Below are 144179 nucleotides of genomic sequence, written 5' to 3' on the forward strand. Positions count from 1 at the left end.
TAGTCTCATGCAGGGGAAGGCAGTGCTTAGCCTTATGTAATTGAAGAGGCATGGCTTAACCTCATGCAAGGTGGAGACAATGCTTAGTCTCATGCAGGAGAAGGTAGTGCTTAGCCTTATGCAATTGAGGAGGCATGGCTTAGCCTCATGCAAAATAGAGACAATGCTTAGTCTCTTGCAGAGGAAGGCAATGCTTAACCTTATACAATTGAGGAGGCAGGGCTTAACCTCATGCAAGGTGGAGACAATGCTTAGTCTCACGTAGGGGAAGGCAGTGGTTAGCCTTATGTAATTAAGGAGGCAGTGCTTAGCCTCATGCAAAATAGAGACAATGCGTAGTCTCCTGCAGGGGAAGGCAGTGCTTAGCCTTATGTAATTAAGGAGGCGGAGCTTAGCCTCATGCAAGATGGAGACAATGCTTAGTCTCATGTAATGAACAGATAATAAGTAGTAGCAGAATATTTCTTAGCTGGAAATGTGTTTGCGCTTGGCAGCTTTGTCGTTATGAAGACAGTGATTCTGAGATATTCCCGAATTTGAGAATATTTGTTGTTCCTGCATCCAAAGGACAATCGTGAGTTTTACGGGGTAAGGTTGGTTCGTGCCTCCACCTGCCTGCTTTGATTTTCTCTATATCAAAGTCCTGCTTGAGTTACCACGGGTAGCATCTGGCTGTTTCATAAAAAAAAAAGGTTTTCGAAAATGTGCTTGCATATGATGAATGCAGTTATTTAAAATACATTAGTATGCAATATTGGATAAATTATATGAACCAATGACTGTGACATTTTAGAGACATTGCGACTTCTTTAGAATTTTGAGGGTCCTCCTCAAAATTCTGCCCCAGTTTACTTAGGCGATTCTCTGACTGTTCTGCATATGATGACGTTGGCTAGACTTGCTCCGGAATTTTGAGGGTCCTTCTCAAAATTCTGCCCCAGTTTCTGGTTGTGGGGAAAATGAAAATTTTATTCAATTGTGACCGAACCCTCAGGGCTGCCTACGTATCCCCTCTTAAACGGGAATTAGGTCGAGCGTAGTTCAATTACATCAGATGAAGAAATACGAACATGCTAAACATAATAACTTTTGACTGCGTCTGAATTGATAGGCTTTGGCCAAACCTCTCCGTCTATTTCTGCAAGTATGAGTGCTCCTCCTGTTAGTACTCTGTGAACCATGTAAGGCCCTTGCCAATTGGACAAAAATTTCCCTTTGGCTTCATCTTGATGTGGGAAGATCCGCTTTAGTACTAGCTGCCCCGGTGCGAACTGTCTAGGTTTGACCCTTTTGTTGAAAGCTCTGGACATCCTATTCTGATAGAGTTGACCATGACACACTGCATTCATTCTTTTTCCGTCAATGATAGCTAATTGTTCATAGCGGCTTCTTATCCATTCTGCATCACTGAGTTCATCTTCTTGTATAATTCTAAAAGAAGGAATTTCAACCTCGATAGGAATGACAATGTCACACCCCGAACCTGGGAGAGAGACTGGCACTCGGTGCCTCATCTATCCTCGTGTACCAACTTGCGACTAAGGGACTCTGAACATATGATGTCATACTTTGGCCATGGGCCACATTGCAAGACAACTGCGAATGCTGAATAAATATCAATATATTAAAACTGGGCCGACAAGGTCGTCATAATTACTACAGCTGACAAACCAACCAAATATACATACAAGGCCTACAAGCCCAACATGCTGCACTAACTGATAGGATATGTCTACAAGCCTCTACTGATGGATATACTGTGATCAGAACAGCTTCCCGACCTACTCATAACATATATACATTTATACACAATATGTACATAAAGCTCTAGACCCGTCAACTCCGAAAGGCATGGAGCTTACCGATCAAGCTGAACTCGGACAACACGCAACAGAGGTATACCCGTCTGTCTGTCTGAACCTGCACGCATGAAATACAGTGCCCCCAGAAAAGGGACGTCAGTACGAAATAATGTACCGAGTATGTAAGGCACTATACTGAAAGCTGAAACTGAACTGATAATATAATAACTGAAAGCAACTGGAAGTCAATGATAATCTGAAGATATGCTTACCTGCTGATACTGACTCAACTCTCTCAATATAGTAAGTAAAATAGTTGTCCGGCCTTATAAGACTCGGTATATATATAACTACTCTGCCGTAGTAGGCTCGCTCATAGACGCTCGGCCATACTAGGCTCTATATCTCGACTAACTGGGCTCGCTCATAGGCGCTCGACCATAGTAGGCTCGGTATTTAACTTACCATCTGATTAGAGGTTGCCCAATAGGGGCCTGCCCATCGATTATAGCTCGATGGTAATGCAAATACTGTAATACTGTATATATAGACTTTCTGCTCTCTTGACTGGAAAAAAAAAATACTCAATTGAATATGAAGTCCCGATAAAGAGAATATTGTAACTTACGAGACTATGAAAATATATATAAATTCCGGAATATGAATTTCTCTTTATGTCTCGTTATCAAACTCATGTGGTAGATCATGCCAAAGTGAAGAAAGGGCTTAGGCTTAACATACCTGAGTCGATTCTCTTGACAATCCCTTTAATACACGTCAATTGCGACAAAGCATGTGACGGCAAGTTTGGAGTAGGAAAAAATCCATATGATATTCTTGAAAAAGATTACACCGTACTTCCTTAAAATCGCAAAATCTCACGTTACAGCTCCGACCATTGTAAATCACGTATACAATCTCTCTGAAACGTGATGTTATATCTTCACAACATTATTTGTGTAAATCACGTTGAAGAAGGCTTAAAGAATGCCAAAGTGCCTATATTTGTATGATTCACGTTCAAAAGGCTTAAGCTAAGTGAATCTTGTTAAATGTTCTAATAAGGTGACACCTTGCCATGTGTTTTATGAGTCACATAGTGGCTTTTATTGCCAAATTTAAGGGCTGCCACGTTTTTGATTTAATTCTTATCCAAAGACTTTAGTCTTTATCCAAAGATAACCACTAATTATTAATTAACTAGGTAATGTCCCATTACCTAATAATTAACCAATTATCCACATAATTAAGAATTATCTCCACTTACTTAGAATACTACTCACTTTTAACATACCTTATATAACTTACTATCACGGTCATGTAGTACCTTGTATGGCACTAGTCCATAAATACTGGGTATTATAGTTCGGACCGTATTTTATTCTAAAATGTCAAACTTCAACGAAATTTATTTCCTTTGATTTGCTTACCCTTTATCCTTCACGAACTTACTCATCATGTGTTTAAAATAGCATAATGCTTATAATCTCAAAATAATCCCATTCCCGAACTTATGTTGATTAACTTACGACAAAACTTTAACGTATGAAAATGCGGGATGTAATATCTCATTCCCGGTCTTTCATCAATTCACTTATGGCGTATTTTTACGTATGAAAACATGGGGTATAACAGACAACTTCGATACCGTAGACCAACAAATAGGGAGTTGCCCTGGTTGATGTGCGAACTGTGGTACGGTACCCCAATAAGGAAAATGGTAACTTCTCATGCCATTGCTTGTGGTTGTCTACCATCTTCCTCAGTATTTTCTTGATATTCTTGTTTGCGGTCTCCACGGCTCCATTCATTTGAGGCCTGTATGCTGTGGAATTCTTGTGCTTGATTTTGAAGGTTTCGCACATAGCTTTCATTAGGTCACTGTTGAGATTGGCGGCATTGTCGGTGATGATGGACTCTGGAACCCCGAATCGGCAAACAATACGATCTCTGACAAAATCTGCGACAACTTTCTTGGTTACAACTTTGTAGGATACAGCTTTGACCCATTTTGTGAAGTAGTCTATGGACACTAAAATGAACCTGTGCCCGTTTGAAGCGGCGGGCTCGATAGGTCCAATGATGTACATTCCCCAAGCGGCAAAAGGCCAAGGTGCACTCGTTGTATTGAGTTCATTTGGCGGCACCCGTATCATATCTGTGTGTATTTGGCACTGATGATATTTCTGGACATACCTGATACTGTCTGTTTCTATAGTCATCCAAAAATAACCTGCCCTCAGTATCTTCTTGGCTAAAACGAAACCATTCATGTATGGTCCACAAGTTCCAGAGTATATCTCTTCGAGCAGTTTGGAATCTTCTTTGGCGTCAACACACCGTAATAAACCTAGGTATGGAGTCCTTCTGTACAGAATTCCTCCACTTTGGAAGAAATGGTTGGACAATCTTCAGAGCGTGCGTTTTTGAGTATGATTTGCATACTCCGGGTACTCTCCTTTTGCCAAATACTCCTTGATATCATGGAATCATGGATTCCCGTCTGCTTCTTCTTCAATATGAGCTTAATAAGCTGGCTGATTATGAATCCTTACCGGAATGGGGTCGATGAGATTCTTGTCCGGATGTTGCATCATGGAGGACACAGTGGCCAATGCGTCTACAAACTCATTCTGGATTCTCGAGACATGTCTAAACTCTATCTTCATGAACCTCTTCATCATCTCTTGCACGTGATATAGATATGGTAATATCTTGGTATTCTTTGTAGCCCATTCTCCCTGCACCTGATGTACTAAAAGATCTGAATCACCAATTACCAGTAATTCGTAGATATTCATGTCAACGGCCAAATTGAGCCCCAATATGCAAGCCTCATATTCTGCCATATTATTGGTGCACGAAAATTTGAGTTTCGCGAATACCGGATAATGTTGACCTGTTTCTGACACCAAAACGGCTCCAATACCCACTCATTTGAAGTTTGCGGCTCCATCAAAAAACATTCTCCATCCGTCGTAGGGTTCAGCGATATCTTCTCCAACGAATGATACTTCTTCATCAAGAAAATACCTTTTTAGTGGTTCGTATTCTCCTCCCACAGAATTTTCCGCAAGATGATCCGTTAATGCTTGTCCCTTAACTGCCTTCTGACTCACATAGACGGTGTCGAATTCACTCAATAATATCTGCCATTTTGCCAGCTTCCCTGCATGCATGGGTTTCTGGAAGATGCACTTCAGAGGATCCATCCTTGATATGAGATATGTGGTATAGGCATAGAAGTAGTGCCTCAGTTTCTGGGCTATCCAGGTCAAAGCACAGCAGGTGCGTTCCAGCAAAAAGATTACCGTGCTTTGTAGGATGTGAACTTCTTACTCAGATAGTATATGGCCTGTTCTTTCCTTCCCGTCTCGTCATTTTGTCCCAAGACACAATCGAAAGCCCCATCTAATACGGAGAGATAGAGTAGAAGTGGTCTACCAGGTTCTGGCAGGACCAGGACTGGCAGTGTGGACAAATATTCTTTGACTCTGTCAAAAGCATTCTGGCAGTCTTCAGTCCAACTGGTTGCGGCATCCTTCTTTAACATTTTGAAGATCGGCTCACAGATCATAGTTGATTATGCTATGAAGCGATTGATGTAATTAAGACGTCCCAAGAAGCTCATCACGTCTTTCTTGTTCTTTGGAGGTGGTAAATCCTGGATATCCTTGACCTTTGATGGGTCTAGCTCAATTCCTTGGAGGCTGACAATGAATCCTAACAACTTTCCTGCGGGGACCCCGAAGGCACATTTTGCGGCATTCAATTTCAAATTGTACCTCCGAAGCCGATCAAAGAATTTCCTCAAGTCTTCTATGTGATCTGTACTCTTCTTGGATTTGATGATGACATCATCCACATATACCTCTATCTCCTTGTGTATCATGTCGTGGAAAATAGTTGTCATGGCCCTCATATAAGTGGCCCCAACATTCTTCAGACCAAATGACATCATTTTATAGCAGTACACCCCCCACGGTGTAATAAAAGCTATTTTTTTTGGCATCCTCTTCATCCATCCAGATCTGATGATATCCCGCGAAGCAATCCACAAAGGATTGGAGTTCATGCTTGGCGCAATTGTCGATCAGTATATGTATGTTGGGTAACGGGAAATCATCTTTGGGACTTGCTCTGTTTAGGTCCCGATAATTGACGTATACTCTGACTTTCCCATCCTTCTTCGGAACTGGCACGATGTTAGCCAACCAAGTTGGATTCAACCACTCTGAGAACCTTAGCTTTGATTTGCTTGGTGACTTCTTCTTTGATTTTTAGACTCATATCTGGCTTGAACTTTCTGAGCTTCTGCTTTACTGGCGGACACATTGGGTTGGTGGGTAGTTTATGAGCCACTATGGACGTGCTCAAACCAGTCATATCATCATAAGACCATGCGAAAATGTCTTCATATTATTTCAGGAAATGAGTGTATTCTTCTTTCTCTGATGGTGACAGGTGAATGCTTATGCGAGTTTCTTTGACTGTTACGGAATCTTCCAAGTTGACTATCCCAGTTTCGTCCAGGTTGGACTTAGTCTTGTTCTCAAAATCTTCAACTTCTCTTACAATTTCCTCAGGTATTATATCCTCTTCTTCTATTTCTTTCGAGTCGCTATCCTTATGTTGCATTGTCTCATTACATGTCAAAGTCGTAAGTTCATCGGGATAGGTAATAATAATGCTGTAGAGAAAAAAAACATAAAGAATAATAATAAATACTAAAATAACAATGCATTAGATAAATCTTGAAAACGTCAAACAGGTACGGCTCGACGACCCGAGAAATTATTTCAAAACAAAACATGCTTAAAACAAAATACTGAAAATGTTTTAAATGCTCATAAAAATTACTTTTAAAATAAATGATGCTAATTTCCAGCCTACCCAGGAACTCGATGGGCTCTTGATGGTGTGGCAGTCCAGTTCCTAAGAACAACTCCCTTTTCTACTGTCTGGATGACGAGGCCTTCCTCCTCCTCCTCCTCCTCCTCAACTATTACACTGCAGTCCATGTCTTCATCTTCTAAGAATAGATTCCTAAAACCAGCTAGCACTTCATCTTCTTCAGATCCCCATATCATATCCTCCTGATGGAAGGACTAGCTCAAATGTGGTATCGGTCGCTCGAGAGGGTGATAGGGACCACTCCATGGTGGCGATCAATTTTGATACTCATGCCAAGTGTATTGATATCTTAGTCCAAAGGTCATACCGTGACGTTTTAACTGTATTAATTTGGTGATCCCTTGGAGATTCTTGCCAAGACCCTTGCCTGGTTCATACCCTGTCCATGCCAATATGCTTTCTATTTTGCTACTCCACCATTTGTCTTTCTCGATCGTGTTAACACGCTCAATGCGATGATAAGTCTCTCCCCCTAACTTCCTCCTATTCTCCACAACCGGGACAGTCTGGTTGGTGTAAATAGGGTTATTTCCATCTCCATGAATGATCACCTCCTGATGATTCCATTCAAACTTCACAGCTTGATGCAGAGTAGACGCTACAGCCCCAGCGGCGTGTATCCAAGGTCGTCCCAATAGTAGATTGTATGAGGCGGATATGTCGAGCACTTGAAATTCAACATCAAACTAAGTTGGACCCATTTGTAAGCAGAGGTTGGTTTCTCCGATTGTGGCCCTTTGAGACCCATCGAACGCTTTTACGTTCATAGTTCCTGCTCGTATCTCATGCAAAACTTTAGCTAACCTCTTCAAAGTAGTCAGCGGGCAGATGTTGAGACTTGAACCCCCATCTATCAAGACCCTAGCAATGAATCTGTCTTCGCACTGTACTGTGATATGCAACGCCCTGTTATGGATCAACCCTTCTGGTGGCAATTCATCTTCGTGGAAAGTGATCTTATGGATTTCCAATACTTGTCCTACCATGTTGGCCATCTCTCCACCGGTAATATTGTTGGGTACATAAGCCTCATTCAACACTTTCATCAACGTGTTCCTACGTGCCTCAGAATTCTGCAGTAGTGATAGAATGGATAACTGAGCAAGGGTTTTGTTCAAGTGATCAACCACAGAATACTCCCTTGCTTGCACCTTTCTCCAAAGATCATCCCAGCCAGTTTTAATGATAGGCTGCCTGGAAGCGTCTTCTTTACTTGTTCCCCCCAAATGCTCGGGCGTGTAAACCCTACCAGTTCTAGTCATACCTTGTGCTGCACCGGCTTCTTCTATTTTCCCCTTTCCTTTCCTTCTCGCTTCTGCAGTATAGTCCCAGGGCATAACGTTGGAATTAAAGGATGGTGTGCGTGCTACCGTTAAGGTGAACGGTGTGGTCACTTCTACTTCGAACGGAGTTGGCGTGGCTGAGGGCGTTGTTACCTCGAATGGGGTTGGTGCGGCTACCTCAACTTCAATTGGTGACTGTATCTATACCACAATAGGTGTGAGAGTGACTGGAGGCCTTTTGGTATCATCCCCTTCTCGAATGAGCCCAATTGACCCTTTTGATCGCATTCTTCATCAGTTTCTATCACATTTACCCCCCGGCTCCTGTGATCTAGAAGGGGATTGTTGCGGACATTAGGTGCAGTATCCTTTGCCTATATAACTTTGGTATCAATCAGCGTCTGGATCTTATCCTTTAAAGTGCGACATTCATCAATAGTGTGACCTTTCATGCCCGAATGGTAGGCACATGTCTTATTCTGATTGACCCATTGAGAGGAATTTTCCATGGCGACAGCGGAAATGGGAGTGACATAACCGGTAACTTTCAATCTCACATACAACTGGTCAATAGGTTCGGCAATAGGAGTGTATTATCTGGGCGGCCTACGGTCGAAATTTGGCCTGGGTTTTTGGTAGTTTTGGCGGGCTGGTGGTGAGTGGTAATATGCTGGCTGAGTGTTGTAAGTGTGGTAGGCGGTAGCGAGTTGTTGATATCTAGGAGGTGAAGGCTGATATGTGGGTGGAGGTGTTTGGTATTGGTGGGGGATTAGGATTTTGGGGAGGTGTGGCGTATTGATGAGGCACGGGAGGATTTTGTGGGTGCTGGTTTTATGTGTTTTGAGAAGGTGTTGGATTTTTGGGTATTTTGTTGGTTGATATCGAGAACATTCAGGGTAAGGGAAAGGTTGTCCAAGTTACGGACCTGCTCAAGTTCCCCTTGTAACTCCAATATCTTCTGTTCTAACCGTAAAACCAAGTCATTCTGCGCCGGAGTACTCTGACCATCCGAAGTTTTGACATTCTCGGTGTGCGTAGCGTTGTCTTTCCTGATACCACTCATATCATCCATCTTACTTTTACTTTGTTCTTAGGATCACTTGAAGGAGGAGGAGGCGGAGGACCTCTAGATCTGGCATGATATGCTGATGATGCCAGTATGCACGAACCAACCTTAGGGGATGGGAATAAACAAAGAAAAGAAGAAAAACAAAAAGGTAAATAAGTCAGTAAGGAGTATTAAAAGGATATTTATGATATTTAAACACGTATTGTGGAATTATAAATTCGCATCCTAATTTGGGGACCTCATCGTGCCCGAGGTAGGCCTAGCGACATATAGCTTTGGAGAAAACTCAATGCCGGTAACTGCGTCATTTCATTGATATGATAAATAGACCAAATCTCTACTAAAGCGACAATAATTATAAAGAGTCACTAGTGGCATTTTTCTTATTACAATCAAATTCTAAAATGAATCTAGAAAACATCATTCCTAATCTACTCGGTCCCAGAGGGACCTTCTCCAAGCTTGGCCTTCTTAGCCCCATCAATCAGATTCCCTAGGTCGCGCATGTCCAACAACAGATACACCCTTGCTAGATGTCCTCCTTGATTGCCCTCTGCGTTCTGACAATCCGAGACCCTTTTCCTCATCTTTCCCTCAAGTTCTATCAAACCCTACTCCAAATACTCCAACATTTTTGTTGATTTAGTAGCGATTCCCCTCCATTCATTGATTACTTCCATGTCCACTTTATGTTATTCCAAATGCCTGGCCTCAGATTCAAAGACCCTTTTGCGTAACCTCCTGTATTTGACTTGTGCTTCAGCAGCGTCGTCTATGACCCTATTTCTCAAATCAACCCCTGGCTTGACCTCTCCTACTATCTCATCAACCAACCATGATGGGTAGAAGTACATATGGCCAGCATGATACCTGTCTGGCTTTTTTCTCCATAATAATCTTTTGATGCCACATGTGTTGTGCCTCGAACTTGAATGGAATGACATTCCCTTGGAAGTCTGCTTTGTAATGAACCATTTTGGAAACTCGTGGTATAACCTGTTTTCTCCCAGCTTGCCTCATGACTCTGATAGAAGCATAAGGATAGATTTCCCTTAATCCGATTATCACTAGATGAGGAACATCTCTCGACCTGATGATGAATTCACTGCTTGGGAACCAGTCGAACATCCAATGTACCTTGTCATCAGTCAAATTGCTAAAGAAATGTACCCAGCTCACAACATTTCCCGGTTGTGCAAACCTGTTTGGGATAAAAGTCATTCTCTTTGGATGGTGATAAGCTATGTGGTCATTCCATGGTCGTCGCGGAATTCTTGATGGTATTGTCCTCTCTGAAAGTGTTCCAACAACCATATTTATAGCAACATATTGCAACCTTCGAAATGCCTATATCTCTTTTTGCAACGGTCTAAGGCTCGGTACATCTCAACCACGATCATTGGGACAATAGTGTAAGTTTACCCCTCAATTCCTTCTATTAGGGTCTTAATGATCATAGTTAGGCGATTGTGAATCCTTTCTCGTATCGGGAATATCAGTATCCCCAGAAAACTGACAATGAATAGAAAAACCTGGCGGTGAGTCCAACCCAAAGAAGTGATGGCAAATTCATCATGTTAAAAGCGATATGACTTGCTGTGACCATAACACTCGTAAAAGAAATTGAATGGTATGTAAGATTTCTTCAGACATACTAACTCATCATTTTTCCTGAAACCCATCATTTTTAGGAAACCTTGAGAAATACGGTTTTCCTGTACCAACAAGCCAGGGCTATCCCATGGGAGCCTAGCGAAGCCTCCTATTTCCTCTAGAAGGGGAGTCATTTCTATATCACCAAAACGGAAGACGTCCCTCTTCTCATTCCAGAACATGGTGGCAACCTCAATTAACACATTGTTCAGCTGAATATCTAACAAAGAAGGTAAATTCCCGAGAACTCTTTTCATATGGTTTTTGTCACTTGGAGAGAGACTTTCCCACCAATCTAGCAACAAAGGTAGGATACTTCGAAACATGCCGAACCTGGGGACTTTGTGCCTCATTTCTGCAAAACAAATAAAGTTAACCCTTTCCCCCTCCGGATTCGACTATTTACATATTAATGATTAGCATATCGGCACGTTTTCTCCAAATAATGCACATATCATGATTGTAGCCATTGGGATTTAAGGAAATTTCGGCGGTCTTTGGACAAGGCTTGCCTTAGAGAGTTATTATGCGGACAACGTTCTAAGCCATACTAGGTTTAGACATGATGCATACACAGTTAATATTAGAGTGGGGGTTTCTAGAAGAGTCTAGACCGGTACCCTCAAGTGGACAACTTGACAGGGGAAGGCACGAAACTGTCGATTGCACCACTGATCGACTAGTTTTACCGCAAATAAGCCTTTCCAAATTTAAAAGTGTGATTTACGAAGAGCGCGGACACTCATCAAGTGCCGCTATGGTATTAATTACGCACAAGTGGAATATGATGTAAAACATGCTTTATGTAAAGATAAAACAACACGTTGTCAAGTATTTTGCATGATGAAGATGGTAAATGCAGTATTAAATGAAATGTAAAGACATAAAAAGAAAGAAAAATAAGGAAGAAGTTAGTTCGCGCAATATGAAAGAACTGTAATAAAGCAAGCAAGGGGGTAGGGGTAGGGAGAGACATGATGTAGCAAAATTTAAAAATAAAATGATTTGGAGCAAGTGAACATGACTAGAAAATAAAGGAAAACGTACATTGTAACCAAATTAAGCAAAGATTTGCATATTAAAATAGAGGAAAATAGGGGAAATGGTGTGCATGTAGCCATAAAAAGGGAAAATGGAAGCAGGATGTTCATGTAATGAACATATTCATCAAAGAAGACTAATTCATATAGACCAAGTTCGCTATGGTAAGAGCCTAAAAATTTTCCCAGCAGAGTCGCCATGCTGTCGCGCCCCTCTTTTCTCGCGAAATTGGGTTTCGACACGTGACAACTCTTTTAAAGGAAGGGTGTTAAAAGAGAGAGTCTCCACCTAACGGGTTTGAGGTGCGTTAGGGCACCTATTTGCAAATAACTCTGGTTTAACCAGTTTGAGTCACCAAAGATCGGGTGAAGGCTCAAATTACCTCGAAGAGAAGGTGTTAAGCACTTCGAGGTCCAAAACTGTGGGTCCCGGCCGAACTTGAATTATATGAATTATTCAAATAGTCATAGAGGAAAACAAGAAGTTTTTTTAAAAAATCATTATCAGAAAGTCCTTGCGTAAACACAGATAATTGGTTTAAAGATAAGATGGGGGGTCCTAAGTTTTTTAGCCTAAAGGATCACCCTGTACAACATAAATAATACTTTGTAACTCCCTCGAGGTGGGGTGTTACTCGTATTATTCAGCGGGCATAGACTATCATCTCCTGCTACCCGATTACTATCTTTAAATTTTTACCTAAAATGCACTAGTTGATTCTAACCGTGCCTTATGCGTGTACTACTCGTCCCATGCCTATGGTCCAGAGGGTGTTTGGACCTCTATTTTGGGTGGTTCTAGACTTAACTTAGGTTGCTCAAAATGATAAAACTAGGCGACATACAAAACAAGGTGGACTTTATGTGAAGGCAATTAAGGGCTCAAGTTAGCCTCTACACTTAGACAACAAATGCACGCAAACAAATTAGGCGTTTGACAGTTTCAGAATTGAGACAAGTTAAAGCCATTAAGCCCTATAGACATAGTTTCTATGTGACCTTGGGATTCAAACATGCAGGTAGTTTCAGAGCAAGATGCCATTTTAGATACAATTTCTAAGCGACTATACAGTCGACCTGCTGATTACAGATTATAAGCAATTAAATCTATAGACATGATATCTAGGTGATTTATGCAATAGTTGGCAGTGATAACTATTGAAGATACTCAGAATTACTCAGTTTGATCCTATAGGCATGATTTCTAATAGTGGCAACGAAACAGTGTTGAAAGTTCAATATTAACACTTAAAAGCGAGTGATATTACCCTATAGGCAGGATTTCTAATGATTAACGATTAAAATTGATTTTTTTTATACCTAGCTCCTATAGACATGTCTCCTAGGTGGGTAGTATAACAGCGAATTAACCAAGTAAAACCCTATAGGCATAATTTCTAAATGCAGATTTTGTAGAACATAAGCTAACATAGCCCTATAGTCATAGTATCTAATGAATATGCTGCAGTTATGTAAATTGAAAGATTGGTCATTGACACTTTATTTCTTATAGGCATGGTATCTAATAAAACACAAAGGAGCAGAATATGTTAAACAAATTAAACACTCAGGTCCTATGGACTGGTTATCTAACAACACATAGGAGCAGAACATGTTGAGTAAATTAAACACCTATAGGCAAGATTTCTACTCGTTCATGCAAATATTAGAATAAACCCATTTTTCTAATTTTACTAATACCTCAATTATTATTACATCATTATTACAGGCCCAATGAATGAATCAAATTACAAAGTTACAAAATCACTATAGTGGGCCTAAGACATGCCCAAAGTATACCCAGCCTGGCCAGGCCTTCAAATTTCGTATCCATACAGGTTTCACCACAGCCCAAAAGTCATAGCTAATCAAACCCAGAAAACAATCTTCATTTACACAAAATAGCCAAAACCCAGTAACCACAGCTGATTAACAACCATTTACACAAACCAATTGGTTCATTCAGTAGGTGAAAAGGGAGGCAAAATTGAGCAATTGGGACAAAGTGGCCGCAAAACCTTAGTCCCTAGTGTGTCAGAGTTCCCAAGGGTTTCAAGAACCCAGGGCAGTGCTCACACTAGGGAGGTTAATAGAGAAGATTTAGGGGGCCTTGGCTTCCAGCCGACCTAGAATTAGACTCATTACAAGAAATAATCAAAGCAATAGTAATAAATTAATAGGTTTGGAAAAGCATTTGGAGACACTTTAAGATAATCACATAATGAACATGAACTCGAGAAACAAACTAATACATTGGGACATAGTTACATATGACAAGAAACACGGAGCCTGGGATTGCAAAGTTAGCAGGCAAGGGCATTAGACTAGTAAAACCAATTAATACAATTAGTTTAGAACTTAAAGGATCAGATTATACCAAACTCAGGATTAAACAGTATAACACAAACATGATCAGGTACCATAGAGGGAATCAGTCAAGGAAGAAAGGATAACAGGTTATTAGAGATACAGAATTGGATATGGAAAGAACACATATAGTGACAATCATATACGTAGGGGCACACTATACATTTAGAATGAAGGTCTTAAACAAACTAAGGTATATTAATGATAAAAACTAATCACTAGAGATTCAGAATTAGGCAGAAAACATGGATTAAGCCATATAATCAAGGCAGAACATTTAGATTATCAGCAATCACCAAGCTAAACATGCTTCAATCTGTCCAAATTGACTAAGCTAGGTTCAAAGACATTATTAGGCTAGTAATTATAGGCAGAATTAGATAGAAAAGAGTCAAGGGAATACGTGAAGTCATGCAGTTTCAGAAAACATGCTAACATAATGGAATAAACATTGCGAAGGTTTAGAAACTAACCTGTGATTATTCAATAAACAAGAAAGAACAGCAAATAGGACCAGAGTCTCAAATGTGTCAAGTTCCCAAGGGTTTCAAGAACCCAGGTAGTGCTCACACCCAAGAGAGGTCGAAAAAATAGAAATTCGGTGGCCTTGGCTTTTAGCCGGCTAAGAGCCCAAAACATAACAAGATACTCAACGAGCAGAGAGTAAAGCTTCAATTTTAGTAGAAAAATAGTGATTTAAGTTCTGTCCAAAAAAGGGAAGGGGAATGGGTTTTTATAGTAGTAGGAATCGAAAAAACAAACAAGGAAATATAATCAATCAGATATAAAAATAAGGAAAGAAGAGCATGGAGAATCAATTAGAACCAATTTAGGAGAAAAATCAGGCCAAACCCTAGTTTTTAGGGAAAACAAATATCAACGAAATATACACAAAAACAATAACATAGGATGAATATAGACACAAATAACACTAAAAATTAGAGAATCGAACCAATTTTGGTCCGATTTAAGGAAATCCGAAAACCCTAGTTTTAGGGTAAGTAAGAATCAACAGAATATAAATGAATATTTGGACTCGCAGTAGCATAGAACGAATATAGACAACATAATACTCAAAATCAGGGGTTTGAACCAATTTTGGTTCGATTTTGAAGAAAATCTGTAAACCCTAGTTTTAGGGTAAGTAAGAATCAACAAAAGATAAACAAAATCGGACTCACACGGTGTAGAATAAACGTGTGTAGATGGAATATTGTCCAGATTCAAGAAATGGGAGTCAATCGACAGAATCAGAGTGGTAATACTTGCCATGTTTAGGCAAGTATTAGGTAATACCATGGAGAATCAACCAATAGCGGAAACATACTAATATGGTAAGGAGATGAGAGGAAAATCCCATTAGAAGAGGGATTAGGGGAGGGTTTTGAGAGGCGGCGGATAGGGTTTCTTAGAGAAGAAGAGAGAGTAGAGAGGATTTAGGGGTGGCCGGTGGTGAGAATGGTTAGGGTTTGGGCGGGTTTGGATAGTTAAAGAGGGGGGTGAACGAGGGCCGCTCATCTTGAGAGATCAACGGCTGGGATTAAAGAGAAATGCGGTGGTCATATAAAATGGGTACCGACCGGGTTTTGTAAAGGGGAGTTTGGTTTGGGCTTGAGATATTATTGGGCTGGGACTGGGTAGTCTAGGTCCGAAAATAGGTAAGGTTTGGGCCAGATTTTAAATACCCAATGTTTAATAAATAAATAATTTAGAAAAATAATTAATAAATATCAAACAATATCATTTATGCACTAAAGTGATTAAAAATAACTACTTAACATTATAAAAATTAAAAAAGTCATTTTTTGCATAAATAATATAATTATATATGCATGTGGGCTATTATTACAAAATGTGCAATTTAGCCTTAAAAATGTAAATGTAGTTATAAGAAATGCACTGAAAAATATTTTAAATCTCATGCTGGTATAAATGATAAGTTTAGATGATTAAATCATCATAAAATAATTTGGAGGATAATTATTGGATATTTATACAATAAAATACAGAAATAAATTGGTTTAAAATCTTTAAAAATTATGAAAAATGCTTGTATAGGTTTATAAGCTAAATGATGATGCAAATATACTACTTTAAAAGTGTGTATATATATATATATATATATATATATATATATATATATATATATATATATATATATATATATATATATGTTTTAAAAATACGAGGAAAAAATTGGGTATCAACACCTTATGTATCAAGGTTGCCAGATTTAACTTGGTCGAAGGGACATTATTCAGGAGAACGTTCGACGGCTCGTTAGCCAGATGCTTGGGGCCGGGAGATACCGAGTATGCCTTGAGAGAAGTTCACGAAGGAACTTGCGGAAACCATTCGGGGGCAGAATATTTGGTTCGGAAATTAATCAGGGACGACTATTATTGGACCGAAATGGAGAAGGATGCGAAGGACTTCATACGAAAATACGACGACTGCCTGAGACACACACCAATGATCCATCAACTGGGAGAGCTACTCCACTCGATCTTGTCCCCGTGGACGTTTATGAAATAGGGAATGGACATCGTCGGTCCCCTACCATGGGCACCCAGTAAAGTTCAATTCATACTATTCATGACTGATGTTTTTTTCCAAATAGGTCGAGGCTCAAGCATTCGAAAAGGTTCGGGAGAAAGAAGTCATTGACTTCATTTGGGACCACATAGCATGTCGATTTGGGATACCGGCCGAAGTCGTGTACGATAATGGAAGCAATTCATTGGTAGCAAGGTAAACGAATTTTTTGAAGATCACAAGATTAAAAAGATACTATCAACACCTTACCACCCTAGTGGGAACGGACATGCAGAGTCAACAAACAAGATCATACTTCAAAACCTAAAATAGAGGTTGACCGATGCCAAAGGGAAATGGAAAGAAATCTTACCCGAAGTCCTATGGGAATATCGTACAACCTTAAAGTCTAGTACCGGGGCCACTCCGTTTTTGTTTGTCTACGAGGCCGAAGCCTTGATACCGGTCGAGTTGGGAGAGCCGAGCCTCAGATTCCAATATACGATCAAAGAGTCAAATGGCATAGCCATGGTCACGAGCCTAGAATAATTGGATGAAAGGCGTGAGACAGTTTTAGTCCGATTGGCCGCCGAGAAACAACGGATGGAAAGATACTACAACCGAAGAGCCAACCTCCGACATTTCAAGATCGGCGACTTGGTGTTGAGAAAAGTAACACTTCACACCCGGAATTCGAATAAAGGAATATTGGGACCGAATTGGGAAGGACCGTATCGAGTCATCGGAATTACCAGCAAAGGCTCATACAAACTCGAAGCGAGAAACGGTGTACAACTACTGAATAATTGGAATGTGACACACTTAAAGCGATACTACTACTAAGGTACGATCTCAACTACTATTTAATCATGTTATGAGTCGGACTAACACTTGCAGGCAACAGTCAAGGATAGATGTGTCTATTAGGCCTGAAAGCACGCGTTGCACTCTTTTTCCCTTAAACCGGTTTTGTCCCAAAATGCATTTTTTGGCAAGGTTTTTAACGAGGCAACATTAAAATGTGCTAACTTAGATTGGAAGGCCGGTCTCAACCCGGAGTCAATGATCGTTCACTTCATGTCAACAGTATCTGAGCCCTCTCAAGCTCGACCTCGAATGATGGGAGCCATTACCCTCGTACTAAGGATCAAGGTTCTTTAGCAAGGAAAGATGAAAAACTTTGTATAGTAGAAGCTAAGGCTCGGTGGTTAAGATTCACTATAAGGACCAAACGATCGTATGAACCGTGCTCACATAGTCCGCTCAAGCCATGATACAAGTTTTTTATGCGCTTTCGATCATGTACTTTACACACTGAGAAATGAAAGAAAGTTTCGCCTTGCTATTTATGCATTTTCTTGCCTCTTAAGTTCAGGATCCTAAGAGCCCACGGTCTACCCCTACTCGGGGACTATCAAGCCCAATTGCTACCCCTATTCGGTGACTGTCATTCGAAGAAAGTTCGGACAACCCGGAGGCACCAAACCTATGAGACGATTCCCAAATATGAAAGGCTACAGCCACCCTAAAAATGACTCGGAGATGTCCGGAGCTCGTAATCAGAAAGTAAGGCCTTTATAAGAACTCAAAACCTACTAAAAGTTTAACCTCGGCAAAAACATCGTCTAAAAATCGCTTAAGCATCTTAAAAAAAATCTCCGGTTACAACGAGTTTTCAAAGCCTCGAGCAAACAAAATTCTATCGAGGTCAGGCCCTGATCGGACCTCTGAAAAATTGAACGCTCTATAAATACATTTGATTCTATGCTAAGGCATTAGAAATATTATATGAATAAAAATTATGAAAAGATGCTGGAAAATTAAAGGTACGATATTGCCAAAAAGGGAAAATTTCATATATAAATTCTAGAGTATATTTACAAAGGCCTAATAAAAATGGCCTCAAAATAAACAAATATATATATATATATATATATATATATATATATATATATATATATACATGAGACAAAAATTTAAAAAGTACTAAGGCATCTACGCCTAGTCTTCACCAGGGCCCAACTCGTCGCCATAACCGTCGGAGCCTTCAGATCCCTCCGAGCCCTAGGAACCCTCAGAGCCTTCGGCACCTTCAGGCTCGTAAAGCTTCTCCGCCATGGCCTCAGACTTTTTGGCCTCCTTGATCTCAGCCTATAGGTCAAAACCTCAGGCGTGGATCTCTTCGAGGGTCTCTCTTCGGGATAGCCACTTCGTATATTCGGCCTTTGCCTATAGGAGGACCTCGGCTGCCTCTACATCGCCTCGTATTCTCTTCCAAGGGCGTCCCGCTCCATGACAACCGAGCTCAGTTGTGCTTGGAGATTGTCATCCAGCTGAGACCACTTGTTAGCTTTGTCTTTCGCCACCTAGAGTTGGTTCTCAACTGATGCCAGCTCCGCCTTAGCGGTTTTCTTCTCTGACGCCAGTAGGTCATGGCTTGGACCTCGTTCATTTCGACTCGAAGTAGGTCGATCAAGTCGATCTTCTGTTGGACCTGCGAGGTTATGTTGTTAGCCACCGTGACTAGCTCCTCGTTTTTAACTTCAAAGACATTTACCTTTTCGACCAGGTTGGCATATTCCCGCTTCAGGGTCAAAGCTTCCTTCCGGGGCATGTCCAACTTGGCGTGAAGATCCTTGACGGCCCCGTCCTGTTGCTCACTTAGAAGCCTGTACATGTCCTTCTTCCGAACCTGCTCCTTGAGCTCGAACTCGAGCTGGTTGATTTTGAAGTGGTACCGGAGGAAGCTCTCACTGTGAAACACCAAGGCCTGCAAAGCAAAACAAATAGTAAGGGATATTGAAACCTAAGTGGAATTCACGAGGGAGTGTTGATGCCATACCCGGTTCAGAGCCTGCTGCGCCTCGTTGAAGAGACTTGACACGCCCACCTCGTTCATCTTCGCCTGGTCCTCCTCGGTCACCAGGCATTGGAGGTAGCTGGCTATGCCCACTGGAGCAGATAGAACTCGAGCATCTTTTGGGACCGTAAGAATGACTGTCCTCTTGTGGCCGGGGTCCACACTCATAGCAGGAAACTGCTTCACCAATTTGGGCTCGAACTCGACCCGCCAGCCTCTAAAGGCGCGTCCTTTTTCAAGATCTCCAGGTCGTCCAACCCGAAAAAATCTTCCAAAGTGGACGTGTCCACGCTATGAAAGAAGGACTGGAGAGGATCGTCTGCGCCGTGAACTCCTTCACTTGACTTTTCCTTTTCTGCTTGGGCCTCTTCAAGCATGGACTCGGTATAGGAGGGCATCTCGATGATGTCTATCACACCGGTCGCCTCCTTCGGAACATAAGCAGCTTCTCGGGAGGTCTCATCCCCCGTCTCTATCTCAACCTCTCGAGTCGGAAGAAAATCGTCCCCATGGCTCTTTTCCTCGGTTGTCGCCTGCTCCCCGATATGGGTCGATCCGTGAATGACAAAGATGTCATCTTCTTTGGACTAATCCCTGAGTTGGCGAAGCGAGTCAAAATCCGGCACCCGGGAGTTGGTGTTCTTCTTGGGATTACAAGCCTGGGAAGCTGTCATCTTTTCCTCTTCTTCTTCTCCCCCTCGGCAGCCTAGGGCTGCCCCGTAACAGAGGGATCAATGGGTAAGGGATCACCCTCATCCCCTTCTAGCGGCCTAAGTTCGGTGGTCTTAGGCAAACTTGCAAAAAACAAAAAGGTCAGCGTTAAATAAGTTTGGGGCGTAATAGTAACTATTCTGAGAAGAGCCTTACCGTGAGAACGGGCCTCCCATCGGCCCTTCGAAATCTTGTATCACGAGCGCTTGAAGTATGGCATCTGCTTGCAGATGCCTTCGATCTACTCCTTGAGCCGGGGGACCGTATTGGGAACCCGAGCAACAGTTGCACGACCACAAATACTGATGGTGAGAAAGGAAATAAAGGGGACTTAACTTAAGGAAAGGCTCCACTTACGAGATGCGTTCCACTTCGCGGGAAATGGTAGGAACTCGGGGGGAATCAAATCTTCAGTCTTCACCCGAATAAAGCACCTCTGTCAGCTTCGGTCTCGATCCTCGTCGATGCTCGAAAAGGGAGCCTTGCTGGCTCGGCGAGTGAGCTTGATTAGTCCCCCTCGAAAAATTCAAAGACTGTATAGACGGAGTAGGTGATCGAGGTGAACCGAGGAGACTCGGTGTTGTTCACAAAATAACATAGTAGGATCACGATCCTCCAAAGAGACACGTGGATTTGCCCAAGGCATACCTCGTATCTCTTACAAAAGGCCAAAACTACTGGTCTACCAGGCCCAGCGTGAAGGGGTAAGTGTAAATACTTAAATACCCCTCCACATGAGTAGTAATATCGTCCTCAGGCCTGGGGACTACCACGTCTTTACCTCCACATTTACAGTCCTCTCAGACTATGGGAAGGCTATCTTCGGTAATTGAGCATATATATCTCGATGCCCCTTTACCCCGGTCTTGTTTGGATGAGGCCTTCTCACTTTGAAATCGTCTCCGATTGAACAGCCCCCGGGAATAAAGCTTTCCATGGGGGGCTCTGGGGCCGCTTCGGCAGCAGCCACTTCGGGAACAACCACCTCGGGAGCATCCGTCTCGAGAGCAACCACCTCAGGAACGGTCCCCTCGGTACCTGTGGCCTGGTGGGAAGATGAAGAGGCAGTTTGCTGAGGAACTGATTTGAAAATCTTGGCCATCGTGATCTGGGGAATAAGAAGATTTGAAGGGAGGATATGAAGGTTTGAAGGAAAGATATGAAGGTTTGAAGGAAAGAGTATGAAGGTTTAAAGATAGGATGAAGATCTAGATAGAAACCTAAGAACAGTTATGAAGATTTAAAGATCAAAGGTAAAGAGATGAAGATTTGAAAGAGTTGATAGCCGCTAGAGAATTCGAAGATAAAAGCTAGGATTAGAAAGTGGAAGAAGTACAACAGATCGAAGCTTTTATAGGAGAAAATGTAATCAATACGTGACGTTTCACATTCGGAGGCGACCAGCTGATGGTTGACATGTGTCCGAAGTCAGAACGACGCGACTGATGGGACGTTTCGGCTTATTCGTCATCTCGGTTTTAATGTACGAAGGAAGGAACCGAGGTTCATCTATCGTTTTCCATCGTTTCGGCGAACCTACTCTCTCAGAAATGAGAGGACTATCTGTATACGGGTGAACTAGGTCAGCACACATCCCGAGTTCTCGTTGAGACAAATGAAGTAAGAAGTAAGAATGTACGAGATAGAGACCGAATCTGAGAACTCTTTAAATCGAGGCTGGAACGGGGTGCCCGCCACCGGGCCTAACAAGACAATACCCCCGAACCCGGAACGAGCTCCAAGACCTCGGGAAGCACTACAAATGGTTGCACACGACTAACGGAGGGCCATGATATCCGCACTCAACCGGATATCACGACGCAGATCTCGCCCGATGCCGATAACGTATCGGTGATTGATGTACAAGGAGGATTTTTACCTTTCTTAGAATTGTACTAGGGGTAAAACTCCCCTACTATATAAATGGGAAGTTTCTTATTCAATAAATATATTGTAACACGTATATCAAGGCAATACAATTTATTTCTCTACTTTCTAGCTATTGAAAGGTTCTCATTTTAATTATAGTTCTTCATATACATTTGGCTTCGAATCGAGGGTCCGGTCGAGGGCAAAACTACTGTTAAGCTTAAATTCGAGCCCGGACTCAACGTCACAACTGGTTTGGTTATTTATTTTATCTTTAATTCGTTTAACTAACATTGTTGATTACTTGTATTGAATCAATCCATATATCCTTAAACCGCATACAAATTTAATTGTTATCCGTTTTAAGGGTAAATAGAGTCCACCATAACCAGGGGCATATCCAATGAACATGCTATGAGTTTATCCGAACCCATAACTTTCAGTTTAGACCATATATATGTATTAAAAAGTTCACTAAATATATCCTAGTAATAGATATTGAACTCAGCAAATTAGATAATTATGGTAGAATTGCGAATTTGAACCCATAAGTTCAAACCATGGATCCGTGTTTTGCCACAACTCATAACTTCGGAAGCGCCCATAAAATATAATCATGCAGGTGTAACAGTGTAAGTGTGCTTGTTATTTCCCCCTCGGTTTTACTTAAATCTCACCACTTTTATGAAAGAAAGCGTTATCTCTGCATTGATCCCTCCAAAAGTGATATACATATAGTACTAAAATTCAAGTTGAAGCCTCAAACGTATAGAATGGTAGAAGGGTATGGCGTCTGATATGGGCGGCGATTCGCGCAGTTCTGGCAGATGTATGACCACTGTATATCCACAGCAGCATTCTTTCTTTTTCACTTGGATTTGGTATTCAACTCTCACATGCTAATACGCCATATCACAACCTATTTTTCAGCCTTTTGTCTTGGAATTCTTCTACTATTCCAGAATCCTGACAGAAAAGGGAAATTATCTAGAGAAATCAAAAAATGGTATTCAACGAACATACAATAAATGAGATGAGAGCTAAGTCTATGTTGATTGATAATTTCAAGGTAGTAGCAACTAGCAAACTAACCTAGCCAAGTTGCACTCGTTTTGATATTCACTCCAATAAATCTAAAAATTAGTCAAGATTTGGAACTACTAATTTCGTGCAGGCGCTCCATATATAGTCCATTTTATCAATGATTTTGTCAATTCTAGTACTCATAATAATCGCTTAATCAGTATATTTTAGAGAATAAACTTCAATTTCAGTTCGTTCCACAATATCTTCATTTGAATATCAAGTTTCAATTGATATTTCAAGTTCTTAAGGCGCGCAAAATGTCCAAATTGAATATCAAGTTTCATATAATTAAAAAGTCACTACAGAAATAAGATTATTAAATAGCCGTCCTGTAAAGCCAATCATGTCAAGATTGGATGAACATCATAACAGGTGGGAGGTAGCCATTTGGTCGGTTACTTTATTTTTGGAATCGAATACCAGGACGGAAAGGAGCTTAAGGACGTAGACTCTGACCATGAACTTTAAGATTATGTTAATTTTTTTTAACCTAGTGTAACATTAGTTTAAATCTAGTTCAATTAATTATTTCTGTCAAATATTTGTTTAGAAACAAACAGTCAGTACTAATTCTCAGTTACCATTTCAATCAATCTTTATTTGGTAAATCCATTGATCCGTATAAGTTTTCCAAAATCGATTGTCAGTTATTAATTCAATGGATTGATCCATATTATTAATCAATTTTCTTAATTGTACCACTTTAAAATTTTCTTAACTACAAAACGGTATAGGTTAACACCTCTTACAAGTTGCGTTCCCTAAAGCGGCTAGACACCGCCGACGGAACAAATGTTTGGTCCCCTCTCAACTTGCTTCGTCTTTATAATCAATTTATAGAACAGTAAACTAGAGAGTATTTTTTTTTTTTTGCCGCTAGCGGTCTAGACACAGAAAAAGACTGGTTTTAATAAAGCACCCAAAACCAAAAAAAAAAAAAAAGATTCTCTTGAAAAAAAAGGGCTTGCTGTGTTCATTGGTTTCGCCTAACATCTATTTATTCCCACCTCAATCCTTCCTTTTCTCATTGCAAAGTAAACTCACTCCTCACTCCTAGTGAAACAACTAAAGAAAATCATCTATTTTTCCCGTCAAAGAACACACATTAAGGTCAGTGCTCATAAAGTATTGTTAGTTCCAAAAGGGTAACACCTCTCAGTTTACTTGAATTTACAGAAAAAATGCCAATACTGTGGTTCTCCATCGTTGGTCTCTTTTGTATATTTAATTGCGTCCACGGCATTGACGAAGGATGGATTGAAGCTCATGCCACTTTCTATGGAGGTGGTGATGCTTCCGGAACCATGGGTATATATGTTACTCTCTTCAAATGCTTTTGCTTTTCCCATTTTCTATTAAACAATTTTTATTTTGGCATTAACAAAATTCATATTTCTATAATCCAGGTGGGGCATGTGGTTATGGGAATTTGTACAGCCAAGGATATGGTACAAATACAGCAGCATTGAGCACAGCAATGTTCAATAATGGGCTGAGCTGCGGGGCTTGCTTTGAAATCAAGTGCGTTGGTGATTCCGAGTGGTGTATTCCAGGGTCTATAGTGGTCACTGCTACTAATTTCTGCCCACCAAATTACGCCCTACCAAACAATGCAGGAGGGTGGTGCAACCCTCCCCTGCACCACTTTGACCTCTCTCAGCCTATCTTCCAACAAATTGCTCACTACAGAGCTGGGATTGTCCCTGTTTCTTACCGAAGGTAAGACCCTAACTTGAATCTATATACTACCTCCTTTGCTTTCTTGTTTTTCAATTTTATTCTCGTATTTGTTGAAAAATCTCAACTTGTCATGTCTTTGACTTGGTAGGCTTTTGGACATAAAAATTGTAATTTTTGAAAAAAAATGACTAGTATTTGAAGTTAAGTTGAAAACTGGTATTTGAAATTTAAAATTATATTTGGACATGCATTTCACTTGAAAAATATTGCAGTATTTTTTAAAATTTTTCAAAAACTTACAAAATTTCATAGACAAACACATTTTTTACAATTTTTTATGGACAAACGGGGCCTTAGTATTTCGGTTAAGTGTCAGAGTCCGGAAAAATTAAAAGGAAAAAAAAAAAACGTTGAGTGATTTTTGAATAGCTCTAGTTATGTAGATAGAGTCCAATATGTTTTAATATACTCATTCCATTCAGTTTTACTTGTCCACTATATTAAAAATATAATTTTTATTTTTACTTGTCCATTTTAACAAATTAAAAATAAAAGATAATTTTTCTTCTTCATATTTTACCCGTATCATTAACTACTAAATTTTCAAATTATCTCCCAAGATTTTTTGAAATGCTATTACTATTATGGGTAAAATTGTAAAATATGTACGTCATTTATTTTTCTTAAATGGAGTGCAAAGTTAAAAGTGGACGACTAAAAATGAATGGAGGGAGTATATACAAAACAATCTTTAAGGCAAAAACGAGAGAACCCATATCGTGCAAGTATATATTTGATTGTTAAACTCTTTTCTGTTATACCCGGGGTCAATTTCCAAATTTCAAGGATAAAGATACAGATGAAAGCTAGCTTGGACGTACTCCTTAATATTAAGTTCTCACGTCTTGTGAATTTAATGTCTCTGACATGAATTACTACAAGTTGGTTTAAGTTTAACACGAGCATTCTGTTGGTTACATCTCGTGACATAGATTGCCCCCTACTAGTAATATTTATATCGGTGGTTGGTTCATTAGCTTTAATCCCCCCAAAAAAACAAAAGAGCAAATTTTCTTATTAACACAATGCTAACTCACGAGTTTCAAATGTGGAGGTTGGTTTTAAAATTGTACCATTAATGCAGGGTAGGCTGCCAGAAAAAGGGAGGCATCAGATTTACAATGAACGGTCACTCATACTTCAACTTGGTGCTCGTGACCAATGTCGGAGGTTCTGGTGATGTTAATGCAGTTTCAGTTAAAGGTTCTAGAACCGACTGGATACCTATGTCTCGCAACTGGGGTCAAAATTGGCAGAGCAACTCCAATCTTGATGTTCAAAGCCTTTCTTTTAAGGTTACCACTGGTGATGGCCGCACTCTAATCTCCAATGACGCTATCCCTGCCGGTTGGTCCTTTGGCCAAACCTTTACAGGCGCCCAGTTCACTTAATTAATCAATTTAGCTATAAAACAATAAATAAATCTTATTGCAGTGGTGACAAATTAGGACTATACTACTAATGTGTTGATGGGAAGGGCTTATTTTAAAGTGGCTCTACACCATTTTTTCTTCTTTATTTTGGGTGTAATGCTAGTAATTTATGAAGTCGCAAGTTTCTGTTTGTTGTTATTTTAGGAGGACAGAAATTGAGGACCGAGGTGGTGGATTTTAATGTCACCACCCGCCACAGTACTTCATTCTAGGGGAATACTAGTTTAGTGGTAAAACCTTTTTTTATTAATAGTAATTCTTCATTTTGGTTTGCATGAATATTGAAACAGTATATTGTGGTCGTTTAAGTATGTTGTTTTCTTTTCTTGATTTGCGTGTGATTGTAAAACGGTTGGTGTTGTATGTTTTTGTCTCTATAGAAGAAGTAAATAAAAGTCAGTATTATTAATCTTTGCAATTGTGAATTGTCATTTTGTTTTTATTTGTATAGCGCAACAGGAAATTAGGAGACAAAAAAGAAGCAAAATAATGTTCTTGGCCCTCTCGAATTTAACCAAGAAAGAACCACTTCTAGTGTATTCTTAACATCTTAGTTCCTTTTATATCAATTTCCTTCACATGCCCTTCCTTGACTAAACAAAGCTTTACATGTTAACTTCAAAATATGGGTGTCAAGGGGCCGGGCCGGGCCGGGCTAGAGGAAAAGGAAACCCGCCGGTCTCGGTACCAGTTTCAAAATACCGGTCTTATCGGGTCCGAGCCTTGCCGGTAAAAATTTGAATCGGAACGGTTCTAGGCCTAATGGGCCGGGCCAGGCTAGAGAAAAACGAGACCGGTCGGTCTCGGTACCGGTTTCAAAATAGCGGTCTTACCGGGTCCGGGCCTCGCCAGTGAAAATTTGAACCGGAACGGTTCTGGTCCGGGCTGGTTTTATTTAAATTTTTGTGTGTGCGTATTTTGTATAACTATCGTGATTTATATTAAGATAAAGTAAAAATGTAAAACATAAAAACAATCTTATAAAAAGAGTGTTTGAATAAATTTCAAATGCTTTAAAAGTCTTATATTTGGAATTTTAATTAAAAACTTCAAAGGCTTTAAGCCTTATATTTGAATATTTCATTAAGAATTTAAGATAATACAATGAAGAAGAAAAGAAATTTAACTTATAATTTGCAAGTTATTTTTTAATTCAAACTTGCAAATTAAAGTTTACATTTTACAACAACTATATTAAAGAAAAAAGTAAATTCAAATTTGAATTATTAAATATAATCTTCAAACTTCAAAGAGTTTGCATTGCCTTCGTAAGTTCTTCATAATCAATACAAACTTCTTGGCCATCTTCTGGAGTGTTAAATTCAGATGGGTTATCATGTGTTAATATATCTCCAAGTTCCTCGTCTTCTGGTTTATCAACATCTTCACGTCCTTGATTTCTTCGTTCCCATCTAATCCAATCTCTGAAACATACTAAAATTTCCAAAGCATTGCTTCCCAATGAGTGGCGGGTGTCTCCTAGTTGTTGTTTTGCTTGACTAAATGCACTCTCTAATTCAATAGTTGAAATTGGCACATTTAGCACGTCCCGAGCCATTGCGGAAAGAATAGGAATTGCTTTTCATTTTCATGCCACCATGCCAACGGTGAAAATTCCTTTGTACGAGGCTCTGTTTGCTTTTACAAGTAGAATTAAAGTTCACCAATGTTCCTGCTACTGGTTTGAGTGGAAGGAAATGTAGACCAAATATTAAAACCATCAAGGCCTACATCTTCATCCATAGTAGCAGATGTAGTAGTAGTAGTACAATGAAAAGTGGGATTAATATTGCCTACATTATTAGCATCATCATCAATTATATTTGCATAATAATTATATAATTATTGTAAATAATCATTTAGCTTGTTCATACAACAATATATATATCTAGGGTTTCAGTTGGTCCAATCTCCATATAAGTATATAAAGCATTGATTAATTGGTGACAATTAGACATCTTAATAGAACGATTTAAAACAGCACCAATTAAGTAAATATGAGAAATTGAAAAGAAATATTTTTTGAATTTTGCTTGCATTTTTTCAACAGCATCCTTATATTTTTCTTTCTTTTTAAAATCAGAGAGTAGAAAAGAAATTTCAGCTATATGTACTAAAGCCATAGTAACAGTATGGTAATATGCTCCAGAAAACTCAACAATAGCTGTATAAAATTTGTGTAAAAATTTAACAACATCACTAATGACCTCCTATGTATTAGTTGTTAACATACGGGTTTGGATCAGTACAATGTGCATTAGCAACTTCAGTTATAGCAATCTATATTTGTAGCAACATCTTAAAAATATGTATGTATAATTCTATCTAGTAACAATTTCATCTGGCATAAATCTAGGGTTAAGGTTATGTTCGGTACACTTAGTCTAAAATTATTTAATTCTAGATTGTCTATTATTTCCTTGAATAACACCAACTGCTCTTCTAACATGAGTAATTTCAGTCAAAAATAAATCAAGGCCACTTTTAACAATTAAATTATAAACATAACATACACACCTAACATAAAAATTTTCGTCAAGTGGTGGTTACAATTGAAATAGCGGCATTATTGTTAGAAGCATTATCAAAAGACATACATAATACCTTTTTATTAAGATTGTAAAATGCGACAACTTCGCAAATAGTAGTACTTATAAAATAGCAGCATGACTCTGATTTTCATCATATTTAAAAGCGATAATATGTTTTTGCATACAATAATTATCATCTATCAAATAATCATTTCCATTAAGAGCATGGCTAATACCAGAAGTTAGAGAAACTCTACAAGGAAGGTGGTCAAACAAATAATGTATGTATATCTGATATTGTCCATAAAGTCTAAAGATATCAGGTCTACAAGTACTTCTAGGGATACTTTTAAATAAAGGATTATAAATTCTTTGAATATACATAATAAGATATGATGAATAAGCAAAAGAAAAAGGTAGACAACCCAAAGCAATCATTTTTGCTAACTCCTCACGATCCTCAATTCTATCATATTTCATAGGTCCTCCAGTACTAGGATTTAGAGTTCCTTGATTTTCATCTAAATCAGAGTCTCATTCTATAGGATGAGTAATTCTCATTTGTCTACTAAGTGTCCCAGTCCCGCCAAAATTTCCTCCAGGCTTATATTTAAAATCATCTTTACAAATTTTGCATCTAACTCTATCTGTATTCTCTATTTCCTCCAGTCGGGGCCACATGCGGTCTACTACTAGTGCCACAACCACCACCCCTGCTACCAACTTCAACATTACTAGGTGTAGGTGGTGTCTCATCTTCGATTTCTAATTCATTATCTTCTATATCATAATCTTCCTGTAATTATTCATAATCTATATTATTATCATGTGATGTTTCAGAAATATGTATAAAGTTATTTATATTACTACTAAAAGTGCTTTTTCTATTTCCCCGAGTACCCCAATTAATAACCTTATTACAAACTCTTTTTGCAGCATTAAATATATAGTGAAAAGTTAACTACTAATAAAAATTAAATATGAAAATAAAATACTAAATAAGAGAAAGAGTTAGAACGAGTACACCGAATTCTGCAATAAATTGAACACTTGATAATATTTTGAAGTTTTGGAATTGAATTTCGCAACTCTATGTTATCACGAAGAAACTTCAATTGTTCAAAGTTCAAACTTCAAATAATACCATAAATATAATTCCAAAAATAATGAGAACTAATTAGTTGGTTGCAATTTAGGTGAAGAATGAGAGAATGACAATTGAGAATTTGGGTTTGAGAATTAAGAGATGAGTGAAGAAATGAAGAAGAGGAGGGGTTGAGAGATGAGTGAAGAAATAATGAAGAGCGGAGGGTCTATTTATAGTTTTTCAAAGAGTTAAATTAGTAAATAATAAAAGTGTTATTTTTAAAAATAATGCCCAAAAAATAGCTATTCTTGCAAATTAGCCGTTGGGCAACGGTCAAAATGGCAGCTGATCGTTGCCAACAGTCAAGATTATTAAAAAAGAAATTGAACTAGCCGTTGAATCGGTCTGGACCGGTTCGGTTAACCGGTTTACGAGTGGCAAGATCTTATAGGGTTGTACCGATCTGGTTAGCCAGTGTTCAAATTTCTCCCGGAACAGGACGGTTTCCGTCCCGACCCAGCCCTGCCCGCCCCCCTTACCACCAGGCCGGTCCGAAACCGAGCCAGCCCAGTCCGTTTGACACCCATTCAAAACATGATATAAAAGACAGAACGTACTTATTTAATGGGCTATCAAAAGTTTCCTTTAACAATCATAATGTTGCAACTTGCAAGATCTATCACGAAGTAGATCAAGTTTTCTGCTTAGCCATTCCCGGATAATTGACAAATGACAAACGTATAATTGGACTTGGACCGAACTGCATTGGTCCAATTATTGGGGTCAAGTCCAAAGAGAGACCAAATGTACTTGGGTAAATTTATGGTTTACACTGCTAACAATATTTGAATATTGTTTTTATTTTGCCGTTAAAGACAAAAATCACCAAAAAACTTTTTTTTCTAAATTTAATGTGAGAAAGAGAAAAAAATTATTTTAGGGTATCAACAAAAAATTACTAGCTAGTGCAAACTTCTAATTTAGTAGTTCATGGGTGATTTAGGATTATCCCTTTGTATAAACACAATGCTACCTATGTTTTTGGAGGAATAACATGATGTTTAGACCCCATATGTCGATGATTGATAATGAGAAAAATGACAGAATGCAATATAAAATTGTGTACGGGTGCGGCTGAGTTCAGCTGTGCCCAGAGTTCATCAATTAGCCGAGACCACTTGTCGGCCTTGTCCTTTGCCTTGACCGATGCCAACTCTTCTTTTGCAGCCTCTTTTTTCCGAAGCCAACAGGTCCATCCTGCCCTTCCATGCCTCAGTCGTGGCCTTGATCTCATCCATCTCAACCCGAAGCTGGTCGATCATGTCTATTTTCTCTTAGACCTGCGAAGTTGCGTTATTAGTCACCACGAGTAGCTTCTCATTTTTAGCCTCAAAGATCCTTACCTTCTCGACCAGGTCTGCGTTCTCCTGCTTTACGGACGAGGCCTCCTTCTAAGCCTTTTCCAGCTCGGCTCGGAGAATTGGGAGGTCCTTGAGGGCCTCATCTTGTTGCTCAATGAGAGCCCTGTACATGTCCTTCTTCCGAACTTGCTCTTTGAGCTCGAACTCGAACCAGATGATTTCCAAGCAGGACCGAAGGAAGCTTTCATGATGAAGCACTGAAGGCTGAAAAACAACGAAGTCATTAGAACATGTCTAAAACTAAGCAAAATTCGCAATGGGTATGAAGAGTAGACGTTTTACCCGGTTCAGTGCCTGTTGCGCTTTGTTGAAGAGGCTCGATGTACATACTTTATTCATCTTTGCCTGGTCCTCCTCGTTCACCAGGTAACGGGGATAGCTGGCCACACCCAACGAAGTCGACAGTGCCCGAGCGTCTACTGGTATAGTAAGAACGACCATTCTCCTACTGTCAGGATCCACGCTTGGGGCAAGGAATTTCCTCACTAGCTTCGAGCTCGAGCTCGGCTCACCTGCTCCCGATGGCACGTCCTTTTTTGGGACCTCTAGGTGACCAAGTCCGGAGTAGTCCTCCAACGCGCCCATGTCCATGCCGTCAAAGAACATGTTGAGGGCATCGTCTTTGCCCGGTGCAGTCTCGTTTAATTTCTCTCTTTCAGCTCGAGCCTCTTCGAATGTGGACTCTGTGTGGGACGGTGTCCCCGTGATGTCAATGGCACCAGCTCCCTCCTTTAGGATGGGAGCGACTTCTTGGGGAGCCGTGGCCTCCGACTCTCTTTCTGGCTCCCGAGCTAGGGGAGGATCAACCTCTTGGCCACCTTTTCCGGTTGCCACCTACTCCCCCTCGTTGAGGGTCGACTCGTGAGCAATGCACTCAAGGTCATCATCCTTAGGGTAATACCTGAGCTGGTAGAGGGAATTAGAGTCCGACACCCTAGACTTGGTGCTCTTTTTGTTGCTTCTCCATACCCGGACGACCACGTTCTTCTTCTTCTTCTTCACCTCGGCATCCAGGGAGCCCTAGGAATTCCTTTTCTTCTTCTTTTTCTCCTCCTTTGCGGCAGCCCGGACTGTCTAGAAGCAGAGGGTTTGGCAAGCAAGGACAGATTCTCGTCCTCATCCAACGGCCAGAGCTCGGTGGTCTTGGGCAAACCTCTGAGAAGGGAGAAGGCTCAGTGAAATACAAGTCAAATATGTGAGTAATCATTCGAGAGAGGACCTCACCATGGACCCGGGCCTCCCACTTTCCCTTCGAGAGCTTGCGCCATGCGCCCTTGGAGTAAGATATCTGTTTGCAGATCCCCTCGATCCACTTCTTGAAGTGGGGTACTGCATTAGGAACCCAGGCAAGCACTGCACAACGATAAATACATGTAATTAGGAAAAGAATAAAAAGGAATGCCAAATACTCGAGAAGGAAAAGACTTATGAGATACGTTCCACTTTTCGGGGAATGGTAGAAATTTGGAGGGAATGAGATCTTTGGTTTTTACCCAAACGAACCACCCCTGCCAAACGAACCTCCATGCACCCTCGCCTCGAACTTTCATGCCCCCTCACCTCAATCCTGCTGACTTGAGGCCTTTTCAATGTTGAATTCATTCTTAATAGAGCAGCCCCGGGGACGAAACACTTCAAAGGAGGCTCCTGGGCCACCTCGGCATCTGTGGCCGAGTTGGAAGATGAAGGGGCAGTTTGCTGAGGAACAGATTTGGAAGTATTTACCATCAGATTCTGAAAAGTATGAAGATTTGAGGAAAATATATGAAGATTTGAAGATGGGATGAAGATATGAAGGTCTGGGTTGAAGATTTAAAGAGAAAGTATGAAGATTTGAGGATGAAGATATGAATATCTAAGGAGCAATGTATGAAGATTTGAAGAAGTTAATGTGGAGAATTCGAGGGTAAGTCAAAGATTTCTGGAATCGAAAAATGGAGAAGTGAAAAAGGGGTCGGAGTTTTTATAGAGGAAGAATAATCAATGCGCGACGTTACACATTCGAGGATAGTCAACCGGCTATTGACACGTGTCCAAAGCCAGAATGACGTGACTGATGGGACGTTTTGTTGACCTGTCAACTCGGTCATAGCATACGAAGGAAGAAACCGGGGTTCACTTTTCGCTTCCCGTCGCTTCGATAAATCTACCCTCCAAAAAATGAGGGTTCTATCTGTGTAGGACTATAATCAGGGGCAATGTCTGCCCTGATTCTCCGGTGAGAGAACGAAGGGAAAGCATGGATCCGTGAGGTTATAATCAAGGCCAGAAACCGGTCATGGTAAAGTAGTGGATGATATATCTTCCATCGGGCATGGTTAAGCAACGCACCCCGGACCGAGTATAACTTCTGGACTTTGAGAGACGTGATGGACGGTTATGCATGACGGATAGGGGGCCGTAATACTCGCCCTCAATAAGATATTAGGCGCGAATCTCATGCAGTATCACTTATGGATCAACAATTACCGAGAAAAGAAGATTTTACCTTTTTAGACTTATACTAGGACTGGAATTTTCCTACTATATAAAGGGAAAGTCTTTCTTTAGTCTGATACATTGTAACACGCAATTCATAGCAATCAAGTTTTATTTTGTCTTCTAGGTACTGTTAAAGGCATTACTCACTTGTTCTTTTCTCCATTCGTGATCGGGCTTGATCCGAGGGTCCAATCTAGGGCGAATCCCACAGTTCAATCCATGACCAGACTTGTCATCGTATTGCAATTGGTTTGATCATTTATTTTTTCTTTAATCCATCAATATGTTATTCTTAATTATTTATGTTGTGTTAAACCACGTATCCTTTAAATCGTGTACAAATTTAATTGTTACTCATTTTTGGGGTAAATAAATTGGCGCCCACCATGGTGATAAGGATAATAGTGGTGGCTTGATACGAATCTCCATAACACACCCTATTTTATGCTTGTTCTTTGAATTCTTAATTTCAGGTCAGCCTAAAAATGTCAAACTCTCAGTTTTCTCACTTGAACATTGACGCTGAGTCAGGCCATCACGGCAAAAATAATAATGTGGTGCCCAGTAATGATGTCCTTCCTGCCGATCCCAATGATGCCCAACCTCTGATCCGGTTGATGCTAACTCGCAGGTGGCCATCAACATCAACGTGCCAACTGATCCCGAAAATAGTGTTTGTGGGGGACCCCGGCCTACAGCTCGAGAAGCGCCTGAAGGTGAAGGTGATGGGATGAGCCTAGTGTTGATTTTCGAAATGTTGTAGGCTCAACAAGCGGCAATAGCATAGCTACAGAATCAAAGCCATGCCCGCAACAGGGTCGAGACTGAATAATCAGGGGAAAGCATTCGAAGAGACGAACAAATTACCGAAAGATTGGGTGGATCCAATTAGCCCGGGGTAACTTCAGAGGTAATGAAGATGCTCGAAGCGTTGAAAAAATGGGTGGAGTCGGGCGAGAAAAATATTGAGGCCAACGACAAGAAGGTGGAAACATACAACTCCAGGGTCGATCACATTCCGGGAGCACCCCTGATACTGAAGGGACCGAACTCCAACAAATTTATTCAGAAGCCCTTTACTCCTAGTGAGCACTGAAGCCTATACCAAAGAGGTTCCATATGCCCGACATTCCCAAATATAATGGGACCACGGATCGAAACAAGCATGTGACCTCCTATACGTGCGCGATTAAAGGAAATAATTTGAAAGATGATGAGATCGAGTCGGTGTTGCTGAAAAGGTTTGGAGAAACTTTGTCCAATGGAGTAATGATATAGTATTACAACTTGCCTCCCAATTTCATTGACTCGCTTGTTGTGCTTGCAGATGCTTTCGTAAAGACCCATGCCGGGGCCATCAAGGTCGAGACCAGAAAGTCAGATCTTTTCAAGGTCAAACAATGGGATAACGAGATGCTCAAGGAGTTCGTTTCAAGATTCCAGATGGAGCGGATGGACCTACCACTAGTTGTAGATGATTGGTCCATCCAGGCATTCACTCAGGGGCTTAACCCCTAAAGTTTCATGGCCTCTCAAAATCTAAAATAAAATTTGGTAGAGTACCCGGCGATAACCTGGGCAGACGTCCACAATAGGTACAAGTCGAAGATTAAGGTCGAGGGTGACCAACTCGAGGCCCCTTCTGGGTTTGCTTACCCCATCAGGACCAATGATAGATCTAAAAGAGCCATTGATCAAGAGCCAAGACCGGGCCGATATTGATATCAACCATACAATGCGGATCAAACAGGAAATAGATCCGGGCATCACCCTGCAAAGAACGAGAAGAGAATTGATCGAGGGCCTAGTGACCGGGGATTGATGAGAAAGAGTAGGTTCGACAAGTCGCTCGGGAGTAGGGAAGCACCGAGATTATCGGAGTACAACTTCAACGTGGACGTTATCGGCCATAGGGTGCATCAAAGAGACTAAGTGGCCCCGACCATTGCAGTACGACCATACCCAAAGATATCCTAATTTGATGTGTAAGTATCACGACACTCACCATCACAGGACCGAAGATTGCCAACAGTTAAGAGAAGAAGTTGCTCGGTTATTCAACAATGGGCACCTCCGAGAATTCCTAAGTGAGCGAGCCAAAAACCACTTCAGGAAAAGGGATGGTAACAAATAGGTCAGTTAAAAGGAGCCTCAACACGTGATCAACATGATCATCTGAGGAGTCGATGTCCCCCAAGGACCAATGATAAAACACACTAAAGTGTCAATCACAAGGGAAAAACGCACCCGGGATTACGTTCCAGAGGGAACTATCTCGTTCAGTGATGTAGAGGCCGAGGGCATCGTACAACCTCACAACAATGCACTGGTAATATCTATATTTATCAATAAATCTCGGGTTAAACGTGTGCTGATTAATCTAGGTAGCTCAGCCAATATCATCAGATCAAGGGTCGTAGTACAATTGGGGTTGCATGATCAAATCGTACTGGCAATCCGGGTATTAAATGTATTCAACATGGCATGTGAGAATATGAAAGGAGAGATAACATTGTCGGTAAACACTGCTAGGACAATCCTAGAAATGAGTTCTACGTGATTGAAGGGGATATGAGGTACAACGCTTTATTCAGAAGGCCATAGGTCCATAACATGAGGGCGGTGCCTTCGACCTTGTACCAGGTACTGAAGTTTCCCTCATCGGGGGGAGTCAAAATGGTCTACGAAGAACAACCGGCCGCAAAGGAAATATTTGTTGTCGACGAAGTGATACAGGTTCCCGCAAACTCAACATCGAGGAGCGCGAAACCAACTAAAAAAGAAGAGATTAAATAGCAATCACTAATACCGGCCTCAGCCGAACAGGAGAAACATAAAGAACGAGGGGCAGACAATGAGGACGATTACAGCGTCCCAAGATCATTCATAGATCCCAATGACACTGACACCACCAAATCAATGATTGAAGAGTTGGAGCAAGTTATATTAATCAAACATCTACCGGATCGAAATGTATACCTGGGCACGGGGTTAACCCTCGAGCTCAGGAAAAAACTTATTGATTTTCTTAAAGCTAACGCCGATTGTTTCGCTTGGTTGCATCTTGACATGACAGGGATCCCACTGGATGTAATCACTCACAAGCTGAGTATGGACCAGAAGTTCCATCCAGTTAAGCAGAAGAGAAGGCCACAATCCGATATCAAACATGCGTTCGTCAAGAATGAGGTATCCAAACCTCATTCTAAAAAGAGATCTATCCGGGAAGTTAAATACCCGGGTTGGTTAGCTAATGTAGTGGTCGTACCTAAAAAAGGAAATAAACTAAGGATGTGTATGGATTATAAAGATATAAACAAAGCATGCCCGGAGGATTCTTTCCCTTTGCCTAACATCGATCGAATGATCGACGCGACGGCCGGGCACGAGATACTCAATTTTCTCAATGCCTACTCCGGGTACAACCAAATTCGGATGGACCCGGACGATCAAGAAAATAATTCTTTCATAACAAAATTTGGCACCTACTGCTATAACATAATGCTTGTGCCACCTATCAATGCCTAGTAAACCGGATGTTCAAAGAACAAATAGGGAAATCAATGGAAGTTTATATTGACGATATGTTGGTCAAGTCCCTATGAGCAGAGGACCATTTGAAACATTTGCAGTAAACCTTCGACATACTAAGGAAATACTACATGAAGCTAAACCCGGAGAAGAGCGCATTTGGGGTCAGTTTGGGCGTCGTGGTATCTAAACGGGGGATAGAGATCAACATCGACAAAATAAAGGCCATAGAGACATCACCGTAGTGGACAACGTCAAGGCGGTTCATCTCGAGGTCATCGGACAAGAGCCATCGATTCTTCTCACTATTGAAAAAGAAGAATAATTTTTCCTGGACTCCGGAATGCCAGCAAGCTTTGGAGGAACTCAAACGACACTTGTGGAGCCCCCCTTTGGCGCACACACCAAAGGCAGACGAACAACTGTACCTCTACTTGGTGGTTTTCGAGGTGGCGGTAAGTGGTGTCTTAGTCCGGGAGGAAGAAGGTACACAATTTCCTATTTACTATGTCAATAGAACTCTAGGCGATGCCGAAATATGGTACCCTCACCTAGAAAAGTTAGCGCTCTCCTTGCTAAGGAATATCATACATAAGCCCGAGCTCTCAGGACGGCTGGTCAAATGGGCCGTGGAGATTAGCAGGTATGACATCGAGTACTGACCCCGAACTGTCATAAAATCTCATATTTTGGCAGACTTCGTGGCCGACTTTACGTCGGCCTTAATATCCGAGGTCGAAAAGGAATTACTGCTAGCCTCGGGGGCTAATTCGGGAATCTGGACCCTATTCACAGACGGTGCTTCCAACGCGAAGGGGTCCGGGCTCGGTATCGTGTTAAAACTACCTGTTGGAAGCATACTTAGACAGTCTATTAGAACTGTAAAATTGACTAACAATGAAGCCGAATATGAAGCCATGATTGCAGGTCTAGAACTGGCTAAGAGCCTCGAGGCCGAAGTGATCGAAGCCAAATGCGACTCCCTCATCGTTGTAAACCAAGTCAACTGAATGTTCGAAGTAAAAGAGGAAAGGATGTGGAGGTACTTGGACAAATTGCAGGTGACCCTGCACCAATTCAAGGAATGGACTATACAACATGTACTCCGAGATCAAAATAGTGAGGCCGATGCACTGGCCAACTTAGGGTCGTCTGTCGACTCTGATGAATTTAGCTCGGGGGCAGTGGTACAACTGATGAACTCGATGGTGGAAGAATGTGATAACTAGGGGTTTTAGCCTATTATTTGCTCTCTTTTGCTTAGGTTTTGGGTAAAAAATGCGTAAAGGTATTCCCAAAAACTAATTTAATATGCTTGCTTGTAGGGTTTGGTCAAAATGAGGCAAAGAAGCCATAATCAACTCATGAAGGAGTCAAACCTGCACGAATCCAAGGCTGAGACTGGAGCGCTGAGAGCGGCAGAAAAGCGCGGCCGCGCAAGGACCACCAGTGAGGCGGCCACTATTATGCGGTCCGCGAAAGTAGATTCAGAGAAGTTGCTTTGAGTACTAAAATCACCGCTGACCGCATTGGAAAGGCGCGACCACAATCTTTGGCGCGGCCACGAAGGAAATTCCGCTGAGAGCGCATCTTGACGTTCAGAGACCCTGAAAGTCGGGCTTAACTGAAGAACGCGGTCCACGTCCAAATTATGCCGCCGTGATGGAAACACACGCGGGCGCGATTGAAATTATGCGGTCCGTGAAACTAAGACTAATACAAGCCCAGTATTGAAGAAACGCGGACCGCGCTCATTATTACGCGGCCGCAAAAGCTCAAACGCAGACGCGGTCAGAATTACGCGTCCGCGAATTCTCCGCAGGGGCATTTTTGTCCGAAAATTTTAGCCTAGTATAAATAGATCCTTTTATCAATTTTAGGTTAAGTTTTGTTTAGCAGAGCACGTGAACGGCTGGTTTTTCCCTTTTTGGGCAATTTTAGAGTAGATTTACCTTCAAACTTTAGATTTTCATCTTGTACTTTAATATTATGGCTTATATATCATCTTTATCTTTGATTTCTACTGTTATTATGAGTAGCTAGACCCCCATAGCTAGGGTTGTGACCCAACCCTAGTGTGGGTATTTAATGGATCTTGAATTTTAGGGCTTAATTGTTTATGGGTTAGTGATATTTAGCCTAATTCATGCTAAAATTGTAGAATTAGTGGTTGCAAACACTGATTCATGCCTTTATGACTTAGGCTCTTCTTGAGAAAGAGGGACTAAGCCTAGAAAAATTAGGCTAACAAGGAATTAGGGTGAACTTAAGAGATTGATAGCCCCAATTAAATGGTTAAATCTAGAGATAGTAATACCCTACTTGAGCCAATTTCACTTGTATGGTATGAACACCCATTTGGGCTTGAGAAAGCCAAATCGGGGCAAAGTCACTCAAACTACCGAGAGGTATAGAGTGAGCGCTTATGTGTGATGGTTATATCACGACCCCAATCATAATAAGCTTGTCCTAGATTCTTGGTACCCATTAGATACTCATCTAGGCGGAAGTCACTTCCCTAGTGCCTTTTAACACTTGAAAACTTTCACCAACAATATTGTACTTAGCTTACACTCAACATACAATAGTATAAAATTATAATAAAATCAATCACAACAATGTTTGGAAGTGCAATTAGGAACAACACGCACATCTAGATTAGTTAGACACCCAACTCCAAACAAATTAACTCCCTGTGGAAATCGATCCCGGCCTCGTTGGGTAAATCTGCATCGACCATCCTCGCTACTCTATAGGGGTGTAGGTTTGGCCTCGATCATGTTTTGGCACCATTGTCGGGGAGTTAGTCGGCATTGTCTATCTATCTAACTATTTGTTTGTCTTGTTTTTCTTTCCTTCTATTTTTTCTAACTTTTGTGTATCAATCACTTTAGGTACCAAATGGCTCATAATGATGCTCTCGGACATGCTCTTCTGGGGGAGGAGGTAGATGACAATGGTGAGGATGAGGTTAATCTGGAACCTCAAGTCCAAAGAAGAGGCCGCCAGGCTAATGACAACATTCCAACCCCCCAACCTCCTCCACGGGCAGCATATCGGGTGCTACCCAATGAAGGTTACGCAAGTGCAATTGTCCCGCCCCGGATTCGGGCGGGCAATTTTCAAATTACAAATGTCATGCTGACCTTATTGGAGCAAAGGGGAGTTTTCTCTGGATCTCCTCATCAGAACACATACAAGCATCTAAAGGGTTTTGTAGACACATGCTGGGGGAGAAAGCAGACGAACGTGTCGGAGGACGCTCTGAGATTGAGACTTTTCCCATTTTCACTTAGAGGGAAAGCTTTGGACTGGCTCGAGAGGCTACCCAACCACTCCATACACATGTGGGATGAGTTGGAAGAAAATTTTATAGCCAAGTTTTTCTCACCGGGTCATATGGCAGCATTGGGGGATGAGATCTTAGCCTTTAAACAAGAATCTAATGAACCCCTACATGAAATCTGGGAGCGATACTAGACAATGGTCAAGGAATGCCCAAACAATAATATGACTGAAGCAATGATTCAGCAGACATTCTATAGGGGCATCAACACGACCAACCAGTGTGTGGTGAATCAGCTAGCTGGGGAAAATTTTATGAAAATGCCTTATGCCGATGCTTGTGACATACTTGATGAGATGGCTGACACATCCTCAGCTTGGCAGAGTCGGGCAAATGTTCCTCAGGGTGACCCTAATGTCATCCATCTTCACGAGGAACTTCATGATCACGGACAAGCCATAGCTGAGTTGACAGCTACTATGAATTAGTTATCAAAGGCCCAGCTTCAGCAAGTTCAAGGGACAAAGCAAGTAAATGCCATGGAAGGGGTAAATGTCATGGTCAACAAGAGGAAACAGCGTGGCCAACAAGTGCAGAATAATCAAGATCAATATGAGCAAAGTGGTAGTGGTTACAATCAAGACGATTCTTATGATGATCAAAGTGAGGAAGTGTTATATGCCAATAACTACCAAGGTCAACGGAGCAATGCTCCAAATCAACAATGGAGATCGTATGGGAACAATCAAAATTGGGGCAACCAAGGCCAAGGGAATTGGAACAATGGCAACAACAACAACTCGAACAATTGGGGGAACAACAATCAGAATTAAGGAACAACAATAACAATTAGGGCGGCAATGGAAACCAATGGGGTTGGAATAATAACAATCAAGGCAACCGGGGGTCGGGCTTTCAAAGGCCCCCGATGTATCAACAACCCAACAATCCGCCTCCATATTCGTCTCAAGGGCAAAGTTCCTCAAACAATGAGATGGGGCGGATAGAGAATATGTTCAAACAAATGATGGAAAGGAATGCTGACTCTGATGCCCATATAGCCTCCCATACTACCTCTATTCGCAACTTGGAAGTACAAATGGGTCAAATTTCTCAAGCATTGAATACTCGCCCTAAGGGAGCACTACCAAGTAATACGGTAGTAAACCCGAAGGGTGGGAATAATACAGGTCATGCTATGGCGGTGACCACAAGAAGCAGTAAAGGTAGAGATGCAAGTACCTCTAATCCAAAGAAGATTATGAGTGATGATGTTGTGTTGCAAGAAAATGATGATATTCAAGCCAATGATGAGCATGTGAATAATGAAGTGAGGATCGATATTGATGATAACATGGAGGAGACTCAAAATGATGTGAACCCGCCTAGGAAACACGTGATAGACATACCGAAAATGGTAGTGCCTAAAGCCAAGACCCCTTTGCCAAGGCCTCCTCCACCGTATCCTCAAAGTCTTGCAAAGCAAAATAATAAAAACCAATTTAATAAGTTTATTGAGATGATGAAAAGTTTGTCAATCAATGTGCCCTTGGTGGAAGCTCTCGAACAAATGCCGGGATATGCCAAGTTCATGAAGGACTTGGTAACTAAGAATAGATCTATGAATTGTGAGACCATCAAAATGACTCATCAAGTGAGTGTCATTGTGCACTCGATGGCTCCAAAGCTTGAAGATCCCAGTGGCTTTAAAATTCCATGCACCATTGGTAGCGCCGATTTTGCAAAAGCCTTGTGTAATTTGGGAGCAAGTATTAATTTGATGCCATATTCCGTGTTCAAGACACTAGGTATTGGGCAACCAAGAGCTACTTCCATGAGATTACAAATAGCGGATCGGACAATGAAAAGGCCACTTGGTATTATTGATGATGTTCTAGTCTGGGTCGACAAGTTTATTTTGCCTGTTGATTTTGTGATTCTCGACTGCGAAGTCGACTATGAGGTGCCTATAATGTTGGGGAGACCTTTCCTAGCACCAGGGAAGGAATTGGTTGATGTGGAAGCAGGGGAGCGCACCTTCCGAGTGGGCAATGAAAAAGTTGTATTCCACGTGTGTAAATCAATGAGGAAACCAAATAGCAATGAAGTTTTCTCTTTTGTGGATCTTGTGACGGAGGTGATAGTTGATGACACGAGTGCCATGATCAATGTGGAAGACCCTTTGGAAGTTGTGTTGTTAAACCATGAGGATAATGAAAAGGAAGGCTTGATTGAATGTGCAAATACGTTACAAGGAATAGGATCCTACTCATATGGGCCCCGTAAACTTTCCTTGGACTTGGAAAACCGAAAGACTCCACCAACAAAGCCCTCAATCGAGGAGCCACCAACATTGGAGTTGAAGCCTTTGCCTTCACACCTCAGGTATGAATTCTTCGGCCCTTCTTCCATATTACCTATTATTCTTTCTGCTTGCCTAACTAACGTACAGGTAGACTCCACCCTTGCAGTGCTTCAAAGAAGGAAAAGGGCAATTGGATGGACTTTGGCTGACATTCGTGGTATAAGCCCCGCCTTTTGCATGCACAAAATTATTCTAGAGGATGATGCCAAACCCTCCGTGGAACATCAAAGAAGGTTGAATGAGGCTATGCAAAAGGTCGTCAAGAAGGAAATTATCAAGTAGCTTGATGCAGGGGTTATGTACCCTATTTCGGATAGTTCATGGACTTCACCGGTACAATGTGTGCCGAAGAAGGGGGTATGACTGTGGTCACAAATGAGAAAAATGAGTTGATCCCCACTCGTACTGTCACCGGATGGAGGGTATGTATGGACTACAGAAGCTGAACAAAGTGACCTATAAAGACCACTTTCCATTGCCCTTTCTTGATCAAATGTTAGACAGACTTGCCGGGCGTGCCTACTATTGCTTTTTGGATGGGTACTCAAGGTACAACCAGATTCTCATTGCATCGGAGGACCAAGAGAAAACCACCTTCACATGTCCGTATGGCACATTTGCATTCTCACGGATGTCGTTTGGTTTGTGTAATGCACCGGCTATCTTTCAGCGGTGTATGATAGCAATATTTACGGATATGGTGGAGGACTTCCTCGAAGTGTTCATGGATAATTTTAGTGTTGTGGGGATTCATTTGAAGAATGCTTGGATAATCTTGACAAAGTGTTGGCCCGATGTAAAGAAACCAACCTAGTGCTTAATTCGAAAAAATGCCACCTTATGGTCGAGGAGGGCATTATCCTCGGCCATAAGATCTCAAAGAACGGTATTGAAGTGGACAAAGCGAATATTGAAGTTATTTCAAAACTCCCTCCTCCTACTTTCGTCAAGGGAGTTAGGAGCTTTCTTGGGCACGCGGGGTTATACCGAAGGTTCATCAAGGATTTCTCAAAAGTGGTGAACCCCTTGTGCAAGCTACTAGAAAAGGATGCAAAGTTTGTGTTCAATGAAGATTGCATGAAAGCTTTTGAGCTTCTCAAGTATAAATTGACAACCACTCCCATCATTACCGCACCCAATTGGAGCTTACCATTTGAGCTCATGTGCGATGCTAGTGACATTGCGGTAGGAGCGGTTTTGGGGCAAAGGGTCAACAAGATATTTTATCTGGTCTATTATGCAAACAAAATGATGAATGATGCCCAAGTCAATTATATAGTGAACGAGAAAGCGTTATTAGCCATTGTCTTCACCATAAATAAGTTCAGGCCATATCTCATGGGTGCCAAAGTGATTGTGCACACCGATCACGCGGCACTCCGTTACTTGATGACCAAAAAGGACTCGAAGGCTAGGTTGATGAGATGAGTTCTTCTGCTTCAAGAGTTTGGCCTTGAAATAATTGATAGAAAAGGAAGTTATAATCAAGTGGCGGACCACTTGTCCCACTTAGAAGAGGAGGGGAGGTCCCACGACGGCCTCGAAATTAATGATCCGTTCCCGGATGAACAACTCCTCTCCGAGTCTTTGAATGGTATCCCTTGGTTTGCCGATGTGGCTAACTCTCTTGTGACTGACATTGTCCCGAGTGAGCTCTCTTCTAGCCAAAGGAAGAAACTCAAACGGGACAGCTTGGATTGTTATTGGGACGAGCCCTATCTCTTCAAGATTTGCAATGATGGTGTGATCCGGAGATGTGTCCCAGAAGAGGAGCAAATGAATATTCTTGATGCTTGCCATTCCTCGCCCTACGGTGGTCATCATGGTGGGGCGAGAACTACTTCAGAGGTTCTTAGCTGTGGATTTTATTGGCCTACCCTGTATAAAGATGCAAGTGAGCTTGTTAAGCGTTGTGATGAATGCCAAAGAGCTGGTAGAATTTCCAAGAAGGATGAAATGCCTCTTACCACTATTCTTGAGATCGATATTTTTGACATGTAGGGCATAGACTTCATGGGGCCTTTTGTGAGTTAGTGTGGTAACACTTACATTCTGGTTGCTGTTGATTATGTTTCCAAGTGGGTTGAAGCTGTAGCTCTGCCCAACAATGAGGCACGGAGTGTGGTGGCATTCTTAAAGAAAAATATCTTCACAAGGTTTGGCACTCCTAGGGCGATCATCAGTGATGTGGGTTCTCATTTCTGCAACAAGGCCTTCGACACTTTACTTTTCATGTATGGTGTCAATCATAAGGTGTCAACCCCTTATCATCCCTAGGCTAGTAGACAAGTTGAGGTCTCCAACGGGGAGATAAAGAGCATATTATCAAAAACTGTCAATGCAAACTGGACGGATTGGTCAAGGAAACTTGACGATGCTTTGTGGGCTTATAGAACTGCGTACAAGACTCCAATTGGTATGTCTCCGTACCGTATGGTATTTGGGAAAGCATGGCATCTTCCGGTTGAGTTAGAGCACAAGGCCACGTGGGCGCTCAAGAAGTTAAACCTTGAATGGGATGTAGCAGCCAATCTCCGGGTAGAGCAACTCAATGAACTTGATGAATTCCGGTTTCATGCCTATTCCAGCTCGTCCTTGTATAAGGACAAGATGAAGTACTTACATGACAAATATGCCCGGAACAAAGAATTCAAGGAGGGTGACTTGGTTCTTCTATTCAACTCTCGGTTACGACTGTTTTCGGGAAATCTCAAGTCAAAATGGAGTAGCTCTTTTGAGGTGGTGCACGTGACTCCGTTTGGTGCTCTTGACTTGAAAAACAAAAATGGTGAAATCATCAAAGTTAATGGGAACCGAGTGAAGCATTACCTCGGCAAGTTTGATTAATTTCCAATGATGTTGGTAATATGCGTCGTGCCGCGATGTTAAATCAGGCGCTTCTTGGGAGGCAACCCATATTTTTTTTCTTTCTTTTTTGATTTTCTTCTTAGATCAGGCTTTATTTTGAACTAATTGGTTGTGAGCTTTGTGTAGGAATTGTTTGTGCAGTACAAGACTGTTGCTGGAAAAATTTGCCTAAGTGTGGGGAATTACGCGGACCGCGCTCAAAATTTCACGGTAAGCGAGAGCTTTTCGCGGGGGCGCAAATTGTCAGCGGACGCGGACTTGAAAAGTCCAGAATATCAACTCTCTGAAATTGTATTCGCATCCGCATTCGTAATTTTGCGGTCCGCGTTGATCTTACGCGGCCGCGCCCGTTAATCCGCTCTCAAAATTACGCGTCCGCGAATCCTCCGCAAGGGCATTTTTGTCCGAAAATTTTAGCCTAGTATAAATAGATCATGTTATCAATTTTAGGTTAAGTTTTGTTTAGCAGAGCACATGAACGGCTGGTTTTTCCCTTTTTGGGCAATTTTAGAGTTGATTTACCTTCAAACTTTAGATTTTCATCTTGTACTTTAATTTTATGGCTTATATTTCATCTTTATCTTTGATTTCTGTTGTTATTATGAGTAGCTAGACCCCCATAGCTAGGGTTGTGACCCAACCTTAGTGTGGGTATTTAATGGGTCATGAATTTTAGGGCTTAATTGTTTATAGGTTAGTGATATTTAGCCTAATTCATGCTAAAATTATAGAATTAGTGGTTGCAAACACTGATTCATGCCTTTATGAATTAGGCTCTTCTTGAGAAAGAGGGACTAAGCCTAGGAAAATTAGGCTAACAAGGAATTGTGGTGAACTCAAGAGATTGATAGCCCCAATTAAAGGGTTAAATCTATGGATAGTAATACCCGACTTGAGCCAATTTCACTTGTATTGTATGAACACCCATTTGGGCTTGAGAAAGCCAAATCGGGAAAAGCCACTCAAACTACCGAGAGGTATAGAGTGAGCGCTTATGTGTGATGGTTATATCACGACCCCAATCATAACAATCTTGTCCTAGATTCTTGGTACCCATTAGATACTCACCTAGGCGGAAGTCACTTCCCTAGTGCCTTTTAACACTTGAAAACTTTCACCAAAAATATTGTACTTAGCTTACACTCAGCATACAATAGTATAAAATTAGAATATAATCAATCGCAACAATGTTTGGAAGTGCAATTAGGAACAACACGCACATCTAGATTAGTTAGACACCCAACTCCAAACCAAATTAACTCCCTGTGGAAATTGATCCAGTCGTTGGGTAAAACTGCATCGACTATCCTCGCTACTCTATAGTGGTGTAGGTTTGGCCTCGATCAGAAGGTCACGCCGACGTAAACTCGACAAGTTTGACTTGAGATTGGAGAAAAAAATATATAGACTACCTGAAGATAGGAAAATTACCCTCGGATCCCAAGGAATCGAGAGCCCTGCGCACCAAAGCTGCCAGATTTAGCTTAGTCGAAGGGGCATTGTTCAGGAGATCCTTCTTTATCCCATTGGCCAGATGCTTAGGACCGGGAGAGACCGAATACGCCATGAGAGAAGTCTACGAGGGCACTTGCGTGAACCATTCAGGGGCAGAATCTTTAGTTCGAAAGCTAATAAGAGCTGGATACTACTGGAATGAAATGGAGAAGGATGCGAAAGCCTTTGTGCGAAAATGCGACGAGTGCCAAAGACATGCCTCGATGATTCATCAATCGAGAGAGATACGCCACCCGGTACTGTCACCGTCGCCATTTATGAAATGGGTAATGGATATCGTCGGCCCCCGCCATGAGCACCCGATAAAGTCCAATACATATTATTCACGATCGATTATTTTTCCAAATAGGTCGAGGCTCGGGAGTTCCAGAATGTCCAGGAAAAAGAATTCATCGACTTCATCTGAGATCACATAATCTGTCGATTTGGGATACCGGTCGAGATCGTTTGCGATAATGGAAACCAATTCATCGGCAGCAAGGTAAGATCATTTTTCGGAGAAGATATTATCAACACCTTACCACCCTAGTGTGAACGGGCAAGCGAAATCGATGAACAAAACCATACTCTAAACCCTGAAAAGAGGCTGACCGGTTCAAAAGGAAAGTGGAAGGTTATATTGCCCGAAGTCCTGTGGGCATACCGTAGGACTTCGAAGTCGAGCACCGGAGCAACCCCGTTCTCTCTGGTCTACGGAGCGGAAGCCTTAATACCAGTCGAGGTAGGGGAACCAAGCCTCAGGTTCCAGTATGGTACCGAAGAGTCAAACGGCGAGACCATGGCCACGAGCCTAGAATTAATGGACGAAAAGTGGGAAGCCGCCCTGGTCCAGTTGGCTGCACAAAAGCAACGAGTAGGGAGGAACTACAACCGAAGAGCTAACCTCCGACATTTTGAAATTTCAAGTTAGGGACTTGGTATTGAGAAAGGTAACACTACACACCAGGAACTCAAACAATGGGAAACTGGGCCCGAATTGGTAAGGACCGTATCGAGTCGTTGGCATAACCGGCAGAGGCTCGTATAAACTCAAATCGGGAAACGGTGTACAACAACCGAACAATTGAAACGTGGCACACTTAAAGCGGTACTACTGCTAAGGTACAAACTTAATTTATTTTTTATTTTAGCTATATTACGGACTAACATATGCAAGTACTCATCCATGGGAGAATGTGGCTATTAGGTCTGAAAGCACGTATTGCATTCTTTTTCCCTTGAACCGATTTTGTCCCAAAATGGGTTTTTCGACAAGGTTTTTGATAGAATCCTAGGAAGCTCAACTATATTCAAGGACAAGAATGAAGCTTTGGAATCTCAAAGAGGGCCTTTAATAAGATGTCAAGCTAAAGAGTTGCAAAACAAGGTCATTATACTTCAAGTACAAATTAGGAAGTTATTAATTAGGAGGAAGAGCTAAAGGATAAAGGATGTGAATTGGCTAGGTGTTACAATTGTTTTATGGCCCAAATTTATGTCCAAGAAGAGGAGTATTGGATCGCAAGAGATATCCCTTGAAGAAGGTCCTAATCAATCCACTTTTGGACCATTTTGGCACCTAAAATGTGTCCAAACTTGCAGCCTAATAAGTCCTACATGAATTTACGTTTTTATAACATAAAAGAGCTTACTTGATGTCAACGAAGGGTACAATAGTCGTGCTAGAAGTTGAGTGCAAGTTGGTACCAAGTTGCTTGCAAATGTCTTTCAAGATTTTCAAGATTTCTAAGGTTCTATCCAAGATTGGTTTTGGACCTTCAAGATCCAATCCTAAGGTAGATTGGCTTTTTGTCCAAAGTATTTAGGACTTTATTTCTTTTCCAAGATTTCAAAGATTTTCAAGATTGTTTTTGGACTTTCAAAATTCTATCCTAAGGTAGTTGAACTTTTTGTCCAAAGTAGTTACCACTTTCTTTCTTTGTTTTTTTGGTAGAATTTCGTGGATCCCTCTCTATATAAAGTGTGTTTTCTTTTATTTTTAGGGGAGATTATTATAAATAAAATCAACAAAAATTGTGAGATTTTTCTTGCAGTCTTGTGTGTGGCTACTCTTGGATTTATTCTTCAACCTTCAAAAATCAACTTAAGGTGGTAAGATAAAATCCTTTCCGAAATCTTAGATCACTTCTAGCTATTCAAGAAAGGTAATAAGTTTAGGCTTATTGTTGTTCTTGTTATTCTAAAGGGTTGGGTTTCACAATCTATCTCTTATTTTTAATTCTCTACCAAAGGCAATTAGTTCTTCGTTAGCTAATTGTTGTTACTAGGATTCAACTTCAAGAATAGACTTCTTGAATTGAAGAAACTATTTCTTGAATTCATTCTATCTTTAATTTCTGTCTTTTTCGTTTTCCTATTTTCTTTTAGCTTCCGTATGTTTCTTGATTTTCTTAATTTTTCTTTAGTAATTCTTGAATCCTCTATTGTGTTGTTATCAAGTGGTATCAGAGCATAGGCTAATCAAGATTTAATTTTGATAATCTTGGGTGGTTCTTGAGCAAAAAAAAAAAAAAATAAAAAAAAAAAAACAAAACAAAAAAAACGAAATTCAGCCCAAAAAGTGCTATTGCTCATTATTATTTTCAGATTCAAGTATAATTTGGTTTCCAAGTCAAGAAACAAACAAGAAGAGGGGATCCTAGTTCTTGAAGATTAAGGTAACTTCTTTCCTTATTCTTGTGGGTTTTAGGTTTCTTAAATTCTTTTTTTTCCTTAATAACCAATTCCTATTCTTCCTAGGTTTGGTCCTTCACTTTCTTTTTCCTTTTATCTAACTCCACATTCTTATCACTAAGATTGTGACTAGTAAGATTTATTGGTAAATCTAAAGATTAACGATCAAGAGTTGCTTTGAGTGAAAAAGGAAAGAGAGGTGAGAGTATTAATGTCGCCCAAACTCACACCACTAATTTAGGTTGCGAGGTGGTCGATGCAATAATAAATACCCAATGCGAGTCGGGGTCGATTCCACAGGGAGCTTGATGTGGGATTAGGTATATACTTAATGTGAATGTATGACGTGCCTAAGATTACACTACCATATTTTCAATTGTTGTTTCGACTTCTACTTTTACGCTAATACTTGTAATTGTAAAGCTAAGAGACAATGTTTTTCGTTTTGGTTGTTTTTCAAGTTATAAAAGATCTAGGGTTGCGAATTCCGCCTAGTCAGTTACCTAACAGATTTATAGCTTTAGGGCATGCTTGGTTGATCGGGATAAATATAGCAATCACACGTAATTACTCACTCTATACCTCTCGGTAGTTTGAGTGATTTTGCCCAATTCGGCTTTCTCAAGTCCAAATGGGTATCTCACGAAACAAGTGATAAATACTCAAGTCGGGTCTTACTATCTCTAGATTCGACCCTTTAATCGGGGCTATCAATTTCTTGAGTTCACCCCAATTTCTTGTTAGCCAAGTTTTTCTAGACTTAGTCTCACTTTCTCAAGTATAGACTAAGTCAATTAGGCATGAATCAATGTTTGCAACCATCAATTCTCAAATTCAAGCAAGAACTAGGCTAAAATTCATATACCCAATCATAAATAAGCCCTAAATGAATAACCCATTGAGTACCCATACTAGGGTTGGTTCACAACCCTAGCTAAGGGTTTAGTTACTCATGGAAAATGCAGAAATTAAAGAAGAAACTAAGATAAAATGCATAATAATTGATTAAGGAAAGAAAATCTAATGTATAAATGCTAAACTAGTATAAAGTTCCCCAATACAGTAAATAAAAATGACTCTAAATGTTCAGGTGCACAAAACTTAACCTAAAAATGACGAAAAGATCTATTTATACCCAGCTAAAAATATCTAACAAAATTGCCCCTGCGAAGGTTGTGCGGCCGCACAATTCTGTGTGCGGTCCGCACTTTGAGACTGACTGGTGGGTATGGCTTTCTGCGGTCGCACAAAAGTGAGATGTGGCCGCACTTCCTCTAATTGTGCGGACTGCCCAATTCTGAGTGTGGCTGCATCCTTGCGCTTGGACTGGATCAGGGCTTCACTTTGCGGACCGCACAATTGTGAGTGCGGCCGTATTTTGGCATCCTGCGGCCGCACAATAATGATGCGGTCCGCACATCTTCAAGATCCCAAAACTAAAGGTCTCTGAATCTAGTCTTCTGCGGCCGCACAATAATTGTGCGGTCCGCACTTTGTGAAGAGATTCTATCAGTGCCTCTCCAGAGTTTGCGGTCGCACACAGTATTATGCGGTCCGCACTATAGCCCTTTTTGCCTTGTTTTGGTTCTTGTCCAATTTTACTCCTTTTTGAGTTGATTTTCACTTCTTTGGCTCGTTTCCCAATATTCCTGCAAGAAAGCACATTTCATTTGTTCTCGGGAATACCTTTAAGAATTTTTGAGCTAAAACCTAAGTAAAAGAGAGCAAATAAGCGGTCAAATATCCCTACTTAACAACTCCCCCAAACTTAAACTTTTGCTTGTCCTCAAGCAATTAAGGCAATTTCCCACCTCCATTAGAAAAGGGCTATTTCAGCTGGCCTAAGTTGAGCCAAACACAAATCAATTGGGACCAACAATTACCCACACACTCATGAATCATTAACAAGCCTATGAATTGAATGTTAAAGCACAAATGGCTCTAATGTGACTCTTGAGCATCAAGTGTTGACTTTGTTCATCAAGGAAGCTTGCACTTTCATGCAGGTCACTGTGAATCCCAAACTCCTCCTCCTATACTCTTCGGAAGCTCATCTCACTCACGAATGAATAATTCAATTCAATGATTCGAGAAAGATTCGCTCATCACTCTCAAAAGAATGTCACAAGGCCGGCTCTAAGTACCATATGCTTGCCCCTCATGTAGATCACCACTAATGAAAGCTCGCTCGCCTTGAAATCACGTAGGGCTTTTTCGGCATGTAATGAAGGCTTTTGGACTAAGGAGGGAAATATCGGAATGGAATTGGTTCATCTTCCCTTTAGTACTTCATATTCTCTTTTTGGCTCTTACTTTTTCGACTCTTTGAGTCATTTTATTTTCCCTTAGGGGGATTAGAGGGACTTGACATCACTCTTTCTTTGCTATGCGATTCATACTTTCCTTCTTTGTTATCCATGCTTTAAACTTTTGCTTTATTTTGCATCTTTTCAACCCTTTCACATTATTCACTTTCTTTTTGTGTTTTTCTTTAGTTCTTCCTTTCTTTTTCTTTGCCTTTCCTCTTCTGCATTTCTTTTCTCTTTTCTTTTTTGTGCCTTGAGACCATCTTTAAACTCCTCGTCTCTCCCCCAAACTTATGTTTTTGCCATTTGAATCAAGTGCTTAAGAAAGTTCGGGTGCCAAGAGAGAGTCACTATAAAATGGGTAAAGGCTTGTAGTGTGGTTATCGAATAAAAAAGCTTTAGGCTCAAAAGGGTTTACTAAGGATGATATCATTGGTGGGACATGGAAGGTTTGAAACGGGTCAAGGAAAGCCTACAATCACGTCTCAAGCCAGGCTAACTTAGAATTTCGCCTAGAAACACATTCGGGGAAAGTTCTAGACCACCCGCACGGGTACTTGGACTTGTAACAAAATACCTCACCTCTCACACAACCGGATTGTCAAAGAGAATAGAGTCAAGGGCCCACAACAACTGCATTCAAGATTGAAAATCGCTAATGGTTCAACTAAACCACCCGATGATTGCCTAAGTCAACACAAGAATCACAAGGTAACTAACTAGGGCTATTTCTTTACAAAAACTTATTTTTAACCATAAGTGCGTAGTTAAGTGTGTTGGTACCAAGTGAAGCATGCTTGACCCATATTTATTCATTAATACTACTTGTTTCTACCTAATCATCAAAAACTGACTCGATCCCTTAAGAAGATTTTCATGCCATCCATCGTTGGGAAGAGTTACCCGGTTCACACAAGACCCATCTTTGAAAAGAACCATAGTATTAAGAAAACCAAAGGCTTATTGTTCACTAAAACATAAAAAGAAGCTAACAAATCAAAAAGAAGCTAATAAAGTAACTAAGAAGCTATACTATTAAGAAAACAAAATGAAGAAGCTATGAAATAAAATACTGAAAGTAAGGCAAGTGAATATACAAACCAAGAGGAATAGAATATATACAAGCGGGATGAATATATACATAATGAGGAATAAAATAAAAATAAAGATAAAATAAAGAGAGTATTAAAGTTATTACAGGCCCAAATGTAATAAAATGCGTCATCCAAAATGAACCAAAATAGACCACCCGAATAAGCATTGTCCTTAATGCTTAGCAACATCAAAACAAAAGAGGATAGAGAGTAAAGAAAACTCCCTATATGGTCTCAGGGTAACTGGCAGCATCACTAACCTCAGTCTCCTCCAACTGTATCTCATCATCACCGGGCTGAGGGACAACAGGGTTGGTGAGCATCTGAAGCATCTCCTCAGTAGTGGGGGCAGTGAGATCTGGCTCCTCAGACTGGCCAGCTGGTGCCTCTGCTGATGGTGCTGCTGGGTCAGCTGGTACTGATGGATATGTCTCCATTAGTAGGTCAAAGGGCAAATCACCTGTTGCTGCTATCTTCTTCACCTCCCTGCTCAAACTCTCCACTGCTTTCCTTGAAGCCTGGGATTTCCTCATCTACTTCACCTACTTGGTCAACTCCTCAATAGCACCCCCGTGAGCCACCAGAGTATCCATAATAGTCTTCTGGTTGTCTAGAATCTTCTTCAATGTTTCCTCCACTGATGGAGGGACCTGTGGTGCTGCTGGGGTAAAAGACTATGATGCAACAATACTGGATATGTCAGACAACTTAGAAGTGGCTGTCTGCATCTAGTTGTTAAGGCTCGCCAAAGTCTGGGAGACTCGCAGCGTAGTGAGAGGATACATGGATGAGGCTGGCACTGGTACTGCAGCTGATGGCCTAGAAGATTAAGATGGTGGAATGGCGGCTGTCCCGGTGGAAGGTCCGGCTACTGTGGAAGGCATGAGAGCTGTAGATGGCTCAGCAGCAGCCTCAGAACCCACAACCGATGGCTCGTCAGACTGATCAATGGTGGTAGTGATCTTACCCTTGAACTTTGGGGTGTCAGCACCCTGTAGGTGGTACCATGAGAAAGGCTTCTTGGCCTTTACTTTTGTGTCATATTGCCTCGGCTCCACCTTGGCATCATTGAAATACTCTGTGAGGGTGTTTGGATAAGGGTGGGACTTTTCACTTTTTCGGACCGCCAATGTGATGTTGCTTGACATGATGGCACCCACATTGATCGGGTACCCCACCATAATAGAAGCCACCAAAACTGCCCGGGGAAAGGGGAGGTTGTTCTCATTCAAACTCGGATCAATCCGGCTACACACAAAAGGTTTTCTACCCTTTAGCTTCAAACTTTAGGTAGGCCCGGAGGATAGGAACTCCTATCGTAATCCATGGTGGTGATGGTCCTCGGGCGGCCAAAATCTCAGCTAGCCACGGGTGAGCTGTGTCACCCAGAGTCAACTTCTCTAGGTACTGGACTGCTTCCACGTCTTCGAATCCCACATAAGTGTTCAAAGAGCAGGCATTGAAGCGGACTTTCAAATTTCTCACCTTTGTCACTTTTGTCCCCTTCTTGATATGAGCCATATTGGTGTAGAATGCCATGACCAAGTGCTCATTTGCATCGATGACACTGTGGGTGAACCACTTCCACACCTTGTGCTCGTGGAACTGTCTAAGGACATTTGGATTATGAATATCCAAATCCTTAAATAAGAACTGTTGCTCAAGTGTGAGCGACCTCTGGGGCCACAATTCCCGGAACCTGTTGAAGGTTGTCAAGCTCATGAACCAATCCTCCCACATTTCCTTTTTCTTCGACCTCTCAAGGCCGCCCACTTGAGTTTCCCCCCCTCTACCATCATCTGGGACATTATCATCTTCGACATCAATAGGTACTGGTGCCGGAGGAGTAGGTGTAGAGGAGGGCTCAGAATCTTGGCTTCCCGCATCAGAACCCCCAGAAGAACTAGATGTAGGTTCGTCGCGCAATTGAAATCGCCCAGTGGGTTGGGATGGTTGGGACCGGGACTCAGGTTGGACCTCTATTGAATGACCCTCGGAGGCTTCCTTGGATGGGGCATAGGAACTGGATTCTGAGGGCTCTGTGGCCCTTCCTCTCCTGGTGGTCGGCTTTTTAGCAATAGGCTTCGATTGCACGCGCAAAGGGCGAGTACCTTTTCCTCTGCCTCGGGAGGGTTCACCTCTCCCTTTTGATGTATCGCCTCCACCACGTGATCTAACCATTGTTTGCAATACAAAGGTGCATAGGTTAGTTGAGTTCAAAACACTTCAAATATTTATAAAACAATTGCAGCATAATAGTCATCAAAGGAGACAGTGCGGACCGCACAATTTTGAGTGCGGCCGCAGACTTTCTAGTGCGGACCGCACAATTTTGAAGTGCAGACCGCATAATTGTAAGTGCGGCTGCACATCCTGAAGTGTGGACTGCACAATTTTAAGTGCGATCGCACAAGTCCGTTCTAGAGATACTGATTCTCTGAAGTTCACAAGTGCGGTCGCACACATTTTTATGCGGCCGCACAATTTTTCTACGGACCGCACAATTTTGAGTCTGGCCGCACATGTCCAATCCTGAGATGCTGATTCTCTGAAGTTCAAAAGTGCAGTCGCATAATTTTTTTTCTGCGGACCGCACAATTTTTCTACGGACCGCACAATTTTGAGTGTGGCCGCACATGTCCAATCCTGAGATGCTGATTCTCTGAAGTTCAAAAGTGCAGTCGCACACATATTTATGCAGCCGCACAATTTTTTTCTGCGGACCGCACAATTGAGTGCGGTCCAAACTTTTCAAGCACAATATTTTCCCTAATCAAGTGGTATGCGGACCGCACAAATTTGTGTGCGGCTGCACAATTTGAGCATTTACGACAGTAAAGTTAGGGTTCATGCAATTTTTCACAATTTAGACATGGCATGCACAAATTAACATGATTAATGGTCTAACTAGTCCCTAATAAACATATATGAAGCTACCCATATGATTTTAAGAACTTATGACTAACAATTGACATTTTAGGTCTAACAACTCACACCACAAAAGAACAAAAAATAAAAGAAATTGCAAACTCTAAAGATGTAATGAACATACCAGTTATGAAGGATGCAGGTAAGAATCTACACTGATGAAATGAAGGGAGATTGTGAACTAATTGATCGTGCACTGTATTTGCTTAGGGTTCAAGACTTCAGAGTGATAAAGTTGTGAATAGTGTCTCTAGGTTCTATTTGTAGGTTGACCAAGTCCCCCCAAACTTAAGGCGAGTGCGGACCACACTCTTTACCTGGACCTTGAAACAACTTTGCGATCCGCATATAAGTGAGTGTGGCCGCAGAATTTGTGCGGACCGCACAATTTTGTGTGCGGCCGCAGATTGGCTATGAATTTTGATAGGCCAACTTCAGAGAACTTGCAATTTTTGTCTTCCAGTTGTGCGACTGCACACAGAATTGTGCGGCCGCAGAGTGATTTCTATTGCTGCCTTTAGAATTGTGTGGTCCGCACAATTAATGTGTGGTCCGCACTCTTTCAACACTTAGTCAAAAGGTTTTTACACAATCCCTGCAATGCACATCCATTCCTGCATACACTTCAAAACTAGTTAGCACAAAACAAAGCCTATCTAATGAAAAAGAAAAAGAAAAAGACACATGGGTTTCCTCCCAAGAAGCGCCTGATTTAATGTCGCGGCACAACGCAGGTTACCATCAATTACTTGAAATGAACAAACGCCACAATGTGGCCATCATCAACTTTGCCAAGATAATGTTTTACCCGGTAACCATTGAATCTAAACACTTCATCATTCTTGTTCTTCAAGTCTAATGTACCAAAGGGTGTCACATGCACAACCTCAAATGGACCACTCCACTTGGATTTCAACTTTTCCGGAAACATCCGCAACCGAGAATTGAACAATAGTACAAGATCGCCTTCTTTGAACTCCTTGTTCCGGATGTACTTGTCATGGAGGTACTTCATCTTGTCCTTGTACAAGGACAAACTTGAATATGCATGGAATCGGAATTCATCAAGCTCATTCAATTGTGCCACCCTTAAGTTGGCGGCGACATCCCATTCATGGTTAAGCTTCTTCAATTCCCACATAGCCTTGTGCTCAAGTTCCACCGGTAGGTGACAAGTTTTCCCGAACACTAACCGATACGGAGACATACCAATCGGTGTTTTGTACGTCGTCCTATAAGCCCAAAGAGCATCATCAAGTTTCTTTGACCAATCCGTCCGATTGGCATTCACGGTCTTTGACAAAATACTCTTGATCTCCCGGTTGAAAACTTCAACTTGCCCGCTTGCTTGAGGATGATAGGGGATCGACACTTTGTGAGTAACACCATACTTTGTATGTAAGGTGTCAAAAACTTTGTTGCAAAAGTGCGACCCTCCATCACTAATAATGGCCCTTGGAGTACCAAACCTTGTGAAGATGTTCTTTTTCAAAAATGCCACCACACTCCGAGCTTCATTGTTGGGCATAGCCACGACTTCAACCCACTTTGACACATAATCCACAGTTACCAATATGTAAGTATTCCCACAAGAGCTCACGAATGGACCCATGAAATCAATGCCCCACACATCAAAAATGTCAATCTCCAAGATGGTGGTGAGGGGCATCTCATTTTTCTTAGAAATCCCACCAGCCCTTTGACATTCATCACAACGCTTGACGAGATCGCTAGTGTCCTTGTAAAGAGTATTCTAATAGAATCCACAACTCAACACTTTTGTTGCCATTCTATCTCCACCATGGTGACCACCATATGGCGAAGAGTGGAAAGCCTCAAGAATTTTCATTTGTTCCTCCTCCGGTACACATTGTTGAATCACACCATCGGTACAAATCCGGAAGAGATAAGGCTCATCCTAATAATAGTCAAGGCAATCCCGTTTGAACTTCTTCCTTTGGTTTGAATAGAACTCATTTGGTACAATGCCACTCACAAGACAATTGGCAAAGTCGGCGAACCATGGCATCCCGGTCATAGAAATGGCTAGGAGTTGCTCGTCGGGAAATGAATCATTTATCTCAAGGCCATCATGTGGCCTCCCTTCCTCCTCCAAATGAGACAAGTGGTCCGCCACTTGGTTTTCACTACCTTTGCGGTCTTGAATATCTAGATCAAACTCTTGCAAACGAATCACCCACCGCATTAGTCTTGCTTTAAAATCTTTCTTGCTCATCAAATATCGAAGCGCCGCATGGTCGGTGTGAACAATCACCTTTGTACCCATCAAGTACGGGCGAAACTTTTCCATAGCAAAAAAAGGAGCTATTTTTCGGTCACTGTGTAGTTGACTTGGGCATCATTCATGGTCTTACTAGCATAATAGATCGGATGAAAGATTTTGTTGATACGCTGTCCCATAACTGCTCCGACCGCCACATCACTAGAGTCATACATGAGCTCAAAAGGCAAGCTCCAATCCGGTGCGGTGATAATATGAGTAGTAGTCAACTTGAACTTGAGCAATTCGAATGCCTTCATACAATCCTCATTGAAATGGAACTTGGCATCCTTCTCCAAAGGTTTACACAAGGGGTTCACCACCTTGGAAAAGTCCTTGATGAATCGGCGATAGAACCCCGCATGACCCAAGACACTCCTCACTCCCTTCACGGATGTAGGGGGAGGGAGTTTGGAGATCACCTCAATTTTGGCCTTGTCGACCTCAATACCATGCTTTGAGATTTTGTGGCCGAGGACTATGCCTTCTTCGACCATGAAGTAACATTTCTCCCAATTCAAAACCAAGTTTGTCTCCTCATATCTTGCCAAGACCTTATCCAAGTTGTTCAAGCAATCATTGAAGGAATTTCCAACTATAGAGAAATCATCCATAAAGACCTCAAGAAAATCCTCCACCATGTCGGTGAAGATGGCCATCATACACCGTTGAAAAGTAGCCGGTGCATTGCATAACCCAAATGGCATCCGCGAGAATGCGAAAGTACCATAGGGACAAGTGAAAGTAGTCTTTTCTTGGTCCTCAGGAGCAATGAGAATTTGATTGTAGCCGGAATATCCATCAAGGAAACAATAAAAAGCTCATCTGGCCAACCTGTCAAGCATTTGATTAAGAAATAGAAGCGGAAAATGATCTTTCCGAGTGACTTTGTTGAGCTTCCGATAGTCCATGCACACTCTCCACTCGATCACCGTTCTTGTAGGAATCATTTCGTTCACGTCATTGGTGACCACAGTCATGCCCCCTTTCTTTGGGACACATTACACCGGAGAGGTCCACGAGCTGTCGAAAATGGGTAAACTACCCCAACATCCAACCACTTTATGATCTCCTTCTTTACCACCTCTTGTATTGCTTCATTTAACCTTCTTTGAAGTTCAGTGGAGGATTTGGCATCCTCCTCTAAAATAATCTTGTGCATGCAAAAGGCGGTGCTTATACCCTGAATATCCGCCAGTGTCCATCCTATAACTTTCTTCCTCTTTTGAAGCACCGCCAAAGTAGAATCTACCTGCACGTTAGTCAAGCAAGAGGAAAGAATAGCAGGTAAAGTAGAACATGGGCCAAGAAACTCATACCTGAGATGTGAAGGCAATAGCTTTAACTCCAAAGTGGGAGGCTCCTCGATTGAGGGCTTTGTTGGAGGAGTCTTCCGGTTCTCAAGATCTAAGGACAATTTTCGGGGTTCATAAGTATACGACCCCATTCCTTGTAATGCATTTACACATTCCACATATTCATCCTTCTCATCATCATCATTATTAAGCAATACGGCCTCCAAAGTATCATCAACATTCATCATGGCACTAGCATCATCAACAATCACCTCGGTGACTAAGTCCACAAACGAACAAACTTTGTTGCTATTCGTTTGCCTCATAGATTTGCACACATGGAAAACCACCTTTTCATCGCCCACCCGAAAGGTGAGCTCACCAGCTTCCACATCCACAAGAGCCTTCCCCAAAGCAAGGAAAGGTCTACCCAAGATAATAAACACCTCATAGTCCACTTCGCAGTCAAGGATCACAAAGTCCACTGGGAGGATGAACTTATCAACACAATCCAACACATTATCAATAATACCCAATGGTCTCTTCATAGTACAATCCGCCATTTGTAACCTCATAGATGTGGGTCTTGGTTTCCCAATTCCCAAAGTTTTGAACACCGAGTAGGGCATCAAATTGATACTCGCCCCTAGATCACATAGAGTTTTGGCAAAGTCGACGCTTCCAATAGTGCAAGAGATTGTGAAAGAGCTGGGATCTTCCAATTTCGGAGCCATTGAGTGCACAATAGCACTCACTTGATGTGTCATCTTGATAGTCTCACAATTCATTGATCTTTTCTTTGTCACCAAATCTTTCATGAACTTTGCATAACTGGGCATTTGTTCTAACGCCTCAACCAATGACACATTAATGTATAAGCTCTTTATCATGTCAATAAACTTCTTGAATTATTTCTCACTATTTTGCTTGGCGAGCCTTTGAGGGTATGGAGGAGGAGGTCTTGGCATTGGTGCTTTGGCCTTTGGCACTACCGGTTCTGGTATGTCAATCACGTGTTCCCTAGACGGGTTCACTTCTTCTTGGGTCTCCTCCGCACTCTCATCAATATCAATTTTCACTTCTTCATTAGCTTGAACCACATTGCTTGGAATCTCATCTTCTTGCACCACTACATCATCATCCACAATTCTTCTTTGATTTGAGGTTGTTACATCTACACCTCTTCCACTCCTTGTTGTTACGGCCATGGCATGTCCCATGTTGCTACCACCCTTCGGGTTCACCACCGTTTCACTATGTAGTGCCCCCTTAGGACGAGTGTTTAAAGCTTGCGAGATTTTCCCCAATTGAAATTCCAAATTGCGTATTGAAGAGTTGTGAGAGGCTAATTGAGCATCAGAGTCGGCATTTTGTTTGAACATATTTTCAATCCGTCCCATCTCATTGTTGGAAGAACTTGAATCTTGAGACGGATAATGAGGCGGGTTTTTTGGTTGTTGATACATCAGGGGCTTTTGAGAGCCCGGCCCCGGATTCCTTGGTTACCATTCCAACCCCCTTGGTTGTTGCCTCCCCAATATCCTTGATTGTTGCCACCCCAATTGCCTTGGTTGCCTTGATTGTGCCAATTGCCTTGATTATTGTTATTGTTCCAATTACCTTGATTGTTGGTACCACCACTCCAATTGCGTTGGTGGTTTTGATTGTTCCAATTTCCTTGATTTCCTTGAGATTGCCATTGTTGATTCGGGCCTTGAGAGTTGTTCATTTTCCCTTGCTAATTATTCACACATTGCACTTCTTCCTCTTGCTCATTATATGATTCGTCTTGGTCGAACCCACTATCATCTTGCACAAATTGTTCTACATGGTTTTGCACTTGTTGACCCTTTTGCCTTCACTTGTTCACCATCATATTGACACCTTCCATTGCATTTACTTGCTTAGGACCTTGAACCTGTTGAAGTTGAGCTTTGGCCAATTGATCCATTGTAGTGGTCAACTCAGCAATTGCTTGCCCATGATCGTGCAATTCTTTGTGTAAGTGAATCACATTTGGATCACCTTGAGGAACATTTGCTCTACTTTGCCATGCCAATGAGATATCCACCATTTCATCTAATATTTCACAAGCTTCAGCATATGGTGTTGTCATAAAATTTCCACCGGCAAATAGGCTGACCACGCATTGATTGGTAGTATTGATCCCCCTGTAGAAGGTTTGTTGAATCATAGCCTTGGTCATGTCATTATTTGGGCACTCTTTCACCATAGTGCGGTACCTCTCCCATATCTCGTGCAAAGGCTCATTGGATTCTTATTTGAATACTAGAATCCCGTCTCTAAGAGTAGCTATATGCCCGGGAGAAAAGAACTTTGGCAATGAATGTTTTCGCCAATTCATCGCATGTATGGATAGAATGGTTTGGTAATCTTTCTAACCAGTCCAAGGCTTTCTCCCGTAGAAAAAAGGGAAATAGTCTCAACCTTAAAGCATCCTCAGAAACGTTATTCTGCTTACTACCCCAGCAGGTGTCCACAAATCCTTTCAAGTGCTTGTACGCATTTTGATTCGGAGCCACGGTGAAGAATCCCCGGTGCTCAAGCAGTGTAAGCATAACATTTGTGAATTGAAAGTTGCCCGCCCTAATGCGGGGCAGGACTATGACACTTGCGTACCCTTCATTCGGTAACACCTGGTATGGAGCCACTCTTGGTGGATTTGGGGGAGGAACGGGAATGTTGTCTTGAGGCTGTCGGCCTAGTCTATTTGCTTGAGGTTCAAGAGGAACCTCTTCAACTAGGTCATCTTCCACGTGCACATCCCCCAAAGGTATATTTCCGAGAGGATCATTGTTGAGAGCCATTTTTTTGTACCTACAATCGATTCACAAAAATGTTAGTAACTCGGAAAGAAAAGAAGACAAGTCACACACAAAACCAAATATACAGCAAAATCAATTTTTAGCTCCCCGACAACGGCGCCAAAAATTGATGTCGCCCAAACTCACACCACTAATTTAGGTTGCGAGTTGGTCGATGCAATAATAAAAACCCAACGCTAGTCGGGGTCTATTCCACAGGGAGCTTGATGTGGGATTAGGTATATACCTAGTGTGAATGTATGACTTGCTTAAGATTACACTTCCACATTTTCAGTTGTTGTTTCGACTTCTACTTTTACGCTAATGCTTGTAATTGTAAAGCTAAGAGACAATATTTTTGGTTTTGGTTGTTTTTCAAGTTATAAAAGATCTAGGGTTGCGACTTCTGCCTAGTCGGTTACCTAACGGATTTATAGCTTTAGGGCATGTTTGGTTGATCGGGATACAATATAGCAATCACACATAATTACTCACTCTATACTAGGGGTGGGCGTCGGTCGGTTCGGTCGGTTATTATGAAAGTACGGTTCGGTTTATCGGTTTTCGATTTTGTAATTTTAATAACCAAATCAAACCAAAGTATTTACGGTTCGGTGCGGTTTTTTTAAAGTTTGGTTTGGTTTTTTGCGGTTTAATTTTTCGGTTATTAACGGTTCAAGATTTTTATATCCAGTGTAGACTACTTATGTAACTGAATATAATAGACATGCCACTGATTCTAAGAATTGGCAGAGATTATAATAGACGTGCCACTGATTGATGTTTTTTAAAATCAGAAAATCAGAAATTTTCATTCCACTGGGGGCAATGTCCACTAATTCCATTCCAATTTTCATATGAAAATCAGAAAGCTGTAACCGAGACTAATTATTCTAAGAATTGAAAGTTGTAACAGATGTCTCCTATCCCAGCCACCCCACCCAGCAATAAAGCAAAGCTATAAGCTATAAGCAGTCAATTTGATGTTTTAAATTTTGACTACTCCTATTTGAAAAAAGTTAAGAGATCAATAACTTTATTAGTAGTGGTTCAAAATAGACTAATTTCTTTTTCCTTTTCAAAATCTAGAACTCGAAAGTGGTGTCGCAATAAATAAAAGCAGTAAAATAAAACAAAAAAATAAGTTATAGTATACTTTGCTACCGCCATTAACAAATTTTAAAAAGACACAAAAATGGAGAAGGAAAACTCATAAGAAGAAGGTAACCACTAACCTGAGGAAGAAAGATGAGCGACCGGCGAAAACGACGAGCTGAGGAAGAAGGATGAGCGTCGGCACTCGGCAGCACAACAACAGTCGCATGGACTTAGAGTGACAGAGGAGGAAGTGACGAACCCTAATTTCTAATTTCTAATGAGTAAGGAAGGAAAAATGGGAAATGGAAAGCGAAAGTCTGTAGTGTAGGCTAATTAAGCTTAGAGTTTGGGTAAATTGGGTGGGCTGGTATTGGGCCTTCAGAATTTCAGATGGGGTGGGCTTCAGAACATTAAGTTTAGTAGTTTACATTTTACAAAACTTTTGAGCATACCCAAAATTTTGGTTTTTCGGTTAAACCGAAACACCAAAACCGTAAACCGCACCGAAAAACCAAAATCTAATAATTTAAAAATCGTAAACCGACCGAATAACCGATTAAACCGAAACCGAAAAACTAAAATTCACGGTTTGGCCGATTTTTTCGATTCGGCCGGTATTATGCCCACCCCTACTCTATACCTCTCCGTAGTTTGAGTAATTTTGCCTAATTCGGCTTTCTCAAGTCCAAATGGGTATCTCACGAAACAAGTGATAAATGCTCAAGTCGGGTCTTACTATCTCTAGATTCGACCCTTTAATCGGGGCTATCAATTTCTTGTTAGCCAAGTTTTCCTAGACTTAGTCTCACTTTCTCAAGTATAGACTAAGTCAATTAGGCATGAATCAATGTTTGCAACCATCAATTCTCAAATTCAAGCAAGAACTAGGCTAAAATTCATATACCCAATCACAAATAAGCTCTAAATCAATAACTCATTAAGTACTCATACTAGGGTTGGGTCACAACCCTAGCTAAGGGCTTAGCTACTCATGAAAAATGCAGAAATTAAAGAAGAAACTAAGATAAAATGCATAATAATTGATTAAGGAAAGAAAATCTAATGTATAAATGCTATACTAGTACAAAGTTGCCCAATACAGTAAATAAAAATGACTCTAAATGTTCAGGTGCACAAAACTTAACCTAAAAATGACAAAAAGATTTATTTATACTCAGCTAAAACTATTTGACAAAATTACCCCTGCGAAGGTTGTGCGGCCACACAATTCTGTGTGTAGTCCGCACTTTGCGATTGACTGGTGGGTATGGCTTTCTGTGGCTGCACAAAAGTGAGATGCGACCGTACTTCCTCTAATTATGCGGACTGCCCAATTCTGAGTGCGGCCGCATCCTTGCGCTTGGACTGGATCAGGGCTTCACTCTGCGGACCGCACATTTGTGAGTGCGGCCGTATTTTTGCATCCTGCGGCCGCACAATAATGATTCGGTCCACACATCTTCAAGCTCCCAAAACTAAAGGTCTTTGAATCTAGTCTTCTACGGCCGCACAATAATTGTGCGGTCTGCACTCTGTGAAGAGATTCTATCAGTGCCTCTTCAGAGTTTGCGGCCGCACATTGTATTGTGCGGTCCACACTGTAGCCATTTTTGCCTTATTTTGGTTCTTGTCCAATTTTACTCCTTTTTGAGTTGATTTTCACTTCTTTGGCTAGTTTCCCAATATTCCTGCAAGAAATCACATTTCATTAGTTCTCCGGAATACCTTTAAGCATTTTTGAGCTAAAACGTAAGTAAAAGAGAGCAAATAAGCGGTCAAAATCCCTACTTATCAAGCATTATAGGGAAAAAGTCAAATTTGAGAGACATATTTCCTTTAATATATATCAAGATGTCTCAAACATGTAGTTACATTGGAAGGAGGAGAGCTATGACTCAACAACTTGAAAAGTCGAACTTACAGTATACCGAATGAAAGGAAGACAATGGTAAAGTTATTTTTCAAACAAGTGCTAAAGCGATGTTCTGCAATTTATGCCCTTAGAATTGACAAAGCATTTGGCTATAACTTAATTAGCACTTATATGGTTGAGAAATTGAATTTGCCTTGTGTTGAATATATTGAACCCTACATGTTGAAAGGCGTAAAAGTAGATAAAAGAGTGTTATTGCAATTCTCTATTGGAAGGTATGAGGATGCGATTTGGTGTGATGTCATTCCCATGAATAGTTTTCATATCCTGTTAGGAAGGCCATGGTATGTCTATAGAAGTGCTTAATATAGTATAAAAAAAATAGATACTCTTTTGAGGTTAATGGGAAGAAACTCATTCTTAGGCCTTTGACATTCTCACAAATTTGTGAAGATGAAAAGATTGTTAAAGAGAATATGGAAAAATATGAGAGAGAAAAGAATGAGAGGAGTAAGGGAGTGCATGTTGACCTTCCAAGAGAGGAAAAAGGAGAGGTTGTCTTGAGTGAAAAGAGTTGGATGTCAAGTGAGGTAACGAGTGATCTTGAGAAAAAGGAAAAGAGAAGGCAATGAGATAACAAAAGTCTATGAGGTGGAGAGAGAAAAACAAGAGGGTTTGAGTGAAGAAAAAGAAAAAAACTTTAGTGAGAAAAAAAAGGCTAAGGATGAGGAGAAAGTTAGTCTTGTGATAAAAGTCAAAGAGAGTTTAAGCAAAAAACAAGTTTCTTTACTTCCTAACCCATTAACTCTTTCTTGTTTTAGTTCTTGTGATTTTGTGCAGCCACGTGTTGAAATACCTTTTGAAAGGGGAGGTGAGGTGCAAGATATGGTGGCAAAGGATCCAATTGCATTCCAACATGAATTTGGCGAAATCTATTCTTGTTGGATAGTGGAAGATAAAATCTTGATTAATTTCTTTGTTGTTGAACCTTTTGACTATTTTGATCCATATTTACAGTTTTATGACATGGATTTTCCTAAAGACATTTCTAAGTTAGATCCATTGCATAAAAGAATACAAGGTGATGATGTTCCATTGGTAAATAAGTCCAAGTATGGTATGTATAATTGGTTTATTCGATTTCATGGGCTTTCTAGAACACCTAAGGTATTTTTGGAGGTAATGAACTATACTCTTATTTCTTATGTTGGTGACTTTATTATTTTTGTGGATGATGATATTTTGATGCATATCAAGTCATTAACTGTAATATCTAAGTTCAAGTGCAAGAGTAATTTGCTTCCTTTTGAAATTAAGTATGACATAGATGATTATATATTCCAACTTTGTGAAAAGAGGCATGAAATTTATGAGAAGAGGATTGCGAATGAGTTAAATATTTCTTCTTCTTTTATTCAAGTGGCTAATGAGTTTTCATATGATAAATTGCTAAAATATGATTTTTGTTGTGTGATGGGAAGTCATTCTTCTAGTCATGTTGATTGTGAGCCTATAAAAGTGTTTGCTACTAGTAAAGAGGCTATGCATGATTATTGTGACGTTCGTGATCAAATACTCTTTCATGAGCTTATCTATGACTCTTTCTATGACAGTTTGAGCAAATATTTAGAATCTGTTGATGTTAGAAATATTATTGGGGAAAGTTATAATCACGAGCTTGAATGTATTGAAACTTTAATTTTGGTAATTATGGGTTCTTCTAACCTTCTTGAGAATTTATGTGCTTCTTTGAATAGCTTATATTTAGAAGAATCCATGATATTTGTAATTGACACTTGGCTGTATCATAAAAGTGTCTTATTTGATATATGTGGTAGAGATACTTGTTTTAAATGGATGTGTGATCAATCTTTTATAATTTCTTTGTCATGCACATTTTTAGACTACGTTAAGAGAGGTTTTTATTGGACAAATCTAAGTAAGCATAAATTTTATTGGGATGATGATGTCCATATGCTTTATAAGGTAGTATATATACCTATTAGGCTTAATTGGGTTAAGTGAAAACATGGTCACTATCTTATTTTATTCCTACCAATTTTTCATATTAGTGGATGTCATGTACTGTGCCTGTCTTCATTTTTTTGCAAGGTCGAAATTCAAGGACGCATTTTCTGCAAGAAGAGGGGAATGATAGCATCCTAGGAAGCTCAACTATATTCAAGTACAAGAATGAAGCTTTGGAATCTCAAAGAGGGCCTTTAGCAAGATGTCAAGCTAAAGAGTTGCAAAACAAGGTCATTATACTTCAAGTGCAAATAAAGAAGTTGTTAATTGGGAGGAAGAACTCAAGGATAAAGGATGTGAATTGGCTAGGTGTTACAATTTTTTTATGGCCCAAATTTATGTCCAAGAAGAGTAGTATTGGATCCCAAGAGATATCTTTTGAAGAAGGTCCTAATCAGTCCACTTTTGGACCATTTTGGCACCTAAAATGTATCCAAACTTGCAGCCCAATAAGTCCTACATGAAGTCACGTTTTTATAACATAAAAAGAACTTACTTGATGTCAAAGAAGGGTACAATAGTCGTGCGAAGTTGAGTGTAAGTTGGTGCCAAGCTGATTGCAAATGTCCTTCAAGATTTTCAAGATTTCCAAGATTCTATCCAAGATTGGTTTTGGACTTTCAAGATCCAATCCTAAGGTAGTTGGACTTTTTGTCCAAAGTAGTTAGGACTTTATTTCCTTTCCAAGATTTCAAAAAATTTCAAGATCATTTTGGACTTTCTTTCTTTATTTTTTTGGTAGAATTCCGTGGCTCCCTCTCTATATAAAGGGTGTTTTCTTTGTTTTTAGGGGAGATTATTATAAACAATATAAAAAATAATTGTGAGATTTTTCTTGCACTCTTGTGTGTGGCTACTCTTGGATTTATTCTTCAACCTTCAAAAATCAACTTAAGGTGGTAAGATTAAACCCTTTCCGAAATCTTAGATCACTTCTAGCTATTTAAGAAAAGTGATAAGTTTAGGCTTATTGTTGTTCTTGTTATTCTAAAAGGTTGGGTTTCACAATCTATCTCTTGTTTTTAATTCTCTACCAAAGGCAATTAGTTCTTCTTTAGCTATATTGTTGTTGCTAGGATTCAACTTCAAGAATAGACTTCTTGAATTGAAGAAACTCTTTCTTGAATTCAATCTATCTTTAATTTCTGTCTTTTTCGTTTCCCTATTTTCTTTTAGCTTCCGCACGTTTCTTGATTTTATCGTTTTCTTTAGTAATTCTTGAATCCCCTATCGTGTTGTTATCAGTTTTTAATGAGGCAATAGTAGAATGTGCTACCTTAGTTTTGAAGACCAACCTTAAACCAGAATTGATGATCGTTTGCACCGAATCAACAATATCCGAGCCCTCACAAGTTCGGCCTCAAATACTGGGGGTCATTACCCCTGGGTTAGGATCCTTAGAAAGGAAGAAGTTTTATATGTCAAAGCCAAGTCTTAGTGATTAGGATTTATTTGTAAGTGTCAAACGGTCATACAAACCGTACCCATGTAGCCCACTCTAGCCACGACATAAGGCTTATGCGCCTCCGATCATGTACCCTACATATTAAACAATGAAAGAAATCTCTGCTTCCCTTATACTTTTTCACTACGCATTTCGCTTCTTCGATCCTAGATCCTAAAGCCCACGAGCTACCCCTACTCGGGGACTATCGTCCGACAAAAAATTCAGACGGCCCGGGCTATCGAATCCCGGGCTATCCACCCTGCAAATGGCTCGGAGATATCTGAAATCCGTACTTAGAAAGTAAGGCCCTTACATATAGTCAAACCTATTAAAAGGTTACCCTCGGCAAAAACATCATCTAAGACACTTGAGCATCTTAAAAGCCTTCGAAGGCATGATAAAATGACCTCAAAATAAACAAAAACTAAAATATACAAGGGAAAACTAAAACAGAAATAAGGCATCTATGCATGGTATTCACTAGGGCTCGACTCATCACCAGAACCGTCGGAACCCTCAGAGCCTTCGGGACCCTCAGGCTCATAGAGTTCCTTTGCCTTAGCCTCGAGTCTCTTGGCTTTTTCAATCTCGGCCGACAGGTCAAAACCTCGGGCATGGATCTCCTCAAGGGTCTCTCTCCGAGATAACCGCTTTACGTACTCGGTCTTCGTCTTTATGCAAGCCTCGACCATCTCCACATCAGCCTTATACTAGGCCAGCATTTCCTTTACGTCGGAGGAATCAATAGAAACTGCCTCCAATTTGGACCTCAGTGCATTATATTCTTGGCCGAGGGAATCTTGTTCCATAACGACTGAGTTCAGCTGTGCCCGGAGTTCATTATTTAGCCGAGACCACTTATCGGCCTTGTCCTTTGCCACCCGGAGCTGGTCCTTGATCTATTCCAGCTCTTGTTTTGCAGCCTCTTTTTCCAAACTCAGGAGGTCCATCCTGCCTTTCCACGCCTCGGTCGTGGCCTTGACCTCATCCATCTCAACACAAAGATGGTTGATTAGGTCTATCTTCTCTTGGACCTGCGAAATTGCGTTGTTAGTCACCACGAGTAGCTTCTCGTTTTTAGCCTCAAAGATCCTTACCTTCTCGACCAGGTCAGTGTGCTCCCGCTTTACGGATGAGGCCTCATTCTAAGCCTTTCCACGCCTCGGTCATGGCCTTGACCTCATCTATCTCAACTCAAAGATGGTTGATTAGGTCTATCTTCTCTTGGACCTGCGAAATTGCGTTGTTAGTCACCACGAGTAGCTTCTCGTTTTTAGCCTCAAAGATCCTTACCTTCTCGACCAGGTCAGTGTGCTCCCGCTTTACGGATGAGGCCTCATTCTAAGCCTTTTCCAGCTCAGCTCGGAGAATTGAGAGGTCCTTGAGGGCCTCATCTTGTTGTTCACTAAAAGCCCTGTACATGTCCTTCTTCCGGACTTGCTATTTGAGCTTGAACTCGAGCTGGCTGATTCTTAAGCAGGACCGAAGAAAGCTTTCATGATGAAGCACTGAAGCCTAAAAAACAACGAAGTCATTAGAACATGTCTAAAACTAAGCAAAATTCGCAATGGGTACGAAGAGTAGACGTCTTACCTGGTTCAATGCCTGTTGCGCTTCGTTGAAAAGGCTCAATGTGCCTACTTCATTCATCTTTGCTTGGCCCTCCTCGGTCACCAGGCAACGGAGATAGCTAGCCATACCCACCGGAGCTGACAACGCCCGAGCGTCCACTAGGATAGTAAGAATGACCATTCTCTTACGGTCAGGATCCACGCTCAGGGCAGGGAACTGCCTCACTAGCTTCGGGCTCGTGCTCGGCTCGCCCACTCCCAATGGCACGTCCTTTTTTGGGACCTCTAGATGACCAAATCCTGAGTAGTCCTCCAACGCGCCCATGTCCATGCCGTCAAAGAACATGTTGAGGGCATCGTCTGGACCCAATGCCATTTTGTTTGATTTCTCCCCTTCGGATCGAGCCCCTTCGAACATGGACTTTGTGTGGGACGGCGTCCTCGTGATGTCAATGACACCAACGCCTTCCTTCGGGGTGGGAGCGGTTTCTCGGGAGGCCATGGCCTCTGACTCTCCTCCCGAGCTAGGGGAGGATCAACCTCTTGGCCACCTTTTCCGATCACCACCTGCTCCCCATCGTTGAGGGTCGACTCGTGAGCAATGCACTTAAGGTCGTCATCCTTGGGGTAATCCCTGAGCCGGTAGAGGGAATTAGAGTCTGGCACCCTAGACTTGGTGCTCTTTTTGTTGCTTCTCCTGACCCAGACGGCCACAATCCTCTTCTTCTTCTTCACCTCGACATCCGGGGAGCCCGAGGACTTCCTTTTCTTCTTCTTTTTCTCCTCCTTTGCGGCAGCCCCTGGCTGTCCAGAAACAGAGAGTTCGGCAAGCAAGGACGGATCCTCGTCCTCATCTAATGGCCTGAGCTCGGTGGTCTTGGGCAAACCTCTGAGAAGGGAGAAGACTCAGTGAAGTACAAGTCAAATGTGTGAGTAATCATTCAAGATAGAGCCTCACCATGGGAACAGGACTCCTATTTGCCCTTCGAGAGTTTGCGCCATGCGCCCTCGGAGTAAGATATCTGTTTGCAGATCCCCTCGATCCACTCCTTGAAATGGGGGACTGCATTAGAAACTTGGGAAACCGCTGCACAATGATAAACACAGGCAATTAGGAAAAGAATAAAAGGTAATGCAAAATACTTGAGAAGGAAAAGACTTACGGAATACGTTCCACTTTTTGGGGAACAGTAGAAATTCAGAGGGAATGAGGTCTTCAGTTTTCACCCAAACGAACGTCCCCTACCATCCTCAATCTCGGTCCTCGTCAATGCTCGAGAACAGAGCTTTACTGACTCGGCGAATGAGCTTGATCAAACCCCCCGGAAGATTCGAGGACTGTAGAGATGAAGCAGATGGTCGAGGGTGAACCGAGGTTGAGAAGTATGAAGATTTAAGGATGAAGATATGAAGATCTAAGGAGCAATGTATGAAGATTTGAAGAAGTTAAAGGCGAGTGGAGAATTCGAGGGTAAGTCAAAGAGTTTTGGAATCGGTAAAAGGAGAAGTGAAAAAGGGGTAGGAGATTTTATAGAGGAAGAACAATCAATGCGCGGCGTTTTGCATTCGAGGACAGTCAACCGGCGGCTGACGCGTGTCCGAAGCAAGAACGACGCGACTGATGGGACGTTTTGTTGACCCGTCAACTCGGTCGTAAGCGTACGAAGGAAGAAAGCGGGGTTCACTTTTCGCTTTCCGTCGCTTCGGTAAATCTACCCTCCGAAAAATGAGGGGACTATATGTGTACGAGTATAATCGGGGGCAATGTCTGCCCCGATTATCCGGTGAGAGAACGAAGGGAAAGCACGGATCCGTGAGGTTATAATCGAGGCCAGAAACACCGGGCACGATAAAGCAGTGGACGATATATCCGACATCGGGCATGGTAAAGTAACGCACTTCGGATCGAGTATAACTTCTAGACCTCGGGGGACGCAGTGGATGGTTATGCATGACGGATAGGGGGCCGTAATACTCGCCCTCAACCGGATATTACGACGCGAATCTCGTGCAGTATCGATTATGGATCAACAGTTACCGGAAAAAGAAGATTTTTACCTTTTTAGTCTTATACTAGGACTGAAATTCTTCTACTATATAAAGGGGGAGTCTTTCTTTAGTCTGACACATTGTAACACGCAATTGAAAGAAATAAAAGTTTTACTTTGTCTTCTAGCTACTATTAAAGGCATTACTCACTTGTTCTTTTCTCCATTCGTAGTCCGGCTTGATCCGAGGGTCCAATCGAGGGTGAATCCCACTGTTCAATACAAGATTAGACTTGGTCATCGTATTGCAATTGGTTTGATCGTTTATTTTGTCTTTAATCCATCTATCTGTTATTCTTAATTTTTCGTATTGAGTTAAACCACGTATCCTTTAAACCGCGTACCAATTTAATTGTTACTCATTTTTGGGATAAACAAAAATAATCTAGAATTTTATACTAGAATTATTTCCAACTAAATGTACTAGTATAAAATAATATAGGATTTTATACCAGAATTATTTTCCTTATTTTGTAACTAAACGGTCCATTTCTTATAGACTCGCTGTAACTTTTTGTGCTTTTGTTGGATTGAAAGACAATTTAGATCCTAGTAGATTTATTAATGTTATTATCCATTGAAGCAGTAAAGAGATGCATTTAGTATGTGTTTAGGATTTATAAGCCTTAAACGTTAAATTGGTTCAGTAGCAAAATGTAGCCCAACAGTGACTTACTCACTAGATCTCATCATCTCCTGAAATCTCTTAGTTAGATAGATATCTTTTGCCAGGACTAACTTTGAGTCAACCAATTGTCACATTTTCATTGGATATGAGTGATTCCAGATGGCAAATATCTTTCCACTAACAGAATTTCCCAATTTTCATTTATTTCCCCTTCTACCTATGTGGCAGTTTATGGGTCCCTCATCATCTTCTAAAACCAACAGAAACAAAGAAACAGATTTGAGGATATGGAAGCAGAGATAAGGATAAGATTCATTTCTTCTTATTGGCTACTATGAAATTCACAACCCAATCCAGCCGTTGAATTCCTAAAAATCTTTGTTGTCCCACTTGGCACTCTTCAAGATTGAACCAGAGCCACAATTATACCTTTGAAATGGCAGTACAAATGCATAAACAAAAGATACAAAGTTTAACTCACCTTAACTCCATTGCTATTTTTCTTGGTTTCTCCCAACATCAACACCAGCAACTTTATTCAAGTCGGAAAAATGGCAACAGTTACAACACAAGCTTCAGCTGCCATTTTCCGCCCATGTGCCTCAAAAACCAGATTCCTCAGTGGATCATCTGGTAAATTAAACAGAGAGGTCTCTTTTAAGCCCTTGACTTCTTCATCTTACAACTCATTCAAGGTTGAAGCTAAGAAAGGTCAATGGCTTCCAGGCTTAGCCTCTCCTACTTATCTTGATGGCAGGTACATACATTCACCTTTATAATTGGGTTATCCAGTTGTTTATAAAGACACACTTTTATTTACTTAATTATGGGTGTAGTCTTGATTCTTTTTCATGAGCCAAGTATGTTAAATTTTCTTTCTTTTTTTCTTAAAATACTCGTGGCAGAAAGACTTAATCACAGGACCTAGGTCTGCTCGATATCATATTGAATTGTGTGACTACCTCATGTGAAAACTTAACTTAAGCTGTTACAAAGAGCATACTTTTACTAATGGTTTTTAGCCTCGTTCTAATACTCGAATGCTTGCTTGTCTTAGTCTCCCAGGAGACAATGGTTTTGATCCATTGGGACTTGCTGAGGACCCAGAGAACTTGAAATGGTTCGTCCAGGCTGAACTGGTGAACGGTCGTTGGGCTATGTTGGGTGTTGCTGGGATGCTGCTGCCTGAGGTTTTCACTAACATTGGAATACTTAACGTGCCCAAATGGTACGATGCTGGAAAAGAAGAGTACTTTGCATCTTCATCAACCCTGTTTGTGATCGAGTTCATCTTGTTCCACTACGTCGAGATCAGAAGGTGGCAAGACATTAAGAACCCAGGAAGTGTTAACCAAGACCCCATCTTCAAGAGCTACAGCTTGCCTCCTAATGAAGTTGGTTACCCCGGTGGTATTTTCAACCCACTCAACTTTGCACCAACTGCCGAGGCCAAAGAAAAGGAAATTGCTAATGGTAAGTCTAACAACCACAACCCTGTTATATTTCACGTACGATCACTAAACTTTATCCACTGTAAGAATAAAATAACACAACTAATACTAAACTTTATCTACTATAATAGTAACATCACTAACTTTCACATGGATAATATGCAGGGAGATTGGCAATGTTGGCATTTTTGGGATTCATAGTGCAGCACAATGTAGTAGGAAAGGGACCTTTTGACAACCTTCTGCAGCACCTCTCAGACCCATGGCACAACACCATTGTCCAAACACTCAGCAACTAGAAAACTTCATGGAAACTGGATTGAATATATTGTTACCCTTGTAACCATGTTATGGTTTTTGATCAAGAATAGAGCTTTGTGGTAAACAAGGAACTTTTAATGTACAGGGCATTTAAAATTGCACGTCTTATTCGTGTTATTCCCACTAAATCATCAGTATATAAAGAGGAAGAAAAGCACCCTTTAGCTAGTTCTCGACTCTCATCGAGACTTGGATTTGGTAAAAGGGAATAGCTTTCTTTTAGTAGTTCAATTTGCATCTGAATTGCAGAAGAAATCCTCGTAATTTAATGAAGCGAAGTGAAGTAACTCTTTGTCTCAAATCTAATATATGAGCAAGCTCTTATTCTAATTATACAGATCAGAGCACAACACCTATGACCATTTGAACATAATTATCTACGAACAGCAACTGAACCTGTAAATATAAACTCATTCCCTAATGAAGAGTTCTTTTAGCCACAAGAAAACACAAGTTTTGCTACATCTCGGCAGTTCAATCACGCGAACAGTTCCCTTGCTGCAGGAAATAGATCCAAAAACCCAATGAAACCAAGTAAGAGATGTTAGACCAGACAGGATCAATTAAATGACAGTATATTTGAAGATGAGTTTTCCTTTAGCGGAGTAACATAAAATTTGCATTCAGCATATTCAACTCATAAAGAAGATGGTAACACGTGCGAGTCAGATAAAATCAATTTGTAAGATTGAACAATTAAACATCATTGCTCCATTGATTAACTGTCCCACAGAGTTGAGAAATAACCTTAGAATGTTTAGGGATAAAATTACCTGCGGATATGATTTTTCATCCAAAATTGGAGCTCCAGAGACGCCAGCTGCACTATCCCAGGAATTATTGCCAGAACCCACAGATCTAGGCAGATTAAAATTTCTTTGAGTTTCATAATCCATCAAATATTGTTACGGCCAAACACACTCACGCAAGTATACGTGGTCGTCAAGTAATAAAGTAGTGAATAAAGTATCGTTCCCACGAAGACTTATGATTAACTTTGACTAATTCAAACTCGAATAGCTTATTGATTCAAGATATTTCTAACAAAATATATAATTTTCTAACTTACTACCTACGGACGATCAAATAATGAATCGCTAAGAATTCAACACAACACTTAAATAGTTTTGTTCAACAATCAATAGGATATAATATTCCAGGGTCACGGGTCATCTAACATTCATGTTGCATTCGTATTTTAAAATAGCTAATTGATTTATCTGAATTGTTGATTCACAGGGTTAATTTCACTCGTAAGAATCTGTCGAGTTCTTACTCGCATGCTCAAGTTAACTTAATACCTATATGTCTATGGAATTAAGTTTAACAAGAACTCATTTACAATTCCTGTATTTTAACCGAGTAAGGCAATTAGGTATATGTCTATCCTAATCGCGAATCCTTTCCCCGATGCCCGGGTTTTGAAAACTTACTCTATTTACTTCTATATGCAGTCTAGGGTTCCCACTTTCGAGTTCAACTCTAGATTCGTAGATAGTATTTCACTGTTAATTACACAGCAAAATAATTAGAAACAGAATTAAATAAATAACCCAATATGATAAACCCAACGTCGTCAAATTAAACTTCAAACATCAACATTCATGTATACCCATGACCCTAGAATAATAGGGTTCTTAGCCACTCATATTCAGGCAATCATCCCAAATTTCATAAGATTGCATAAAAATCAATAAAAGAAAGAAAGGATAAAACTCCAGACGAATTCCGTGGTCTTTGAACTTGGTTATAGCCTTTTTTCTTCTCTTCCCCCGTCTCTCTCCTCTACAAGAGGCGTTTTAAAGCTTATATATTGCGTCCAAAAGTTGTAATCTAGAGTTCTCCTAACTCTAGTCCAAATCGGCTTCAGGGGTTGATGCTAAGGCGGATGCGACGCATCCACCTCGTCCTCCATTTCTTAACTTTGCATGTGAGGGTAGACGCGACGCATCCAGCCTTCTCTTCTATTTCCCAGTTTCGCACGCGATGGCGAACGCTATGGCCCAACTTCACTGCTAAGGTTGCACGCAGGATGATGTTTTCCTAGGTTGGATGCGACGCATCCAACCCTTCTTCCTCTGGCTAAACCACCTTTTCTTCATATTTTGCACTCCGAACACCTTAAATCGTCACACATAACTTAATTAGTCATCAAACCAATAATTACACCATGTTGGGAGTTTTAAAGATTAAATAACATCAAGAAGTGGTTAAAACATGGGTAAAGTAACATCAACACATATCGAAATATGCCAAACATCAAATATCCTCTCAAATCTACCTCTCTGAGGATCCAAACTTTTCCTTTCCAGCAGATTAAGATTATCGTAAGGATAGTACGAATATGGCTCACTTAGTTGCTGTCTCAAGCATGCTATACTATTTAAATCATCCCAAACAGTGTCATCTAATATTGCAGTTGTCTGTCTTGGTCGGTCAAGCTCCAGTTCTTTCCCATAGTCCAAAACATGAGAACATTCTGCAACAGATGTATATCCCCGGAGCACCCCATATCTCTACTGCCCATCGGAAGATGCAAATGGGTCATGCTCTGGAGCTGTTATTACAAAATTCAAGTGCAAAACCGTTAAGCTATTTATACAGTTTACACTGCTTTTCCCTAACAGCAAAAGCAAGAGACAAACAGAAACAGAAGAACAAGGGGAGGAAGGGCAAGAGGAAGAGCAGTCCCTAAGTCTCCCAAAATCCATATTGAGGAAAAAGTATATAGTTCATCAATAGTATGACTGTTTCCTAAAAACTTGTTGCTGCACTAGGATCATCAATTACCATCAAAACAAAATACTTCAGTATTAATCCAGCTTTTGGGAAGAAATGATATATTACCTTCCGTACATGAACTGTAAGTGACTCCCTTAGTTCGCACTCCATCTGTGTAAGATGTTCCACCTTATTTATCTTATCAGAATTACTCCACCAGCTACAACCATGCAGAGGAGTTAGGTCAATAAAAGATGAATGATGACATTAGTCATTTAGCCCATATGATCTAGTTCCAACTGCATATTAACTCAATCACTGAAGCAGCATATGTGGATTAAAATTAAAGCAACTGATGGGCCTATAATCACACAAGATGGTATTAATTGAGCCTACAATCAAGCAGAATGCTATTGATTGCGTGTAGATGTCCAACAAAAGTGACCAAACAAGAAAAGTGACTAGATATTCCTCAAAAGTTTCTTCAGATACATTCAAAAAGCAAATGCAAATTACGATTACACAATTTATTTTAGCAGTTGATAAAGAGGTCAATTTATGGCAACATTTGAACACCAAAAATGAAAAGGGAATGCACAGCTATACCTGAGTCTCTTTTCTACATCAGTAAGTCGAGATTGCAAGACTTTCACTTGGTTGTGCAATTCCTGTCAGCACCAATTACTAAAAACAATTATATACAAGACTTAAGTTTTACAACAGAAGCCAAAATGGAGTTGACAGAGTAAAATACTGCATACCTCAACTGATGGATCACTGCAACAGAAACAAAGAGAGGGGGAAAGACAAGGTAAATGGTTAACATGATGCCTTACAACCTTGAAAAAGAGAACCATTCTTTTCGTTAGGTACAAATTTGAAAGAAAGGATCCTCAAATTGATTAAAGCTACTTACCTAGCATCTAGAAACTCTTGCACACCTACATCCTGATCAAGCTTCTTAAAAGTTTTCCTCAGTGTCTGTAATGTAACCATTAACATTGTGATTACATTCAACTGGATGAAGAAATAAAAACAAGAGAAAGCAGAAAAATCAGATTGGTTATGAATATCAAACTTACTTCAAGGCTCTCCAACTTCCTGTTTTAAGTTCAAGATTAACAGAAAACTGGTCATTTAGCCTCTTTATCATATACTCTTAGATGAGACTAATCCAAATAGGCAAGGCTGTTTTTTGTACCTTTTTGCCCTTTCTTGAGGAGTCAATTGAGCAAATTTTGCAATTATTTCATCAAAATTGCTGAAGACATGCAACAGAAATTAGGGGATGAATAATCCTATAGTTCACCATAATGATGAAGGACCTGTGATTAGCTAGTGACAGATAAATAAAGCACAGGGACTAAATCAGCACAGAAGACTAACTCTGACTAAAGGCTAGTAGTAGAAAATAGCAATTAAAACCTTCCTTGTGCACTTTGACTATTTAGAAGATCATCTTCTAGAGGAGTAAAGACTCTTCATACCAGGTAACTTAAAATGAGAACATCGCTCAGTTTGACCTTTGCATGCCCAGTGCACGACGCTAGAAGTTTGGGTACTTGTCAAAGATAGAGTACAGTCACCAATAGGCAATAAAGTAACCTGTTGTGTCACATCCCCCAATGAAGAGATCAATGATACTATGTAACAATCCTAACCTCATAGATCATTACATACACAAATGATATTCCATGGATTTCAAGTAAGGTACAATCACAGTGGTCCTCGATGAGACTAAAATGCAAAATTACACCAAATTAGATCTAAACGCTAAAGAACTAATCTAATTACTCATGACTTTCAACCAATCCACGTGCCTCTAACCAATTCGGATAATGACATATACTACTTAATAAAAGTTACAGGAAAGAAACTAGAATGGTCACTGCAGATTATTAATAGCATGTTCAAGTGTGACAGATGCTAGGGTAGTACCTTCGTTCTCCTTGAAATAGCGTTGGTTTTCCAGTCGGAGAAAACATAAGAAGGAGAATGTCGATATCACATAACACTGAAATCTCCTTAGCTTTCTTCAAGATTCCGGACCTTCTTTTGCAATAAGTGACTTGGCGGTTACTACTGGTCTCCAATCTCCTAATGTTGATCCTTACCCTTCCCATCATATAAACAACCAAAATGAACATGGCGATTAGGTTAAAGCACCAAATTGAAATGGAATTAGGCTACAAGTACCTTAAGGCTATAAGCTCAAGTAGAAATGCAGTCGACGAGGGAGGAGTAAATATGTGTTTCCCTATATAGATACCGGGAGTGGAGGCAGCACAGGAATCTCGACTGTCTATTTCAAAGAGATACTCCGTTCCCGCACTTTGGAACTTGGGATTGCTCGTCCTAACTAAGTCCCATGTGATGCACTTGTCAAACTCGACGTTTCAGGCAAGTTCCCGATCATCAAAACCAGGGGCGGATTTAGTAGTTTTGTTGGTATGTGGATAACTGTTCGTTTTTTACTAACACGACTCGCTTTTAAGAGACTACACAAGTAGCTTCTCAGATCTTAAAGCTTCCAATATGAAATTTTGATTAGCACACTCAACACCATAGAATTAACATGCTGACTCTACCTGTCCAGATTTATATATATATATATATATATATATATATATATATATATATATATATATATATATATATATTATCGGCTATTATGACCAGGAGCAATTAAAACTATGCATTCTCAATTAAATACTCGGTAAAAAGCTATTATGACTGGGAGCGACTAAAACTATGCATTCTCAATTAAATACTCGGTAAAAACTTGTTCGCACCGAGAATGTGTTTGCAGATACTGTCCTTTCACTTAACCATGGTAAATTAGTGCTATTTTTACCTTATTAAATAATTTAATCATAGTAAGTCATTACAGTTTGGTGTGTAAATATTCTTAGAATTTGGTATAAATATTCGATGAGGGTTAATATATTTTTTGTAAATACTCTATGCAGTACGACAATTAAGAATATGTTTGAAATAGATTCAAACTCCGAGGAAGAAGTGTTTGCTGTTTTCAGACAAGCGGATATCTCAAACCAGCAGCACATTAGCTAGTAATATCGTATGGAATACATAAGGGAAAAGAAAGAAAAGCTCTATTTGATTAAATGGATGACTAAAAGGTATTGTGAATGTTTAAAAAAGAGCATAAATCTGATTTCATCAGTTTCTTCTTAGAACAACATCTTTTGCGTTATCCCTTCTACATTCATTTTCTTCCTTCCTTCCTTCCTTCAATGAAACGACTAATTTGAGGTTTGTCTGCAACTTTCACTCCAAATATTCATAATTCATTACAAGACAAATGTGTACGAAGACAAATAACTTGTAGGTCCGTCAGCCTTATCTAGTGTACGATATACTAATTCTTTTACGAAGTAACATTTTGGCAAATACACATCTAACTGTTATAAAATGAAAACTATAAAGTAAAGACAAGTATGGAGAGAAACTGATATATTATTCAATCTTCAAACTTATATACATAATGAACTGAAAACTCATTTATTTATAGAAGAAAGGAAGCAGCTGCGAGGCTTTTCAGAAAGCAGCTGCAAGGCTTTTCTTTAGTTGCTTGTAAGCTGTCTGCATGAGCTGCTTGCAACCTGCCTGTTTAATAAGAAGTTGCTGCAAATCATTTCATTGAGCTGCTTGCAACCTGCCTGCATCAGCTGCTTGTAGATAAACTTCAACAGAGTACTGAATGGATAATCTTCTTCAGGAAGATTATCTATAGCAGAGTAATAAATGAACATCCACAATATAATTATTTTCATAACACTCCCCCTTGGATGTTCATTAAAAGGTATTGTGCCTCGTTAAAACCTTACTAGGAAAAACCCAGTGGGAAAAATCCTAGTGAAGGAAAAAGAGTACACATATTTAGTAATACGCATTTCTAACTGCCTCATTAAAAACCTTATAAGGAAAACCCTGTGGGAAAAAATCTTAGTAAGGAAAAAAGAGTACATCGCGTATTTTACTCCCCCTGATGAAAACCTTGTTTCAAATATTTGAGTCTCCGCATTCCAATCTTGTATACCATCTTCTCAAAAGTTGAAGTTGGCAAAGATTTAGTGAATAAATCTGCCGGATTGTCACTTGAACGGATTTGCTGCACATCAATGTCACCATTTTTCTGAAGATCGTGTGTGTAGAATAATTTTGGTGAAATGTGATTCGTTCTATCTTCTTTTATAAATCCTCCCTTCAATTGGGCTATGCATGCAGCATTGTCTTCGTATAAAATTGTGGATCTTTTATCACACTCCAAACCACATTTTTCTTGAATAAAATGAATCACTGATCTCAACCACGCATTCCCTACTTACTTCATGAATAGCTATTATCTCAGCATGATTTTGTGATGACCCAAAATGTTATCTTTAAATTTAATGATTAATTATGTGATCTAAGCACTATTTACCATTACTCGATTTGAGCGTGCAGTTCGTAAAAATATTTCGGAAAGTTTTCAGGTAAAAAATGAATTAAAATATGAATTAGAGCTTTAAAACTCAACTGAGTTCACTTTGGTCAACAGTTTGAGCAAACAGACTCGGATCAGTATTTTGACAATTTTGATAGGTCTGTATCGTGATTTGGGACTTAGGCGTATGCCCGGAATCAAATTCTAAGGTCCCTAACCCGAGATATGGAATTTTGATGAAAATTTAAAAGTTTAAGTTCAAATAGTGATCGAATGTCAAATTATGTGCAAACGACCCCGAAATAGAATTTTGATGATTCCAAAAGCTCCGTATGGTGATTTTGGACTTAGGAGCGTGATCGGAATTTTATTTGGAAGTCCGTAGTGGAATTAGGCTTGAAATACCGAAAGTTGAATTTTTGGGAAGTTTGACCGAGGGGTTGACTTTTTGATATCGGGATCGAAATCCAATTCTGAAAATTTTCATAACTCAGTTATGTCATTTATGAGTTGTGTGCAAAATTTGAGGTCAATCGGAATTGATTTGATATGTTTCAGCGTAAAATATAGAAGTTGGAAGAATTGAAAACTCATAATTCGATTCGATGCGCGATTCGTAATTTCGGCGTTGTTTGGCATGATTTGAAACCTCAACTAAGTTCATATTATATTTTGGGACGTGTTGGTATATTTGGTTAAGGTACCGAGGGCCTCAGATGGATTTCGGAAGGTTAACGGAATGAATTTCGGACAAAAAGGAGCTGCTGGAATTTTTCTGCTGCAGAAGCTGTTTTTGTACAGCAACCGGTGCAATCGCAGAGCTGACTTTGGAAGCTTATATCTCGAAATCTATAAGGAATCTGAACATTTTTAAAACATAAAAGTTGTAGCCCTTTGATTCTAGTTTCCAGAATAATAAACCATTTATCATTCAGATATTTATACAAAATGTTATGATCGATTGACTGAAGCTGCTACTGCAAATTTTTGCTACAGCAGTGTGCATCGCCAGAAATTTCTGCTGCACAGGGGTGATTTTAGGAGCTTATATCTCGCAATCTATAAAGAGTTGGGCGATGAACAAAACATGAAAGTTGTAGTACTTTGTATCTAGTTTGCAGAACTTTAAACCGTTTGGCAGTTGGAGTTGAGTACAAGAAGTTATGATTGATACACTACAGGCTGTCGATGAAGAGTTTGATGTTTTCAACATAAGCATGTAATGATCCAAAATTCCATTTTTAGTTCTAGAGATCGAAATTCGATTTCGAGACTTTCGACATTTTGATAATGAATTATAGGAGTGATCTGAAAAGTTTGGTCTAATTTCATCAAGTCGCGATTGAGTTTTAAGCGCGAAATATAAGTTAATTGTTTAACGAGCAAAATTGGTATCACATTGAGTAAATGGGCTCCGAATTGAGTTTTGATTGAACGAATGAGTTCGTAGTTTTATTTGTGACTCATAGGAACAAGAATCGTCGAATTTCGAGTTCGTATGATGGAGTTAGAGCCTTTTTAGTGAAATAAAACTACTGGTGTAAATAGTCATGGTGTGCACCTTTAGCGACCAGATGTGACACTTTTAGCGACGGGATTGGACTTTTAGCGACCAGAATAGTGTTTTTGGGGCAGAAACTTAAGGATAAAAAATGGTCATTTCCTTCATTTCATTTTGGAGTTTTGGAGCACGGTTCTTGGGCGATTTTGAGGATTTCTTCAAGACTTCAACTTGGGTAAGTGTTCTACATCCAAATGTAATTATATTTCATAAATCCATGATCATATTCATCATTTATTTCGGATTTAAATGGAAGAAATCAAGATTTTTGCAAAATCTTCCAAAAACGTAAATTTAAGATTTGGAGGTCGAGTTGTTATCGGATTTTGGTAAAATTGGTATGGGTGGACTCGTAATTGAATGGGTTATCGGATTTTATAAGTTTCGCCGGATTCCGAGATGTGGGCCCCCTGGGCAAATTTTGAGCTAATTTCGGATTTTAATGAAAATGTAATATTTTCTTATGAAAGTGATTACTATAATTTTTGTTGACTGTATCGAATTAATTATGACTAGATACGAGTCGATCGGAGTCGGAAATTCGAGGAAAAAGCATAATACTTGGTTAAATTGGAGCAAGTCGAGGTAAGTGACTTGTCTAACCTTGTGTGGGGGAAATTTCCCCTAGAATTGGTATTGATGTGGTTATTGAAATGTGTTGAAAGTCATGTGCACGAGGTGACGAGTGTGTACACGGGTTAAATTATGAAAGATTATATTTTTAAATTGTGTAGATCACTGTTGCGCATTTATTAAATTATTTTATCTTGTTATATTCTTCATCATTGATGTGAGATATATACTTCAAATTTGTTTGATCTTTTCTTACTAATTATTTTACCTGTTTAGTTGAAACTTGGTTTCTTTTATTCTGTGCATTATTTGAAGGTTGATTTTCTTTAAATTAAATATTATTAATATGAAGTATTTGACATTTTTAAACTTGATATTGAAGCAACGTAGTAAAGATTTTGAAATATTATTTTCCTAAATTATTTACTCCTGAATATTTTTACACCCATTGTGAGGGAGCCGTGAGCTCTTTATTGTGGAAGAATATTATTGATGAATTATTTTGACATGAGCTGTGAGCTCTTTATTGTGGAAAACTATTATTCATGATTTATTTTGGCATGAGCCGTGAGCTCTTTATTGTGGCAAACTATTATTGATGATTTATTTTGGCATGAGTCATGAGCTCTTTATTATGGTAAACTATTATTGATGATTTATTTTGGCATGAGGCGTGGGCTCTTTATTGTGGAAAAATATTGTTGTTGAATTATTTTGGCAAGTTAAATTATTTGAGCACTTGAGATGCAAATTGTGATATATTGTGATATTGATACGCATGCGGTGGTATAAGGTCTAGGTGTTGAAACGCATGCGGTGAGATAATGGTGGCTTGATACGCGTGGCTAGTAGGGGAACTACTAGAAGTCATGCGGTGTGATAAGGGTGGCTAAAACGTGGGATGCTATTTCGGGAAAAATATTTTTTTTAAATAAATTGTGAAGGCTCCCGCGATGATATAAGGAAATGAGATATTGTGAATTTATTTATGATTTGGGACTACGAGGCGGTACCTCGGGAGTGCCCTTGTTGATATTGATTTATGGCCGTAGTTGCCTTTGATTATTATTGTGATTTTCATAAAGTTGAAGGAAATTCTGTTTTGATTTCCACGAGATATTATTTGCAATTATTTGGTGTCATTAAATGTGACATACTATTTGATTCATTTTCAATGTCATTTTATTTTACTACATTGATAAACATTTTACCATGCCATTATTATATTCCAGTAGGGCCTCACCTGACCTCGTCACTACTCTACCGAGGTTAGGCTTGGCACTTACTGGGTACCGTTGTGGTGTACTCATACTATGCTTCTGCACATCTTTTTGTGCAGATCCAGGTACATTTTACCAGCCTAGACGTCATTGAGTTACCTGCGCATGGAGACTTCGAGGTATATCTGCCAGCGTCCGCAGACTCCGGAGTCCCCTTCTATCATTTTATGTTGCTTCCTTATATTTTATCTAGACCTTGACATATAGAGACATTGAGAATAAATTCTTAGAAGCTTGTGACTTATTTCTACCGGGTTTTGGGAGTTGAAATTATTTGAATTGTAGTTTATTTATTTCAGATATTTATTGTTATTCTGCATTGATAGGCTTACCTAGTCTTAGAGACTAGGTGCCATCACGATATCCTACGGAGGGAATTTGGGGTCGTGACAAGTTGGTATCAGAGCACTAGGTTCATAGGTGTTATGAGTCACAAACATGTTTAGTAGAGTCTTGCGGATCGGTACGGAGACGTCTGTACTTATCTTCGGGAGGCTATGGAACTGTTAGGAAAATATTCACTTCCTTGATTCATTATCGTGCGACATTGATTTAGCGTGAAACATATATCTCATATTCCTTTGTATCCACTCGTGTATGACATTGCACACTCAATATCAGTTGTGTGTCGATGGTTCGTGATGCCGCAGATGGACTACGAGGGAGCCAGAGATGCTCAAACATTTTCTTAACGTGTGGTTCCGACTGAAGATGTGGGCGTATTCACAAGCGTTGGTATTACTTACATATTCAAGGTCTTATATTGTGTATTGTGATGCGTCACGTATTGATCTCGGCGCGATATTGATGTAAGACGGTAGGGTGATTGCCTACGCGTCCAGACAGTTAAAGGTACATGAAAAAAAAAAATTTGGTCCACGACCTTGAGTTAGCAGTTATTGTTCGTGCCTTGAAGAATTTGGCTCCATTATTTGTACGGTGTCCATTATGAGGTCTACACCGATCACCGAAATCTACAATATCTGTTTAAACAGAAGGATCTTAATTTGCGGCAGCGAAGATGGTTGGAGTTGCTTAAGGATTATGATATCACCATTCTCTATCATCTTGGGAAGGCCAATGTAGTGGCCAATGCCTTGAGTCGTAAGGCAGAAAGTGTGGACAACTTATCATATTTACCAGTAGCAGAGAGGCCTTTGGCCTTGGATGTTCAGGCCTTGGCCAACCAGTTTGTTAGATTGGATGTTTACGAGTCGAGCCAAGTTTTGGCTTGTGTGGTTTCTCAGACTTTTCTTTATGACCGTATTAGGGAACGTTAGTATGATGACCCCCATCTGCTTGTCCTTAAGGACACAGTTCAGTACGGTGATGCCAAAGAAGTCACTATTTGAGATGAAGATGTAATACGGATGTAGGGCAGGCTATGTGTGCCAAATATAAATGGTTTTCGTGAATTGATTCTCCGGGAGGCTCACAGTTTGCGGTACTCCATACATTCAGGTGCTGCGAAGATGTAGCACGACTTGAGACAACACTATTGGTGGAGGCGGATGAAGAAAGACATAATGAAATATGTAGCTCAGTGCCTATATTGTCAGCAGGTGAAATATGAGCATCAACGGCCGGGTGGATTGCTTCAGAAGTTGGAAATTTCAGAATGGAAATAGGAGCAGATCACTACGGATTTCGTTGTTGGGCTCCTACGGACTCGGAGGAAGTTCAATGCAGTTTGGGTGATTGTGGATAGATTGACTAAGTCAGCTCATTTTATTCCTGTGATTACTACTTTCTCTTCAGAGCAGCTGGCTCAGGTATATATTCGCGAGATTGTCAGACTTCACGGTGTACCGATATCCATCATCTCTGACCGGGGTACATAGTTTACCTCACAGTTTTGGAGGGTTGTACATCGAGAGTTGGGTACTCATGTAGAGTTGAGTATAACATTTCACCCTCAGACGGACGGGCAGTCCGAACGCACTATTCAGATACCGGAGGATATGCTTCGTGCGTGTGTGATAGATTTTGGGGGTGCTTGGGATCAGTTCTTACCACTTGCGTAGCTTGCTTACAACAATAGTTGTCAGTCAAGCATTCAGATGGCTCCGTATGAGGCCTTGTATGGTAGGTGGTGCCTGTCCCCAGTGGGTCGGTTCGAATCGGGCGAGGCTAGGCTATTGGGTACAGACTTGGTTCAGGATGCCTTGGAAAAGGTTAAGTTGATTCAGGATTGACTTCGTACAGCCCAATCTAGACAGAAGAGTTATGCGAATCGGAAGGTTCGTGATGTTGCATTCATGGTTGGTGAGCGGGTATTGCTCCGGGTTTCGCCTATGAAAGGTGTGATGAGGTTCGGGAAGAAGAGCAATTTGAGCCCTAGGTATATTGGGCCTTTTAAGATTCTTGAGAGAGTTGGAGAGGTGGCTTACAAACTTGCACTACCACCTAGTCTCTTTGCCGGTCATCCAGTATTCCATGTTTCCATGCTTTGGAAATATCACGGCGATCCGTCTTATGTGCTAGACTTCAGTTCGGTTCAGTTGGACAAGAATCTATCTTATGTTGAGGAACCAATGGCTAATTTGGATAGGCATGTTCGAAAGCTGAGGTCAAAGAATATTGCTTCCATGAAGGTTTAGTAGAGGGGTCATTCGGTCGAGGAGGCGACTTGGGAGACCGAGCATGATATGCGCAGCTGTTATCCACACTTATTCACCAGCTTAGGTTGTTTTTCTAACTCCGTTCGAGGATGAACGTTTGTTTTAGAGGTGGAGAATGTGATGATCCAAAATGTCATCTTTAAATTTAATGATTAATTATGTGATCTAAGCACTATTTACCATTACTCGATTTGAGCGTGCAGTCCGTAAAAATATTTCGGAAAGTTTTCAGGTGAAAAATGAATTAAAATGTGAATTAGAGCTTTAAAACTTAACTGAGTTCACTTTGGTCAACAGTTTGAGCAAACAGACTCGGATCAGTGTTTTGACAATTTTGGTAGGTCTGTATCGTGATTTGGGACTTAGGCATATGCCCGGAATCAAATTCTGAGGTCCCTAGCCCGAGATATGGAATTTTGATGAAAAATTAAAAGTTTAAGTTCAAATAGTGATCGAATGTCAAATTATGTGCAAACGACCCCAAAATAGAATTTTGATGATTCCAACAGCTCCGTATGATAATTTTGGACTTAGGAGCGTGATCGAAATTTTATTTGAAAGTCCGTAGTGGAATTAGGCTTGAAATGCCGAAAGTTGAATTTTTGGGAAGTTTGACCGAGGGGTTGACTTTTTGATATCGGGATCGAAATTTGATTCTGAAAATTTTCATAACTCAGTTATGTCATTTATGAGTTGTGTGCAAAATTTGAGGTCAATCGGAATTGATTTGATATATTTCGGCGCAAAATATAGAAGTTGGAAGAATTGAAAACTCATAATTCGATTCGATGCGCGATTCGTAATTTCGGCGTTGTTTGGCATGGTTTGAAGCCTCAACTAAGTTCATATTATATTTTGGGATATGTTGGTATATTTGGTTAAGGTACCGAGGGCCTCGGGTGGATTTCGGAAGGTAAACGGAATGAATTTCGGACAAAAAGGAGCTGCTGGAATTTTTCTGCTGCAGAAGCTGTTTTTGGACAGCAACCGGTGCAATCACAGAGCTGACTTTGGAAGCTTATATCTCGAAATCTATAAGGAATCTGAACATTTTCAAAACATGAAAGTTGTAGCCCTTTGATTCTAGTTTCCAGAATGATAAACCATTTATCATTCAGACATTTATACAAAATGTTATGATCGATTGACTGAAGCTGCTACTGCAGATTTTTGCTACAGCAGTGTGCATCGCCAGAAATTTCTGCTGCACAGGGCTGACTTTAGGAGCTTATATCTCGCAATCTATAAGGAGTTGGGCGATGAGCAAAATATGAAAGTTGTAGTACTTTGTATCTAGTTTGCAGAACTAAACCGTTTGGCAGTTGGAGTTGAGTACAAGAAGTTATGATTGATACACTACAGGCTGTCGATGAAGAGTTTGATGTTTTCAACATAAGCATGTAATGATCCAAAAGTCCATTTTTAGTTCTAGAGATCGAAATTCGATTTCGAGACTTTCGACATTTTGATAATGAATTATAGGAGTGATCTGGAAAGTTTGGTCTAATTTCATCAAGTCGCGATTGAGTTTTAAGCGCGAAATATGAGTTAATTGTTTAACGAGCGAAATTGGTATCACATTGAGTAAATGAGCTCCGAATTGAGTTTTGATTGAACGAATGGGTTCGTAGTTTTATTTGTGACTCATAGGAATACGAATCGTCGAATTCCGAGTTCGTATGATGGAGTTAGAGCCTTTTTAGTAAAATAAAACTGCTGGTGTAAATAGTCCTGGTATGCACCTTTAGCGACCAGATGTGACACTTTTAGCGACGGAATTGGACTTTTAGCGACCGGAATAGTGTTATTAGGGCAGAAACTTAAGGAACAAAAATGGTCATTTCCTTCATTTCATTTTGGAGTTTTGGAGCACGGTTCTTGGGCGATTTTGAGGATTTCTTCAAGACTTCAACTTGGGTAAGTGTTCTACATCCAAATGTGATTATATTTCATAAATCCATGATCATATTCATCATTAATTTCGGATTTAAATGGAAAAAATCAAGATTTTTGCAAAATCTTCCAAAAACAAAAATTTAAGATTTGGAGGTCGAGTTTTTATCGGATTTTGGTAAAATTGGTATGGCTGGACTCGTAATTGAATGGGTTATCGGATTTTATAAGTTTCGTCGGATTCCGAGATGTGGGCCCCACGGGCAAATTTTGAGCTAATTTCGGATTTTAATAAAAATGTAATATTTTCTTATGAAAGTGATTACTATAATTTTTGTTGACTGTATCGAATTAATTATAATTAGATACGAGTCGATCGGAGTCGAAAATTCGAGAAAAAAGCATAATATTTGGTTAAATTGGAGCAAGTCGAGGTAAGTGACTTGTCTAACCTTGTGTGGGGGAAATTTCCCCTAGGATTGGTATTGATGTGATTATTAAAATATGTTGAAAGTCGTGTGCACGAGGTGACGAGTGTGTACACGGGTTAAATTGCGAAAGATTATATTTTTAAATTGTGTAGATCACTGTTGCGCATTTATTAAATTATTTTATCTTGTTATATTCTTCATCATTGATGTGAGATATATACTTCAAATTTGTTTGATCTTTTCTTACTAATTGTTTTACCTGTTTAGTTGAAACTTGGTTTCTTTTATTCTGTGCATTATTTGAAGGTTGATTTTCTTTAAATTAAATATTATTAATATGAAGTATTTGACATTTTTAAACTTGCTATTGAAGCAACGTAGTAAAGATTTTGAAATATTATTTTCCTAAATTATTTACTCCTGAATATTTTTATACCCATTGTGAGGGAGCCGTGAGCTCTTTATTGTGGAAGAATATTATTGATGAATTATTTTGACATGAGCTGTGAGCTCTTTATTGTGGAAAACCATTATTGATGATTTATTTTGGCATGAGCCGTGAGCATGAGCCGTGAGCTCTTTATTGTGGCAAACTATTATTGATGATTTATTTTGGCAAACTATTATTGATGATTTATTTTGGCATGAGCCGTGAGCTCTTTATTGTGGAAAAATATTGTTGTTGAATTATTTTGGCAAGTTAAATTATTTGAGCACTTGAGGTGCAAATTATGATATATTGTGATATTGATCCGCAGGCGGTGGTATAAGGTCTGGGTGTTGAAACGCATGCGGTGAGATAAGGGTGGCTTGATACGCGTGGCTAGTAGGGGAACTACTAGAAGTCATGCGGTGTGATAAGGGTGGCTAAAACGCGGGATGCTATTTCGGGAAAAATATTTTCTTTAAATAAATTATGAAGGCTCCCGCGGTGATATAAGGAAATGAGATATTATGAATTTATTTATGATTTGGGACTACGAGGCGGTACTTCGGGAGTGCCCTTGTTGATATTGATTTATGGCCGTAGTTGCCTTTGATTATTATTGTGATTTTCATAAAGTTGAAGGAAATTTCGAGATATTATTTGTAATTATTTGGTGTCATTAAATGTGACATACTATTTGATTCATTTTCAATGTCATTTTATTTTACTACATTGATAAATATTTTACCATGCCATTATTATATTCCAGCAGGGCCTCACCTGACCTCGTCACTACTCTACCGAGGTTAGGCTTGGCACTTACTGGGTACCGCTGTGGTGTACTCATACTACGCTTCTGCACATCTTTTTGTGCAGATCCAGGTACATTTTACCAGCCTAGACGTCATTGAGTTACCTGCGCACGGAGACTTCGAGGTATATCTGCCAGCGTCCGCAGACTCCGGAGTCCCCTTCTATCATTTTATGTTGCTTCCTTATATTTTATCTAGACTTTGACATATAGAGACATTAAGAATAAATTCTTAGAAGCTTGTGACTTATTTCTACCGGGTTTTGGGAGTTGAAATTATTTAAATTGTAGTTTATTTATTTCAGATATTTATTATTATTCCGCATTGATAGGCTTACCTAGTCTTAGAGACTAGGTGCCATCACGACATCCTACGGAGGGAATTTGGGGTCGTGACAGATTTGAAGAAGTAGCAACAATTGACTGCTTTGTGGAGCGCCATGATATGACAGTACCTCCACATGTAAACACGTACCCGATTTTAGATCGAGCTTTATGGGGATCAGATAAATAACCTGCATCTTCATAACCAACAAGATCTGCACTACTTTTGTTAGCATAAAACAAACCCATATCAAGAGTTCCCTTTAAATATCGTAAAATATGCTTAATCTCATTCCAATGTCTCCGAGTAGGAGAAGAGCTATATCTTGCTAGTAAATTAACAGAAAATGCTATGTCAGGCCTTGTTGCATTAGCAAGATACATAAGTGCACCAATTGCACTGAGATAGGGTGTTTCAAGACCAAGAAGTTCCTCATCCTCTTCTGGAGGTCGGAACGGGTCCTTATTCACTTCAAGTGATCGAACAACCATTGGTGTACTCAATGGGTGCGCTTTGTCCATGTAAAAACGTTTTAAGACCCTTTCTATATAGGCAGATTGATGCATAAAGATCCCGTTTGCTAAATGTTCAATTTGCAATCCAATACAAAGTTTTGTTTTTCCAAGATCTTTCATCTCAAATTCTTTCTTAAGATATTCAATTGCCTTTTGGAGCTCTTCTGGAGTTCCAACAAGATTTATGTCATCAACATAAACAGCAAGTATAACAAATTCTGATGTTATTTTCTTTATAAAAATACATGGATAAATAACATCATTTATGTAACCATCTTTCAGTAAATATTCACTAAGGCGATTATACTATATGCGCCCAGATTACTTTAAACCGTACAAAGATCTTTGTAATCTGATTGAATACATTTCCCGAGATTTCGAATATGCTTCAGGCATTTTAAATCCTTCAGGGATTTTCATGTAAATCTCATTATCAAGTGACCCGTACAGATAAGCTGTAACCACATCCATCATATGTATTTCAAGTCTTTCACGCAAGGCTAAACTGATAAGATATCGAAATGTTATGGCATCCATAACTGGTGAATATATTTCTTCATAATCAACTCCAGGTTGTTATGAGAATCTGTGTGCGACAAGGCGAGTCTTGTATCTTTCAACTTCATTTTGGTCATTCCTTTTTCACACAAAAACCCATTTATGACCAACTGGTTTTACACCAGCAGGTGTTTGGCCTACTGGTCCAAAGACCTCTCTTTTAGCAAGTGCGTTCAATTCTGATTGAATTTCCCCTTGCCATTTTGGCCAATCAAATCTTTGTTGACATTCTTCGACAGACCGGGGTTCACAATCCTCACTATCTTGCATAATGTTAAGTGCAACATTATATGCAAAAATATTATCCACCATTATTTCAGATCCATTTAAATTAATCCTATCACCAGTAGAACTTATTAAAAGTTCCTCACTCACTTGAGTCTCGGGTTCATTGATTTCTTCAGGAATCTCAGAACTAATCAGATCTTGGGTCTCTTCAGGAGATTCCTTCTTAATATCATTTTGATCATTTGTCGATTTTCTTTTTCTAGGATTTCGATCCTTAGAACCCAAAGGCCTACCACGCTTCAGGCGTGCTTTAGGTTCACTAGTTCTTATGCTAGTAGATGGTCCTGCTGGGACATCAATCCGTATAGGCACATTCTCTGCATGGATATGTGACTTAGTTATCCTTTTCAAATCAGTAAATGCGTCTGGCATTTGATTTGCTATATTTTGTAAATGGATGATCTTCTGGACCTCCTGATTACATATAGGGGTACGTGGATCAAAATGAGATAATGATAAAACTTTCCACACAATTTCTCTTTTGATTTCCTTTTTCTCTCCCCCTAATTGTGGGAAACTTGTTTCATCAAATCGACAATCTGCAAATCGAGCAGTAAATAAATCTTCCGTCAATGGTTCAAGATAGCGAATAATAGAGGGTGATTCAGACCCAATATATATTCCTAACCTTCTTTGGTGGCCCATCTTACTGAGCTGTGGTGGTGCTACTGGCACATATACAGCACGTCCAAAAATTCGTAGATAGGCAATATTTGGTTCATGACCAAAAATTAATTGTGACGGAGAATATTTATTATAATGTGTTGGTCTGAGACGGATAAGTGATGCTGCGTGCAAGATAGTATGGCCCCAAACAGTAGTGGGCAATTTTGTTTTCATAAGTAGTGATCTTGCTATCAATTGCAGCCGTTTAATAAATAACTCTGCAAGGCCATTTTGAGTATGAATATAAGCTACAGGATGTTCAACTTTTATTCTAACTGATAGACAGTAATTATCAAAAGTTTGAGATGAGAATTCTCCAGCATTATCAAGGAGAATAGCCTTTATAGGATAATCTGGGAATTGTGCCCTTAATCGAATTATTTGGGCTAATAACTTTGCAAACGCCAGGTTGCGAGATGATAGTAGGCAAACATGAGACCATCTTGAAGATGCATCTATTAGGACCATAAAATATCTAAACAGCCCACTTGGTGGGTGAATAGGTCCACATATATCCTCATGTATACGTTCTAAAAAGGTAGGAGACTCAATGCCAACCTTCATTGGTGATGGTCTAGTGATCATTTTGCCTTGATAACAAGCTTCACAAGAAAATTCATCATTTGTAAGAATCTTCAGGTTATTTAATGGATGTCCACTCGAATTTTCAGTAATTCGTCTCATCATTATTGATCCAGGATGGCCCAAACGGCTATGCCAAAGCACAAAAGTATTTGAATCAGTAAACTTCTCGTTTACGATAGAGTGTGCTTCAACTGTACTAATTCTTTGAATAGTATAAGCCAGAAGATAAAGTTGGTAACTTTTCTACAATGCATTTCTGGCCAGAAATATTTTTTGTAACACAAAGATATTCCACGTTCATTTCATCTATTGTCTCAACATGATATCCATTTCGGCGGATATTTATAAAACTCAACAAGTTTCTTCGGGACTTGGAGGAGAATAATGCATTGTCTATAATAAGTTTTGTTCCCTTAGACAGAAATACAATAGCTCTTCTGGAGCCTTCAATCAAACTTATTTTACCAGAAATTGTAGAAACATTTGCTTTTTCCTTATGCAAATAAGAAAAGTATTTCTGATCTTTGAATATGGCATGAGTTGTTCCACTATCAATTACACAAATATCTTTATGATTGGTCTTTGATCCAAACATAATTTGAGGATTATCCATATTCTTCAAAATGACATAAACAAAATAAATATGATAGTAAACATTATTATCAAAGCATAACTTTTATGTATGTACAATAATTACATAACCATGCTATCTACTACAAACAACAAAAATTAAAATATTTATATTTCTACAGATTCACTACCGATCACATGACTTGTTTCTCCTTCTGGGAGTGCAAAATAATCAGCTACATCCAAATGCATGAAGTCTAAATTATCTTCAGCATTTTTCTCTGTCTTCTTCAAGGAGGCTTGATACATCTCAACCAGGTGCTTTGGCGTATGACATGTACGTGACCAGTGCCCTTTTCCTCCACATCTATAACATGTATTTTCTGGCTTTGCTTCTTGCACCGCTTCATGCTTTTGTTCCTTCCTTTTTCACTATTGGTGGTGAGGAGGGTTCTTTGGTGCATTATTATTACCACGATTAGAGTTTCCTCCCCGACCACGACCATGACCACGACTGGAGCCACGTCCTCTTCCACACTTAGCTTGGTGGAAGTTCGTCTCATTCACTTCAGGGAATGGATAAGAACCAGTAGGTCAGCTTTCATATTTTTTTATTAATAGCTCATTATGTTGCTCGACTACAAGAAGATGTGAGATAAGTTCAGAATACTTTTTAAATCCCATATCTCGATATTGCTGCTACAGGAGCATATTCGAGGCATAAAAAGTGGTGAAAGTTTTCTCCAACATATCATGATCAGTAATATTATCACCACATAGTTTCAATTGGAAAATAATTCTGAACATAGCATAATTATACTCACTGATAGATTTAAAATCTTATAGCCTTAGATGAGTCTAATCATAACGTGCATGTGGAAGAACGACCATCTTCAGGTGGTCATATCTATCTTTCAAATTATTTCACAGTATGACTCGATCTTTAACAGTAAGATATTTCATTTTCAGGCCCTCATCAAGGTCATGACGTAGGAATATCATTGCTTTGGCACGGTCTTGATTTGATGCCTGATTTTTATCTTTGATGGTGTCTGCCAGACCCATCGCATCAAGATGAATTTCGGCATCAAGCACCCAAGAAATGTAACTTTTACCCGATATATCTAGGGCTACAAACTCAAGTTTAGAAAGATTTGACATTATTTAGAAAAAGAAACTTCGTACATCTGATACTTTCAAAGTATTTTCTCGAGATGGCAGAGTCTCGTGCTGATAACGTGTTATAAAATAAAAACTGTAAAGTAAAGACAAGTATAGAGAGAAACTGATATATTATTCAAATTTCAAACTTATGTACATAATGAACTGAAAACTCCTCTATTTATAGAAGAAAGGAAGCAACTGCGAGGTTTTTCAGGAAGCAGCTGCAAGGCTTTTCTTTAGCTACTTGTAAGCTGTCTGCATGAGTTGCTTGCAACCTGCCTGTTTAATAAGAAGCTGCTGCAAATCATTTCATTGAGCTGCTTGCAACCTGCATGCATCAGCTGCTTGTAGATAAACTTCAACTGAGTACTAAATGGATAATCTTCTTCAAGAAAATTATCTATAGCGGAATAATAAATGAATATCCACAATATAATTATTTTCATAACACTGACCAAATTATTACGGAGGAAAAATCCGTATCAGCATAATTCAGGGATAAATTTGATCTTTATCCATATTTAATTGGGCAAAAAAAGAAGATCTCTTTGTACAGAAGCAATACACCCGAAGGAGAAGTCAATTCTAACAATTTTAATGGCATAATAAAAACATTATGCTATTATTTTTTTCAGCTATGCTATACATATATTTGTGCTACATCTTCACAGATGGAGTTATGTACATTTTAATATGAAAATTATAATACTTCCTTCATTCAAATTTATGTGATGGTATTTGAATTTCGAGAGTTAAGAATTATTTCTTGACCGCAATTTTTTTCAGATGCCTTTTAATCAATTTCAAGCTCAAATAAAAGAATAGAATTACCGTAATGAAACTTGCTCACCTAAATAAAATGAGTATGCGTAGAGCCAGCGGAGTAGATAAGACGATTCATATGACTGTTCCAACTAGTTTGACATTAATTTGTAGTTAAGGAATTGATTGCTTTTTTGTTATGCACCTAATTAAGTCTCTAGTTTTTGACCTGGAAAAAAAAAAAGACATAAAGAGTGTCTTAGCTCTTTGGTCTCCAATTCAAGCATCTTATAATCAAAACAGATGAACGCTATCCAAGGTCCAATTCGGAAGCTACAGAAGTACCTACTTTACTACATTTTGGACAACACACCAAATTAATCACATCATAAAGTACCAACTAAAAACAGTATAATTTTGTTCCTTTTTTTTTTCCCCGTAATTCTGAGCCTTCTGGCTGGTGGACAACAAACATCCAGCATCTAAATTGGTACGAAGAGGCAATCCGATATGATCATTAACTAATCTGGCAACTCCAATGCTCTTCACTCCATGTTCCTCCACATACATAGCAAAAGTCAAATTTGCACCTGAATCCACAATATATAGGATTAAGCCATATGTAAACACATCAATAATTACGCTAAATCAGTAGTAAGGAAATTAATCCTCCCACCACCACCAAAGTATAGGATTAAACAACAAACTAACTAACCAGCATGTTATGTGTATACAGCCATCAGCCTTCTGCACAAGGTGTTTGCATTTAGGACATTTCATCCATTTGGATTTCTTAGCAAGTTCCTCAACTTTTAAATCATCTCTGTCTTTTCCTTCCTTTTGAAACTTGTCACAATCAAGCCCAGTATGCCAAGGGACACCACATGCCGCGCAGAACAGCCTTCGACATAAAGGGCATAACTCAATTGTGTCCTGATCACGATCATAAAATAGCAGCCCTGAACAATCTCTATAAGGACAATACAATTTTTCACAAGCAAGAAGACTGGACTCGCTCAATCCCTCTTCCCACCTCGCGAAAACATTTTCTGGAACGATGGACTTACAAGATTCGGGTTCAATTATTGCACGACATCTCAAACCTGGGCAAGTTACAGGAAAAATGTTCTGTTGAATCTTGGATTCGACATGTGAACCTGTGCAGTCAGAACAGAAAGAATGATGAGAGCAATTCTCGAGTTTGAACATTTCATCTGTTCCTTTTGTCTCCATGCAAATCTCGCAGTAAACTTGCGATGATTCCGGGGATTCTTGCATTGTTGATGATGACATGTGATGATGGAAAATTCCTAAAGAGGCTGCAATAATCTCTTGGATCTGCAATTCCTCTGCGCACTCATCATCTGATACTATAAGCGCGCGAAAATCTTCATTTTCATCACACACTTTTGAAATTATGTCTGTCATATATGGAATTGATCACTGGTTGGCTTAGGATTTTTCTTGAAGATCTTTGCTGATTTGTGAGACTATTTGATGTAGTGCAAAGGGTTTTATATTGTCCTTCTGGTATTGGACATTTCATATAAAATTAAGGACAAATTAAGTTGTCTTCATTAAGTTACCCGGAAAATACTTGGAGAGCAAGACTATAGAGCAAGACTTGGTGCAAATAGGGATCAGTCTTCTACATGACACAAGCAAAATGCTAAGCAATTGACGTTTGCAATTTTAATCATTTCCTGTTATCTCCTTATGCTAAATGCTAATGACATGTTCCTAGCAGGGACTATTCCTTCAAGTCCCACAGCTCTAAATGTGCCTATTCCTTCGACCCAAGAGCTAGTGGTTGTAATAAATTATGTGCGATGTGAAGGATTTTCCACCCATTGACAAAGTCCAAATCAACTTAAGGTCTTCGGAAGTAAATTAAAGTGAAAACTCCGTCTATAAACTAAGTAATATTTCCACCGCCCAAAGATGACAAAGATTAAAATTTAGTATACTTACAGATTCTTACTTGAGGATCTCAAGTTGCTACAGTACTGAAAAATACTTGCTGGCATTTGGTTGAAAAGTTCTAAGAATTGAGATAGCAAAAATAAAACTGAATTTTTTCAAACTCTTTGTTTGGACAGTTTTTGTCCACCAGTGCTCGAATTATCCTAAAAATGAAAAAGGGCAGCCCGGTGCACGAGCATTTCACGTTCATACAAGGTTCAGGGAAAGGTCGTGCCTAAAAAATGTGTTGTAGGCAGCCTAACCTGATATAAACATGACTCGAACTCCTAACCTATAGGTCTCACATAAACAACTTTACTATTGTTTCAATGCTCCCTTCTGCGTCAAGAATCCAGGTAACAGAGATAAATTCAATTCTAATCTTAACATCATAAGGATTTGAAAATCAGAAAACTGCTAGACTGCACCTACAACTCGTGGGCCATGTGGCCTTTGCGATTTTAATAATTCTAAGCCGCTCGCATAGGAAAATTATTATCAATACATTCACCAATCAATCAACTACGCTTGCAACTCGTGGGCCATGGCCTTTGCAATTATTAATATTTAGAATTCTAAGCCGCTCGCATAGGAAGATTATTATCAATATATTCACCTCAATTCCAAACTAGTTTTGATTGGCTATGCGACTTACCTGAAATTGGAGAGGCCTTTCGATCAAGCGCTATAGCGCTAACTCCCGGTAAGCACATAATTGATTGAAGATCACAAGAAGTTTAAAAGCAGATCCCGTATATTTATTATCCTTCATTTAAAATCTTAGTCTATTATTTTTTATTTTTGTAGTTAGAATTTAGATAGTTATAACCTTATAGGTCTATTCGCATCCACATCTACTGCAATCATTGGAATTTCAATCAGGAAACTTAAACAGAATCCTAATAGGTCCTCTTGACTTTCTTTAAAAAAAGTCGTAATTTTGCGGTGTGATTCATAATTTTCTGCCTTATTATTTTTATTTGTAAATAAATTGAGTACATGGATGACATTAGACACACAAAGTGTTATCAATGGATTTACACATTTTGCTCTGACTCGTGATAGTAATAATAGTGGTTTAATTAGTAAGGTATACTACTATCAGAATTCAGAAGAGCTGGCAAAGGAAGGGCTGCAAACAATTGTAACTTTCCAGAGATGTATAAAAATTTTACAACGAAGGAATAGTAATTTGCTATGTACTCTTACACAAATCAAATCGGCAAAATATGGCCCGAAGGGAAAAAAGTAAAAGAGAAAATTATGCAAAATACATACTTAGGCCATTTTATTTACTCGATTTTGCCACTAGAAACTTTGTTGCAAATAATATCTATCTAGCGAAAAAATATTACCCAACCTACATATTCCCTTCCCCTCTTTATTTGTCTGAACGAATGTGTACACCCTAGTCCGAAGTCGAAACATTGCCTTCCCCTTTCAACAATAACTCTGGAAACCTGAGGTTAATTTTACTGATTGTTATCCAACTAATTATTTATTTTATAAAAGTCACTTATCTATTTTTCATTATTCAACTTTACCTTTGTAATTTAAAAGTCATTCTAGTTCAAAATCTATAAAATATCTTATAAAAAATATGACACAACTTTAAATTTAATTATAATGCCACATAAACTTAGATGGACATACCCAATTTAGATCAATTTCATCCACAATTCGATTTGACCCATAACCCAAACAGGTTATTAATATTTTGACCATCAGAAGGAGAAGACAAGAACGATTATTTTGTGCTAAAAAAATCTTCATTTATTTGTTACGTGATAACCTTAGTGTCACCACCTATAATTTCATAAAATACTACCATATGCATCTCACATATTATATAAATATACCACTAACAGACAAGAACAACAAGCTAATAAGAACCTATTTTCACAAATTACTATTCCATTAAAGTCAAAATGCTGATTATTAAGCAATACCAACAGACAAAAACAATGCTCAGTAACAAACACCTAAAATTAAATTGCATAGTGGTAACTGTCGGTACATATTACAATCGTAGACAACCTATTGTATAGGGTAAAATATGCTATGACACGTGGCCGTCCAAAAAAAGGGACACGTAGAACCCAAGACGGGGGATGGCCAAAGACCGAAGGCAACTGTTTCGTTTGTCACCGTAAAGAATAACACTCATAAAGATGTGATAATTACTCTTCGCCCGGTAGCATTTAATAGAGAATATTCCATGACATTAAGAGCAATTACCCATTACAGGAAATTTGGCATTTATGTTTACCGTTATATCTCCATCAATATCTCTCGTATTTGACATTAAATAAGGCACGATGCTAGGACCTCCTTCCCTAGACATAGCTATAAATAGTGAGCTCAATTATCATTGTAAATGACACGCATTTTATGGCAAACTTACGCTATATTCTATACAAAGCTTAATACCATTTTATCTTCTTACTTTTTGATTTCATTGTTGTTGTGCCCGGAAACCCTGTTCCCGGAACTGTTGCTTCTATTATTTCGTCTACATCCTAGGGCTAAGTATTGTATAATTCTTCTATTATTTTATTATTTCAGGATCAAATTAATTTATTTGTTTAGAAACCACGTATAAATTCAATTGTATTATTTTACGGGTAAACAGTTTGGCGCCCACCGTGGGGCCTAGACAGCCATGTGGTTAAATTGATCCTTGCCCTTTTTTACTAACATGTTTTGATTATTTTGTCTTAGAAGAAATCATAAGAAATAGCAGATAATACTGTTAACAACATGCACAACCCCGAGATTCGAGGGATCAGACTCATTTTGATGACTCAATCAGTGACACCCACAATTAGGGGAATGGCGCCATACCGGTACATGACAGGCAATATCCTCGACTTGTTCGGGAGACAACTCCCGATGATGCTAAAGAGGAACATGTCATTGACGCGGTAAGGATCTTGCAAAAGCAACACGCAATCACTCTAGGTCACCTCACGCGACAAGATAAGATTATGACGGAGTTGAAACAGGCGCAGTCAGGAGCTTCAAATAATGCAAACAGACGAGATTTGATTCCTCCCGGGGGTCCTGCGAATCAAACAATATAGAGGGTCGATAACAACACTCCCAGGGGTGAAATTGGCTCCGATGGGGCAGGGGGAGCGAATCCGGCCTCAATAACGAAATTGATCCTTTCAAGAATGAACTTTTACGGTTTATGAGGGAAGTGAACGCCTGTATGGACCAGATCTCGGATGCACCACCAGTGCTAAATGGTCCGGACTCAAAAAAGTATACTCAATTACCATACAAGCTAAGTGCGGCACCAGAGTTAATCCCGAAGCATTTCAAAATACCTGAAGTGCCAAAGTATGACATAACTTCAGACCCCAGGAGCATATTACCACTTACACAATGGCGGTAAAGGGAAATGATTTAGCTCCTCAAGAAATTGAATCTATGTTGCTAAAGAAATTTGGAAAAACCCTCGGGGGTGGGGGGAGGGGGGGAAGCCTTGACGTGGTATTCACTGTTACCCGAGCATTCCATAGACTCCTTTGAAATGATCGCGAATTCTTTCATCAAGGCTCATGCCGGTGCTAGAAAAGTACATGCCCGAAAGGCCAACATATTTAGGATTGCGCAAGGAGAGTCCGAGCTGCTACAAGAGTTTGTTACCCGATTCAAGAAGGAGAGAATGTTGCTCCTGGTTGTCCCGGATGAATGGGCGGCTGAAGCATTCACCAAGGGATTGAATCTGAGGAGTTCAGATGCTTCCCGAGAAGGAAAGCCTACTCGAGTTTCAAGCAACGACCTGGGCGGATGTCCACAACTGGTACGAGAAAAGAACAGAGAAAAATCAAATGATGATTATGACGCGAATAGAAGGACTTCGTGGGGGCAGCTTTTGCCCTACGAATGGACCGAAGGCCGCAACAGAGATTTTCGGACATCGGACAGGTTCGCCGTTGATAGGACTGATTGCGGTCGGAGCAGTCGATCACTGCAGGATAAAGAGGTGTCACAGTCACGGGATCCTTCTTACCCCGAGTTATCGGAATACAACTTCAACGTCAGTATAATGGAGTTGGTGTCGGCCATGAGAAACATCAAAGAAGCACGGTTCCCGAAACCGATGAGATCTGATCCCAGCCAGAGGGATCCCAACTTGAGGTGTGAATACCACAGGATGAATGGGCACCGGACAGGGGGCTGTCGACACCTCCTGGAAGAAGTTGCAACATTATTGAAGAATGGTCACCTCAGAGAATTCTTGAGTAATCGAGCTAAGAACAATTATGGTCGTAACCGGGACAACTCAAAACCCTCGAAAGCAGGAGAAGATCCCCCGCGTCAAACAATCAACATGATTTTCGGAGGGAACAAGATTAACGGGGTCACCTTTTCAGCAGCAAAGAAGATGAAAGTATCAATAACGCATAGCAAAAGGCTTTGGGAAGACGATATCACTTTTACGGATGAGGACGCAGACGGATTGCTGCTACCACATAATGACACACTGGTAATTTCTTTAAATGTATTAGATTTTAAGACTAAACGCGTTCTAGTAGATCCAGGAAGTTCAGCTAATATCATACAATGGAGAGTATTGGAAAAAGTTAAACTCACCAAAAGTTCCGGCCATAAAGCTCCTTGCCGGATTCAACCTCGCAAGTGTGACAACCCGGTGAGAAATTTTATTACTCATGAACGTTGAAGGAGTAATGAAAAAAATTCTTTTCGAAGTGGTAGATGATGATATGGGATACAACATCATTCCGATAAGGCCATGGTTGCACGAGATGAAAGTTGTACCATCAAAGTGTCATCAATTGCTAAAGTTTCCAACATCCGAAGGAATTAAGCAGATAAGGGGTGATCAACCGGCGGCAAGGGAGATGAATACAATTTCGGTATCCAGTTGCAAAGGAAAGGAACACGTGGCATAGCAATTACAGGGACTGGCACCTACTCCCGAACTAGATAGAGTTATCCGGGGGGAGGGGCAGAGGCGTCAAAATATTATCAGGTGCCGAGATATTTTCAAGTTCCAGAAGAAAACAATGCAACGAAGTCCACATTGGAAGAGCTGGAGCAAGTGGCATTGTTCGAAGAATTCCTAGAAAGGAAATTCTACTTGGGGACAGGACTGCACCCAGAACTCAGGTCCGACTTTATTAAATTTCTTAAATCTAATGCCGATTGTTTTTCATGGTCACATGAGGATATGACATGCATCCCGACAGAGGTATCCATACAAAAGTTAAGCTTGGATCCCAACATACCTCCGATAAGACAAAAGAAATGCCCGATTGTCGAAGCCAGGAATAAATTCGTCAAAGAAGAGGTAATCTGCTTACTTAATATTGGTTCGATCCGAGAGGTAAGATATCCAGACTGGCTAGCCAATGTAGTAGTAGCTACTAAGAAGAAAAATAAGTTTCGCATGTGTGTAGATTATAAAGATCTTAATAAGGCGTGCCCGAAAGACTCGTTCCCACTGCCAAACATTGATCAAATAATTGATGCCATGGCCGGGCACGAGTTAATAAGTTTCCTCGATGCTTATCCCGGGTACAACCAAATTAAGATGAACCCGGAGGATCAGGAAAAGACTTCTTTTATAACAAATTTTGGTATACATTGCTACAATGTGATGCCCTTCGGGTTGAAAAATGCCGGAGCCACTTATCAACAGCTCGTGAACAAGATGTTTGAAAATAAAATAGGAAAAACTATGGAAGTGTATATGTACGATATGCTCGTTAAGTCTTTAAATGTATGTGATCATCTTAAACATCTGCAAGAAACTTTTGACATCCTAAAGAAGCATAATGTGAAACTTAATCCCGAGAAATACGCGTTCTGGGTCAGCTCTGGTAAGTGTCTGGGATTTCTGGTATCACGGAGGGGAATTGAGGTAAACCCCGATAAGATCAAAGCCATAGAAGACATCCTGGACCAACTATCAAATGTGAAAGAAGTCCAAAGGCTTACGGGGAGATTGGCATCTTTGAGCAGGTTCATTTCTCGGTCATCAGAAAAGTGTCATCGTTTCTTCGCACTGCTCAAAAAGAAAAATAATTTCGAATGGACCCTGGAGTGCCAGCAGGCTTTGAGGGATTTAAGGAAGTACTTCTCATTCCCTCCATTGCTTTCAAAATCAAAAGAAGGTGAAACGTTGCTAGTTTATCTCGCAGTCTCGAAAGTTGTGGTAAGTGCGATTTTAGTCCGAGAGAACGAGGTACACAATCTCTAATTTATTATGTTAGTAAAATTTTAATGGGAGCAGAAACTCGCTACCCACATTTGGAGAAATTGGCCTTAGCTCTCGTAGTCGCCGCTCGAAAGATGAGGCCCTACTTCCAATGCCACTCGATAGCCGTGGTGACTACTTTCCCTTTGCGGAACATTCTCCATAAACCCGAGCTCTCGGGTAGATTGGCCAAATGGGCCATCGAAATGAGTGAATTTGACATAGAATATAAACCAAGGGCTGCAATTAAGTCACAAGTCTTGGCTGACTTTGTGGCTGATTTCAGTCCGGGATTATTTCCTCTAGCGACCAAAGAGGCAGTAATGGGGTTGGAATCGACATCAGGGGTTTGGACCTTATTTACGGACGAGGCTTCCAATATAAAAGGCTCCGGGCTCGGTATAATTTTAGTCACGCCTTCGGGGGAACCCTAAGGCAAGCCATCAGAACGGTCCCTTTAACTAACAATGAAGCAGAGTATGAAGCTTTGATTGTAGGGTTCAAATTGGCCCGGGGACTTGACTCCGAGGTCATCGAAATCAAATGTGACTCACAGCTGGTGGTAAATCAAGTATACGGGATTTTCGAGAACAAGGAGGAGCGCATGCAAAAATACGTGGTAAAGATTCAGGATCTGTTGGCGCGATTCTGGGAGTGGTCAATTACTCCTATCCTAAGGGAAGATAACGCAGAAGTAGACGCATTGGCAAATCTATGATCATCGACGAAAATAAAGGGATCGGAGTCCGGGACGGTACTATAACTAATGAACTCAGTCCTGGATACAAATGGTTACTATGAGGTAAATTAGACTAATTTGGTGTGGGACTGGAGAAATGAAATCATCGATTACCTCAAACACGGGAGGCTACCTGAAGAACACAAAGTATCCCGGGCGCTGCGCGCCAAAGTAGAGCGATATAGCTTCAAGAGAGGCCAATTGAATAGAAAATCTTTTCAAGGCCCGCTGGCCCGATGCTTAGAGACATCCGAAGCTAACTATGTCATGAGAGAGGTTCACGAAGATATATGCGGCAACCACTCGGGCGCAAATTCCTTAGTGCTGAAGTTGGTAAGGGCAGGATATTATTGGCTCCGCATGGAACAAGACGCCAAAGACTTCGCATGAAAATGTGATAAGTGCCAACGCTACGCACCACTGGTGAATCAACAGGCAGAACCCTTACATTCGGTTCTGTCCCCATGGCCATTCATGAAATGGGGGATGGACATCGTCGGACCAATGCCACCGGTTCCTGGATAGGTAAGATTTCTTTTAAAGAGGATCACATCTTCACCCTATCATCCGAGAACAAACGGTCAAAAGGAGTCAACGAACAAAGTGATTATTCAAAACTTCAAGAAATGGTTGGAAGCAACTAAGGGTAACTGGCCTGAGGAATTACCCGGAGTTCTATGGGCATACCGAAATATGGCCAAGTTGAGCACAGGGCAAACCCATTTTTCCCTCGTGTACGGTGCATAAGCTTTAATCCTGGCAGAAGTAGGGGAACCCACCTTAAGATATTTCCAGGCAGATGAAGAATCGAACAACGAAGCAATGTTAGTCAACTTGGAACTGCTCGATGAACGCAGGGACTTGGTGCATATAAGAATGGTAGCTCAAAAGCAAAGAATGGAGCGGTATTATAATCGAAGAGCCAACCTCCGTTACTTCAAAGTAGGAGACTTCATCCTAAGAAAATAACTCAAAACACCCGGGAGCTCAACTCGGGGAAGCTAGGTCCAACGTGGGAAGGCCCCTACCAGGTTTCAGCTATCACCGGGAAAGGTTCATACGGGTTGGAAAACCAATAAGGAGAAAAGTTGTCCAACAATTGGAATGTGGCACACCTCAAAAGATATTATTGCTGATGAACATTATCCGATCAGAAAGTATATGCAGCACTCTTTTTCCCTTCGTTCAGTTTTTGTCCCAATTGAATTTTTCTGGCAAGGTTTTTAATGAGGCAGCAACAGAAAGCATACTACGAAGACAGCAATAATAAGACCTTTAATAACAAGGCACACAAGCAAAGATCTACTCGGGGATGGTTAGATAATCTTTTGCTTTAAAGAAAATTTCCACCGGGAAGTTAAGTTTGCTATTGAGCAAAGGTTACCCGATTGTTCACGAGCACAAACCACTAGAGGGTTATTAGATAGTCCTTCGCTCGATAGCATAAATTCCTAAGGGGAAGTAAAGTGTGTTACCATCTTATGGATTATCTAGCAATGCATTAGTAGAATATTCGAAGATACAAGACTTCCAGTGTTCTATTTCACACTCTTCGCATTCGAACACTGAGTGGCGAATGATATGAGGATACGACAACAATGACTGCCACGTCGACCGGGAAATGAAAAACCGAAAATATAATTGTATCATCGGGACCATGGACTGTGCGGCCAGCTCCATAGAAACAAGTTGTACGAGTTAGCCACCGATAAAGAAATTTCTTTTCAGCATAGCAAATGCTTATGTAATTTTTGAAAATAGAAGGAATGAAATGAAATGAAATCCTTTTGTTTCTATCTTGTTTCTTGTCTGAACGATGACTTAACTTTGTCATTTGAAAGTTAAACAAGTACTTCAAATGCTAGTGTCGTAATGAACAGGAGACGTCCTCTTCAAGAGCACCGTAAACGTAAGAGGGTCCTATCTTATAAAAACCATCATGTTAAAGGGTTGGTTCCGAAAATATTTATGCCCGAAATCAAAATGCCTTCGGGAAAGATACACCCGAAGCGGTATACGAAAGGATGCAAAAAGTAAACTTTCACAAATACTTATCAAAGCCCTCACGAAAAAGGGCTGATGCCCGGAGCCAAAAATACTTTCGGGGAAAATACACACAAGGCTTCACATAATAAGACGCAAGACAGAAAATCTTGTGCAAAATTCTTAAGCAAAAGGAAAAAAATGCAAAGATTAAAGACTTGCATGAATATTCAAACGAAAGGAAGACTCAAACAATACTTGAGAAAAAGATGTTTTTATTTACAAAAAATATGTCAAAATGACACAGGTACAAGAATTGAAAAAAGAAAAGAAAGGCTAAACTACAGTATCTCCGGAACTAGGAGGAAGAGAAGTGTCCGTGCCCCGGGGAGAAGTAGACGAACCCACCGATGGCTCAACATTTTCACCAATTTGGCCTTCAGCATCATCATCCTCCGATTCTTCTTCAGTTCTCGAGAACTCGGAACCAGAACTAGAAGGACTTACTTGTACCAAACACACTTGGTAGCGGAGGCAAAACTTCGCAATCACGGAGTCAAGATCTCCGCTCAAAGAGAATGCACCCAAAGTAAAGGGATACGTGTAAAAATATGTAAAACCCTCCTTGGGTAGGGTGACTCGCTGCTATAGATCAGGAGCAATAATATCCAAGTCGTAGCAGCGGCAATCTTCCTTCACAATAGGAATGCTAGAAGGATGTATGGAAGAAGAATACCTTTTGACGACCCATGTACTAGAGTTAGTAGTAGGGAATTTTTCTTCAAAGTCTTTTATGGTAATAAGACTTCTAGGAATGATGGAGCCTACTGTTGGAGGAGCAGAGTCCTCGATCTTGTTCTTGCTCTTTGAAAACCGGTATGCTTTGAGGAAGAAGCCATTGTATGGAAGAAGAAGGAGGTTTTTTGTTTGAAGAGAATTAGAGAAAAGATGAAGAGCAAGATGCAAGTTAGATAAGGGAAGCTTGAAAAATTATGAAGTATAAGGGAGAAGGTTGATACGTGTAAGTAAAAGTTTTGGCGGCTAAATTCATGGCCAAGATTGTCTCGATAATCGGCAAAAGTTGTGCTGAATCATGGGATGACGTATGTTTGGGACATTAAATGCGGAGAGACGTGTGTCTAATCAATCGGCATAAGCCTTCAGATTTCTACCAACTTTCCAGTAACACAATGTTAGGTCACCAAAAAGCAGGGGGACTATCTGTATAGGGTAAAATATGCTATGACACATGGCCGTCCAAAAAAGGGACACGTAGAACCCAAGATGGGGGGATGGCCAAAGACCAAAGGCAACTGTTTCGTTTGTTACCAGAAAGAATAACGCTCATAAAAATGTGATAAATGCTCTTCGCCCGGTAGCATTTAATAGAGAATATTCCATGGCATTAAGAACAGTTACCCGTTATAAGGAATTTGGCATTTATGTTCACCGTTACATCTTCATCAATATCCCTCGTAATTGACATTAAAGAATGGCACGATCCTAGGATCTCCTTCCCTAGACATAGCTATAAATAGTGAGCTCAGTTATCATTATAAGAGACGCGAATTTTCTGGCAAACTTACGCTACATTCTATACAAAGCTTAATACCATTCTATCTTTTTACTTTTTGATTTTGTTGTTGTTGTACCCGGAAATCTTGTTCCCGGAACTGTTGCTTCTGTTGTTTCGTCTACATCCTAAGGCTAAGTATTGCATAATTCTTCGTTTATTTTATTATTTCAGGATCAAATTAATTTATTTGTCTAGAAACTACGTATAAATTTAAGTTTACCGTTTTACGGAAAAATACTTATAGCAATAGTTTGGACAAAAGAAAGAGACAACATATTGTGTCATCGACCGTAAATGTACAACCAAAACCCAAAGATAAAATCAAAAGACCTAATTTTTCTTAAATTTTCTAGACTTCTTTTTCTGCAAATCAACCACAAAATCTGATGGTCAAAATACTAATAACTCATTTTGGTTATAGGTTAAATTGGGTTGAGAAAGAAATGAGTCTAACTTAGATATGATCTATTTAAGCTTATATGGCATTATTATTAGCTTTTTAAATTAAATTTAATGCCATGTCATATTTTTTGTAGAATATTTTGTAGGTTTTGAACCAGAATAACTTTTAAGTTATAAAGGTAAAGTTGTGTGACTTTTAAGTGATAAAAAAATATAAGTGACTTTTGTGAAATATAGAATTAGCTGGATGACTTTCAGAATTTTGAAAAATATATAAGTGACTTAGGATTCGGGTGGATATAATTAAAATTTATTGCAAATATTTTCTTTCAGCTTCAATAGGTCGATCTATTATGGCTTTGTCTAAAATGTAGCTGCTTTGAGCATGTTTCAGCTTTAATATGTAGTTGTGTTAGGGCCAGGTTTGATCGTTTAGATTTGAGTGCTGCTTTCAGCCTCTTTAAGCTTAAATAGGTAGTTATTATAATTAATTAATAAGATAGATTTTTAACGGGTGTATCAGACTAATATTTCTTCCTATAAGAGCCCGTTTGGCCATAAAATATTTTTTATTTTTTTTCAAAATTAGTGTTTGGCCATAAAAGTTTCAATTTTCACTTGAAGATAAATTTTGGATTTTTTCAAAAATTTGAAAAACTCCAAAAATCTGCTTTTCAAAATTTTCATTCAGATCACTAATAAAAATTTAAAAACAATCCAAAATTATATTCATATCAGAACACAATTCTAATTTTTAAATATCATTTTTACTTGATTTTGTTTTTACTGTTTTTCGAAATTTTACAATTCTTATGTTCAAACGCCCGCTAATAAGTATTCTTGAATTTTTCCCAAAGTACAAAGGAACAAGGTACATGTGAAAAGGGACTTTTTTAGGAAGTTGAAAAAGCGGTCTAAAATTTGAGTCCACGCCCAAAATGGATATTTAAACAAACTTAAGTACACAAATGGTCATAAATTTTAATTAAACACGGGTCTGAGAGCTGTAGTTAACCGGGCCTAAACGCCTCCAGTTCCCTCCGTTAATTAAATACAGGCAGGTCGCTGATCAGACGACCAGTGGTTAACTGGGCCATAACGCCGTCATCGCGCTCCGTTAACTTTTTTACGATTTATTAAAAGGGAAACTACCTATTTATGGACTAAAATAAAAAAAGTGGGGACTTCAGTTTTTTTTGGTTGCCGACTTTCTGAAGTTTGATCAGAAGTCACTTTCAACAGCGATCGATTTTGGGAAGGTTTTCAACGCGAGAGAGATTAGTGTATTATCACACCCAACTATGTCTACCAAGAGGTCTAGCGGTCGTTGCAAATATAATCCGATATATAAGTTCGGAGTCGAATCTCACACAAAAATAACCTACTAATTACAACCAATAATTTTGCACGAATTCAAGTAATCAACTTTTAGAAATGTTATATAACGATTTGAATGTTTACTAACTAAGAGCAAAGTAATTAAAAATGCAGTAATTTATAACTAACAAAGCAAATGTTATAGACAAGATTTAGAAAAGTCTAAGGTTATGATTTTCCCTATTGTCAGAATCTTTCCCTCTACGTTTCCTATAAATTCGCCTAAATATTCTCTATTGATCGTGAGTACTTTGAGTGTCGTAACTCTCTTTCGAGCAACTATTATAATTTATTAAACGTATTCTCTCGAACTAAGAATTTGATGAAGTAAAAACACTTATCGAGCCTCCATTTATAGAGTGGTAGAGTAATCTCACTTACGCTAGCTGGCACAAAGTCACCGCTCACGACGATCGCACCAAGACTTCGTTATCTCTAATCTCGCCTTTAAACATTCTGTGTCGATCTCTCAACTACGTTAGGAGTGATGTTGTTCAACAACTACCTAAATGTGTACTCTCTCTCGAGCAATATACACACTAAATAGGCCCAGTTAATTGAGATTTCTTCAATTAACAACGAGGTTTTGACCAATATTGTCCCTTATCTTTGAGGGTAGGTCTATTTTGGTCCCTCAAATATAACCCATGAGCATATTTAGTCCATTAAGTATGCTAAAGTGGAGCATCTTTAGTTTCACTGACATAATATATTCAAAAACTAACGGTGTTACACAACTCTGATTCATGAAGCAAATCTTCTGCTCTGAAGCAAAATGTTTCCTCTCATTTTATTGGATAACGCAAATTATCACTTTAATTCCTCATTTTTAGATAATGTCTTCTAAAATTTTGATCTTGAAAATATCCCATTCTGTGCCAGTTTTCAATGAGAAAATGACACTGTATAGCTGCTGTTAAAATAATAGCCGAAAAAATATATAAAATTTGTAAATTGTTTTGTGTATATATATACATTTAAAAATTTCGATTGATTTTTCCAAAAAGAAAAGTTAAAATTTGAAAAAATAGAGCTGGCAGGATCACTTCTAGGCATATTATTGAAGCAAATGAATAACCAGGTTGTATTATCATTTTTAGCCAGTACCAAAAGCTATTTACATATGGTAGCGGAAAAAGTATATAAAGTTGGTATATTTTTTATATATTAACATTAAAAAAAAAAAAAAAAAGATATATATATATATATATATATATATATATATATATATATATATATATATATATATATATATACAAATTTTATACATTTTTTCGGCTATTATTTTTACAGCGACTATACAGTGTCATTTACTCATTGAAAACTAGCACAAAAGAAGATATTTTCAAGGTCGAAATTTTAGAAGACATTATCTAAAAATGAGAAATTAAAGTGATAATTTGCGTTATCCAATAAAAAAAGAGGCAACTTTTGCTTCAGAGCAGAAGGTTTGCTTTATGAATCAGAGTTGGGTAACACCGTTAGTTTTTGAACACATTGTATCAGTGAAACTAAAGGTGCTCCACTTTAGCATACTTAAGGGACAAAATATGCTCAGGGCTATATTTGAGGTACCAAAATAGACCTACCCTCAAAGATAAGGGACAATATTGGTCAAAACCTATGTCAGTGAGACTAAAGATGCTCCACTTTAGCATACTTAAGAGACTAAATATGCTCAGGATTATATTTGAGGGACCAAAATAGACCTACCCTTAAAGATAAGGGACAATATTGGTCAAAACCTCAATTTACAACAATGAAAATGTACTTGACCAAGTAGAAAAAAATCAAAGGCAAATCTATATTAAATATAGTACAAAATCATCTTCCAATAGGTTTCATCAAACCTTAGATGATAGAGTTTGGGGGAAAAACATATTTAGCCAATATTTAAGAAAATTTTACAGAGTCATAGCACTAATAAGTAATTAACAAATATGGCAGTTAACTAACTATATTTCTAACACAACCCTACAATGCTGAAATAATCATTGCCACAACTTTCTCTCCCTTAATTAATGCATTACCTGCTCTCATTAACTGCTTTTAACTCTAATTGTTATACTTATAATATATTAATTTTAATAATACATTGTGTTTTATAATTATTGAATACATGATGAATAGTAAATGTTATATATGAATATATATATATATATATATATATATATATATATATATATATATATATATATATAAAGTTAAGTATCCACTATTATTAATATTAATACACATTTTATACATACAATGGCTGAAACAATTTATGAATACATATATATATATATACACGTTATAAATATTTATATACATAATATAATGATTGTATTTTACAGTGTATAAATTACAGTGATATTCTACACCGTATTATATATAACTAACAGTGGTGTTCTAGTATATTAATTTTATATTTTATCATATTAGTTCCTCTTTAACGTGCTTCAAGCCCTTCTAGCCAAGTTGAAAGAAAAAAAAGAGAAGGAAAGATCTTCCAAGAGCCTCCATGACAAAGTAAAGAGCATAGAGATGGGTAAAGTATAAAGAAAGAAGTACTGTCACGACCCAAACTAATCCCTATCGTGATGGCGCCTATCGTGGAACTAGACAACCCGACTCATTTCCAAAACAAATCGATATTTTAATTTCAAAGATAATTTCAATGTTATTTAACATAAAAATCTTCATAAAGGAGTTCAAATCAAAATAAAAGTGCGAAAGAAAAAGCCCAACATCGGGGCGTCACTAGTCATGAGCATCTACTACAATCTGTCTAACAATATCAAGGCTAACTCAGCCTGAAAAATAGCTAAATACAACTAGAGGAAGATAAGAGGGAGAAGAGCAGGGGCTGCGATCGCCAAATAACTACCTTGCTATCTCCAAGAAAAATCTGCAACTAGAACACTCAATAACCGCTACCGTGTCCAGCTACACCTGAATCTGCACATAAGGTGCAGGGAGTAACGTGAGTATGCCAACTCAGTAAGTAACAACAATAAATAAATACTGAGAAGTAGTGACGAGCAATATAGCATATAAGGTTCATATCATGAAATCTCAGTAAAATACAACATGCTTTAAAAATCAGCGTTTGAATCAAATCATCTTGTTTAAACCCGATTCTAGTAAAAATCATTTAAAGATATTTTTCCAACAGTTTTTCAAACAAAGGCTCAATGCAAAGGTGAGCAAAAATGATGAAATCATAAACAGCCCCTCGGGCAAACCTCACAGTCACTTGTGCCACTCGGGCATACCTCACAATCACTCTTGCCACTCGGGCATACCTCACAATCACTCATACCTCCCAGTCACTCAGCACTCGGGACTCGGCACTCGTACTCAGTAGGTACCTGCGCTCACTGGGGGTGTGTACAGACTCCGGAGGGGCTCATTCAGCCCAAGCGCTATAATCTGCACGGACAACTCACGGGCTATAATAAAAAAGTATGCTGCAAGCGGGCAACCCCGATCCACACCTATCCTCACAATCAGGCCCTCAGCCGATATCAACATGCTGCGGCGTGCATCCCGATCCCATAAATATCCTCACAAATCAGGCACTCGGCCTCACTCAGTCATAAACCTCTCATGCCACTCGGGCATTTAAGTAAAACGGGGCATTCGGCCCAAAATATTTATATGCATCAAAATAGAGTCATAAAACTGAGTTATGCGGTAAACAAGTACAAACATGACTAAGTATAAATTTTTAATCAAAAACAATGAGAGGCTAGTAAGAAAAAGCCCCTAAGGGTCCAAACAGTACTGGCGCAAGGCTTCAAACATGGCATTCCGCCCAATTTACAGAAATTCTTTCTAAAACATATAAGTATCATATAGTTTCAACAAAGTATGCAACTTTACAGTTGCTACGGGACGGACCAAGTCACAAATCCCTAACAGTGCACGCCCACACGCCCGTCACCTAGCATGTGCGTCACTAAAAATAGTAGAATGATACAAAATCTAGGGTTTCATACCCTCAGGACTAGATTTACAATCGTTACTTACCTCAAACCGGTCAAATCTCTACCCCGCAATGCTCTTGCCTCTGGACTCGGCCTCCAAATGCTCCAAATCTCAATGAAAACCCCCTTGATTCCCTCTTCAAAACTCTCCAAAAAGCTCTAAATCCAAATAGAAATTGTGAAGAATGCCCATAAATTCGCGAAGTGTTCCTATATACCTTCTGCCCAGGCTTCTCGCACCTGCGGCCCTTTTTCTCGCACCTGCGCAACCGCACCTGCGGTCCAAGGAGCCGCACCTGCGCAACTCACTTACGTGCCCGAACTCCGCATCTACGGCACATCCGTCGCACCTGCGAAGGCGCACGTACGCGTTTCTTCCGCTTCTTTGAAGCCTGCCCAGTATTCCCCTTTCTGCATCTGCGCCCCAGGTTTCGCACCTTCGGGCTCGCAGATGCAACCTCCAACTCGCACATGCGCATCCTGCCTAGCCCAGCGTTGTCCGCACCTCCGCACTCTCCACGCGCACCAGCGGCCTCGTACCTGTGACTCTTCCTTCCGCAGGAGCGGAAATAGCAGAAGCAGCAGCTCCAGCTGCAATTTCCAACTTCGACAAATCCGTTACCCACCTGGAATCACCCCGAGGCCCTCGAGACCTCAACCAAAAATACCAACAATTCATATATCAACATACAAACTTAGTCGAACCTTCGAATCACTCAAAACAACATCCAAACACCAAATTACCCTCGGATTCAAGCCTAAGAACTTCTAAATTTCCAAATTCAGCAACCGATGCCAAAACCAACCAAACCACGTCCGAATGACCTCATATTTTGCACAAACGTCACAAATGACACTACGAACATACTCCAACTTTCGAAATTCCATTCCGACCCCGATATCAAATTTTCTACTGCCGACCAAAATCGCCAAATTTCTAATTTTGCCAATTCAAGCCTAATTTTATTACGGACCTCCAAATCACATTTCGGACACACATCTAAGTCCAAAATCACCTAACAGAGCTAACGGAACCATCAAAATTCAAATCCGAGATCGTTTACACATAGGTCAACATCCGGTTGACTTTTCCAGCTTAAGCTTCTACTTAAGAGACTAAGTGTCTCAATTCACTCTGAAACCGCTCCGGTACCGAACCAACTAACCCGATATAACATAATATAGCTGAATAACACAAAAAGAAGTAGAAATGGGGAAAACGGGGCTATAACTCTCGAAACGACCGGCCGGGTCGTTACATCATCCCCCTCTTAAACATTCGTTCATTCTCAAACGAGTCTAGAAACATACCTGGAGTCTCGAATAGGCATGGATATCTGCTTCGCATCTCCCGCTTAGTCTCCTAGGTGGCCTCCTCCACAGGCTGACCTCTCCATTGCACCTTCACTGAAGCTATATCCTTTGACCTCAACCTTCGAATCTGCCGATCCAAAATAACCACCGGCTCCACATCATAAGTCATATCACCCTCCAACTGAACCGTGATGAATTCCAAAACATGGGACGGATCTCCAATATACTCCCGGAGCATGAAAACATGAAACACTGGATGTACACTCGAGAAGCTGGGTGGCAAGGCAAGCTTATATGCCACCTCCCCTATTCTCTGAAGCACCTCAAAAGGCCCAATGAACCGGGGGCTCAACTTGCCCCTCTTCCTAAACCTCATAACACCCTTTATGGGTGATACCTTCAGCAAAACCTTCTCCCCAACCATAAAAGACACATCACGGACCTTCCTATCCACGTAGCTCTTCTGCCTAGACTGCGACGTGCAAAGCCGCTCCTGAATCAATTTCACCTTATCTAATGCGTCCTGAACCAAGTCTGTACCTAAGAGTCTAGCCTCACCCTGCTCAAACCATCCAACTGTCGATCTACACCTCCTCCCATACAAAGCCTCGTACGGAGCTATCTGAATACTCGATTGATAACTATTGTTATATGCAAACTCCGCGAGTGGCAAAAACTGGTCCCATGAACCCCCAAAGTCAATGACACAAGCACGTAACATGTCCTCCAATATCTGAATAGTGTGCTCGGACTGCCCATCCGTCTGAGGGTGAAAGGTTGTGCTCAACTCAACCTGAGTACCCAACTCTCACTGCACGGCCCTCCAAAACTGTGATGTGAACTGAGTACCCCTATCTGAAATGATGAAAACTGGGACACCATGTAGGCAAACGATCTCTCGGATGTAAATCTCAGCCAACCACTCTGAAGAGTAAGTAGTACCAACTGGAATGAAGTGCGTGGACTTGGTCAGCCAATCCACAATAACCCAAATAGCATCGAACTTGCTCGAAGTCCGTGGGAGCCCAACTACAAAGTCCATGGTGATCCGCTCCCACTTCCACTCTAGGATATCGAATCTCTGAAGCAAGCCACCCATTCTCTGATGCTCATACTTAACCTGCTGACAGTTGAGACACCGAGCCACAAACCCAACTATATCCTTCTTCATCTGCCTCCACCAATAGTGCTGCCTCAAATCCTGGTACATCTTCGCGGCACCCGGATGGATGGAATACCGCGAGCTATGGGCCTCCTCAAGAATCAACTCTCGAAGCCCATCTACATTTGGCACACATATCCGGCCCTGCATTCTCAGCACATCGTCATCACCAATAGTCACATCCCGAGCATCACCTCTCTGAACCCTATCCTGAAGAATGAGCAAGTGGGGGTCATCATACTGACGCTCCCTGATACGGTCATAAAGAGAAGACCTGGAGACCACACAAGCTAATACCCGACTAGGCTCTGAAATATCTAATCTGACAAGCTGGCCCGCTAAGGCCTGAACATCCAATGCCAAAGGTCTCTCTGCTGCTGGAAGATATGCTAAACTCCCCAACCTCTTTGCCCGGCGACTCAAAGCATCGGCCACAACATTAGCCTTCCCCAGATGGTATAGGATAGTGAGATCATAGTCCTTAAGAAGCTCCAACCATCTCTGCTGATGCAAATTAAGATCCTTCTGCTTGAACAGATATTGCAGACTCCGGTGATCAGTATAGATCTCACAATGAACCTCATACAAATAATGACGCCAAATCTTTAAGGCGTGAACAATGGCTGCTAACTCAAGATCATGGACAGGATAGTTCTTCTCATGGGTCTTCAACTGGGGTGAGGCATAGGCAATCACCCTACCAACCTGCATAAAAATACAACCAATGCCTATCCTCGAGGCATCACAATACACGGTGTAAGAACCTGAAGCAGATGGCAGAACTAACACTGGAGCTGTGGTCAAAGCAGTCTTGAGCTTCTGAAAGCTCTCCTCACACTCATCCGATCACTTTAATGGAGCACCCTTTTGGGTCAATTTGGTCAAGGGCGATGCAATAGATGAAAATCCCTCCACAAAGCGACGGTTGTAACCCGCCAAACCAAGAAAGCTCCTAATCTCCGTGGTTGAGGACGATCTAGGCCAACTCTGCACCGCCTCTATCTTCTTCGGATCCACCTGAATATCCTCACTGGACACCACGTGCCCCAAGAATGCTACTGAACTGAGCCAAAACTCACACTTAGAGAACTTTGCCTAAAGCTTCTCCTCCCTCAATCTCTATAGTACAATCCTCAAATGTTGAGCGTGCTCCTCCTGGCTACTAGAGTACACCAAGGTGTCATCAATGAATACAATGACGAATGATTCCAAATAGGGCTGGAATACACTGTTCATCAAATGCATGAACGTTGCTGGGGCATTGGTCAGCCCAAAAGACATCACGAAGAACTCATAGTGGCCATATCGGGTGTTGAAAGCTGTCTTAAGAATATCTGAATCCTGAATCTTCAGCTGATGATAACTGGACCTCAAATCAATCTTGGAGAACACCCTCGCTCCCTGAAGCTGGTCGAATAAATCATCAATACAAGGCAAAGGATACTTGTTCTTGACTGTGACCTTATTCAACTGCCTGTAATCAATACACATTCTCATGGAACCATCCTTCTTTTTCACAAATAGAACCGGTGCACCCTAAGGTGACACACTAGGTCGAATAAATCCCTTATCAAGGAGTTCCTGAAGTTGTTCTTTCAATTCCTTCAACTCCGCCGGTGCCATACGATACGGTGGAATATAAATGCGCTGAGTGCCCGGGACAAAATCAATACCAAAATCAATATCCCTATCAGGCGGCATGCCCGGCAGGTCTGCAGGAAACACATCTGGAAAATCACGTACCACCGGAATAGAATCAATGACAGGAGTCTCTATACTAACATCCCTCACAAAAGCCAAATAAGATAGGCAACCCTTCTCAACTATGCGTTGAGCCTTCAAATATGAAATCATCCTACTTGGTACATAATCTACAGAACCGCTCCACTCAACCCTCAAAAATCCCGGCATAGTCAACGTCACCGTCTTAGCGTGACAATCAAGAATAGTATGACATGGAGATAACCAATCCATACCCAAATGCTCCAAATCTCAATGAAAGCCCCCTTGATTCCCTCTTCAAAACTCTCCAAAAAGCTCCAAATCCAAATAGAAATTGTGAAGAATGCCCAAAAAATCGCAAAGTGTTCCTATATACCTTCTACCCAGGCATATCGCACCTGCGGCCCCTTTTCTCACACCCGTGCGACCGCACCTGCGGTCCAAGGAGCCGTACCCGCGCAACTCACTTACCCGCCCGAACTCCGCATCTGTGGCATATCCGTCGCACCTGTGCGTTTCCTTCACTTCTACGCAGCCTGCCCAACTTTCCCCTTTCTGCATCTGTGCCCCAGGTTTCGCACCTGCGGGCTCGCAGATGCGACCTCCAACTCGCACATGCGCATCCTGCCTAGCCCAGCGTTGTCCGCACCTGCACATTCCCCATGTGCACCAGCGGCCTCGCACTGCGACTCTTCCTTCCGCAGGTGCGGAAATAGAAGAAGCAACAGCTCCAGCTGCAAATTCCAATTTTGACAAATCCGTTAACCATCCGGAATCACCCCGAGGCCCTTGGGACCTCAACCAAAAATACCAACAAGTCATATATCAACATACAAACTTAGTCGAACCTTCAAATCACTCAAAACAACATCCAAACACCAAATTACCCTCGGATTCAAGCCTAAGAACTTCTAAATTTCTAAATTCGGCAACCGATGCCGAAACCAACCAAACCACGTCCGAATGATCTCAAATTTTGCACACACGTCACAAATGACACTACAGACCTACTCCAACTTCCAGAATTCTATTCTGACCCCGATATCAAATTTTTCACTACCGACCGAAATCGCCAAATTTCCAATTTCGCCAATTCAAGTCTAATTCTACCACGGACCTCCAAATCATATTCCGGATGCACTCCTAAGTCCAAAATAACCTAACGGAGCTAACAGAACCATCAGAATTCAAATCCGAGATCGTTTACACATAGGTCAATATCCGATTGACTTTTCCAACTTAAGTTTTTACTTAAGAGACTAAGTGTCTCAATTCACTCTGAAACCACTCCGGTCCCGAACCAACTAACCCGATATAATATAATATAGCTGAATAACATAAAAAGAAGTAGAAATAGGGAAAATGGGGCTATAACTCTCGAAACGACCGGCCGAGTCGTTACAAGTACATAACGTATGAAAATAGGAAAGAAAAAGGAAAGATTATTTTTAAATTCGGGAGATTTTTTAGGGGCCTAATAGAATTGGTCAAACTTTCAAATTTAAATTCAAAATAGATCTGCTAAAATGTTAAAAAAGTTTGCTATTTTTGGAATAAACAGAAAATACTATTATTTATGAGAAAATTCTTTAAAAAGGGAGCAACTGTGTAAAAATTAGCTACTCGTGAATACAACAACAATTAACATAATGTTCAAAGATATTAAACTACAAAGTAAAGAGATAAAGGAAGGGAAACTCGTTTGATTCCTGCTCCACAGTGCTTTGCAGCCTTTTTCTCCTCCAAAATCATGTCCAACCCTAGAATAACTCGTTTGGGGAGTATTTATATCAATCCCTCAGTCCAAATCAGGGTTTGGGTCTTTTAACCCGCGACTTTTAATTACCGAGCTATAGACCTCGTGAAGCATGGTCTGTGGCGCTGTCAACCTGGCTATAGACCTCGCGAAGCTTGGTCTGTAGCACAGTTTGGGTACTTGATGCTTTTGGCTCTTTTCTTGCTTTTTTGTCCTCTTTTTGTGCAACTTTCATTTGATGATTTATTCCGATGTTCCTACTCATAAAACAACACAATTTAGCGCAATTATTGCACAATAACTCACTAAACCAACAAAATATAGTGCGAGTAATGTGCTAAAAGTATAGCATTTTGGCCTAACATCACCACCCCACACTTAAACGTTGCTCGTCCTCGAGTCAACTACCAATTCCTAGAGCACTTCTATTCTCTTTTAGTACATCTGAAGCACACCATACCTATGACTATGGTTGATAGCAACAATTAAACTTTAGCATATGCCTTCAAACTTTCCCTTACTTTATGCCATACTTCAAATCTTTATTCAACAAAAAAACAACATATTTATAACAATCCTAACCTCACAAACCGACTAAATATCATAATGTATTCATGGCTTGAACATTTACATCATAGAGAAATCTAATAACGTCACCTATCCCTTGCGAAATCATGTACCCTCACAACAAGAACAAGAGAGTAAGTTTTTCACGACCCAGACCGATGGGCTGCGACAGGCACCCGGTACCTTGCTCAACCGAGTACCAATGTAACGTATCTTTCGTGTTACATCATCATATACATGTGACATACGGTCCTAATAGATCAACATGATCATTTATAAACTCAAAACATAGGCCGACAAGGCCGTACAATCTTTCACATACGCGACATATATCTACAAGCCTCTAAGAGTACATAAATGTTATAAAGGTCGGGACAGAGCCCCGCCATACTAATCAGTACATGTACTAATCCTACCGACCACATAAGCAACTCCGGAGCAAATGGAGCGCACCAACACCTTTCACTGAGCTGTTAGCCTACTTGGAGGACTCTCGACCTGTTTATCAGGACCTGCGGGCATGAAACGCAGCATCCCCAGGCAAAAAAGATGTCAGTACGAATAATGTACTGAGTATGTAAGTCACATAAATAAGTACATAACAGACCTAGAAGAAATATAGAGTAAATGACTCAACCTTTAAGTCTGGATAACTCTGTAAATCATGAAATACTCATAGTGTCATGTATATGTGTATGAATGTCATGTCGTGCATAGGTACATATTTCATAACTTCATTAGGCCTCTGAGGGCATCCCATCATATCATCTCGTCCACTGTGGGCAAAATCATCAACGTATACCAGCTGATCAGGTGGTAGTGCGTATATAATACCGTAACCGTTTCCCAAATCCCATATACATATAATATACACGTATATAATGCCTTCTGGTCATGGGTCAATGTATATGTATAAATGCATGAAATGCATAAAAAAATACGTTAATAAGATTTTCTCGGAATACCATAAAAATTAATATGCCTTTCGGATAAACTTTATCAAATATATATTTTTTTGAGACCCATGAACAGAAGATATAATAATAATTCACATGGGGAATCAAGAATATAGACATCTCTAATATTTCTATGAATAGAGACATTTATGGAAATTGTGCATTTGCTCGTTTCATTTGTGTCGTATTGATCATGCCAAAAGAAATAAGGGATAGCCTTAACATATCTGGAGTAGGAAAACAATCTGTATGATATTCCTGAAAAAGGTTGCACCGTAGTTCCTTAGAATCGCAAAATCTCACATTGTTAATGTGCTAATAATTCTCGTTGGAATTATTTGGTGTAAGAATTGGTTGAAGAATCAAAATCACGTTGCTAATGTTTTGTAGGAATTTCCACGAAATTGGTAACAATATGTAACAAAGTCACTTTGCTAATCTCCAAACCTCACATCTGATGTGTGTTTGAGAATGAAAAATGTTGCTAAAGCAAAATCACGTAGATCTCTCTCACTTTGTAAAGGATTTGTATGAAATCACGTAAAACAGTTTGCTGAAGCAACATAAGTGCTCAATTACAAGATATAAGAAATCTCTTACCTTAAAGACTTGTGAGCCCCACTTTTGGGGTTTATTTAATCCAAAACGTTTCCTACACATGCCACCTATTTATCAAGACCAATGAGTCACAATGACTTAACTCCTTACTGCCATGTTCTTGGCTTAATAATCTTATCCAATAGCTTAATTAAGCTTATCTACAATTTCTTTAATTAACTTGTTAATCTTTCACTAACTAATAATTAACTAAATATCCACATAATTAAGAATTATCTCAAATTACTTAAAATACTACTCACTTTTAACACACTTTGTACATCTTACTATCATGGCCATGTGGTACCTTGTATGGTACTAGTCCATAAATACCGGGTATTTTAGCTCGAGCCATATTTTATCCCAAAATATCAAACATCGACGGAAGTCATTTTCTTCGATTTGCTTACCCTCTCAACTTCACGAATTTACTTATCCCTTGTTTGAAATAGCATAATTCTTATAACCTTAAAATAATTCCATTCTCTAGCTTACGTTGATTAACTTAGGACAAAACTTCAACGTACGAAAATGCGGGGCATAATATCTCATTTCTGATCTTATATCAATTTACTTATGGCGTACTTCCACATATGAAAATATGGGGTGTAACATCATTCCCCTCTTTGGAACATTCATCCTCGAATGTTGACGGATGCACTTATCATTCTCATAACCCATAGCTCTTGCGAATAATTTAGTACTTCTCTTGCCATCTAGGCGACTGTTCTGTGAATGAACCCCAAAGGCCAAGGCATTCCCCCCTTTAAGCCTTTTTCTCACACCACGACTTGTAGTCAGAATCCTTCTAATTTCGTAATTGTTGCTACCTTCTATCATGCAGCCTTTACGACTCTAACTTTGTATGTGCGCCTATGCGACTCTTCTCTTCTCTTTCCTCCAGCTTTTAGCCAATCTCTAGGCTTCCCTTTGTGAACATATACAAAACTATGTCAAGCTGTCCCTCTGGGTGTTATTAGCTTTAAGCCATACTATACCATAATTCTTACTTCGATTTATCGTTGTGGAGGTCTGCTACCAAATTCCAGCTTACTCTTGTTGCTTATCCCATATGTATAAATCTAAGTCCTTTAATGCTTCCTCATTACTGTTCATCTTAAGAATGACGACCTAATCTTAGATTATACTTTGTGACTTTTGTCCATCCATTATGATTTGCCTCAATATTGATCTACAATATACCACTGATGATTTGAAACTTATTATGTAAAACCTTGCCACTAGGGCTTACGCTGCATCGAGGAATATTTGAAGTGATTTTCGTAATCGTATTTCATAGTATCTCGATGTGATTTTCTTTATGGGTGTATTCTGATCTCGTGCCGTTCGCGAAATCTTTTCTCTTTCTCCCTTTTTCCTTTCTTCAAATCATTATTCAGTCGAAGGGCCAACCGTTATCTTTTATCTGTCACAATTACACCTTCATTTCACTACCAGGGCAGCATTCCATCTCTTCTAAATGCTACTAGTCTAGACTCTTTTGAGTTCATTCAGGCTATATTGAGCCTTCTATAACTTAGAGAACCCATCGACTCTCATGTTTTCATGGGCTTAATCCCGATAACTGACCCATTCTCATCACCTTCTTACTCACCCTTTCTCATCCTTACTCCTGTCATAAAACCTTGTCGCTTTACTATACTTTAACTTGCGACCTCTACATATCTATTTATACTATTCACAACCTTCCTTCAACTTGCTTGCACCATTGATTCCCTTATGTTATTCTGGAACATTAAGCGAGACATCACATCGTCTCTAACTCTTCTTTACTCTCTTGACTAGATCTCTCGATACTTAGAAACCATAAGCTGGAAGTTACGCCACTGACGACGCTGCTATCATTCTTGGATATTGAATCCCAGTGCTTCTAGCCTTCTATCTGAAGCATGGACTATTCACGATCTTCTGCCTTAGAGTATCTTGTACATTGTTCATCTTTACCTTACTTACCTTAAAATCTCGCATCGTATCTTCTATCTCTTTCATGACCTCCCTTCCACATAGGTATAATTCACGTCCATAACTTGAAGCTTTATTATAATACTTGCACCTCTGGTATATACACAATCCGGTGAGAGTTTCGTACTCACTTCTTATGAGGCTAGTACTTTTCTAACCGGCTTTATCATAGGGCCGTTATAGAATATGGTTGTTGTACTATCCCTCTGGTACCTCTGATATTAAGAGTGATCCTATAATGTTTTCAATCACGATTTATATAATTTTCTGGGTCCAATAATCAGATTCTTGATTTACTTCGTTGATATAACTCTTTAGTTTCCTCCTTCTTCTGATCAGCCTTTATGTAGGCTTAAGCTACCTCCCGGTCTGTGGTTCATGGTATTAGTTATTACGTTTAGTCTTTCATGGGAGCTGAGGAATATCCATGATACAATCCTTTAATAATTCAATCCTTCGTCTATGACCTGCACTTAATTCTTTCTTTTAACTTATACCGGAATCTTCTACTGCTGTATATGTTGCATGTATAAAACTCCAAACTCTCAAGTGCGTTCATAACGTAACTAACTTTGGATCATGAATCGAATAATTCTTTTTGTTCCATCTCAGCTTTCTTCAAATGTGAGCAATTACTTTTCCTGGTCTTTCTGCCCCCCTTTTTTGCGTGCATACTTAGCTTATCTTGGTGCCCATGCATATTGGAATTCCATACAACTCATATGATCTTGAATATTACTTCTGATTTTACTTCCCGTTCATTATCCACAGTAGGTGCCATTTTCTTATGGAGTGCATACAATGTTATTATGAGACTGTTGTTATAAGACCATTTCCTCCTTAGGTCACCCAGCTTAGGTTAAAGCTTCCTTCCTTACTTTCTCAGCTAGTCTTTCATTGTAGTATTTAGGGAGGATTCTCTGACTCTTGTAAAGTTGTGAGCTTATTACATTGTATACTTGACGGACCTTTTGATGTCCTTCCTTGCCTATAATTATCTGTAGTTACTTACTTCCACCCCCTTGTGCTTGTAGAGTTGCTTCTGAACTTGATATTATGACTGACTTCCCAGTGGAACTCTCTTTTATCTCCGTAACACTCATATGATACCTTTAACTACCCCAACTCCTATCTGAATATTTCTCAAGGATCACGATGTCATATCTGCGAGACTGGATTCACCATATTGGGTTTTACTATGTTTATCTTACACGATCTGCTACCTCGTCTGTAACCCCCTGTTTAGCCATAACTAGGCTTTTCCTAAATCAATTACTGACTACTCGTTGGCCCATTCTCATATCAATATTCCGCGTAATCTTTCTTGGGTTATTTCCTTTGTCTTAACTTACATCTCGCACTGATACCTCATCTATCAATAACATCTTGGCCAGGGACCCTTACTTCCTTTCCTTGACGTCGTGTTTGCATAATGTTCTGGAATCGTAGCATATCTGTAGGCTTTGAATAAGTGCAATCTCGTCCCTTTTTTATTTTATCGCATTCTTCCTCTACCATTCCATAATTACTAGAACTACTTAATTCTGACTTAATGCCACCTAACTCCACATTTCCCTCTTTGGGGAAGTACTAATATTTAGCGCTACGACGATCTACCTATAGATGTTTCACCTCTTCATCTTTGGCATCGTTTCACAACATCAATGACCCTTACTCGCCTTGCGGCAATCCTTCTGTACCAAGGATAACAAATTCCCTTACTCACAATGGTGACACTTAGTGCAACTGGCACATACAATCCCTTAAGCTTAACTTTTCTCATATTGCTTGCTTTAGGGAAGCGTCTTCCTGAATGACCATTTTCTGAATTTCTCATGAATCGTCTTCTGTTGTCCATTCTATTATTACCGGAACGCAAATTGAATTCTCATGATGCTGACTATTATCAAGTCACTCAGTCTCTAATTTATGTTTAGTTTATCTTGTTCACCAGCCTATACTGATTTCTATTATTCTAGGGTCTAACTTTTCCTTCCGGTAGTTGCGTCAGAGTCACAAACTTATTTTTTGAAGTTAGGATATGACTTTATGGCCTATACTCTTTTGTTGTCTCAAGGCCGGTCACCTCTCGTCTCTTCCTTCACTTGACTATAGATTCTGTAATACTGTCATCTTTTGATCTACCGTTTCTCATCCATGTATCACATCTTACTCATAATGCTTCCTTATCTCTCTTCTTATTTCCCTGCTAATATTTCTGCCTATCCCTTTCTTTTAAAAACTTCAACAAGACATTCTTTTCCTTAATGCTCTTTATCGAGAGGCTTACACGTCTTAGTACACACATGATCTACTGAAGACCTTACATTTACTCATCATAAGCATCATGCAAAATCGAGTTCCTCTGACACAACTCTTTCACAGCCATATGCAATCTATTACCAACCGTCTTTCTAGATGTAGGCATCGTCGTATTATGAATAAGATAGAGTTTAGGAAATTGAGTTCTTACAACTGAGCTCTACCACACGATCTAGTATAAGAAGAAAGAGTGACAGTCCTAAATGCCCTGTAGCCTCCTGCTTATAAGTGTGGTGCACGACACACCCATAAACAAGACTCTACTAGACACGGCTTGTAGACTCCCTAGGACAGAACTGCTCTGATACCACTTTTGTCACGACCCAGACCGATGGGCCGCGATGGGAACCCAGTACCTTACTCAACTTAGTACCAACGTAACGTATCTTTCTTGTTACATCATCATATACACGTGACATACGATCCTAATAGACCAACATGATCATTTATAAACTCAAAACATAGGCCGACAAGGCCGTACAATCTTTCACGTATATGATATATGTCTACAAGCCTCTAAGAGTACATAAATGTTATGAAGGTCGGGACAGGGCCCTGCCATACTAATCAGTACATGTCCTAATCCTACCGACCACATAAGCAACTCCGGAGCAAATAGAGCGCACCAACACCTTTCGCTGAGCTGATAGCCTACTTGAAGGACTCTCGACCTGTTTATCAGGACATGCGGGCATGAAACACAGCGTCCCCAGGTAAAAGGGACGTCAGTACGAATAATATACCGAGTATGTAAGGCACATAAATAAGTACATAACAGACCTGGAAGAAATATAGAGTAAATGACTCAACCTGTAAGTCTGGATAACTCTGTAAATCATGAAATACTCATAGTGTCATGCATATGCGTATGAATGTCATGTCGTGCATAGGTACATATTTCATAACATCATCAGTCCTCTAAGGGCTTCCCATCATATCATCTCGGCCACTGTAGGAAAAATCATCAACGTATACCAGTTGATCAGGTGGTGGTGCGTATATAACGCCGTAACCTTTTCCACATATATATATATATATATATATATATATATATATATATATATATATATATATATATATATAATATACGCGTATATAACGCCATCTGATCTTGGGTCAATGTATATGTATAAATGCATGAAATGCATAAGAAATACGTTAATAAGATTTTCTCAGAATACCATAAAAATCAATATGCCTTTCGGATAAACTTTATCAAATACGTATTTTTCTGAGACCCATGAACAGAAGATATAATAATAATTCACATGGAGAATCAAGAGTATAGGCATCTCTAATATTTTTATGAATAGAGTCTTTTATGGAAATTATGCATTTGCTCGTTTCGTTTGTGTCGTATTGATCATGCCAAAAGAAAGAAGGGATAGCCTTAACATACCTGGAGTAGGGAAAAAATTCGTATGATATTCCTGGAAAAGGTTGCACCGTACTCCAATAGAATCGCAAAATCTCACGTTGCTAATGTGCTAATAATTCTTGTTGGAATTATTTGGTGTAGGAATTGGTTGAAGAATCAAAATTACGTTGCTAATGTTTTGTAGGAATTTCCACGAAATTGGTAACAATTTGTAACAAAGTCACTTTGCTAATCTTCAAACCTCACGTCTGATGTGTGTTTGAGAATGAAAAATATTGCTGAAGCAAAATCACGTAGATCTCTCTCACTTTGTAAAGGATTTGTATGAAATCACGTAAAACAGTTTGCTGAAGCAACATAAGTGCTCAATTACAAGATATAAGAAATCTCTTACCTTAAAGACTTGTGAGCCCCACTATTGGGGTTTATTTAATCCAAAACATTTCCTACACATGCCACCTATTTGTCAAGACCAATGAGTCACAATGACTGAACTCCTTACTGCCACGTTCTTGGCTTAATAATCTTATCCAATAGCTTAATTAAGCTTATCTATAATTTTCTTAATTAACTTGTTAATCTCCCATTAACCAATAAGTAACCAAATATCCACATAATTAAGAATTATCTCAAATTACTTAAAATACTACTCACTTTTAACACACTTTGTATATCTTACTATCATGGCCATGTGGTACCTTGTATGGTACTAGTCCATAAATACCGGGTATTTTAGCTCGGGTCGTATTTTATCCCAAAATATCAAACATCGACGAAATTTATTTTCTTCGATTTGCTTACCCTCTCAACTTCACGAATTTACTTATCCCTTATTTGAAATAGCATAATGCTTATAACCTCAAAATAATCTCATTCCTGAGCTTACATTGATTAACTTACGACAAAACTTCAACGTACGAAAATGCAGGACGTAACATCTCATTTCCGGTCTTATATCAATTTACTTATGGCGTACTTCCATGTATGAAAACATGGGGTGTAACAAAGTTGAATCCACATATTTGAATCAAATGCTCAAATATATTTTAAGGATTCTCATATTTCAAAGAAATCCCTGACTCTCACAAAGAAGTCACATGCATGCATAAAGTACCATAGGCTTGACCATTATGTAGACCTCTACTAATATAAGCTCGCTCGGTCTAAAATCACTTAGAACTTTTTATAGTTGTAATGTTGGCTTAAAGACGGGTATGATAAATTTAGGAATAGTGACTAACCCTCCTAAACACTTTAACACATCACATAATTAACTTGAAGCGTATTTTTGTTTTCAACCCAACTGCATTTTCACAAACAATATCATCCCCAAAGTATTTTATTTTTATTTAAGCAATATCTTAATTCATACCTACTAGCAAGAACAAGATTACTAATTTTTTATTTTTTTTAAGTTTCAGCTAGTGGTGTATTAATTTACAAAATAAGTGCACCTTTCTTTCTTTCATTGGTTTCACTCGAAAGCCACCCCACACTTAGTACTTACTTCTTCTAGCGCTCACTTCACAATTAAAGTGCTTTACGAGGTACAAGGATCAAAATAATGATAATTAAAAATAAATGGGTATAGGCCTATAATGTGGTTGCCAAATAAAAGTCTATAGGCTCAAAGGGTTGACTAGGGATAAATTTTATTTGTGGTAGGCATTAAGTTCAAAGAGATCAAAGAAAGCCTAAAATTATTTTTCAAACTGAGCAAAACCTAAAATTTCGCTTCAACTCACATCCGGACAAGTTCTAGACTCTAATGCAATGGCACGGACTATACAATTTCTCACCACACATGGCATATGATTCACCAAGGACGGTTCCATTCCTATTCTCAAACAATTGCAAGTATTCACAAAGCCACAAAATATTAAGCATCAAGCACAAAGTGACACAAGCCAAGAAAACGAGATATAGGCGTCAATAAACATGTTATTACTCAACAAGGCATCATAAGATTTTCAAACCATAGGGAAGGTACTCCACATGCTAGAGCCTAAATATGCTACTATCAATCTAGTCAAAGGCACCTAGCAATTCTCATTTTTCATTCTTTTATTCCCTAAATCTTATTCCAATCTAAAGACAAAACAAAAATTACTACCCGCTTCAACTATATCCCGTGGAAAAGAACCGTGGCACAAAGAAAAACCACGAGGGATTATTACTATCTAAAATAATTTTTTTTTGAAAAAACAAATATATATATATATATATATATATATATATAGATTTTAGTCCCTCAAGAAAACTGCCTAAGAGATCCATCGTCGGGAAAAGTCCAGCCATTTTTTTTATTTTTTTAATATTTTTTTATAAGGGTAATTACGAAGCTAAAAAGTAAAATAAAAAAGTTAAACACACGAACTAATTAGTTTATCTAATATTTACAAATGACAGAGAATATCTCCCACCCTACACTTAGTTCATGCATTGTCCCCAATGCATATATACATTCCAAAAATAAACAAAAACAGGTAAGGGGGTAGGAAAAAATCCTTAATCAGTCATCGTCCTCGCCCTTATTTTCGAAGGCTCCATCTGCAGTTGTCCAATCATCATCCTCTGCTCCCTCATCTGCATCATCATCATCCTCCTCGTCGGACTTCTCTGGATCGGCCTCGGAACACTCTGGTGTGTTGATATCCTTTGGGAGTCTTTGGCTAGCACCAAGCCCAACCATTTATTGGGCATGGGCATTAAGCGGAAAATGCTCCTCCAAAATGGCCCTTTCCTCCGTAGTGGCCGGCCTTAGTAGGAGCAGTAGCTTTGCCCTTGCCTTTACCATCGTCTTTCTTAGGAGGCATATTCATACCTGCATAAGTGAACGTTCCTCAGTCATAGAGAATATGAATCAATTTAAAACACGGTCTTGCGACCCCACACTTACGAGTACATGACATGATGTTCAACCGTTTTGAGGCTACTCGGACTTCACATCTTTATTTTAGCATGAGAATCAAGCAATGGCAAAAATGATGTTTACTACAATTGCGATGCATATAACTATCGGTGAGCCCACCTAAACTTGCAATTTGGAGTGGTGCAAGGCAATATAGAACTAGTATTACAATCCCGGAAACTAGAACTCCATTTGGGCAAAGAATGCCTTTGAGGCATTTAGACAAACACTTAGCATGCATTAGTATTGTCAAAGTGGTTGTAGGGAAGGATTGCCTCACCCTCCCCAAATCTGCTTGGGGATTTCATGTTATCACCTTTGTACACAACAACAATACCAATCCTATGGGGTTTATGGGATTAGGGCGAGCAAGCATATTGTTGCTATGAAGATATACCCAAAAGTTGTGGAATTGCATTACTTAACTCAATTCGAATTTTTGACAAAGAAAAGAGTTAAAAACATACATTATATGCTTCGGAGGGGGATTTGCTCTTCAATTGATGTTGCTATTGAGAGAATGAGTGGATGAATGAATGTCATCAATGGTGCTTGTGTGTGAGGGAGAGGGAACAATAGGATAGCAGTGTTATCTTTTAACTAAGGAGTGTGTGTGTTTCTATGGTGTTTTAATAGAAAGAAGTTAGAAGAAAACAAAAGAAAAGAAATTAAACGTCAAACTTACCTAGCGTCGCGAGCTATACATCGAGAGTGAGAGAAGGTGACGTGATGTTTGCCGCGAGGTGGGCCTCGCTACATCCCTCATCCCTCGCGACGCAAGGTCTGTCGCGAGGTGGAGGGGTGGCGACGCGAACTCTACTGCCATATTCGTTGTGCATTAGTGTGATGACCCAAAAGGTCATCTTATGTTTTAGAACTCGAATCTGTGCTCTTAAGCCTTAAAAATCTCATTTTTACCCTCCTCTATTTGCGTGCGCAGTCCGGGCAGGTTTTCGAAAAACTTTTATGTTGAAAACTAATGAAAATAAGAATTCTTGCCTTAAAAGTTAATTTTAGTTGACTTCGGTCAACATTTTTGGTAAACGGGTCCGGATTCCTATTTTAACGATCCCGATAGGTCCGTATCGAATTATGGGACCTGGGCGTATGCCCGGAATCGAATTCGGAGGTCCCTAGCTTGAGTTATGAATTTTTGATGAAAATTAAAAGTTTGAAAATTATTTATTTTTAAGAATTGATTGATATTGGCATCGTTAGTATCGGGTCTGTATTATGGTTTCGGAGCCCGGTACAGGTTCATTATAATATTTAAGACATATTTGTGAAATTTGGTGAGAAACGGAGTTGATTTGACGTGATTCGGACGTCTAGTTGAGGAAATAGAAATTTTAAAGTGTTCTTGAGAATTTCATTTGATTTGGTGCTAAATTTAGAGTTCTAGGTGTTATTTTGGCGATTTGATCACACGAGCAGGTCCGTATGATATTTTTAGACTTGTGTGCATGTTTGGTTTGGAGCTCCGAAGGCTCGGGTGCCATTCGGGCGATGCGCGAGTTGAGTTCAAACCTAAACAAGGCTGCTGGTGCGCCAAATCTGGTGTGCCCGCACCTGCGAGCCTTTAGTCACAGGTGCGAGCGAAAGCCCCGCAGATGCGACCCAGGCCTGGACTTTATTTTTTCCGCAAGAGCAAAACCCTGTCCGTAGGTGCGGCCCCAGTTGGCCCAGTCCTTCTCCGCAGAAGTGCATATTCCGTCCGCACATGCGGATGCGCAGGTGCAACCAAAGCACCGCAGGTGCGAAGGTCACTGGGCAGTGAGCATTTATTTCGGACTCCAGCCATTTTTCTTCTTGTTTTCAAAAGGGTAGGAGGCCTAGGGCGATTTTTCAAAGACATTTTCTTTCCCAAATCATAGGTAAGTGTTCCTTAACTCGTTTCTTTCAATCTTTTACTTCATTTTACTAGAATTCAACCTAAAAATCTAGAGTTTCATGGTAGAATTAGGGGTTAGGGTAGAAACTAGGGATTTCGAAAATTTGGGGATTTAGACCTCAATTTTGAGGTCGGATTCCAAAACTAATTACATATTCGGGCTCGGGGGTGAATGGGTAAAAGGATTTTGTCCGAACCTCGGGTTTTGACCAAGCGGGGCCGGCGTCGATTTTTTGACTTTTTGGAGGAAAAATTGGAAAATTTAATTTATGCAATATAATTGATTCCTTTAGCAATATTTGATATTATTGAGTCATTTTTGAATAGATACGAGTGGTTTGGAGGTGAATTCCAAAGGAAAAGCTGTGATTGAGAATTAAGTGGCCTTCGGAGCGAGGTAAGTGTTGTGTCTAACCCTGACTTGAGGGAATTAGGAACCTTAGATTATTTGCTAAGTGAAATTCATGTGAGCGGCGTATATGTGAGGTGACGAGTACCTATGCGCCGCCAATTTACCTATTTTTCCATGTTTCTCTATTTTTTTCTGATATTGTCTCATACCTATGCCAAATTGTTACGTGTTATACTAGTGTTGTTCAAATTATCGTTCTTATCATGTTTATGGAATTTTCTAGTGATAATTGAGTTTTTATTTCAAAGTTGGGATTGACATTATGGAACCAAATGTTGAAGTAAGGTTTGTACTTGTTATTCTATCTCCGGGTTGTTATTTATGCATTGCATTATGGTAAGGGAGAGTGTTAATGCACGAAAGGTGATGCCGTGCCATATTGTGAGTATTAATGGATGAAGGGTGATGTCGTGCCATATTGTGAGTGTTAATACACGAAGGATGATGCCGTGTCATTTTATGAGTGTTAATGCACGAAGGGTGATGTCGTGCCATGATATGGGAGTAAAAGCACGAAGGGTGATGCCGTACCGTTTCTATTAATTTTATGGTGAGATTGAGAGTAAAATCACGAAGGGTGATGCCGTGCATTTTTTTTTACTGTATTCACTATTCCTGTTGATTCATGGTATATTGGCTACTCCGGTGATCATTCTGTTGTAGTTCTTTATCTTGTATTCCCCTCAGTATGTCTCCCCTCCCGACATTTCCTGTTTAGTTCTTCATTCCTGTTATTTGCGTATACACTGCTAAATTGTACAGGTTGATTTTAGGTGCCTTGCCTTATCCTCGTCACTACTTCGTCGAGGTTAGGCTTGACACTTACCAGTACATGGGGTCGATTGTACTGATGCTGCACTCTGCACTTTCTGTGCAGATTTTGATACCGGCTCAGGTTGATCGAGATTTGCTATTGGTTCGTTGTCCGGAGACTCAAGGTAGATCTGTCGGCGTTCACAGACCTTGAAGTCCCTGTCTATCTTTTTATGTCCTACTGTTTTCTTTCATTCAGACAGTTGTATTTCTTTCAGACTATTACTTGTAGTAAATTCTAGAATGCTCGTGAATTGTGACTCCAGATCCGGGTAGTAGTAATTAATACAATTTTATGATATTTCGCACATATTATTTTTCATTTGAGTTAATTATTGATATTTACTGAATCGAAATAAGAAAATGGTTTAATGATTCTCTAACGTTGGCTTGTCTGGCAAGTGAAATGTTAGGCGCCATTACGGTTTCGTCGGTGAGAAATTTTGGGTCGTGACAATTAGGCTGGGCAACACGAGGTACGCAACGATGTCTGTAGAGTACTCATGTGATTTTTATTCCGTGTTGTGCCCGACTCCAAGCACAATGACTTTCCAACGTGCTCCATTACCTGTTCAAACACCAAGACTTAACTAAAACTTGTTAGTTACTAAACACGAAGAGAAAATTCTAGTTAAGCTAAAATAAACTACAAATTGGGTTGCCTCCCAACTAGCGCCTGATTTAACGTCGCGTCACGACGTGAATCAACTTTATCACTTTTCTCTCCACTTAGAAGATATGAATTGAGCACTTAACTTGGAATCAAGCTTGTGACTACGAGGTAGGGATGGTAAGTAGATGATCAAGCCAAACTTTAATTTTCTCATTTCGCATTTCTTGGCTTTCTTTTGAGGCATGTTATCGTGCGTTCTTGAATTTTTAAATTGCAAGATGTATGGCTCTTGTCTTTATTCTTTGCACTCCCACATGGATTCACATGGTTCGATTCCCACACCATACAAGTCCAAAGTTGAAAAATGCTTGGAATGAGATAATTGCCTCCCCACTTGCAACCTTTTCCGGATTTTGACATCCTCTTTTTCCCCAGAACTAGAGTCATTTTCAACCATCTTTTCAACTAAACCGGTTGACTCTAATTCTAATTTTTTCTTGGCATCACCAACAATCATGGAGTCGGTTAGCAGATATTCAATTATTGATTCCTCAAAATAAAGCTCACTTTCTTCCTCGAAGTTGGACTTTTCTTTAACTTTTTCCACACTCTCAAGTTGGTGGGTATAATGAGCCTCAACCAATATTTTTATTTGATCTTCCAAGGTGCGGATATTCTCATCATTTTGAGTTAGTACTTGTTTCAAGTCCTCGAGTGCCAAGTTGTGCTTCTCCTCATTTTCAAGAATGGCCTCCAACATGAGCCTCATCCTTTCATTTTGAGCATTTGAGAGTTCTTCAAGGTTTTGATCAAGTGCCAGAGAAAGATTTTTGGCTTCAACCTCTAAGGCAGGTTCTTGGCTATCATCCACTTCCAAGGCTTTTTGGACCTCTAACTCTTCAAGCATTTATCTCATTTGTAAGTTTAACCTTTCAAGCGCCAAATTATTTTGGAGACTATTTTTCAAAAGCTCCTCCAAGGCCTTTTGCTCTTTGTTTCCTCCTTCAAGTAGGCATTCCATCATGAGTTTGAACTCTCCATTTTGACCATGCTCAATTTCTTCCACTTCCATATCCCTATAATTATCATCACAAAAAGTAGAATTATCATAGCGGGGATTCGAGGAAGGGAAGGACATATAAGCACAATTAGTCCAATAACTATTTTGACCACCGCACTTATCACATATACTCCACTTATGGGTTTGAGATTGTGCGTACAATCCTCCCCCGGGATAATTCAAACCATTTTGCCACGAGTGTAGTCCTCTGCAATAAGGACAAGGGTCATCAAAGTATGCACACCTACCATCCGACCAATTTTCATTATACGATGCCATTTTTTAAAACTAAGAAAATAAATAAGAAAACAATTAAGAAGATAAACAAAGATAAGAAAATAATTACACAAATATTCACAAGTTTGGACCAAACTAAGAATTCTAGCAATCTTTCTAACTGTAATTAATAACAGCGTTACTTCAACGGCAACGTCGCCAAAATTTGATCACGCCCAACTATGCATCCTAAGAGGTCTAGCGGTCATTACAAATATAATCCGGTTTACAAGTTCGGAGTATCCCACGGAAAAATAACCTACTAATTACAACCAATAGTTTTGCACGAATTCAAGTAATCAACTTTCAAAAATATTATATAATGATTTGAATGTTTACTAACTAAGAGCAAAGTAATTAAAAATGCAGTAATTTATAACTAACAAAGCAAATGTTGTAGACAAGATTTGAAAAAGTCTAAGGTTATGATTTCCCCTATTGTCGGAATCTTTCCCGCAATATTTTCTATAAATTCGCCTAAATATTCTCTACCTATCGTGAGTACTTTGAGTGTCGTAGCTCTCTCTCGAGCAACTATTACAATTTACTAGACGTATTCTCTCAAACTACGCTAGCTGGCACTAAGTCACCTCTCACTACGATCGCACCAAGGCTTCGTTATCTCTAATCTCGTCTTTAAACCCTCTGTATCGATCTCTCAACTACGTTAGGAGTGGTGTTGTTCAACAACTACATAAATGTGTACTCTCTCTCGAGCAATATACACACTAAATAGGCCCAGTTAATTGAGAGCTCTTCAATTAACAACAATAAAAATGTAGTTGAACAAGTAGAGAAAAATCAAAAGCAAATCTATATTAAATGTAGTAGAAAATCATCCTCCAATAGGTTCCATCACACCTTAGATGAAAGATTTTAGCTACTCATGAATACAACAACAATTAACATAATGTTCAAAGACATTAAACTACAAAGTAAAAAGATAAAGGAAGGGAAAACTTGTTTGATTCTTGCTCCACAGTGCTTTGCAGCCTTTTTCTCCTCCAAAATCATATCAAACCCTAGAATAACTCGTTTGGGGAGTATTTTTGTCAATCCCCCGGTCCAAATCAGGGTTTGGGTCTTTTAACCCGTGACTTTTAATTACCATGCTATAGACCTCGCGAAGTCTGGTCTGTAGTGCGGTCATCCTGGCTATAGATCTCACGAAGCCTGGTCTATAGCACAGTTTGGGTACTTGATGCTTTTGGCTCTTTTCTTGCGTTTTTGTCCTCTTTTTGTGCAACTTTTATTCGATGATTTATTTCGATATTCCTATACATAAAACAACACAATTTAGTGCAATTATCGCACAATAACTCACTAAACCAATAAAATATAGGGCGAGCTAATAGTATAGCATTTTGGCCTTCGGTGTACCTTTCTCTCTCAGGTATTCTTCTATCTTCTCCATCCCTGTCCTTCGAAAATTTCTAGGGCATGACTTATTGAATTTATTTATAATTGCAGGGCTTTGTAATAGGTTTTTTAGTTTTCCCACTGATAAATTTGTCTGCGCTTCGCGGCGGTTGTAATAATAATGAGTAAATTTTCCTAATTTTATGATTTTATTGAGATAAAATTTTAATTTAAATACAGGCAAAATTTAATTCTATGAACTAATTTAATAACCAAAAATAATATTTAACTTCATCGAGATGATCAATTTTGTCAGAGGATGTTACTTACCTCGCTTAATTAAAGTGGATATTTTGAGCATTGGCTTGACAATAATGCTGAAATAGCCGACCTCTTTAATCGACTTTGTGAAGGTATCGCTTATACGCTTCTTTAATAGTTTCTACCATACAAAATGTGTGTTCTAATGTATACTTCTACAATTTTAATGAATTTGCTGATTTGGTTATTTAGAAATTTCAAGCAAGTGTAGATGAACAAAGACACAGGAAGAGAAGATGTTGCACCACTGGTTATAGAGAGAAAAATGTATGACTTAAAGCCATTTAACCTTCCCTTCCTAATTAAAGGTTGTATAAATAAGATAAGAATGACATTTATTAGTAACTGTATGAGACGTAATGGGTATACGTACCTCATCTCTCCATTTTATGTTTAAATATTGTCAAAATAATAATATTCATTATTAATAAAATAATTAATATGTATTTATACGTAGTTGTATTTAGCTAGTTTGAAATAGAGAATAATATTCTATTTTGGATATGTTTAAATTCAATAATAAAAAAAAAAAAGAGACAATCTTAGTAGAGTAGTAGGTTTTTGCATTCTTAAAATGTTTAAAAATAAAGTTGGGTGCAACCTTATTCTCAATAGAATAAATTGAAGTAGTTCTCTCTTGTCGAAATGAAAAGAGAAAATTAATTTTCGTATGAGAAAGAAAAGTAAAAGGTTAATCGACTTAAGTTTTAAAAATAGTATCAACAATGTCATATCCCAGTAATTATAACCATAATTAAGTTGCAAAAATATGAGCTTGACCCAAAAATTAAAAGAAGAAAGAACCAATTGGTGAAACACAAAATATACCACTCCTGACCGTATTACAATTAATCTTATAACTATCGAGCTATTATAACTTATCCGTGAACCAAATGGCTACCCCCAAGTAGAACTATTCTATTTTCAAATACCATGGTGTTTGTTTTTTGATTATTTGAATAGAAAATTGATATTGCCCATATTTAAACGCAAAAAAGAAAATATGACAACAAATGCACACCAACAAAATGCATGGATAATGAGATTTTTTAACGGCATAAGTTATAAGTGCATGAATTAAATTTGTCAATTCTATTGCAACTTACTCTAGAATTTCATCCCTTGTGGCTAGTTTTGTGCCAAATATAATATCCTAGTATTGATGTCTTGCATGTATTAAAAAATAAAAGATTATCATTATTTCTAACGGAGCGAACAGAAAATAATAAAAGGTGATTAATAACTGGAAAATAATCATTTATTCAAGTATTATTTTTCTTGTGGATTAATACTGTACCCCACACTGCAATTGCACAAAAATCTGAGCCTTTCAAATGACACAGTTGTGAGTTACTGGAAGAAAACGACGGCAACACATATCTATTGATTTCTTGCAACTATAAAAAAACAGAAAATACCGTACAATCAATATTTCTAAAGGAGCAAAGCAATTATTGTGATGATCCAAAATGTCATCTTTAAATATAATAAGTAATTCTGTGTTCTAAGACCTCGAAAAGTACTAATTATCATTCCTCGACTTGCGTGCGCAGTCCGTACAATTTTCCGAAAAGTTTTTATGTGAAAAATGGATTAAAATGTGAAATAGAGCCTTAAAACTCAACTGAGTTGACTTTGGTCAATATTTTGAGCAAACGAATCCGAATCAGTATTTTGATAGTTCTGGTAGGTCCGTATCATGATTTGGGACTTGGGCATATGCCCGAAATTTGATTTGGAGGTCCCTAACTCAAGTTATGACCATTTAACGGAAAATAGTAATTTAAAGGCTAAAGATTTCCAAGTTTGACCACGGGGTTGAATTTTTGATATCGGAGCTGAAATCTGATTCTGGAAATTTGAATAGCTCTGTTATGTCATTTATGACTTGTGTGCCAAATTTAAAGTCATTCCGAATTCATTTAATATATTTTGGCACGAGATTTGCAAATTGGAAAGTTTAAAACTTAGAAGTTCGAATCGGGGTGTGAATAGTAATTTCGATATTATTTGACGTAATTTTAGGCCCCGAGTAAGTCCGTATTATGTTACGGGACTTGTTGGTATATTCGAACGGGGTCTTGAGTACCTCGAGTGTGATTCGAATCGAAATCGGAACAAGAGTTGGACTTATGGAAAAATCTGAAATTTGGCCTTCTGGTGTAATCGCACCTGCGGATTTTGGACCGTAGGTGCGAGCTCGCAGAAGAGAGCTTCCCATCGCAGATGCGCCTAGGCGTGTCTAGGCTTCGATCGCAGAAGCGGACAGCTTCTCGCAGAAGCGTGTCCGCAGATGCGCACCATATCACGCAGAAGAGGAACTGGGCTGGCTGGGGGGTCTTGCAGGTGCGACCCTTTTTGCGCAAAAGCGTGACCGCAGATGCGGTCCTAAGTTCCGCAAATGCGAACATACGCTGGCAGCCCACTGACCAGACTAACCGAGAAAGGTGTCCCGTTCATATGGTCAGACGAGTGTGAGTTGAGCTTTCAGAAGCTTAAGACTGCTTTGACTACGACGCCAGTATTGGTATTACCCACAGATTCAGGATCATATACGGTATATTGTGACGCATCTCACATTGGGCTTGGTGTAGTATTAATGCAAGATGGCAGGGCGATTGCATATGCATCACGGCAGTTGAAAGTTCACGAGAAGAATTATCATGTTCATGACTTAGAATTGGCAGCCATTGTTCATGCGCTGAAGATTTGGAGGCATTACCTCTGCGGTGTCTCGTGTGAGGTATTTACTGATCATCGTAGCCTTCAGTATTTGTTCAAATAAAAAGATCTTAATTTGAGGCAGAGAAGATGGTTGGAGTTGTTGAAAGACTATGATATCACCATTTTGTATCACCCCGGAAAGGCCAATGTGGTGGCCGATGCTTTGAGTAGAAAGGCTGTGAGTATGGGCAGTCTTGCGTATATTCCGGTAGGTGAGAGGCCATTAGCTGCGGATGTTCAGACTTTAGCAAATCAGTTCGTGAGGTTAGATGTTTTAGAACCCAGTCGGGTTCTAGCTTGCACAGTCGCTCGGTCTTCTTTATATGAGCGCATCAGAGAGAGGCAGTGTGATGATCCTCATTTACTTGTCCTTAAGGACACGGTGCGGCACGGTAATGCCAAACAGGTTGCTGTGGGGGAAGATAGAGTGTTGCGAATGCAGGGTCGTATTTTTGTACCTAATGTTGACAGGCTTCGTGAATTAATTCTTGAAGAGGCACACAGTTCTAGATATTCTATTCATCCAGGTACCGCCAAAATGTATCAAGATTTGTGGTAACATTATTGGTGGAGGAGAATGAAAAAGGATATAGTTGCAGATGTAGCTCGGTGTCTGAATTGTCAGCAAGTTAAGTACGAGCATCAGAGACCTGGTGGTTTGCTTCAGAAGTTAGAAATTTCTGAGTGGAAGTGGGAGCGTATCACTATGGATTTTGTTGTTGGGCTCCCACGGACTCAGAGAAAATTTGACGCAGTTTGGGTCATTGTGGACAGGTTGACCAAGTCAGCACATTTCATTCCAGTGTGCCCGTGTCTATTATTTCAGATCGAGGTACGCAGTTTACCTCACATTTCTGGAGGGTTGTACAACGTGAGTTAGGCACGCGGGTGGAGTTGAGTACAGCATTTAATCCACAGACAAACGGACAGTCAGAGCGCACTATTCAAATATTGAAAGATATGCTCTGCACTTGTGTTATAGACTTTTGAAGTTCTTGGGATCATTTCTTGCCACTTGCGGAGTTTGCTTATAATAATAGCTACCAGTCGAGCATTCGGATTACTCCATATGAGGCATTATACGACAGGCGATGCCGATCGCCAGTTGGTTGGTTTGAACCGGGAGAGGCTCGATTGTTGGGTACCGATTTGGTACAGGATGCCTTGGATAAGGTCAAGATTATTCAAGATCGACTTCGCGCAGCTCAGTCTAGGCAAAAGAGTTATGCCGACCGTAAAGTTCGTGATATTGCATTCATGGTTGGAGAAAGAATATTACTCCGGGTTTCACCTATGAAAGGTGTAATGAGGTTTGGAAAGAAGGGCAAGTTGAACCCTAGGTATATTGGACCCTTTAAAACTCTTGATTGGGTGGGTGAAGTAGCCTACAAGCTTGCATTACCACCTAGTTTATCAGCGGTTCATCCGGTGTTCCATGTGTCTATGCTCCGAAAATATCATGGTGATCCATCCCATGTGTTAGATTTCAGCTCAATCCAATTGGAGAAAGATTTGACTTACGAGGAGGAGCCGGTGGCTATTCTAGCCCAGCAGGTACGACAGTTAAGGTATAAGAGTTATCCTTCAGTTCGACTGCAATGGAGAGGTCAGCTGGTAGAGCCATCTACCTGGGAGTCCAAGTCGGACATGTTGAGTAAATATCCACACCTTTTCTCCAGCTCACGTACTTTTTCTAACTCGGTTCGAGGACGAATGTTTATTTTAGAGGTGGGGAATATGATGACCCATAATATCATCTTTAAATTTAATAAGTAATTCTGTATTCTAAGACCTCGAAAAGCACTAATTATCATTTCTCGACTTACGTGCGCAGTCCGTGAAATTGAGCCTTAAAACTCAACTGAGTTGACTTTGATCAACAATTTGAGCAAACAAACCCGGATCAGTATTTTGACAATTTCGGTAGGTCCGTATCATGATTTGGGACTTGGGCGTATGCCCGAAATTTAATTTGGAGGTCCCTAACTCAAGTTATGACTATTTAACGGAAACTAGTAATTTAAAGGCTAAAGATTTCTAAGTTTGACCACGGGATTGACTTTTTGATATCCGAGCCGGAATCCGATTCTGGAAATTTGAGTAGCTTTGTTATGTCATTTATGATTTGTGTGCCAAATTTGAAGTCATTCTGAATTCATTTAATATATTTTGGCATGAGATTTGCAAATTGGAAAGTTTAAAACTTAAAAGTTCGAATCGGGGTGTGAATAGTAATTTCAATATTATTTGACGTGATTTTAGACCCCGAGTAAGTCCGTATTATGTTA

The 144179-nt window shown here is 39.7% G+C and overlaps 6 protein-coding genes across 6 annotated transcripts; 3 read left to right on the forward strand and 3 right to left on the reverse strand.

The window, feature by feature from the left end:
• The first annotated feature begins 24068 nt into the window (after nt 1–24068).
• On the forward strand, nt 24069–26780 carry LOC104110856 (expansin-A15-like). Its single transcript, XM_009620410.4, has 3 exons — nt 24069–24497; nt 24596–24908; nt 26014–26780. The coding sequence occupies exons 1-3, from the start codon at nt 24371–24373 to the stop codon at nt 26318–26320; spliced, it is 747 nt and encodes a 248-aa protein (XP_009618705.1). The 5' UTR covers nt 24069–24370; the 3' UTR covers nt 26321–26780.
• A 14913-nt stretch (nt 26781–41693) lies between these two features.
• LOC138908476 (uncharacterized) lies at nt 41694–45065 on the forward strand. The gene is made up of 3 exons (XM_070199145.1): nt 41694–42228; nt 42652–43342; nt 44534–45065. Exons 1-3 carry the CDS (start codon nt 41694–41696, stop codon nt 45063–45065), a joined length of 1758 nt encoding a protein of 585 aa, XP_070055246.1.
• Nucleotides 45066–59705: 14640 nt separating this feature from the next.
• Nucleotides 59706–60914, reverse strand: LOC138908477 (uncharacterized). The gene is made up of 2 exons (XM_070199146.1): nt 60264–60914; nt 59706–59981 (listed from the first exon to the last, which is right to left on the reverse strand). Exons 1-2 carry the CDS (start codon nt 60912–60914, stop codon nt 59706–59708), a joined length of 927 nt encoding a protein of 308 aa, XP_070055247.1.
• Nucleotides 60915–73980: 13066 nt separating this feature from the next.
• Nucleotides 73981–75415, forward strand: LOC104110855 (chlorophyll a-b binding protein P4, chloroplastic). Its single transcript, XM_009620409.4, has 3 exons — nt 73981–74299; nt 74600–75015; nt 75159–75415. The coding sequence occupies exons 1-3, from the start codon at nt 74094–74096 to the stop codon at nt 75290–75292; spliced, it is 756 nt and encodes a 251-aa protein (XP_009618704.1). The 5' UTR covers nt 73981–74093; the 3' UTR covers nt 75293–75415.
• A 2025-nt stretch (nt 75416–77440) lies between these two features.
• Nucleotides 77441–80431, reverse strand: LOC104108062 (agamous-like MADS-box protein AGL65; the record flags this gene model as incomplete). Its single annotated transcript, XM_009617031.3, has 9 exons — nt 77441–77871; nt 78162–78255; nt 78642–78703; nt 78797–78812; nt 78952–79016; nt 79118–79136; nt 79237–79296; nt 79974–80150; nt 80232–80431. Coding segments are annotated over 9 exons (843 nt in total), but the record flags the coding sequence as incomplete, so codon positions are not given.
• Nucleotides 80432–97778: 17347 nt separating this feature from the next.
• On the reverse strand, nt 97779–99039 carry LOC104095725 (E3 ubiquitin-protein ligase RSL1-like). Its single transcript, XM_009601917.4, has 2 exons — nt 98228–99039; nt 97779–98102 (listed from the first exon to the last, which is right to left on the reverse strand). Exons 1-2 carry the CDS (start codon nt 98938–98940, stop codon nt 98030–98032), a joined length of 786 nt encoding a protein of 261 aa, XP_009600212.1. The 5' UTR covers nt 98941–99039; the 3' UTR covers nt 97779–98029.
• Between the last annotated feature and the right edge of the window lie 45140 nt (nt 99040–144179).

The sequence above is a fragment of the Nicotiana tomentosiformis genome, chromosome 3 (assembly GCF_000390325.3).
Source record: "Nicotiana tomentosiformis chromosome 3, ASM39032v3, whole genome shotgun sequence".
Lineage (NCBI taxonomy): Eukaryota > Viridiplantae > Streptophyta > Magnoliopsida > Solanales > Solanaceae > Nicotiana > Nicotiana tomentosiformis.

Excerpts from the sequence above, each read along its gene's own strand:
- LOC104110856 (XM_009620410.4), top strand. The coding sequence starts at position 24,371 with ATGCCAATACTGTGGTTCTCCATCGTTGGTCTCTTTTGTATATTTAAT. Across the intron at positions 24,498-24,595 it reads TGATGCTTCCGGAACCATGG|GTGGGGCATGTGGTTATGGG; the intron begins GTATATATGTTA and ends TCTATAATCCAG. Across the intron at positions 24,909-26,013 it reads GTCCCTGTTTCTTACCGAAG|GGTAGGCTGCCAGAAAAAGG; the intron begins GTAAGACCCTAA and ends CCATTAATGCAG.
- LOC138908476 (XM_070199145.1), top strand. The coding sequence starts at position 41,694 with ATGGGGCGGATAGAGAATATGTTCAAACAAATGATGGAAAGGAATGCT. Across the intron at positions 42,229-42,651 it reads GTTTATTGAGATGATGAAAA|TCGACTATGAGGTGCCTATA; the intron begins GTTTGTCAATCA and ends TCGACTGCGAAG. Across the intron at positions 43,343-44,533 it reads GTCAAGAAGGAAATTATCAA|AAAAGGAAGTTATAATCAAG; the intron begins GTAGCTTGATGC and ends AATAATTGATAG.
- LOC138908477 (XM_070199146.1), bottom strand. The coding sequence starts at position 60,914 with ATGATAAAGAGCTTATACATTAATGTGTCATTGGTTGAGGCGTTAGAA. Across the intron at positions 59,982-60,263 it reads ATGCTAGTGCCATGATGAAT|GTAGATTCTACTTTGGCGGT; the intron begins GTTGATGATACT and ends ACTAACGTGCAG.
- LOC104110855 (XM_009620409.4), top strand. The coding sequence starts at position 74,094 with ATGGCAACAGTTACAACACAAGCTTCAGCTGCCATTTTCCGCCCATGT. Across the intron at positions 74,300-74,599 it reads CCTACTTATCTTGATGGCAG|TCTCCCAGGAGACAATGGTT; the intron begins GTACATACATTC and ends TGCTTGTCTTAG. Across the intron at positions 75,016-75,158 it reads AGAAAAGGAAATTGCTAATG|GGAGATTGGCAATGTTGGCA; the intron begins GTAAGTCTAACA and ends GATAATATGCAG.
- LOC104095725 (XM_009601917.4), bottom strand. The coding sequence starts at position 98,940 with ATGACAGACATAATTTCAAAAGTGTGTGATGAAAATGAAGATTTTCGC. Across the intron at positions 98,103-98,227 it reads TGTATACACATAACATGCTG|GTGCAAATTTGACTTTTGCT; the intron begins GTTAGTTAGTTT and ends TTGTGGATTCAG.